The 137,757-nt window shown below is 45.1% G+C and overlaps 5 protein-coding genes and 1 long non-coding RNA gene across 7 annotated transcripts in view; 3 read left to right on the top strand and 3 right to left on the bottom strand.

Annotated features, from left to right (window-relative positions):
* The window catches only part of LOC311109364 (TRAF2 and NCK-interacting protein kinase-like), a 59,885-nt gene extending 46,586 nt beyond the window's left edge, over window positions 1–13,299 (bottom strand). The window contains exons 1-12 of the mRNA XM_084152217.1: window positions 12,910–13,299; window positions 7,735–7,800; window positions 3,478–3,534; window positions 3,186–3,311; window positions 1,663–1,773; window positions 1,476–1,566; window positions 1,229–1,359; window positions 1,063–1,117; window positions 811–889; window positions 561–736; window positions 382–448; window positions 61–259 (exon numbers count right to left, since the gene is read on the bottom strand). Of these exons, the coding sequence (XP_084008343.1) occupies window positions 61–259; window positions 382–448; window positions 561–736; window positions 811–889; window positions 1,063–1,117; window positions 1,229–1,359; window positions 1,476–1,566; window positions 1,663–1,773; window positions 3,186–3,311; window positions 3,478–3,534; window positions 7,735–7,800; window positions 12,910–12,966 (1,215 nt within the window). The 5' untranslated portion in view covers window positions 12,967–13,299. The remainder of the gene's footprint in view (window positions 1–60; window positions 260–381; window positions 449–560; window positions 737–810; window positions 890–1,062; window positions 1,118–1,228; window positions 1,360–1,475; window positions 1,567–1,662; window positions 1,774–3,185; window positions 3,312–3,477; window positions 3,535–7,734; window positions 7,801–12,909) is intronic.
* A 3,034-nt stretch (window positions 13,300–16,333) lies between these two features.
* Window positions 16,334–48,579, bottom strand: LOC311109329 (phospholipase D1-like). 2 transcript variants are annotated; one of them, XM_084152176.1, is made up of 26 exons: window positions 48,492–48,579; window positions 32,626–32,800; window positions 32,218–32,381; window positions 31,974–32,116; window positions 31,516–31,627; window positions 31,362–31,427; window positions 31,197–31,255; window positions 30,997–31,089; window positions 30,461–30,613; window positions 29,998–30,147; window positions 29,385–29,468; window positions 28,915–28,996; window positions 28,655–28,765; window positions 28,171–28,356; window positions 27,846–28,065; window positions 23,064–23,195; window positions 22,799–22,917; window positions 22,550–22,663; window positions 22,334–22,444; window positions 22,159–22,247; window positions 21,830–21,943; window positions 19,640–19,689; window positions 19,227–19,361; window positions 18,573–18,726; window positions 18,295–18,412; window positions 16,334–18,176 (listed from the first exon to the last, which is right to left on the bottom strand). In XM_084152176.1, the coding sequence occupies exons 2-26, from the start codon at window positions 32,762–32,764 to the stop codon at window positions 17,952–17,954; spliced, it is 3,123 nt and encodes a 1,040-aa protein (XP_084008302.1). In that variant the 5' UTR covers window positions 32,765–32,800; window positions 48,492–48,579; the 3' UTR covers window positions 16,334–17,951. The 2 variants fall into 2 exon arrangements, with proteins under 2 accessions (XP_084008302.1, XP_084008301.1); XM_084152175.1 differs by lacking the exon at window positions 48,492–48,579 and adding an exon at window positions 42,875–43,017.
* Window positions 48,580–67,750: 19,171 nt separating this feature from the next.
* On the top strand, window positions 67,751–75,679 carry LOC311109343 (neutral cholesterol ester hydrolase 1-like). Its single transcript, XM_084152195.1, has 6 exons — window positions 67,751–68,171; window positions 73,244–73,469; window positions 73,555–73,624; window positions 73,778–73,949; window positions 74,051–74,190; window positions 74,303–75,679. The coding sequence occupies exons 1-6, from the start codon at window positions 68,034–68,036 to the stop codon at window positions 74,778–74,780; spliced, it is 1,224 nt and encodes a 407-aa protein (XP_084008321.1). The 5' UTR covers window positions 67,751–68,033; the 3' UTR covers window positions 74,781–75,679.
* A 5,702-nt stretch (window positions 75,680–81,381) lies between these two features.
* Window positions 81,382–81,890, top strand: LOC311109366. The gene is made up of 2 exons (XR_014610592.1): window positions 81,382–81,616; window positions 81,723–81,890. It is a non-coding gene; the product is annotated as an uncharacterized lncRNA (long non-coding RNA).
* A 6,402-nt stretch (window positions 81,891–88,292) lies between these two features.
* Window positions 88,293–96,176, top strand: LOC311109349 (tumor necrosis factor ligand superfamily member 10-like). The gene is made up of 6 exons (XM_084152201.1): window positions 88,293–88,509; window positions 89,698–89,838; window positions 91,469–91,514; window positions 92,826–92,942; window positions 94,222–94,466; window positions 94,645–96,176. The coding sequence occupies exons 1-6, from the start codon at window positions 88,393–88,395 to the stop codon at window positions 94,852–94,854; spliced, it is 876 nt and encodes a 291-aa protein (XP_084008327.1). The 5' UTR covers window positions 88,293–88,392; the 3' UTR covers window positions 94,855–96,176.
* An 853-nt stretch (window positions 96,177–97,029) lies between these two features.
* Window positions 97,030–108,025, bottom strand: LOC311109338 (E3 ubiquitin-protein ligase MSL2-like). The gene is made up of 3 exons (XM_084152190.1): window positions 106,539–108,025; window positions 98,222–99,570; window positions 97,030–98,114 (listed from the first exon to the last, which is right to left on the bottom strand). The coding sequence occupies exons 1-3, from the start codon at window positions 106,678–106,680 to the stop codon at window positions 97,803–97,805; spliced, it is 1,803 nt and encodes a 600-aa protein (XP_084008316.1). The 5' UTR covers window positions 106,681–108,025; the 3' UTR covers window positions 97,030–97,802.
* Window positions 108,026–137,757: the final 29,732 nt, after the last annotated feature.

Below are 137,757 nucleotides of genomic sequence, written 5' to 3'. Positions count from 1 at the left end.
TACGGTTCAGGTGGGCATGATAGAGTAAAGACCATGCTGGTCTTCCCAACACTGCTCTACCTCCTCCAGTCTCCTCCTCTGTTCTTTCTGCTCCTCTATGCGTTTCTGTCGTTCTGCCAACAGGAGGCGTTTGTGTTCCTCATTCTGCTGTTGCTCCAACTGCTGCCGCCTCAGAGCCTCAGAACGCTCCTTATTGGCCAGCTGCAGCCGCAGGAAGTCCCGCCTCAACGTCGACTCCCCAGGGATGTTGATGATGGAGCTGGACAAGGACCAATGAGAGAAGAGATAGGAGAGGGAAGGTTTATGAGCGTAAATCCCTTTTGGAAGCAAATACGCATGCACACACCAGTGCATGTACGCACAAGCACAGAAAACCCCCACCTTGGCTCCCCCATATCCCGTTCCTCCTCCTCTTCCTCACTGCCACTGTACTCATACTCAGTCTCATCTGTAACACATGGTTAGAAACACACACACACATTAACCAGTTACAAACACACGTCAATGGCAGACACAATGGGATCTGAGCCCTCTGTTGTGTGTGTGTGTGTGTGCCTCACCCCTCTCTCCGCGTTTCTTCTTGGTTCTGTCGATGTGGTCCTTCAGTTGGATGCGGACCTGTCGTTCGTTGGGCAGCTCTCTGATGAAGGGGTGCTTCAACAGCTGTTCTGTGTTGGGTCTCTGACCATGACTCTTCACTAAGCAACTCTCGATGAACGACTGGAACTTCTTAGACCTGAACGTATACAGAGACAACATAGTGTGTGTTTGTGTGAGTGCGCGCGTGTGTGTGTGTGTGTGGTAACTCACCACTTCTTGGACTTGAGTCTGGGGGCAGGGTTCCTGGGGATCAGGAAGAGAGCCCTCATTGGGTGCATGTCACACAGTGCTGCAGAGGAAGAGAAAGGGTTAACACCAGAGCCTTGACACACACACACAATACCCATCTCAGGATACCCCCAATAACAAACCACAACACCTCCAACCAACGCACAAAACATCTGATAGTGTCTAATGCCACGGTATTGTGCCAGCCTGTGTGTGGTAGGTGCTGGTACTTACGCGGTGCTCCTTCTGCCATCTCTATAGCTGTAATACCCAGAGACCACAGATCACTCTGAGAGAGAGAAAGAGAGAGATAAGTTAGGAGCGATGGAGAAGATGAGAAGGGAAAATACACTAAACCCTCAAAGAAACACACGCATACACACACAGCCAGCTAAGGTACCTTGAAGTCGTAGGTGGCCTCAGGATTTTCGTCGCAGGCGATGACTTCAGGAGCCATCCAATAGGGCGTCCCTATAAACGTGTTCCTCCTTCCCACCGTACGGTCCAACTGGGCACTCACACCGAAGTCCACTGGAACATATGCACACAAACACACACACTCATGTTTAAACAGTTTGCTGTCTGTCTGCCTGTCTGTCTGTCTGCCGGCTGGCCGGCCTGCCTGCCTGCCTGCTTGCCTGCCTCACCCAGTTTGACCTCTGCGTTCTCTGTCAGCAGGACGTTCTGACCCTTGATGTCTCTGTGGATGACCTTATGTTGGTGGAGATGGGTCAGACCCTAGCGATAGAAAGAGGTTGGTAATTATAAGACATTATTTCAGTAGGTCTCATTCCAAATGTGTTGATTGCATTAGTTCTACATAGAGGGTGGTACCCTAAGGATCTCTCTGCAGATGTAGGCAATCCACTCCTCCTTCAGAGAGTTCCCCTTGGTGTTCTTAATCAGATCTGTTACTGAGCCTGCCCCACAGAACTCCATCACCAACTACACAGACAGAGAGAGAGAGAGACAGACAGAGAGAGACAGAGAGAGAGAGAGACAGAGACAGAGACAGAGACAGACAGAGAGAGAGGTTTAACACACACCAAACTCACTCACAGTCAGGGAAAAAAGTATTTGATCCCCTGCTGATTTTGTATGTTTGCCCACTGACAAAGAAATGATCAGTCTATAATTTTAATGGTAGGTTTATTTGAACAGTGAGAGACAGAATAACAACAACAAAAAATCCAGAAAAAATGCATGTCAAAAATGTTATAAATTGATTTCATTTTAATGAGGGAAATAAGTATTTGACCCCCTCTCAATCAGAAAGATTTCTGGCTACCAGGTGTCTTTTATACAGGTAACGAGCTGAGATTAGGAGCACACTCTTAAAGGGAGTGCTCCTAATCTCAGCTTGTTACCTGTATAAAAGACACCTGTCCACAGAAGCAATCAATCAATCAGATTCCAAACTCTCCACCATGGCCAAGACCAAAAAGCTCTCCAAGGATGTCAGGGACAAGATTGTAGACCTACACAAGGCTGGAATGGGCTACAAGACCATCGCCAAGCAGCTTGGTGAGAAGGTGAGAACAGTTGGTGCGATTATTCGCAAATGGAAGAAACACAAAAGAACTGTCAATCTCCCTCGGCCTGGGGCACCATGCAAGATCTCACCTCGTGGAGTTGCAATGATCATGAGAACCGTCAAACATGGAGGTGGAAACATTATGCTTTGGGGGTGTTTTTCTGCTAAGGGGACAGGACAATTTCACCGCATCAAAGGGACAATGGACGGGGCCATGTACCGTCAAATCTTGGGTGAGAACCTCCTTCCCTCAGCCAGGGCATTGAAAATGGGTTGTGGATGGGTATTCCAGCATGACAATGACCCAAAACACACAGCCAAGGCCACAAAGGAGTGGCTCAAGAAGAAGCACATTAAGGTCCTGGAGTGGCCTAGCCAATGTCCAGACCTTAATCCCATAGAAAATCTGTGGAGGGAGCTGAAGGTTCGAGTTGCCAAATGTCAGCCTCGAAACCTTAATGACTTGGAGAAGATCTGCAAAGAGGAGTGGGACAAAATCCTTCCTGAGATGTGTGCAAACCTGGTGGCCAACTACAAGAAACGTCTGACCTCTGTGATTGCCAACAAGGGTTTTGCCACCAAGTACTAAGTAATGTTTTGCAGAGGGGTCAAATACTTATTTCCCTCATTAAAATGCAAATCCATTTATAACATTTTTGACATGCGTTTTTCTGGATTTTGTTGTTGTTATTCTGTCTCTCACTGTTCAAATAAACCTACCATTAAAATTATAGACTGATCATGTCTTTGTCACTGGGCAAACGTACAAAATCAGCATGGGATCAAATACTTTTTTCCCCTCACTGTACAAACACTTACGTACCCATAGCTGGTCGTCGATACCAGGTGGATTTTTCTTGACGAAGGCACCATAGTAGGTAGCAATGTTCCGATGGTGGCTGTACTTCTTCAACATGTTGATCTCTGCTTTAATCTCCTCTTCCTCATCCTGGAACACACACACACACACACACACACACACACACACACAAACACCTTATAGTGATACAAACACCTTATAGTGATATACACACACACAAACACAGTTGAGAACAATTTGGGATAGCTTTCTTTATTTTTGTGTGTGTGTGTGCACGTGCGTGCATGTGACTTACGCCAGTGACGTCCATAACTTTGATGGCTGCAAGCTGGCCTGTTTTGACATGCCGACCCTGAAAAAAGAGAGAGAGTGAGAGAGAGAATCTGAAATAAATCTGTTTCGCCAACAATACCATCCTGTAATCTGTGTGTGTTTTGGTCTCAGAGCCACAGCCTGTCATCCAGCTCTCAGCCCGACCAAGATGGCTGACCGCCAGCAGGCCAACACATACGACTGCCGCTGATGCGCATTGACAAGGTTCCATCTAGATTTACTGTATATCAGTTGCCAGCAGACGCAGTTACTTTACAGTAGGGAAGTTAAATAATACAAAAAACATCACGTAAGATAAGATGCTCTTTATAGAGCGGAAGAATTCACACATCACCACCATAACACACAGAAACACACGCACGCACTTCCTCATGGTAGCCTAGCAACAGGCCTGGCACGTTGTTTAGTCATTGTAGTCCAGACAGGCAGACATGTGAGCTGGGGTTACAACACACACAAACACACCGTATCTGTTTCTCAGTATTGCATCAGACACACTGAATGTATTTGACAGGCAAAGAAGCTGAACCAAACTGTTAAAAGTCACTCTTCTGTTCTCTATAAGGTGTCGAAAGCGTTCCACATGGATGCTGGCCCATGTTGACTCCCACAGTTGTGTCAAGTTGGCTGGATGTCCTTTGGGTGGTGGACCATTCTTGATACACACGGGGAACTGTTGAGCGTGAAAAACCCAACAGCGTTGCAGTTCTTGACACACTCAAACCGGTGTGCCCGGCACCTACTACCATACCCCGTTCCAAGGCACTTAAATATTTTGTCTTGCCCATTCACCTTCTGAATGGTACACATACAGTTGAAGTCGGAAGTTTACATACACTTAGGTTGGAGTCATTAAAACTTGTTTTTCAACCACTCCACAAATGTCTTGTATACAAACTATAGTTTTATCTACTTTGTGCATGACACAAGTAATATTTCCAACAATTGTTTACAGACAGATTATTTAACTTATAATTCACTGTATCACAATTCCAGTGGGTCAGAAGTTTACATACACTGAGTTCACTGCACCTTTAAACAGCTTGGAAAATTCCAGAAAATGATGCCATGGCTTTAGAAGCTTCTGATAGGCTAATTGACATAATTTGAGTCAATTGGAGGTGTACCTGTGGATGTATTTCAAGGCGTACCTTCAAACTCAGTGTCTCTTTGCTTGACATCATGGGAAACTCAAAAGAAATCAGCCAAGACCTGGTTCATCCTTGGGAGTAATTTCCAAACGCCTGAAGGTTCCACGTTCATCTGTACAAACAATAGTACGCAAGTATAAACACCATGGGACCACGCAGCCGTCATACCGCTCAGGAAGGAGACGCGTTCTGTCTCCTAGAGATGAACGTACTTTGGTGCGAAAAGTGCAAATCAATACCAGAACAACAGCAAAGGACCTTGTGAAGATGCTGGAGGAAACAGGTACAAAAGTATCAATATCCACAGTAAGGGCGAAGCCACTGCTCCAAAACCGCCATAAAAAAGCCAGACTACGGTTTGCAACTGCACATGGGGACAAAGATCGTACTTTTTGGAGAAATGTCCTCTGGTCTGATGAAACAAAAATAGAACTGTTTGGCCATAATGACCATCGTTATGTTTGGAGGAAAAGGGGGTGGCTTGCAAGCCGAAGAACACCATCCCAACCGTGAAGCACGGGGGTGGCAGCATCATGCTGTGGAGGTGTTTTGCTGCAGGAGGGACTGGTGCACTTCACAAAATAGATGGCATCATGAGGAAGGAAAATTGTGTGGATATATTGAAGCAACATCTCAAGACATCAGTCAGGAAGTTAAAGCTTGGTCGCAAATGGGTCTTCCAAATGGACAATGACCCCAAGCATTCTTCCAAAGTTGTGGCAAAATGGCTTAAGGACAACTAAGTCAAGGTATTGGAGTGGCCATCACAAAGCCCTGACCAGCTCTGTCAGGAGGAATGGGCCAAAATTCACCCAACTTATTGTGGGAAGCTTGTGGAAGGCTACCCAAAACGTTTGACCCAAGTTGAACAATTTAAAGGAAATGCTACCAAATACTAATTGAGTGTATGTAAACTTCTGACCCACTGGGAATGTAATGTAATGAAATAAATAATTATCTCTACTATTATTCTGACATTTCACATTCTTAAAATAAAGTGGTGATCCTAACTGACCTAAGACAGGGAATTCGTACTAGGATTAAATGTCAGGAATTGTGAAAAACTGAGTTTAAATGTATTTGGCTAAGGTGTAACTTACGACTTCAACTGTACATAATCCATGTCTGAATTGTCTCAAGGCTTAAAAATCCTTCTTTAACCTGTCTGCTCCCCTTAATCTTTACTGATTGAAGTGACATGAATAAGGGATCATAGCTTTCACCTGGATTCACCTGGTCAGTCAATGTCATGGAAAGAGCAGGAGTTCCTAATGTTTTGTACACTCAGTGTATAGCGCAGATAAAAACATTACTTGACTCAATAGATATCGAAATGGATAAAACTGAATTGAACTGGATAGAGTGACATCGGAGCGGTAAACAGAAACATAAGCATCCGTAATCCAAATAAACATCCTTCCTACAGTATGTGTGTAGGGGTATGTGTGTGTGTTTGTGTGTACGGGTATGTGTGTAGGGGTATGTGTGTGTGTGTGTTTGTGTGTACGGGTATGTGTGTGTGTGTGTAGAGAAAAGGACAGAATACTCCCTTTTTAGGTGTCCTGAGGCATAGAAACACTCCTTGGTTCAGACACGCCTCACATTCCTGACCTGCCTGAGTAATGTTACTCTACTGATAAGACCCAACACGAGAGAGAGAGAGACAGACAGACAGACAAACAGACAAACAGAGCGAGACGGAGCGACAGACAGACGGAGACAGAGACGGAGACAGAGAGAGAGAGATAGAGGGGGCTATGAGACCTACTAATAAGTATTCCAGTGAAAAGCTAGAAAAGAGGAAGACAGAAAGAATGAAGGGGCTATGATACCTACTATTAAGTCTTCCAGTGAAAAGCTAGATAACATGGAAACAAATAGGCCTACAGCTTCACACTAACCCACCCATCTCTGTCTGACAAACAGTGTGTAACAGACTCCCTGTACAGCCCACCCAGGCTGTAATTCCACAAGTTAGCTTGTAACAGGTGCATCAGAGCGTTTTGACGTGAAAAGTCACCGGCAAAGAAAGCAAGTGAAACCAAGTGCACCGATACCTGGGCCCTGTCCAAAAACAACCCCTAGCTCCAAACCTCTGGTATCATGTAGATTGAATAGGTAAGAAATACTAGCTCCAAACCCCTGGTATCATGTAGATTGAATAGGTAAGAAATACTAGCTCCAAACCCCTGGTATCATGTAGATTGAATAGGTAAGAAATACTAGCTCCAAACCCCTGGTATCATGTAGATTGAATATAAGAAATACTAGCTCCACTTTTTCTTCTCAGATCTACACAAGTGCCTGGGTTTAGGGGCTAGGCCAGGGGCTAGGGCTTGTTTCTCAACCTGGCCCTGAAGTGAAAAACATGTCTGTAAATAAAACTCATCAGCTCTCTCTCCTCATTGGCAGCTCTAACAGGTCAGTGGAAGGTGACACCACAGAGTTTCTAAACCCACAGGTGCAACATCGCAATACTTCCGGGAATGCTTGCAAAGCAGACCAAACAGTGGTTTGTGGATTGAGAAGTGCGTGTTTGCATAGTACGTGCATCATTCACAGCCATTGCAATAGGAAAATGCAAGCAAACACACATACAGACACACACACAGCACTGCTATGGCCGTGTTGGGGCTTGATCCTGGTACTGCAGGTAAGATCATGTTGTGTAACGACCTGCCTGTAATGAGCCTCTCATCTCACCCAGCAAGACCAAAGGCTGTCAACACATACACGAAATGGCAAAAAAATAAAATAATGGCAGAACCCGCTTCTGCTGTTATCTCTAATATTATTCAACCGTGTGTGTGTGTGTCAGCATGAGGCTGCAGGACAGAGAGCTTAACATCTTGGTGTGAGATGACCGTTAGACCAAATGACGTGTTTCTACTCATGAGTTTATCTAGCCAATATCGCCATGACATCGCCTACAAGCGGGATTGGGGATTTCTATTGGAGAAGCAGTTTGTGCCTATCTTCATACTATACTGTCTTTGGTGACAGAGCCCATGTGGGAGGCGTCCTCAGGCACGCTGTAGGTTGAGAGTGTGTTGAGGGGTGTGTCTTACCTTGTAGACCTGCCCGTAGGTTCCATTTCCCACCAACTCCACTAGCTCAAATATACCAGCTGGGTCCTGGGGGGAAGAGAGAGAGAGAGAGAGCGAGAGAGAGAGAGAGAGAGAGAGAGAGAGAGAGAGAGAGAGAGAGAGAGCGTGAGAGAGCGAGAGAGAGCGAGAGAGAGCGAGAGCGAGAGAGAGAGAGAGACAGAGTGGATTGGAGAGAGAGAGGAGAGAAAAAGAGAGAAGGTGGTCAAGCATTGAAACTCTTTACTCAAGAATTCAGACCCTGTGGAACCTGACCCCCCCACACACACACACACACACACTAGGACTTGATGAGATCTATAGCGCTACACTGTGACTCCATAGCGAGTGTGTGTGTATGTGAAAGAGAGAGAGAGAGGAGAGAGAGAGAGAGAGAGAGAGAGAGAGAGAGAGAGAGAGAGAGAGAGAGAGAGAGAGAGAGAGAGAGAGAGAGAGAGGGGTAGAGCAGGGAATACTGGAGTTGAAATCAGCCACATACTCCCAGATGGGATTTGCAAAAAAATCGACATTCCTTTTTATTCAAGGTCGAACAGAAGCACTTCTAAACCTAGAACACTGCTCTAGAGACGGGCTGACATCTACACACAACCTCTCTCTCCCTCTTTCTCTCTCTCTCTCTAACTAGCACCACCACACACATCGATGTCTCCTCACGTGTGTGTGAGTGGCAAAGGGGGAAGCATTAGAGTCATGGGTTGGCGTGAGTGTGTGTGTGTGCCTGCGTGCATATAAGTGTGTTTGTGTGTGTTAATAGCAATGTCAATATGAATATTGTGCTAATTTTCTTGTTTTATCCACTCAATTTATGAGGGTGTCTGGAAGTTGATTCATGTATTAGTCTCCTCATTTAATCCTTGATCTCTAAATGGCCCTTGATATAAACAACTCTCAGGGAGTGAAGCTCTAAACACTTCCCCTAGGCCCTAATCACTAACCCCTCTAGATGAGAGCATTAGATATTAAACCGTAAATATGAGATTATGACCTTTATTTTCAGTGTCAAACACACGTTAGTCTACAATTTAGTCATGTAAAAACTGGCGCACTGGCATTTTCCAGCCCTAACACCAGGTTCAGCAATTTACCTGTCTTATATCAGCTCTCTTGCGCTCAGATGGGAGGGGTGGAAATATTTGAGGTGTGTCCTTAAAAACATGATCCAAAGTGCTAATTTCAGGCAGCGCTGATAGGGATATTTTAAGACCAGCCAAAAGCTGGTTTTAGCGGTAACGCAGTTGGTTATGGCATGAAATTTGACACTGAAACGCAGTCTATCCAGCTGTGACGTACACTGCCCATATAACAATAGTAGCCTAATGTGCTTTTGGTGCCTGTTTACTTCATATTTTATTTGATTAAAAACCAAGCATAGCCTTCCCTCCTCTCAATTAAGGCTTTTTTTGTCTGCCCAATGCAATCGCGAAGTATAGTCAAGACTTTTGATAAAGGGTTTGGCCCCTGAGACCGCTTGGAAATAACTATTTTTCACCAAAGCTTTATTAAAATATAAAGTTTGAGAGGAGTAAACATCGAGCTGACATTCCCTTTTTATCTATGCATTGTAGGCAGCCCCACATTATTTTAGACATGCATAAATCCCCCCAATCCATGATGTAGGCTACGTGTTCATGCCCATCATGAAAGGAGAGATGAGAATCTTATTTATAATTGATCTATAACATGTAAAAATGCCTTGTTTTCCATTTCATATGTTCAAAACCCAAGCCCTCCCTTAGGCCTAATCTAAAATATAAATAAGGCTGGTTCAACAGCAGTGATATCATTACATTTTACATTTATTTATTGTTGTTTAAAAAATAAAAAGCAAGTTGTTTTTCGTTTTATTTTATTACAACCAAACTTATTAGAATGATTCCCCTTCCTGGTATTATGGTGACAAAGTCTGTGGCGCGCTTGCAATGCAACGTCTGGAGATGTGTGAATGCGATCAGATCTGTAAAATGTTTCCGATTATGTTAATAAAACATAGGCCTATTTGGAAGCAGTATAACAGTGATTGGACATTCGCCCATTCTAATTATATTGGATCTTTGTCCAGCTACTGTGAAAGTTTGGATGTGCCTAAAACCCTCCATAGTCTGCGTTGTTTTAAGTGTGACATAGCCTATTTTTTTTTTAAGTTGTTGTTTAGTTTAGAATTTGACTAGAATTATTAGTTCTCTTTTTAGGCCTTATCAATAATGAATTGAATCTTGCTTATTGACAATGTTTGGCATGTCCATGCTCAGCCATAATGCAATTTACAGTAGCCACAAATTGATTATTCATGAAAACCCAGCCCTTTCGTGCCAAAGCTAGCATCTGTGCTGATAATTGTGCTTGTGAAAATAGCAAAAATATTTCTGACACACCCCCGGACCTATAGCACTACCGCCCAGCGCTTAGATTGACCATTGCGTTAGGTTTGTTAAAATAGAGCCCAATATGTAATGTCAGCTCTGCGTGTGTGTGTGTGTGTGTGTGTGTGTGTGTGTGTGTGTGATGCAGTGCTCTGGTCTGTCTAGGGCAGGGTTTGCCAGCAAAACATCTAAGTGGACCCCCTCTTCAAATCAAACCAAATTAACCTTTATACAGCACATTTCAGACATAGAATGCAACACAATGTACTTCACAGGAAAAAACTAATAAAAACTAATAAATAAAAACAAACATAAGAGGATAAAAAACAAAATAATAACAAAAACTGAACGACTAAAAAGCACCCTAAAGAAAAGCAAAGCTAAAAAGGAGTGTTTTAAGATCTCTTTTAAATTTGTTCACAGTGTCGGCCCCCCTCAGGTTCTCTGGCAGGCTATTCCAGAGGCTGGTGGCATAACTAAAGGCTGCCTCTCCATGCCTCTTGGTCCTAGGCTTTGGGATAGTTAAAAGGCCAGTGCCAGAGGACCTGAGGGACCTACTGGGTACATAACTTAAAACCATGTCTGACATGTATTGGGGTGCACAATCGTGGATTGCGATGCAGTGCGTTAGACCGCTGCGCCACTCGGGAGGCCAATGCTGTGCTTTCTGATAACGCTACCAAGGGGTAACATATATAAACTATATAATATATATATATAATATATATATATAATATATATATATATATATATATATATATATATATATATATATATATATATATATATATATATATATATATATATATATATATATATATATATATATATATATATATATATATATATATAATATCAATAAACTGAACAGTACCGGACCCAAAATCGAACCTTGTACATGTGATATGTATTTTATCTGAGTTATGTTCACCAAGGGTGACAAAACTCTCGACCGGTTAAATAGGTCCTAAACCAATTTAGAACTGGACTGGAGAGGCCAACCCACCTCTCCAGTCTGTCCAGAAGGACATCATGGTCAACAGTGTCGAACGCAGCACTTAAATCCAAAAGGACAGAGAGCTGTTTGGCATCTGTGTTGGCTCTAAGATCATTTACCACTTTAACTAAGGCTGTCTCTGTGCTGTGGTGGGCACAAAAACCAGATTGGAATTGTTCAAAAATACAGTTGGCACTTAAAAAAATCATTTAGCTGTTTGAAAACCAATTTCTCCAGAATTGTGCTTATGAATGGAAGGTTAGAGATTGGCCCGGAAATTGCTAAGAGCTTAAGAATCTAGATTACTTTTCTTCAGAACTGGTTTCACCATAGCAGTTTTTAGTGCTGTGGGGAAAGTGCCTGTGAAAAGGAAGTAATTAACAATAGCTTGCACTTCTTCAGATATGGAATTAAAAACTGTTTTGAAAGAGGTGCTGGGATAGGATTGCGAAGGCAGGTAGAAGGCTTAAGTTGTGAGATCACTTTCCTGAGCATGTCTGTGTCAACCAGGGAAAATAACTCCATAATGCCTTTGTGTGGTAGGCTAGAGCTTCTCATCAGGTCTTGCTTGACATCCCTGGTCTAGGGGAAGTGAGACCAGGCAGACAGGAAGAGTAAATGCCCATCCATCATGGGTAGTGTGCACAACACTGAAATCATCCCCAGCTTTCTGCCTCTCTGTGACCTAATTTCCAGTCACGCCGCAGACTCCCGACAAGAGCTGAGAGAGAGAGGCCAGGAGTGTGTGTGTGTGTGTGTGTGTGTGTGTCTGTAATAACTGTCATACATCTATCAGCGGTAGATGGAGAAGATAGAGAGATAACTAGTGAGGGAGACATGCTGGGAGAAAGTGAGAGTTCTACAAATTGTTTGTCTGCATTTCTCAAGAGAGAGGATGAATGAGTCAATGTGCTGTTGGATGTGCCAGATTTCCACACTCAAAAGATACTGCAAATGTGTATGCATGTGTGTGTGTTTGCATAGTATGTGCATCATTCACAGCCATTGCCATATGAGGGAAAATGTAAGCAAACACACATACAGACACACAGCACTGCCATGGTCATGTTGGGGCTTGATCCTGGTACTGCAGGTAAGATCATGTTGTGTAACGACCTGCCTGTAATGAGCCTCTCATCTCACCCAGCAAGACCAAAGGCTGTCAACACACACAAACTAACGTTAGTGCTGAGGCCGATGTCACGGACTCCCCACAATTTCACGAAATGGCGGAACCTGCTTCTGCTGTTATCTCTAATATTATTCAACCGTGAGTGTGTGTGTGTGTGTGTGTGTGTGTAGGCTGTGTGTGTGTGTCAGGGGCAGCGTGAGGCTGCACGACCGACTGCTCAACATCTGCCCCAAATACAGAGGGGGCTATACTACAGTACACACACAGGCCCAGTTCTCCATTACATCACGTTCCAATTGTTGAGAAAAAAAAAGCTTTCTGAGGTTCTAAAGCGCGTGGGAGGGAGCTGCCATTACGGAGGAGACGAGGATCAAATCAACGACTCCTTTCTATACCCCCTGTACCGCCCCCCCTCCCTCGCTTTGTCGCATCGCAGTAGTAGGCTATAGCAGTCGTCGGTTGATCCACATTAATTATATCTGATCAGCGGATGTTGTCGCGTGCCGTTAACGATGGCTCGAGGACGCCAACCACACACACAGTCGGTAAAGAGAGGCTGTTGTTAACCGGGGATGGGGCAGGTGCTCGATTAGCTGTGTCTCACTCATACAGTCCCCATTGTATCACCAACACACACACACACACTTTACCCGTAGCGCTGACAGGTCTATCTCATCCAGGCTCCGGGCAGGGGAGTCGCTCGCCATGATTCTCTCTCAAAATGGAAGTTTCCTCTCCGAACATTTACCGAGAAGAGAAACCCTCTCTCCCCTCCCTTATCCAGCCGTTATAATCCCCCGTTAGATCCCAGTTAGGCTTTCATTAATACTATTCCATCCACGATGGGTAATATAATCCGTTTTTCCGTTTGATCCCGGTGGGAACGCGGCTCAAGACCCCGAGGTGATCCAGGTGCTACATGCTTTATATGGAGGTACGGCCCCCCTGCACCGGCGGATGGTGAAAAACACACGAACGCATACACCCACACTCCGCGAGACTGCAGTGAGCACATTCGCAGACACACAGAGAGAGAGAGCAAAGAAAAGCGCCACGAAACGGTGTAGTCTCGCGCTCCCCGGGAGTGGCCTAGCAGCACGAGCGGCGGGCGGGTCTCCTGGAAACAGGGACGCCCACAATGTCACACACACGCACGCACCCTTGGTGTGAGTGAAATAAAAAAAGACTAACCTAAAGGTTAGGTTAAGTGTAAGTGTATCTTCAGGCTAAAGTGCCATAAAACTAAGAATTGTATTTATCTCTTTATGTTCTGTAAGTACTTAAATACCTGCTGCATATCTTCACACATAGCCTAGGGCTAGCCTACTACTGTGTATCATCATCACCATCACACCCACCATCTTCATCAAGATCATCATCATCATCATCCTTATCATCCTAAATAGTAGCAACAGCATCACAACCTTCACCATCATCATCAATCAACTTCTTTCAACTGTGTCTTGTATGCTTAAGCCTCTATTCTCAATTCCTAACTGTAAAACGAATTCTAGTGAAGATGTGAGTGTGTGATCTGCATTCACATCCCAAATACCCACAATGATGCTTGGCCAAAAACACTTTGTTCATTGCTGTGCAGGAATAAAGAAGCATTAACCTTGAGCAGGTCTTTCTTTATGCAAAATTACTTTCCTATGAAAGATGATAAACTGAATGGAATTTCCTGCTACATGAACTAGATAGATGTTCACTGTTATCCTCTGGTGGAGAGAATAACAGCAGGAGAGGAAAAGTGGGACAAGAGAGGATGGGAAAAGACAGAGAGAGGGAGAGAGAGAGAGAGAAAGAGAGAGAGAGAGAGAGAGAGAGAGAGAGAGAGAGAGAGAGAGAGAGAGAGAGAGAGAGAGAGAGAGAGAGAGAGAGAGAGAGAGAGAGAGAGAGAGAGAGATTAGGCCACAAATAGAGCTGAGAGTAAAGGGGTGAAAGAAAGAGTGAGGTTGAGTGGATGAGTGAGACATGTTGGGAATTAGATGGAAAGCAGAGGGATAAGATGTTAGAGAGGTTGAACAAGATCCTCCTGAGAGGAACAGTACACTGTCCGTTTTCAGTCACACTCACACATACACGCACACACGAGGAGAGGGATATTTCCAGCATTCCAGAGGAGTGACTGTATCAGGTGTGCCTGTGAGTGTGTGTGTGTGGTTGTCTGAGTGTATGAGTCAACTTCTGTGTCTATATGAGTTTGAGAGACAGGGGCCAGAGCCTAAACACACACCACTACAGCCAATGTGCTACATTACAGGCATAGTTTGACTCTGGTTGGTGTTTCTCAGTACTAAAGACTGTTGTACTCCTACAGTTCACCTAACGGTCACTTGGGACCGATGGATGGAGGAACACACACACACACACTTGAATATAAGGTATACAAAGTCAATCATACAAGCTAAAGAAAATAAATGAAGGAGCTGACGGTCTTAATCGGGAAAATTAATGTTGGAATGAGGGCCCTGAGAGGAACTCCATATGTGGTCATGTAGAATTCTTGTTGGAGATAGGGCCTAGCAGGAAATCCATACTGGCATAGTAATTAGGGGGAGGGAGAGAGGGGTATATAAGGAAATGTAAAGGGAGTTTCAGGTACACAACATCAATGTCTACAGATATAGAGTAAGTTGTTACAGTATCTTCAGTTTGCTCTGGAGTCCATTATCATGTTATTTTATTTATTTAAACAGGTTCTGTATACCTTTGTAATAAATACAAGTTATACACAATGAAGAATTAGTAGAGCAAGAAACAGATGAAAAAGGACAGGAGGAGAACAAGCGGGAAGAGTAGAGAAAGAGACAGGGTATGGGATTCGAAGCCATGCTTGGGTAGCAATCACCCCACACAGCAGATCAGAAGTCAGTTTGATCACTTCCCACGATTAGAAATGACAGTAAAACCTGACCCTAGATCTGTGGTTATTAAGGGTATATACATCTGTGTGACATCATTTATACTGTATATTAGTTTCCAGTCAGAGTTATGTAATCTGGAGCATTAATTCAGAAACCAATGATTAATCTGTCAAACTGGGCCAGCCAGACCAGAGGGGGAGAGGGACTGTCAAAGAGATGTGAACTGATTGTCTTTTAGCCCCTGTGAAGAATAACGGCAACAAATCTGAAAGAGAGCGGCTCTCCAGTTGGGCTGGTCTGTGACTCACCGACACCTTTCCCAGTCAGAGGAATAAGGCAACCTCACAGAGAGATACACACAAATAGGAACTTTATTTCCAGAGGGCATATGAGATGGATGTGGTCGCATGTTGACGTTTATTGTCATTAATCTTGCTCTGGAGGCAGAACTGGGCGATAAGCAAAGGGCTGTATAAGACAAAGCCCAACTACTATTAACAACAATACAGATTGTAACTGTAAAAAGTAAATGCACAAGTTACAAAAGTAACACCAACTCACTTCTGTCCACGCACCCCATCACACATGTCCACTTGGAGATGGACTGAGGCGGCTCTGACCTGAGCAGGCAAGAGGACTATCAGGTGTCCAGCCCCCCTAGCAACCAATTCAGTGGCCTGGTCACAGAGGTCACTGGAGTTTGGGGAGACAGTTTACATTTAAGTCATTTAGCAGACGCTCTTATCCAGAGCGACTTACAGGAGCAATTAGGGTTAAGTGCCTTGCTCAAGGGCACATCGACAGATTTTTCACCTAGTTGGCTCGGGGATTAGAACCAGCGACCTTTCGGTTACATGTCACAACGCTCTTAACCACTAAGCTACCTGCCGCCCCTAGTCTCTCTAGCACTGTCGGGGGATGGGTGGAGTGTGATGGGATAACAGAGGGACAGCGCTACTGGCAGTGGGAATTCTCGAAGAGATGTGGGCTGATTATAAAGGTCTTAAGGATAAAGGTTGAATAATTTGCCGCTGTGAAGAATAATGCCAACAAATCATCTTCTCTAGACAGACAGACAGACAGACAGGGCTCTTCATTGCAATGTTTTTCCTCTAGCCAGGTCATCATTGTAAATGCAAATTGTCTCTCAACAGACTAACCTGGTTCTACTAAGAATAAATAAATAAGACACCATGACACTGAAGAAAACCTGAAATGTTTAATTGTTCATATTAATTTAATCAATGCACAAATAATTAAATACATGAATTATCATTATTTGTGTTTTCCTACAAGACACAATCAGTCTGTGCAAAAAGTGCAATTTATAGAAACAGGCTAATGAAAGATAGAGTAGAGTGAAAGAGAGAAATGGACGAGTGATGAACAAAGACAGGACAGAGAAAATAAATGAGAAGGAACAGAGTGAAAAGGACAGTGAGAGAAAGAGGGACAGAGGACAGAGCATTGTTGATACATTCTGGTTGATACATTCTGATATGAGACAGTTATGAGTTAGGACTTCCTCCCATGGAGACCTCTTATCTCTGATGGAACTGTTAGTCAGAAAAGTAAAAAGATAACTTATTGTTGGTATAGTGACCACAGTCCAGCCATTTAGTACCAAGCAAACGGTGAGAATATTAGTTAGCTACCAGGGTTGGGCTCAATTCGAATTGAAGGCAGTCAATTCAGGAAGTAAACTACAATTCAATTCAAGAATCGAAAAAAAGCGCATTTATTTTCAAGGACTTCTCAATAAACTGAAAAGAAGCAGGTATTTATTTCAAAAGTTTTAACATTATTTTTTTATTCAAAATCACTTCCTGAACTGACTGCCTTCAATGAAGTCCAACCTTGCTAGCTACATGCTAATGATTGCATGGACTGACTGGTAGCTAACATGCCAAGTTACCAGCCACACACAGCGGACTCTGACTTGTTTTCATGCTAATAGATACGTGCAGTGACTAGCTAGCATGTTAACAGCTACATGCAGCATCATACACAACATGCCAACATGGAAGACAATGTCCCTTTGTGTTTTGCTGTTGTACAGGGTGTCTAGGCCTCTAGAGACCTAAAGGCCCACTAGTAGAAACAGAGGTCTTTAAGGTCATAGTCTGAAATCCACAGAATGAGGATGAGGAATGTAAGAGAAGGTATACTGCATTAACATGACTGTATCAATAATTGGCACTTGTGTTGAGTTCATGTGACTTCATTTTGGAGTTAAGGTCAGGGTTAGAGGTTAGATACATGGCAGGGCTTTAAGATCAACTTTCACAACGTGACTGCAAGGGCACAGAGCTCTCTCTCCTCCCCCCTCTCCCTTTCTAACAGTCTCTGATATCACACTCTCAATTTTTTTCTCCCTCTGTCTTTTTTTGTCTGACATTATTCTAAGGCCTTAGTATGTTTTCATAGAAACATCCCGCAGAGGAGTCTGAGCTGCATTCTCCAGCCCTCATGGTGTTCCATTTTACATTTTAGTCATTTAGCAGACGCTCTTATTCAGAGCAACTTACAGTTGGTGAGTTCATACATTTTCATACGGTTCCCTAGTGTTAGTAAACAGTATAGAACAGTTACAGAGCAGAGCACAGTCTGTTACATTCCCTTAAACTACACAGACGGGTCTGTGTAAGGTCCCACAGTTAATCACTCCATTCTCCTCTCCTCCTTTCTTCTCTTCTTTTTAATGTAAACGTGAAGGTGATGTCTGGTTTTCAGGCACACACTCCAGAGTGGAATGAGCTCCTCACTCCGGACGCTGGTAGAGTTCTCTGGTATAGAATGTGGAGTGTGTGAAGTCTCTGGTCTCAGGTCCAAACCTCCATGGGGACCATGGACTCCTTGGAGCCGATGGGAGGAAGTAGATTCTGCTCAGACAGGAAGTAGAGCGGAAACTGGACCAGGAAGCCACGGATCTTCTTCAGCTCCTCATGAGCGCGTGCAGAATCCTCCCTCTCCAACCCCGGCTTGGCCAGGTAGCCTTCCAGTTCTAGAATGTTCCTGACATCACTGGAGGGAAGGCACCGGAACACCTGGGGGGAAAGAGGGAGAAGTTCAATTCTGTACTCTCTGTGATAGCAAAGCATAGTTAGCACTATGGCATAAAACTGACTGGGTTAGTGCTAATGTTGCATGTTAGTGTTTGTGTACCTTCTGATAGATAGTGGCGTTGCGAGCGCAGGTGGTCATCCAAATCTCCTTGTAGAAGTGATCACTGATAGGGTCAGACACGTCTATAGACAGATCAGTATGGGCCCCTAGGATAGTCCTGATGGAAGGAGGGAGAGAAGGATGGGATTGAGGGACGGGAGAGAGAAGGGAAAAAGTCTCAGCATTAAAGAGAAGAGTTGGTTCCTCAGTGAGGTCGTAAGTCAAAGCACTTGAAGGCTCACACACAAACACACAAACACACAGACACAAACACACACCTGAAGCACTCTAGGCGTAGTGCCAGTGCATAGCGACCAGCCTGGTACTCCTGTCCATCCATCACCGCGGTAACAGTCTCCGAGTCCTCAACGATCACCGCCACCTCGCTGTCACGCTTCCCCAACATGCTGCGGTCGTTGATGTTGGCCGAACCTACAACACGCACAGAGGAAGTGTTAGGTGTGTGTGTCCTTTGTGTCTGTCATTAGGACTTTCTTAAGCTCTTCTTTGACTATGAGTAAATGAATGGATGGATGGATGGACCAGGATGCAGTAATAACACTGACCAGCAGATGAGTAAATTGATGGATGGACCAGGATGCAGTAATAACACTGACCAGCAGATGAGTAAATGGATGGATGGATGGGACCAGGATGCAGTAATAACACTGACCAGCAAATTAGTAAATTGATGGATGGATGGGTGGACCAGAATGCAGTAATAACACTGACCAGCAGATGGTAGTGTAGAGTGTAGGCTACAGATTTGCGCCGTACAATAATCCAAACTTGCACACACAAATAAAATAAAATTGTATTGGTCACGTACACATATTTTGCAGATGTTATCGCAAGTGTAGCAAAATGCTTATGTTCCTAGCTCCAACAGTGCAGTAATACCTAACAATACACACAAATCCAAACACACCCACCTATTATGACGGTGTTGTCATCTGTGATGAGCATCTTGCTGTGGACGTAGATGAGCTCTGTGACCAGGCGTCCCTCCAGTTCAGCGTGGGTCCTCAGACCAGCAAATGAGATGTAGTTCATCCACTGCTCGTCCACTGAAACACACAAAGAACCATAAATAAAACAGAGAACCATGAACCATAGGGAGACAGTCTGTAATTGAGATGTTAATCAAAGAGTAGGTCTGTGTTCTGCTAGGTGGGTGTGTTACACTGTGGTTGGCTGTTTGTACTGGTCAGTATGATGCCACTCTGGTAAAGAGGGTAGCCTAACTGTGTAATGTGGCAACTGGCATGACATGAACTTCCCGTTTTCCTGGTATACACACACAACCATGCACACACAGGCATGCACGCACAAACACATTACTTACTTTCTCTCTTCAGCTGAGATATGATGGAACAATCTCCTCTGATCATGGTTCTACAGCGAGAGAAAGAGAGGAGAGAGAATATTAACTCCATTACCTATCACTTCTAGATTGATGAGACAGGAACAGGGAGGGGTGTGTAGACAGCCTAGCCAGTGTGTGATGTAGTGTTTCCACAAGGATGCTAATTTGACCCATAAAGTTTTTCTCCATGGGTGGAGTATACACACATTCACTTTACTGCTGTGGTTGTAAAGTGAAGGCAGGTCTTCTCTGTATCTACTCTGTGTAAAAAGAGGTACATTTACATTTGACATTTTAGTCATTTAGCAGACGCTCTTATCCAGAGCGACTTACAGTTAGTGAGTGCATACATTATTTTTTGTATTTTTCATACTGGCCCCCCGTGGGAATCAAACCCACAACCCTGGCGTTGCAAACACCATGCTCTACCAACTGAGCTACATCCCTGCCGGCCATTCCCTCCAGTACCAGTCAAGAGTTTGGACACATCTACTCATTCAAGGGTTTTTCTTAATTTTTAAAACATTTTACATTGTAGAATAATAGTGAACACATCAAAACTATGAAATAACACATATGGAATCATGTAGTAACCAAAAAAGTGTTAAACAAATAAAAATATATTTTATATTTGAGATTTTTTTTGTGAGATTCTTCAAATAGCCACCATTTGCCTTGATGACAGCTTTGCACACTCTTGGCATTCTATCAACCAGCTTCACCTGGAATGCTTTTCCAACAGTCTTGAAGGAGTTCCCACATATGCTGAGCAATTGTTGGCTGTGTTTCCTTCACTCTGCCGTCCGACTCATCTCAATTGGGTTGAGGTCGGGGGATTGTGGAGGCCAGGTCATCTGATGCAGCACTCCATCATTCTCCTTCTTGGTAAAATAGCCCTTACACAGCCTGGAGGTGTGTTGGGTCATTGTCCTGTTGAAAAACAAATGATAGTCCCACTAAGCCCAAACCAGATGGGATGGCGTATCGCTGCAGAATGCTGTGGTAGCCATGCTGGTTAAGTGTGCCTTGAATTATAAATAAATCACAGACAGTGTCACCAGCAAAGCACCCCCACACCATAACATCACCTCCTCCATGCTTTACGGTGGGAACTACACATGCGGAGATAATCCGTTCATCCACACCGCGTTTCACAAAGACACAGCGGTTGGAACCAAAAATCTCCAATTTGGACTCCAGAACAAAGGACAAATTTCCACCGGTCTAATGTCCATTGCTCGTATTTCTTGGCCCAAGCAGGTCTCTTCTTCTTATTAGTGTCCTTTAGTAGTAGTTTCTTTGCAGCAATTCGACCATGAAGGCCTGATTCACACAGTCCCCTCTGAACAGTTCATGTTGAGATGTGTCTGTTACTTGAACTCTGTGAATCATTTATTTGGGCTGCAATTTCTGAGGCTGGTAACTCTAATGAATTTATCCTCTGCAGCAGAGGTAACTCTGGGTCTTCCATTCCTGTGGTGGCCATCATGAGAGCCAGTTTCATCATAGTGCTTGACGGTTTTTGCGACTGCACTTGAAGAAACTTTCAAAATTCTTGAAAATGTCCCGTATTGACTGACCTTCATGTCTTAAAGTAATGATGGACTGTCGTTTCTCTTTGCTTATTTGAGCTGTTCTTGCCATAATATCGACTTGGTCTTTTACCAAATAGGGCTATCTTCTGTATACCACCCCTACCTTGTCACAACACAACTGATTGGCTCAAACGCATTAAGAAGGAAATCAATTCCACAAATTAGGTTTTTAGAAGGCACACCTGTTAATTGAAATGCATTCCAGGTGACTACCTCATGAAGCTGGTTGAGAGAATGCCAAGAGTGTGCAAAGCTGTCATCAAGGCAAAGGGTGGCTATTTGAAGAATTTCAAATATAAAATATATTTTAATTTGTTTAACACTTTTTTGGTTACTACATGATTCCATGTGTTACTTCATAGTTTTGATGTCTTCACTATTATTCTACAATGTAAGAAATTGTAAAAAATAAAGAAAAACCCTTGAATGAGTAGGTGTGTCCAAACTTTTGACTGGTAGTGTATGAACCCTTTAACTGGCCTCTCAAGTCCCATCCCAAGCCTCCCCTTATATTACAGCAGAGATACATTACACAGACAGACATGTCTAATTTGATGGCGTGCCGCTCACACACCTGTAGTTGTAGTGCATGACAGCCTGAATGGCACTGCCTCCTCCTGTGTTGATGTCTCCTTCGAAGCCTGGCAGCAAGGGGGTCACCACATACACTCTGAACTTCTTACCCTCCCTAAAGGACACACACACACATTTTCCCCCCCCCCCGCAGAAAGAGTTGACCTTTAACAGTGGAAACATCCTCATGAAAGCTGTTGTTGCCAAACCTAACAGTTGACATGTGGAACAGGTTATTCTCAGTGAGTGTGTGTCTGCTGCACGTGTAATATTGTGTTTGTACGTGTGTGTGTTCATGTGTGTGGAGGAGGGGGGGGTTGTGTGTTTTACTTGTATGCTTGGATGATGCGTGCAGCGATGGCATCTCCTATCTTGTTGAAGACATGTCTGTTATCAGCACAGCTGATGAAGAACTGGTTCTGAGAAACAGAAGGACATAGGCGTTGTGTAGTGTAACATGCTTCTATGTAGTGTTATGGCATGTACTGTATATGTACAACAGTACCTCTATGTAGATGTAGTGTTGGCTGTTCTTGATAGCGTGGACGTAGGCGTTGTGGATGGATTCTTCGTGGTACTTTATACCAGCTGACCAGTCGGACGCTGACCGCAGGATCTGACAGGGGACAGACACAGGGAGAGCGTGGAAATGTGCAGTTTCAAGCCATAAAACTTTTGTGTGTAGGATGGTGTGTACGTGTGTTAGTGTGTGTGTGTTTACCTGTACTTTTGCAGGGATGCAGTTGGGGACCTGGTATCTGATCTCTCCTGCGGTAGTGTGAGACTTGGGCAGGAGGTACGGGTAGGAGAGAGAACGATACTTTGGCTTCATTATCTAGAGCCAGAAAGAGAGAGAGACAGACAGAGAGAAATGATCAAATACCAAAATACTGTTCTTGTACAGAAATTGTGAAGGAGTTGGACATGTGACCTCTGACCCCTAGTGACATCACTGTGACCTGTGTCTGACCTTGCAGAAGTTCCAGCGCTGGATGAAGTGTCTGGCCACATCCCTGGCAGCCTTCCCATGAACCACGGAGGCGATGTCATGCCACGGCATCCTTGGGTGGGTGTGTCTGTCAATGAAGTCTGGCGAGACCAGGGATACAGTCATGCACAGGTAGGTGTGTGTTCATGACCAGGTTCAAGTGTGTGTGTGTGCATATATGTGTGTGTGTGTGTGTGTGTGTGTTTGTCTGACCAGGTTCAGATGTGTGTTCAGGTGATGTGCTTACCGTCAAAAGGCTTGTCCAGTTGGATCCAGTCTTTGTATACGAAGTTGCAGTAGTCTTTCCCGTGCCAGAACCTTGTATCTCCAACCAACTCTCCTACCCCTCCTATTCCTGTTTGCATGCTACGCACTGTCTCTAACAGCCAGACACAGACAAATAGAAGTTAAACATCAAGTAGGCCAGTAGGTTTTCCTGACTCTGATCTGACCAGGAAAATGTTTCCCTGCACTGCCCAAAACCAGCAGCAGGGGGCAGCGGAAATCAGAAGAGACTCCAAGAGAGGTTGGTTATTATAAGTAGTGAGGGTCAGAGTTAGTTTAGAGGTTTAAATTCGTTTTATCAGGATTTGTTTCCTCAATGCATATACAAACAGTGGAAGCCAGAGTAGAGAAAGACAGTTGGAGTCAAGAGTCCCCAAACGTACACACACACAATACCCCCCACACCCAGACAGCCATGACACGGAGTCACAGCCCATCCTGTTTCAGACAGATATGTCAGCTCATTTACAAGCAGCAAAGGTCCTTTCTGAGTCTAGCTACACGGTTAAGTACTGTTGTGCCCACCTGAACAACATTCACAGTAGTAAAAACATAGTGATCTGAGGATTTATTTTTTACTACTGAATATTCTTAGGCATAACCACAACCAGAAGGTAGGTGTGTGTGTGTGTGTGTGTGTGTGTGTGTGTGTGTGTGTGTGTGTGTGCACATGCTGCAGTAAACTGCTATTTTGAGGGATAATATGTCTGGGTGGGTCTTTGCCTCCTCCATATTCCTTGAAATCCTTCTGCCATAAAACACACTGCAGAGGCCCTAGTCTGCATCATGGGGGATTCTTATTTACCTAACCTTGTACAAACAAAGACTTGACACGAGCACACACTTTCATGCACGCCACACCACACAGTGCAGAAAGACCTGGGGCCTCATTTATAAACGTTGCCATACACACAAAATATGCCCCAAGACATGTGTGCGCCAGTTCACGCAGAAGTTGGTATTTATAAAAACTGAAATTGATGTGAGAATGTGCTTATCCTTCTGTAAACTTTAGACCATGCGTACGCACATTTTCTAGTGGTTGAAGTATTGCATTGCAAGAAGGCAACAGTAGGCTAGTAGTAGCCTTGTGCAGAAATATATGATGACAGCCTTATTCAGAACAAAAAAAAACAGATAGCTAAATATAATTAGATGCAATCATTTGCCATTAGTTAGAAGAGCGAAAACCTATTTATTTATATCTTTGCATTCTAAAATAGTTTGAAATAGGCATCTATTTCCTGTTATTTATTTAATTTCCACGATCATTGCAGAATAAATCCTCACCTTGTCTGAAATAGCCTATAGACCTACAAGTTAGGATAGGCTAACATTCATCCCATCTCTCTTAATTAGACCCACCTCACAGCAGTAAATAAACAGATACACTTCAAGTATTTTGCTCTATGCGGACCAATGCGCAGTTTAACGGTAGAACAGACGTTTGTAGGCTACGTCTGAATATTGTAAATAATATTTCATTTATAAACATAATAGCCTACATAATACTTACATATATACACTACCAGTCAAAGGTTTGGACACACCTACTCATTCAAGGGTTTTTCTTCTTTCTTTGGCATTCTCTCAACCAGCTTCATGAGGCAGTCACCTGGAATCCATTTCAATTAACAGGTGTGCCTTCTAAAAACCTAATTTGTTGAATTGATTTCCTTCTTAATGTGTTTGAGCCAATCAGTTGTGTTGTGACAAGGTAGGGGTGGTATACAGGAGATGGCCCTATTTGGTAAAAGACCAAGTCCATATTATGGCAAGAAAAACTCAAATAAGCAAAGAGAAACGACAGTCAATCATTACTTTAAGACATGAAGGTTAGTCAATACGGAACATTTCAAGAATTTTGAAAGTTTCTTCAAGTGCAGTCGCAAAAACCATCAAGCGCTATGATGAAACTGGCTCTCATGAGGACCACCACAGAGTTACCTCTGCTGCAGAGGATACGTTCATTAGAGTTACCAGCCTCAGAAATTGCAGCCCAAATAAATGATTCACAGAGTTCAAGTAACAGACACATCTCAACATCAACTGTTCAGAGGGGACTGTGTGAATCAGGCCTTCATGGTCAAATTGCTGCAAAGAAACCACTACTAAAGGACACCAATAAGAAGAAGAGACCTGCTTGGGCCAAGAAACACAAGCAATGGACATTAGACCGGTGGAAATTTGTCCTTTGGTCTGGAGTCCAAATTTGATTTTTCCAACCGCTGTGTCTTTCTGAGACGCGGTGTGGGTGAACGGATGATCTCCGCATGTGTAGTTCCCACCATAAAGCATGGAGGAGGTGGTGTTATGGTGTGGGGGTGCGTTGCTGGTGACACGGTCTGTGAATTATTTATAATTCAAGGCACACTTAACCAGCATGGCTACCACAGCATTCTGCTGCGATACGCCATCCCATCTGGTTTGGGCTTAGTGGGACTATCATTTGTTTTTCAACAGGACAATGACCCAACACACCTCCAGGCTGTGTAAGGGCTATTTTACCAGGAAGGAGAGTGATGGAGTGCTGCATCAGATGACCTAGCCTCCACAATCACCCAACCTCAACCTAATTGAGATGGTTTGCGATGAGTCGGACGGCAGAGTGAAGGAAAAGCAGCCAACAAGTGCTAAGCATATGTGGGAACTCCTTCAAGACTGTTGGAAAAGCATTCCAGGTGAAGCTGGTTGAGAGAATGCCAAGAGTGTGCAAAGCTGTCCTCAAGGCAAAGGGTGGCTATTTGAAGAATCTCAAATATAAAATATATTTTGATTTGTTTAACACCTTTTTGATTACTACATGATTCCATATGTGTTATTTCATAGTTTTGATGTCTTCACTATTATTCTACAATGTAGAACATTGAATAAGTAGGTGTGTCCAAACTTTTGACTGGTACTGTACATACCATAGCCATTGCAGAATAGATTCCTCACCTTTTCTGGCCATGATGAGTTCATATTCCCAAAGTAGCCATACATTAACTTACCATGCGCATCTCTCATTGTGCCTAAAAGATAGGCTATTATACTTTCAGATTTTTGCTCTCTGCATCCGAAAGGGAGCACGTTTTATAACATATAGAATTTAACAGGTGAACAGACAGTTGATATTTAGCATTGAAGTGTGTAAACTACCACTGTAAGTAGGCCTAATGTAGTTTACATTTTATTTCTGAGTAGACAACGTTTCAGAATTCGCGGGCAGTGCAGCATATTTAGGTTCAGGAAAAGGTCAATGCAAAACATTATTGAATTCCAACTATCTGTTTACAGGTCCACAACAATGTGCAATAATTTTTGTCTTTCAGACAAGGGCAGATACAGCAAATGTCACCGCAAAATAAAACATTCTGCCAAAATCTCCAAAGACCTTGATGAAGTTCACCATTGCTATTTCTTTTAGATACTGTCTTGGCCTAATTCCAATAATTCCAAAGTATACAGCAAATAAGGGCGTTATTGTCACCATAAAAGGTGAATGATGGGGGTTTTCAGGTGGAGTTATAATGCTCATTCACACACACAGTTTCACAACAGGTCTGATTTATAATGGGAAACATCCCTATTTATGGCATGTGCCAAGTTGATAAATCTCAATATTCTGGTGCGTGCGCAGTCTTTACAGATCTTTTGTGTAAAATTTACACAACGGTTATAAATGAGGCTCCTGAGATATTTGCACTCTTTCAGAGAGACACACGTGATGAACACTGCAAAGCACACTGGGTGATAAGTTTAGCAGCGGGACAGTCGAAGCCCCGCCGCCACAGCGCATCTTCCAATCAGAGGCTCACTCACCAGCCTGTACCAACCCAATGGGAGGGGCCAGTCTCAGCTCCACACCTCTAGTAAGGATCAGATTGTGTTGGCTGTTGACGCTGTTCGTCCAACCTGGACACACAGACTGCTATTTAACCTCTGCAGACTATGGTCCTGTCCCTCTCTCCGCACCTGAAGTATATGGTCTCTAAATGCGTGCTAGTGCGTGAATTTCCAATTCTGGGAGACTCCAGACCAAAATGGGGATAGCGAGCTAGTACTGTACTACCAAAGATACTGGTAACTAACACAAGATATCTTATCGGCATTGTTTCCAATGGGAGCAAATGAAGCACAGTTGGCAGAACAAGCAAGGAGGTGGGCAGAGCCAAGCATGAGCTAACGAGATACTATTGGCGCGTTTTAGCATGTATTTGCATATTTCCGTTACAAAACGCCTTCTCTGTGAAGTCCATGTGTGCAATTACTCAATTCGCCCTTGCACTCCTTCTAAATAACGATTTTTTTTTAAACTTTGCCAAAGGGTCAAGTATAACACATTCTAGTTTTGGGAACAGAAAACTGTATCGAGATCTAATGTTTTATCGATCAGAAAATTAGTAGAATGTCGGCCAAGTTTCATCTAGTTCCATCTTCTCCCACTGGACATATTTGGTGGTGAGTGGAAGTTCAAAACGGGTGCTTCAGATCTGATTCTTCTATCTACATAATGCTAGCGTGAACTGAGTAGTTTGCTATGCTAACACTGGTATCGTTTACCAAGTGATAAGCAGAGCACCAGCATCAATGTAGCGTTGTGTTGAGTAGTTAGTAAAGAAGAGTTAGTGATGTTAAACATTCAAAACAGTTAGACACGACGGTTAGATACACTAAGCAGCGAATGAGACAGTAAAATACAACAGTTTGGACATCGTTTAGCTTCTGCATGTGTTTATGATATGTGTGTGTGTGGACTCACTCTCTTCTGAGCTCTCCACACTGCTAAGAGAGTCGGCGTGGACCAGTCCATGTTTCTGCAGGTGTCTCTTCATACTGAACCGTGTCCTCCTGATCCTCCCCAGCCCCTTCAACTTGGGCTGGTCCCCTGAGTCCACTACCAGGGCAGCAGCACCCTTCCCGTTGCTAGGGGCAGAACCATCGGTCGGTGCGGTGGCCATCTTGAAGGAGGAACCCTCAGCCTGTGGAGACAGGAGGCAGGAGACAGAAAGACAGAAAAGTTGGTGTGGATGTCTGGTCCTCACATGCTCTGTGTTGGCTAGTGATCATGTGACACTCAGACTGACCTGCTCCAGGGCTACAGAGCGCGTCACACTCCCCACGTCCGTCAGACGGTGCTCTCGGTCGTCCCAGCGACCGTACGCCAGGTCGATCCCACCCACGAAGGCCACTGATTGGTCGATGATGATGATCTTCTCGTGATGCGCCCACAGGTATACGGAGGAGGAGACATGGTCCGGATGACGCATCACCTACGGAAGAAACACGCACACTTTTACTACATACACGCATACCTCTATACCAGTGGAGGCTACTGAGCGGAGGACGGCTCACAATAATGGCTGGAATGGAGCAAATGGAATGGCATCAAAAACACATGGAAACCATGTGTTTCATGCATCTGATACCATTCCATATAAATTCTGCTCCAGCCATTACAATGAGCCCGTCCTCCCCAATTAAGGTGTCCCCAACCTCCTGTGCTCTATACACTATAAACATACTGTAAACACATTTTACACGTATGTACGCACACACACAACTACCTACCTTGACGTTGGGGTGGAGGTGCATTAATGTTCTCTTGCTGTATTCACTGTTGATGCCCAGAGCTAGCTCCACCTCCTTATACAGCATCACAAAGATACGCACTCCCTGTTGCTATAGCAACAGAAAGACAGAGACACTGTTCCTAATCACAACATAATCAAATAATTGTATCAATAAAAAGATCCACACTGGGACAGTTTGAGGGGTGCTTTATAATGTGGTCTGTGAATGGACCAATGAGACAGGGTTTTGTTGCTCACCGCTTTGCGTCTCAGGATGCAGTCAAGGCGCCAGCGGTTTCCCTCGACAACCGGCCTCTTCATAAAGATCTCAGGGCTCAGCCTGAAAACACACTCACACACAATCAATCAAATGTATTTTATAAAGCCCTTTTTAAATCAGCAGTTATCACAGTGCTATACAGAAACCCAGCCTAAAACCCCAAACAGCAAGCAATGCAGATGTAGAAGCACGGTGGCTAGGAAAAACTCCCTAGAAAGGCAGGAACCTAGGAAGAAACCTAGAAAGGAACCAGGCTCTGAGGGTAGACAAATGTGAGATACCCACACACTGGCGTCTGACAGCTGTGTGGGGTGGGTGTAACAGTATTCCAGGTCTCTGATTGTAACCCATCTGTTTGACCACAGTCTGCCTTGGAGGTGTGACCGCTATGTGCTCTCCATATGCATCGGACACACACACACACACAAAATAAACAACCCACACGTACCACCAGTCAGTGATGAAGATCTCTTCTTTAGCCTCCTCCAGAGCGTCTGCCACGTCAGCCATGTAGGTCTTCCCATTCACATACCTACACACAGAGTCATAGTATAGTCACACACTTCTAAAACACAGCGCTTTGTCACTTTCATACTCACTCTCTATCTCTCCCCCCCTCTCTCTCTTGGGGAAACAGACACACACATTTTCCCACGCACGCAAGCACACACACCCCCTCCATGTCTCACACAGACAGTATAATGTTGCCCTAGCAGGTGACAGGTGATGAGAAGCCCAGTGTCACTTTCCCTCTCTTTGTGTCAGGTTACTCCAGTGAGACAGATACCTTTAAGGGCTGTAACTGGGCCAAACTGTACCTGGGCCAAAGTGTACCTGGGATTACCTGGGATAACCCACCTGGCACACTAGCTGCCCTTTATGCTCTACTGGGCCTTTGGTGTGTACAGTAAATGTGTCTTGAAAAAATACATTACCAGAGTAATTTCCCATTTGAAATGTATATTCTGCATTGTTCTGACTTGATGTTCAGACTGGGTGTTGTTTAACTCTGACTGTATTAAATGTGTTGTGGTTAATGATTGTGGTGTAGCCATGGATACCATTTGGCTGGGATGTTGTGCTCCTGGCGGGCGAAGGAACCGAAGCGGTGGTCGGTCAGGAAGGCAGAGCCATGTTTCTGGACGAAGCCCTCGATGGCCTGACCCCACCACCTGGCATGTCTGTAGCTGCTGCACTTCAACACCAGGGCCCTGCAGAACAGACACACACACACAAAAAATAACACTGATTGTTGAAACTCCTTTTTACTCAATGATCGTCTGAATAATTTCAGTTTTTTTCAATACAAGCTCCTTGGCGAGGTATTTTTTTTATTTTATTTTTTTATTTTATTTGACCTTTATTTAACCAGGTAAGCCAGTTGAGAACAAGTTCTCATTTACAACTGCGACCTGGCCAAGATAAAGCAAAGCTGTGTGGCTGGAGGAGAGAGAGATGGGGGAGAGAGAGAGCAACATAGCAACATACTTTTTTACAACCAGCATCTTACCCAAACCCACCCACCTGGAAAGGCTGTCAATGCGTACTCCGTGTCTGGTCTCTGTGTCTTTGGAGTCCATTTTGATGCAGAACTCTTTGTCCACCAGGAGAACAAAGGAAATGGCTCCCGAGTCTGGCTTCATGTAGAGGAGGAACGAATCCTTCACCACCAACCAGCTACACACACACACACACACACACACTAGTTTATTATTAAAGCACAGCTCAGCAGTATCAGCTGGAGCAGTAAGAGGAGATGTGAGAGACAACATCTGGACTCCAGAGGATAGAATCAGTCTCAGACTTCAATATTTTATCTATTATTCAGGGTACTGACCGTTTGGACCAGCGGTAGCACATCTTGATATTTAATCCATTATCAGGGTACTGTCCATTTGGACGAGCGGTAGTACATCTTGATATTTAAATTATTATTCAGGGTACTGACTGTTTGGACCAGTGGTAGCACATCTTGATATTTAATCTATTATTCAGGCTACTGACCGTTTGGACCAGCGATAGCACAACTTAATATTTAATCTATTATTCAGGGTACTGACCGTTTGGACCAGCGGTAGCACATCTTGCTGTGACCGCAGCAGTTAAGTCCTGGGATACGATGACCACCTGACCGCTTGTACACCATCCCTTCTCTGGGGAAATGAAGAGAAAACGTATTTAGAGAAGACTTCTCTTCCTGACTGAAGTATCATGGTGGTGATGAGTAGTTAGTTACTGTAGATAGTGTAGAGTTACTTACAGGCCTTTAGGTCCCAGATCATGGATGAAGGACAGTTGGCTGACGTCTATAAACTCCATCTAAGAGAGACAAGAACATTAGAAAGTTAAACATTTCCTCGTAATGTGGACATCTCCAGCAGTGTGTGTGCGCATGAGTGAGTGAGTGAGTGAGTGTATGTGTCACCGTAGCATGGTAGTTTCTGTACATAGACATCTTCAGCAGCTTGTTCAGGTAGTCCTCCAATGCTTTCTGTAACCAATAAAGACATACCACATGTTAGGAAGGGTAGAGCAGGTGATTAACAGGTGATTGACAAATGTGTTTGTGAATGGCGTACCCTCCTGCTGGACACCTGTTCCTCCCGGGCCAGCTCGTCCCCGCTCCCCCGCGGCAGAGTGGGCATGGCCCTGACCTCTGACCTCCGAACACTCTGCCTTTTCACTGTGTGGCTGGAGGAGAGAGAGATGGGGGAGAGAGAGAGGATGGAGAGAGAAATAGAGGAGGAGAGGAGAGAGGGAGTCAATAGGAAATTGTTAGTGTCTTTTCAGTTTCAACATCTTTGATACTACCTGTGTGTGTGTGTTTGGTTTTACTATCCTTGTGGGGACCAGAAGTCAAAAGAAGGAACATTTGGGGACATTTCGCCGGTCCCCACAAGGAAAAAGGCTATTTTAGGCTTAGGGGTTAGGTTTAGGGTTAGGGTTCCAATTAGTGTTAGAAATAGGGTGAGAGGTTTAGGGTTAAGGGTTAGGGAAAATGTGATTTTAAATGGGAATCAATTGTTTGTGTGTGTACCTGCGGGAGGGTAGAGGTATTCTCATGAAAGTCTTATATCGGAGCAGTTCTCTGTGGAGGTCCATGAAGTGTTTCTCCTTCCTCTTGACCACCCAGCTGAACTCTCCATGTCTCATTTCAATCTTAAATACCGCAGGCAGACTCTACACAGACAGGAAAAATATAAAGGGTGTGGCTGAGTGTGTGTGTGTTTGTGTGTGTTGTGGTCCTTTGCTGAGGAATGTGCGTGTGTGTGTGTGTGTACCTTGTTGACACTGCGCTGTGAGGTGATATTGAAGCGGTCCTGTGCAGAGGTGAATCTCTCCACTTCTAGTATCTTAGCGGTGATGGGAGAGGAGAGAAACACCTTGGCCTCCGCCTCCTTAAACCCCACAGTATTGTAGACAGATGCAAAGCCCCGACGCTCCTCTGGGGGAACACACACACACACACACACGTCAGAAACTACACACACACACTTCTCTAAGACATAACATTCCTCACTGTCAGTCAACACCTTGATCAATACTTAACTGACCACAGTACACACACTTTGTTGATCATTAATAGGTTATAAATAGTTAGATAGGTAAAACTGTCTTCTTATAAACTAATCCATCAATCAATAAATAAAACATTTGCACACACACACACGCATCTGCACACACCCTACCTGGGAGTCTAAAGTCTGTAGTGTCATATTCCCCGTCTCCTAGGTCCAGCTCACGAGTGTCCAGATTCTCCATGATTTCACTCATATCCGTAGCAACCAGGTGCAACGTGCTATTGGTTGGCTCACCTTGGCGTAGCATGGCTATTGGCTAGCACACTCGGAGCCCAGGGCTCACCTGGTGGACAGGTAAAGGGGGGAGGGAGGGAGAGAGGGAGAGACAGAGAGAATCAAACTATTCAACCAGGTAGACAACATGACCTCAAGGACAAGGTTATGGAATCTGACCGCAAACTTAGTGTTACTGTTACCCCCATGGCAGTAGGTTGTGTGTGTGTAAATATGCAGATAAAGGCTATAGGCTAAGATGTGTAAACATTAGGAGCTGGTAAGAGTGTTTGAATGGGAACTGGTGAATAGCAGCACATCAGGAGTGGCCTTTAGTAGCAGGCTATTAAAGACAACGAGGACTGGAGGAAACACAATAGCTTGCACCCACTGTTGCCATAGGCTGTCTTCTCTGTAAGCCACGGCTTAATGCTAAAATATAGGCTGCTTCCGCTTTCTTTAACATCCAACTGAACCCAAAAATAAACGTTTCCTTTTGTACTCCCGAGTGTCGCAGTGGTCTAAGGCACTGCATCGCAGTGCTAGCTGTGCCACTAGAGATCCTGGTTCGAATCCAGGCTCTGTCGTAGCCGGCCGCGACCGGGAGGCCCATGGGGCGGCGCACAATTGGCCCAGCGTCGTCCAGGGTAGGGGAGGGAATGGTCGGCAGGGATGTAGCTCAGTTGGTAGAGCATGGCGTTTGCAACGCCAGGGTTGTGGGTTCGATTCCCACGGGGGGGCCAGTATGAAAAAATAAACAAATTATGTATGCACTAACTGTAAGTCGCTCTGGATAAGAGCGTCTGCTAAATGACTAAAATGTAAAAGCGGCATATGTGGCATCAAAACAAATATTATAGTGTTAAAATTGACTACAATGTGTAAATAGGATAATTTTGACCATAAAAGTAACTCGTCCAAAACAGAGATTTGCGAAATGATTAGGAAAAAATTGTATATCATGGAATGAAGGCTACGCAACAGTTTCCCTGGGTTGGGTTTATTTCAATCCTGCCCACATGCCCACAGCAGGCAGCACCCAAGTAATCATCAAATCAGAGCACAGATTTACATGACCCGATCGTAATGCCCTGGGATATCCCCATGGGGCTAGTTCGGGCCCATCAGTAAATTACACAATGTACATGGGACAATATTTTACACGGGGGCCCCTCAGGGGTGAGTGCTTAGTCCCCTCCTATACTCCCTGTTCACCCACGATTGCGTGGCCGTGCACGACTCCAACACCATCATTAAGTTTGCTGACGACATGACGGTGGTAGGCCTGATCACCGACAACGATGAGACGGCCTATAGGGAGGAGGTCAGTGACCTGGAAGTGTGGTGCCAGGACAAAAGCCTCTCCCTCAACGTCAGCAAGACAAAGGAGCTAATCGTGGACTACAGGAAAAGGAGGGCCGAGCACACCCCCATCCAAATCGACAGGGCTGTAGTGGAGCAGGTTTGAGAGCTTCAAGTTCCTCGTGTCCACATCACTAAGGAATTAACATGATCCACACACACCAACACAGTCGTGAAGAAGGCACGACAACGCCTCTTCCCTCTCAGGAGGCTGAAAAGATTTGGAATGGGGCCTCAGATCCTCAAAAAGGTCTACAAGTGCACCATTAAGAGCATCTTGACTGGCTGCATCACCGCTTGGTATGGCAACGTCTTGGCATCAGACCGCAAGGAGCTCAAATACCTCGTACCCCTGCACATCGACTCGGTATTGGTACTATGTGTACAGTGCCTTGCAAATGTATTCATCTCCCTTGGCGTTTTTCCTATTTTGTTGCATTACAACCTGTAATTTAAATGGATTTTTATTTGGATTTCATGTAATGGACATACACAAAATAGTCCAAATTGGTGAAGTGAAATGAAAAAAAGAACTTGTTTCAAAAAATTCTAAAAAATAAATAACTTAAAAGTGGTGCGTGCATACGTATTCACCCCCTTTGCTATGAAGCCCCTAAATAAGATCTGGTGCAACCAATTACCTTCAGAAGTCACATAATTAGTTAAATAAAGTCCACCTGTGTGCAATCTAAGTGTCACATGATCTCAGTATATATACACCTGTTCTGAAAGGCCCCAGAGTCTGCAACACCACTAAGCAAAAGGGCACCACCAAGCAAGCGGCACCATGAAGACCAAGGAGCTCTCCAAACAGGTCAGGGACAAAGTTGTGGAGAAGTACAGATCAGGGTTGGGTTATAAAAAAATATCTGAAACTTTGAACATCCCACGGAGCACCATTAAATCCATTATTAAAAAATGGAAAGAATATGGCACCACAACAAACCTGCGAAGAGAGGGCGGCCCACCAAAACTCACGGACCAGGCAAGGGCATTAATCAGAGAGGCAACAAAGAGACCAAAGATAACCATAAAGGAGCTGTAAAGCTCCACAGCGGAGATTGGAGTATCAGTCCATAGGACACCTTTAAGCCGTACACTCCACAGAGCTGGGCTTTACGGAAGTGTGGCCAGAAAAAAAGCCATTGCTTAAAGAAAAAAATAAGCTAGCGCGTTTGGTGTTTGCCAAAAGCCATGTGGGAGACTCCCCAAACATATTGAAGAAGGTACTCTGGGTCAGATGAGACAAAAATTTAGCTTTTTGGCCATCAAGGAAAAGGCTATGTGTGGCGCAAACCCAACACCTCTCATCACCCCGAGAACACCATCCCCACAGTGAAGTGGATGGGTATTCCAGCATGACAATGACCCAAAACACACAGCCAAGGCAACAAAGGAGTGGCTCAAGAATAAGCACATTAAGGTCCTGGAGTGGCCTAGCCAGTCTCCAGACCTTAATCCCATAGAAAATCTGTGGAGGGAGCTGAAGGTTCGAGTTGCCAAACGACATCCTCGAAAACTTAATGACTTGGAGAAGATCTGCAAAGAGGAGTGGGACAAAATCCCTCCTGAGATGTGTGCAAACCTGGTGGCCAACTACAAGAAACGTCTGACCTCTGTGATTGCCAACAAGGGTTTTGCCACCAAGTACCAAGTCATGTTTTGTAGAGGGGTCAAATACTTATTTCCCTCATTAAAATGCAAATCAATTTATAATATTTTTGACATGCGTTTTTCTGGATTTTTTTGTTGTTATTCTGTCTCTCACTGTTCAAATAAACCTACCATTAAAATTAGACTGATAATTTCTTTGTCAGTGGGCAAACATACAAAATCAGCAGGGGATCAAATACTTTTTTCCCCTCACTGTATATATACATTTTTTATTTTATTTTTTAACATGGGGGATTGGAAGTGATGCAGACAATTACATTGATGGAAGTTACAATCTATCTGCAATATTAAACTGATCTACCCCCTTTAAAAAAAAAATAATAATTACAAAAAAATAATGTACACTGGTTAGTCTACACCTGTTGTTTACGAAGCATGTGACAAATACAATTTGATTTGAGATCCGCATAAGGTGAAACAGTCACCCCAGGTGCATTTGTTATTGTTTTTATTTTGTTTAGGAAATGGAGCATTGTGGTAAAATAAATGTGTAGTACATACTCTGCTGTTCTATTGCGTGTGCAGTGATATGCACTGATGTCTGATGGGGAAAAAAACGATGTTCTTTGTTTGAAGTACCGTCTTTGTTGTAATATCGCAAACGGACTTGGCAGTTACACAGCTACGGATTCCAGCTTTATTTAAAGATAAAGTTAATCCTATCTCTTGTCTCTCCTCTATATCGCTTTCTCCCTCTCTCTGGTCACAGAGCAGACACTAAACAATAGGATTATCAGAGAGAGACAGGAGAAAGGTGGAGGTATGACACAGCAGTGTTTAATCCAGCATTATTTCTGTGTGTGTGTTTGTGTTTGTGTGTGTGTGTGTGTGTGTGTGTGTGTGTGTGTGTGTTCTTTAAAACTTAAAACAGCAGATTCAAATAATCTAAAACAGGTCAGACATGCGCTCCTGAACACGATTGTGACTGTCTGAGATTATGTGTGTTGACAGAGACACTGAGCCAGGTGAGCTGCTCAGACATGGTGAAACAAGTGAGCGATAGAAAGAGGGGATTAGAGAGATGGCTCCAAACAGACTGACCCAGAAAAAGAGTGTGGCAAGATCAGCAACCGCAGTGTGTGTGTGTGTGCATGCTTGCGTGTGCGAGCATGTGTGTGAGCGTGGGTGCGTACCAGTTTCCTGGCTTTCTCCCTGTTTTGGGAATGGGGTGTCACCGTGGTAACAGATGTGCGCACGTGCTCTGTGATGTCATCAGCTGAGCTGAAACACTCACTTTTTCTGGAAAGCTTTCTTCCAAAAATCAGACCACTCCCCTTACCCACCTCTCTGACAGAACACACCTTCTGCCTCTCTTTCTCTCCCTCTTCCCTGTCTTCCTCTCATACTCTTCTTTCCCTTTCCCGCATCTCAACTCGCTTATCTTTCTTAACTCTTCCTCTAGCTTTCTTAACTCTCCCTCTCGCTTTCTTAACTCTCCCCCTCTCTTTCAATAAGATCATGTTCTGGGAGTGTACTGGAAAAATGTACTGACTCACTGAAAAGAGAGAATAGAATAATTGGAAGCAGCTCCACCACAACAACAACATTGGTAGAGGTTTCTTTGCTGGGAGAAAACAGGGGGGAACATGAAGGAGAAAAACAGGAGAAGAATAGGAGACACTGACCGTTAACCCCTGAATCTGGTTGTGTTTAGTAACACTGTGGTCAGGGTCGGGGGGGGGGGGTCACTGAGCTAGCGTGGGAGACCTATAATATAATAATACCAGAGTGTAAAGATCTGCACATAATACCTAGATGATATATATACACACTACTGTTCAAACGTGTGGGGTCACTTAGAAATGTCCTTGTTTTCCATGAAAACATACATGAAATGAGTTTGAATAGGAAATAATGAAAAATGCATAGGTAATGTAGTCATTGACAAGGTTAGAAATAATGATTTTTAATATAAATAATAATTGTGTCCTTCAAACTTTGCTTTTGTCAAAGAATCCTCAATTTGCAGCAATTACAGCCTTGCAGACTTTTGGCATTCTAGTTTTCAATTTGTTGGAGGTAATCATGTGTATATGTATGTATATACACTGCTCAAAAAAATAAAGGGAACACTTAAACAACACAATGTAACTCCAAGTCAATCGCACTTCTGTGAAATCAAACTGTCCACTGATTGACAATAAATTTCACATGCTGTTGTGAAAATGGAATAGACAACAGGTGGAAATTATAGGCAATTAGCAAGACACCCCCAATAAAGGACTGGTTTTGCAGGTGGTGACCACAGACCACTTCTCAGTTCTTATGCTTCCTGGCTGATGTTTTGGTCACTTTTGAATGCTGGCGGTGCTTTCACTCTAGTGGTAGCATGAGACGGAGTCTACAACCCACACAAGTGGCTCAGGTAGTGCAGCTCATCCAGGATGGCACATCAATCCGAGCTGTGGCAAGAAGGTTTGCTGTGTCTGTCAGCATAGTGTCCAGAGCATGGAGGCACTACCAGGAGACAGGCCAGTACATCAGGAGACGTGGAGGAGGCCGTAGGAGGGCAACAACCCAGCAGCAGGACTGCTACCTCCACCTTTGTGCAAGGAGGAGCAGGAGGAGCACTGCCAGAGCCCTGCAAAATGACCTCCAGCAGGCCACAAATGTGCATGTGTCTGCTCAAACGGTCAGAAACAGACTCCATGAGGGTGGTATGAGGACCCGACTTCCACAGGTGGGGGTTGTGCTTACAGCCCAACACCGTGCAGGACGTTTGGCATTTGCCAGAGAACACCAAGATTGGCAAATTCGCCACTGGCGCCCTGTGCTCTTCACAGATGAAAGCAGGTTCACACTGAGCACATGTGACAGACGTGACAGAGTCTGGAGACGCCGTGGAGAACGTTCTGCTGCCTGCAACATCCTCCAGCATGACCGGTTTGGCGGTGGGTCAGTCATGGTGTGGGGTGGCATTTCTTTGGGGGGCCGCACAGCCCTCCATGTGCTCGCCAGAGGTAGCCTGACTGCCATTAGGTACCGAGATGAGCTCCTCAGACCCCTGACTTGTTTTAAGGACATTAAATCAAAGTTGGATCAGCCTGTAGTGTGGTGTTCCACTTTAATTTTGACTCATTTACATTTTAGTCATTTAGCAGACGCTCTTATCCAGAGCGACTTACAGTTAGAGGAATCGAACCCACAACCCTGGCGTTGCAAACGCCATGCTCTATCAACTGAGCTACATCCCTGCCGGCCATTCCCTCCCCTACCCTGGACGACGCTGGGCCAATTGTGCGCCGCCCATGAGTCTCCCGGTCGCGGCCGGCTGCGACAGAGCCTGGATTCGAACCAGGATCTCTAGTGGCACAGTTAGCACTGCGATGCAGTGCCTTAGACCACTGCGCCACTCAGGAGTACAAATCCAGACCTCCATGGGTAGATACATTTGATTTCCATTGATAATTTTTGTGTGATTTTGTTGTCAGCACATTCAACTATGTAAAGAAAAAAGTATTTAATAAGATTATTTCATTCATTCAGATCTAGGATGTGTTATTTTAGTGTTCCCTTTATTTTTTTGAGCAGTGTATATATATATATATATATATATATATATATATATATATATATATATATATATATATATATATATATATATATATATATATATATATATATATATATATATATATATATAGTGAGGGAAAAAAGTATTTGATCCCCTGCTGATTTTGTACGTTTGCCCACTGACAAATAAATAATCAGTCTATAATTTTAATGGTAGGTTTATTTGAACAGTGAGAGACAGAATAACAACAACAAAGTCCAGAAAAACGCATGTCAAAAATGTTATAAATTGATTTGCATTTTAATGAGGGAAATAAGTATTTGACCCCCTCTCAATCAGAAAGATTTCTGGCTCCCAGGTGTCTTTTATACAGGTAACGAGCTGAGATTAGGAGCACACTCTTAAAGGGAGTGCTCCTAATCTCAGCTTGTTACCTGTATAAAAGACACCTGTCCACAGAAGCAATCAATCAATCAGATTCCAAACTCTCCACCATGGCCAGGACCAAAGAGCTCTCCAATGATGTCAGGGACAAGATTGTAGACCTACACAAGGCTGGAATGGGCTACAAGACCATCGCCAAGCAGCTTGGTGAGAAGGTGACAACAGTTGGTGCGATTCTTCGCAAATGGAAGAAACACAAAATAACTGTCAATCTCCCTCGACCTGGGGCTCCATGAAAGATCTCACCTTGTGGAGTTGCAATGATCATGAGAACGGTGAGGAATCAGCCCAGAACTACACGGGATGATCTTGTCAATGATCTCAAGGCAGCTGGGACCATAGTCACCAAGAAAACAATTGGTAACACACTACGCCGTGAAGGACTGAAATCCTGCAGTGCCCGCAAGGTCCCCCTGCTCAAGAAAGCACATATACATGCCTGTCTGAATTTTGCCAATGAACATCTGAATGATTCAGAGGGGAACTGGGTGAAAGTGTTGTGGTCAGATGAGACCAAAATGGAGCTCTTTGGCATCAACTCAACTCGCCGTGTTTGGAGGAGGAGGAATGCTGCCTATGACCCCAAGATACTATCCCCACCGTCAAACATGGAGGTGGAAACATTATGCTTTGGGGGTGTTTTTCTGCTAAGGGGACAGGACAACTTCACCGCATCAAAAGGACGATGGACGGGGCCATGTACCGTCAAATCTTGGGTGAGAACCTCCTTCCCTCAGCCAGGGCATTGAAAATGGGTCGTGGATGGGTATTCCAGCATGACAATGACCCAAAACACACGGCCAAGGCAAGAAAGGAGTGGCTCAAGAGGAAGCACATTAATGTCCTGGAGTGGCCTAGCCAATCTCCAGACCTTAATCCCATAGAAAATCTGTGGAGGGAGCTGAAGGTTCGAGTTGCCAAACGTCAGCCTCGAAACCTTAATGCAGATCTTCTCCAAGTCAAAGAGGAGTAGGACAAAATCCCTCCTGAGATGTGTGCAAACCTGGTGGCAAACTACAAGAAACGTCTGACCTCTGATTGCCAACAAGGGTTTTGCCACCAAGTACTAAGTCATGTTTTGCAGAGGGGTCAAATACTTATTTCCCTCATTAAAATGCAAATCAATTTATAACATTTTTGACATGCGTTTTTCTGCATTTTTTTGTTGTTATTCTGTCTCTCACTGTTCAAATAAACTTACCATTAAAATTATAGACTGATAATTTCTTTGTCAGTGGGCAAACGTACAAAATCAGCAGGGGATCAAATACTTTTTTCCCCCTCACTGTGTGTATATATATATATATATATATATATATATATATATATATATATATGCGAGAGAAAAACATATGGGGGATTGGAGGTGATGCAGACAATTACATTGATGGAAGTTACAATCTATCTGCAATATTAAAGCTGATCTACCCCCCCCCCCCCCCCCCCCCCAAAAAAAAAGAAAAAGAATCATTGCGGCTTGGCTGGGTTGTGTTTCGGAGGACGCACGGCTCTCGACCTTCGCCTCTCCCGAGTCCGTACGGGAGTTGCAGCGATGGGACAAGATTGTAACTACCAATTGGATACCACGAAATTAACCTCCACAATCCCCCGACCTCAAACCAATTGAGATGGTTTGGGATGAGTCGGACCGCAGAGTGAAGGAAAAGCAGCCAACAAGTGCTCAGCATACGTGGGAACTCCTTCAAGACTGTTGGAAAAGCATTCCAGGTGAAGCTGGTTGAGAGAATGCCAAGAGTGTACAAGGCAGTCATCAAGGCAAAGGGTGGCTAGTTGAAGAATATAAAATATATTTTGATTTGTTTAACACTTTTTTGGTTACTACATGATTCCATATGTGTTATTTCATAGTTTTGATATCTTCACTATTATTCTACAATGTAGAAAATAGTCAAAATAAAGAAAAACCCTTGAATGAGTAGGTGTTCTAAAACTTTTGACCGGTAGTGTATGTTTTTGCAGGTGTGTATGTGAGTAGATATGGCGTACCTGGTATGCATGTCTGTACAGTTGGTATGCGTGTGTGGAGGGTATCAATGAGCATGTTAGCATGGGCATATGTAGGTTTGTGGGCATGTGCACATGCGTGAGTGTGTGCAAGGCCCTCACAGCAAGGTCTCCCCTTCATCAAGACATTAATTTCCTAAAATGGATCCTGGAGCCACAGAGTCTACACACACTTCCATTCACTCATTCTCCTTTCTTTTCCTCCCTCAGTCTGTATGGAAATAACTCTCACTTCATGCAAATACTCATGCTTCAGTTACCTGCATGTACCGTACTATATTACCCTACACACACACGCATACACACTTTCATTTAGGTATTAAAAACATACACACACTGTGCTCTATAAATGTTGTTTTCTGTAGATAAGGACACGGCAGCAGGAAAGCCACCTACAGCTAATACCATACTGCCTAAACACACACACACACACACCTCTGGACATATGTCTGTGTGTGTCTTTATGAACTTGCAGAATGTTTTAGAAAGTAGGAGAAATTCCCCCAACTCTGTTCATTAAAAAAAACTAATGATGTACGGCCCAGCTTTCTTTCTCTATTGAGAGAGAGAGAGAAGTGTGAGGTGTGTGCAGCTGCGGTGACAGACATTTAACAATGGGTCCGGTTAGACCGGTGCTGCAGAGAGTACCCATTGAGAAAGGAAGAAGGTGTGGAGGGTGGCAAATTAAAGATAAAAAAATAAACAAATGTCCGGTTCAAATTTCTGACAAAAGGCTTTCCAAACAAGAAATATGGGCTATTAGTCTACTGTGGGTCAATAGGAGTTGACTGATACCGTTTCTTATGACATAGTGATGCATGCTTTAGTCCCAGGGACAACACTAGATGTACAGCCAGCACTCACCCTAATTGGGGAGGCCAGAGGCGATGACTTCCCACCAACCACTACTCTGGATCTCTCACCAGCCAGGTGGCAGCATGCAGAGTTCTCTCACAAACACGCACAGACAAAGTCATGCAAGAGACACACACTCAGCAACTTCAATTATAAAATAATGCCAACAGCAACAAAACACACCTTTTCCTGAGCTATGAAAAGACAGAGAGAGAAAGATTAATAGAAAGAGACAGAGAGTGAGACACACACAGTGAGTGTTTCACTGACCTGTACCCACTCAGGGTGTGGGAACCCCATGATCTCCGAGCTTGTCCTTTTCGCTCACACACACTCTTTCTCTCTCTCTTTTTCTCTCTCTTTTTCTGTCGGAAGACGGCAGATCTAACTATACTCTAGTTGCGAGTTGGAGTGAGTGTGAGAGAATGACAGAGGGAGGGAGGACGAGGTGGGGACTAGGGTAGGATAATTGGACAAAGACATGTCAATCACTGACAGACGGCCAATGGAGAGCTGGGGGTGAGATTCATGGCTGGGATCTCCCATCCCTGGGAACCGTCTGTCTACACTCCACCCATGTGTAAGTATGTGCATGTGCCTTTGTGGTAGTGACAATGGAATCCATCCTTTCCAAAGACGTCTGAACTAGTGATGGGGGGGGGACGGACGGACGGACGATATATCGATATTTGACTCCAAGTATCAATTTGTAAAAATTAAAAAATTAAAAAACACACATATATATATATATATATATATATATATATATATATATATATATATATATATATATATATATATATATATATATATACACACATTGTAGAATAATAGTGAAGACATCAAAACTATGAAATAACACATATGGAATCATGTAGTAACCAAAAGTGTTAAACAAATCAAAATATATTTCAGATTTGAGATTCTTCAAAATAGCGACCCTTTGCCTTGATGACAGCTTTGCACACTCTTGGCATTCTCTCAACCAACTTCACCTGGAATGCTTTTCCAACAGTCTTGAAGGAGTTCCCACATATGCTGAGCACTTGTTGGCTGCTTTTCCTTCACTCTGCGGTCCAACTCATCCCAAACCATCTCAATTGGGTTGAGGTCGGGTGATTGTGGAGGCCAGGTCATCTGATGCAGCACTCCACCACTCTCCTTCTTGGTCAAATAGCCCTTACACAGCCTAGAGGTGTGTTGGGTCATTGTCCTGTTGAAAAACAAATGATAGTCCTACTAAGCCCAAACCAGATGGGATGGCGTATCGCTGCAGAATGCTGTGGTAGCCATGCTGGTTAAGTGTGCCTTGAATTCTAAATAAATCACTGACAGTGATATATTTATATACAGTACGTTTGACTGGTACTGTGTGTGTGTGTGTGTATATATATATATATATATATATATATATATATTTATATTTATACACACACACTATACTATAGCTTGTTCTCCCATCTTTTTAAATAGTGAGCCAACATGTTTTCAGCACTTTTATTTCCCTGACTGATCAAAACTTGTTTTCTTATACTCTCTCGTCTCTCTGCAGACATACACTGAGTGTACAAAACATTAGGAACAGCTTCCTAATATTGAGTTTTCCTAATGTTTTGTACACTCAGTGAGCAATATGTTTGGAACATCAAATCGCAATACAGTCACAATATCGAATCCCAATACATATAGAATCGTGAGAATCGCAATACATATCGTGTCGCCACCTAAGTATCGCAATAATATCGTATATTGAGGTCCCTGGCAATTCCCAGACCTAGTCCGGACCCAAAATTCTGGTTTACACCCACATGTCATTGGTTAAACACACACATACACACACCCATACATAGATTACCTCCAGTGATAACCACATCCTGATTGATTGCCCCATCCTGATTGATTGTCATGATGATGGTTTAATCATGTAATCATATCTCTGTTTGTCTCAGCCAGGGGTACTCAACTACTATTTGAGAAGATCCGGTCACACATACTTACTAGATGGCAAAGGTCCGGATGGATATTGTCATTTATCGGCGTGGTAGCAAACCCCCATCTCGAGTGAAGATTTTGCCATTTTAAAGCTCATTCCCAGCAATTCTACACATTTTGCCCGGGGCCTTGTCTTGTGTGTGTTATGATACCTGAGTGACTTAACAAAATCAATGTGGGCCCCCTGGGGGTAGACTAATCTGGCAATGTTAACTACAAGATTTAGATAGCTGGTTAGCCTAACTTACCCATCTAGCTAACATGGCCAGTAGTTGATCAACTGGAAATTTCTGACAGGTTATAAATATCTCTCTAAGCAAGGTCTGTCAGTGAATGACATAACAAGAGGAAAACTGCCCATGCCATACCAAATGTTGAAATGTAACCTTGTGCATTCTATTACAACTCTCAGCAGCAGTAAGTTAAAAGCCTGACTGAATTCCTAATTATATATAGTCACCATCTGCCAGTTGAGTATTGCTGGTCATTGATCAGGTTAGTCATCTGATCTGGTTGCTCATTGATTTATTACTCCTGAGTGCATGTCAATAGTATAGTCTTTATCCTTCATCTGCACTGATGTGAAAGAACTGCATAAGCAAAAGGCCATATAAGTGGGATGGTGCCTCATGGAAATCTGCTATCTCCTATACAGTCTTTTCATATCAGGTCAGCTGAAGGGGAGGAGGAGAGAAGAGAGGAAGCCACTTCAAACAGCTGAGTTCAGTTGCTTGGTAATAATCTGTTTAGACATGGCTAGCAGGCTAGTTTCTTATCAGTCTCTACAGTACACACGGGCACATGCACCCACGCGGACACACATACTGTACAATAATTAAAGGTCTTGCAATATCAGCTCTTCTTATGATATCCCAGCATCTGGCTAATCATCAGATGCGCTCCCCTCCCTCAGTTCTCCTAAGTGCTGACACCTTTTTTTGTTATCTAATATCACACGTAATCACCCTACTACAGAATCACATTCATCTGCCTATTTCCAAATCCTCCCACACTCGTAAGATACACACACACAACTAACTGAAGAACATAATAGACCTAGCATAGGTTTGCTACAATACAGAATATACTTTTTTTAAATTTTGGTAGGTTCTCAAAAGTTTTTCCATTGCAGCCCCTAAAAAGACTTACCACCAAACTACAACTATGTTTAACAGTGTTTGGCAGCAATCCATGAGGAACTGGCCACAACCCACTATTTTGGAACCACTGCAATGCACACTACACTACACTACTACACAAGTGTGTTTACATGTGTGTCTGTGGTACCGCTGCCATCTTCTGGTAGACTGAGCTACATGACAAATGTCCCCTGTCCTGCAACAGAGGGACGACACACACAAACACTATCTTTGCACAGGGTCGTGTGTGTGTGTTTGTGTGTGTTGAGTTTCAGCTGGTGTGTGTGTGTGTTAAATACATGGTTTGTTATGTTTTTGCAACTGGTAGATTAGGTAATATCTGAGCGGAAAACAGTCTGATGGTACAGTGATGCAGAATCACAAGCCCCACTTCACTTCCTGCAACTCTATGACACAGACTAGACACACACCACTTCCCCTTTCAATGTGGAGAGAGAGAGAAGGAAAGAGAGAAGGAAAGAGAGTGAAAGAGACCCTATAGCCCCTTACCCACCAATTTATATCTGGGAGGATTGGTAAGCCCATCGTTTCAAGTCCTGTCAGGTGGGGGTTAAAATGGGATCAGCTGATGGTTGTTGGGTGACTAGGTTCCCTGATGCCCATCTCATGACAAACTCGCTCACATTCCAATATTGGACACAAACAGTGAACTGTGCACACCAACACACCACACTTCCTTACTGTGTGTGTGTTTGTGTGTGTTTGTGTGTGTGTGTGCCCATGTCATTACATATAACCGATAATGTTGTTCTAAGGTTGGACCTGTCCCCCACACCTACTGCTCCTTGAGCTCACTGTATCTGCAATCAATATTGGGCCACGAGGTGTGTGTGTGTGTATGTGTGTGTGTGTGCGTCTTTAGCCCACACCCATAAAGTCAAGCAAACACTCCTATCCAGTGTTTGCCTAGTTGTCTTTCCTGACAAGAGAAAGACAACCAAACACGCACACAGTACAAGGTTCCAAGTGAATTATCTTTACCCTAAATGACATATAGGAAACACTCAGCCATGCTGAAAAAGCAGGTATTTTCTTTACACGCACACAAATGATAAAGAATGCCATTCCAGAGAGGAGAGAGACACATTAACAACACAAGACACACTCTCCCTCCCTCTCTCTTTCTACCCAGCTCTCCCATTACATATTTCTATCTCATGAACTCTCTCTTTCCCTCCCCCCATTGGTTGGCTAAGTGCAATATTTGCCATATTTCTTCAGATCCTCTCTGAGCTCCACTAGTGCCTTAATTGGAGCAAGGTTTCTCTTTTCTAAAATAATACTCTTTCAGTACCATCTCTATCTCTCTCGTAACTTCCTCTCTCCCACCCCAGAGTGGTGGGGTAATGGCTAAACACTACTTCTGCTAAAGCCTTAAGTGTGCTACAGATTCTTGTTCAAGTGGCGTACTTGGCCTTAGATCAGTGGGGTAAAATAGGGGCGACAACCCAGGTTCAATACCCAGTTGGCTACATTGGTGCCGTGACCCTATGTATTGCTGGGTTGATGCTATAGCTGGGGTTGCTGTGGAGAGAAGGAAAGGAAGGGAAAGGGGATACCTAGTCAGTTGTACAACTGAATGCATTTAACTGAAATGTGTCTGAATCAGAGAGGTGTGGGGGACTGCCTTAATCCACATCCAAGGGAAGGTCAAACGGGGTCGAAGTGTAGCAGAGGTAGTTCATTTGGTGAACTACACTTCACTCCTGTGATGAGTGGCTGAACAGTGGTCTACGCCTTCAGCTCAGTGGGATAATGTGGTCTTAATTCACAGAGATGTTTCCGATTGTCATCTAAGAGTCCATAAACCTTTGTTTGGTCAGGAAATAAATGCATGTTTAACTTCCGTCATTGAACTGCAGGAAACCCATCCCTGCACCCTCAGGCAAGCCAAGGCATTGTCCTGTGCATGCACGCACACACACACACAAGCAGCTGGCCATCTGCAGTGGGCTACTGTACTGCAGCATCCCGGTCGCCCCTGCACTCACCATACCCAGAGTTGGGGGGTAATTGATTACATGTCGTAGACAATCAGTTACATGTAATTTGATTACAAAAACACTAACTGTAATCAGTTACGTTACCAGCATAAAATATTGTAATGGGTTTACAGATACTTTTGAAAAACTAGATGTTACTTCTTGGACTACTTTTACATTCAGAATTTTGTGAAGAAAATACATTGACACCTTTCTGTTTTTTCAATTACATTAAATTCAGCATTGAAAAAAGGAGCAAGTTTAAATTTGTTCCACCTGAGGGAGTCTGACCACAAGTCAGAGACCACTATGATGACAAATGCTATGATGGATCCTTTTTGTCTTTGTCTAATGCCTTTTAAGGGGAAAGTAATCCAAAAGTAGCATAAAGTACTCATATGATGTTACCGAGTTTGGTTAATCCAAAAGTTACGTTACTGATTACAATTTTGGACAGGTAAGTAGTAACTGTATATTATTACATTTAGAAAGTAACCTAACCAACCCTAACCATACCCATTGATTATATTTGACTAGGGAGTCGACCAGGCAGATATTTATCTACGGTTGGAGGATAAGAGTTTGTTTGTTTTCGAATACAAATTAACCATGGAGTGAGACAGACTCCCTCAAAACTTTTTCTAGACATTAATCTTCGTCATCAAGCAAATAATTTAAACGGAGTTTATGACAATATACACAACATAGGCAAATACCCAAACATAAAAGTTGTTTAAATGAAAACATAGCTACCTCATTAAGTAGAATCGGGTAATTACACACGGTTGAAGGCTGTTAATTGGGTTCCCAGTGATCGGTTTGAGTAGTAAACGTCGAGTGCGCGCGAGCTCCAGACGGAACCATCTGCCTGACCACTCCACTCCACACCACGCCCCTCTCTCGCTCGCTCTCGCTCTCCGTCTCTCTCACACATTCATTCAGCTAGAGAAAAAGATTATGGAACCAACCTGTCAATCGCAATAGGTTTATGTCCCCAGTCAGAGAGAGAGAGATGGGGAGAGGGAGAAAGAGAGGGAGTCAATACTGTTGTGTGTATTCAGCTGCCCAGACGTGCAGTGAATAAAATATTGATTGCGGCAACCTCTCTCTCTCTCTCTCTCTCTCTCTATCTCCTCTGGTAATCAGAAAGCAGTTGTATTGAAGAATCACCGATAAATGACAGCCATTAACCTTCCACACAGAGGCGGCTTGAGTCTCCCACCTACTGCCTTAATCTATCTATCTATCTATCTATCTATCTATCTATCTATCTATCTATCTATCTATCTATCTATCTATCTATCTATCTCAATTCAATTTCAATTCAATTTAAGGGCTTTATTGGGATGGGAAACGTATGTTAACATTGCCAAAGCAAGTGAAGTAGATAGTAAACAAAAGTGAAATAAACAATAAATATTAACAGTAAACATTACACTCAGAAGTTTCAAAAGAATAAAGACATTTCAAATGTCATATTATGTATATATACAGTGTTGTAACAATGTGCAAATAGTTAAAGTACAAATGGGAAAATAAATAAACATAAATATGGGTTGTATTTACAATGGTGTTTGTTCTTCACTGGTTGCCCTTTTCTTGTGGCAACAGGTCACAAATCTTGCAGCTGTGATGGCACACTGTGGTTTTTCACCCAGTAGATAAGGGAGTTTATCAAAATTGGGTTTGTTTTCGAATTCTTTGTGGTTCGCTGTAATCTGAGGGAAATATGTGTCTCTAATATGGTCATACATTTGGCAGGAGGTTAGGAAGTGCAGCTCAGTTTCTACCTCATTTTGTGGGCAGTGTGCACATAGCCTGTCTTCTCTTGAGAGCCAGGTCTGCCTACGGCGGCCTTTCTCAATAGCAAGGCTATGCTCACTGAGTCTGTACATAGTCAAAGCTTTCCTTAAGTTTGGGTCAGTCACAGTGGTCAGGTATTCTGCCACTGTGTACTCTCTGTTTAGGGCCAAATAGCATTCTAGTTTGCTCTGTTTTTTTGTTTGTTCTTTCCAGTGTGTCAAGTAATTCTCTTTTTGTTTTCTCATGATTTGGTTGGGTCTAATTGTGTTGTTGTTGTTGTTGTTGTCCTGGGGCTGTGTGGGGTCTGTTTGTGTTTGTGAACAGAGCCCCAGGACAAGCTTACTTAGGGGACTCTTCTCCAAGTTCATCTCTCTGTAGGTGATGGCTTTGTTATGGAAGGTTTGGGAATCGCTTCCTTTTAAGTGGTTATAGAATTTAACGGCTCTTTTCTGGATTTTGATAATTAGCGGTTATTGGCCTAATTCTGCTCTGCATGCATTATTTGGTGTTTTACGTTGTACACAGAGGATGTTTTCGCAGAATTCTGCATGCAGAGTCTCAATTTGGTGTTTGTCCCATTTTGTGAATTCTTGGTTGGTGAGAAGACCCCAGACCTCAGAACCATAAAGGGCAATGGGTTCTATAACTGATTCAAGTATTTTTAGCCAGATCCTAATTGGTATGTCAAATTTTATGTTCCTTTTGATGGCATAGAAGGCCCTTCTTGCCTTGTCTCTCAGATCGTTCACAGCTTTGTGGAAGTTACCTGTGGCGCTGATGTTTAGGCCGAGGTATGTATAGTTTTTTGTATGCTCTAGGGCAGGGGTGTCAAACTCATTTTAGCTCAGGGGCCACATGGAGGAAAATCTATTCCCAAGTGGGCCGGACCGGAAAAATCATGGTATATATAACTTAAAAACAACAACTTCAGATTGTTTTCTTTGTTTTAATACGATCAACATACAACATAAAGCTGGAGCCTGAGGACAGTGTGTCCAAAATAGTACAAGCACAACATCACTATTAATCATAAAACACGTCAAGTTTATTTGAAAATTCTAAAGAAAAAGAACACACAAACACACAATGCCTCAGTGATTAACAGAACTGTTTCACAGATCACATAACTATATCAGGGTGTCATTTCTCAGGCAGAAATGTAGATAAAAATAATGAAATCCTGTTCCCCAAACAAGTGCAAGAACCACAGAGTCAAGAATAGGTTAAATATACAAATAAAATAAAATCAATTAAAAACAATAGCACATCAACATAAAAACATATAAACATAAAGCTGGAGCATGAGGACAGTGTCCAAAAGCACAACATCACTATTAATCATAAAACACCTCAAGTTATTTGAAAGTTCTGAGGACAAAGAACACACAAACACACAATGCCTCAGTGATTCACAGAAGTATATCACAGATCACAGAACTATATCAGGGTGTCATTTCTCAGGCAGAAATGTAGATAAAAATAATGAAATCCTGTTCCCCAAACAAGTGCAAGAACCACAGAGTCAAGAATAGGTTAAATATACAAATAAAATAAAATCAATTAAAAACAATAGCACATCAACATAAAAACATATAAACATAAATCTGAAAGTGTTGCTCAAACTCCCGGTGCCGGGGGTAGCACGAAGCTAGCTAGCTAGCCGTTCTTCAAACAAGGTCAACACAGTGGCCATTGCTAGCTAGCCAACAGACACGGACACGAATTATCTGCTTAGTGTGTTAACACACTATTGGTGGTTTGTTGTGACCAAGTGTTGGTGCTAAACTGTGTGTTTTTGGATGCAAGTGTTGGTGCTAAACTGTGTGTTTTTGGATGCTAGCATGCTAGTTAGCTATGGTGTCATAGTTAGCTAGCTGAATAAAGTGGGTTGAGTCTATTCCTTTAAACATTGAACCGCTGTGGTTCACAACAATTCTGATTTCTAAAGGTGGAAGTTGGTAGAGTTTTTGGTCGGGTGGTTCAGTGAAACAATTATAGTTGTTAGAAGTATAAGTTTTTGGTGAGGGAGGCCCTGTTCTCTACTCTCCCGATGTTTAGTTCATTTCATTCCGATCTCCTCTGCATTATTGTAGCCATTTGCTACAGCCTGTCAACTATGCCTCTGCCTATCCCTGTTCTCTCCTCTCTGCACAGGCTACACAAACGCCCCACACCGCGTGGCTGCTGCCTCTCTAACCTGGTGGTCCCTGCACGCACCCCACACCTGGAGTTCCAGGTCTCAGGCAGCCTCTGGAACTGCCGTTCTGCTGCCAACAAAGCTGACTTCATCCCAGCCTATGCTAATCTCCAGTCCCTCGACTTCCTGGCGCTGACGGAAACATGGATTACCACTGAAAACACTGCTACTCCTACTGCTCTCTCCTCGTCTGACCATGTGTTCTCGCATACCCCGAGAGCATCTGGTCAGAGGGGTGGTGGCACAGGAATCCTCATCTCTCCCAAGTGGACATTCTCAATTTTTCCCCTAACCCATCTGTCTATCTCCTCATTTGAATTCCATGCTGTCACAGTCACTAGCCCATTTAAGCTTAATATCCTTGTCATCTATCGCCCTCCAGGTTCCCTTGGAGAGTTCATCAATGAGCTTGACGCCTTGATAAGTTCCTTTCCTGAGGATGGCTCACCCCTCACAGTTTTGGGGGATTTCAAACTCCCTATGTCCACATTTGACTCATTTCTCTCTGCCTCCTTCTTTCCACTTCTCTCCTCTCTTGACCTCACCCTCTCACCATCCCCCCCTACTCACAAGGCAGGCAATACGCTTGACCTCATCTTTACTAGATGCTGCTCTTCTACTAATCTCACTGCAACTCCCCTCCATGTCTCCGACCACTACTTTGTTTCCTTTTCTCTCTCGCTCTCCTCCCACACTACTCACTCTGCCCCTACACAGATGGTAATGCGCCGCCGCAACCTTCGCTCTCTCTCTCCCACTACTCTCTCCTCTTCCATCCTATCATCTCTTCCCTCTGCTCAATCCTTCTCCCTCCAATCTCCTGATTCTGCCTCCTCAACCCTCCTCTCCTCCCTTTCTGCATCCTTTGACTCTCTGTGTCCCCTATCCTCCCGGCCGGCTCGGTCCTCCCCTCCAGCTCCGTGGCTTGATGACTCATTGCGAGCTCACAGAACAGAGCTCCGGGCAGCGGAGCGGAAATGGAAGAAAACTAAACTCCCTGCCGACCTGGCATCTTTTCACTCCCTCCTCTCTACATTTTCTTCATCTGTTTCTGCTGCTAAGGCCACTTTCTACCACTCTAAATCCCAAGCATCTGCCTCTAACCCTAGGAAGCTCTTTGCCACATTTTCCTCCCTCCTGAATCCTCCCCCCCCCGCCCCCCCCTCCTCTCTCTCTGTGGATGACTTCGTCAACCACTTTGAAAAGAAGGTTGACGACATTCGATCCTCGTTTGTTAAGTCTAATGACACTGCTGGTCCTACTCACACTGCCCTACCCTATGCTTTGACTTCTTTCTCCCCTCTCTCTCCAGATAAAATCCTGCGACTTGTGACTGCAGGCCGCCCAACAACCTGCCCGCTTGACCCCATCCCCTCCTCTCTTCTCCAGACCATCTCCGGTGACCTTCTCCCCTACCTCACCTCGCTGATCAACTCATCCTTGACCGCTGGCCATGTCCCTTCCGTCTTCAAGAGAGCGAGAGTTGCTCCCCTTCTCAAAAAACCAACACTCGATCCCACTGATGTCAACAACTACAGACCAGTATCCCTTCTTTCTTTTCTTTCCAAAACTATTGAGCGTGCCGTCTTTAGCCAACTCTCTTGCTATCTCTCTCAGAATGACCTTCTTGATCCAAACCAGTCAGGTTTCAGGACTGGTCATTCAACTGAGACTGCTCTTCTCTGTGTCACGGAGGCTCTCCGCACTGCTAAAGCTAACTCTCTCTCCTCTGCTCTTGTCCTTCTAGACCTGTCTGCTGCCTTTGATACTGTGAACCATCAGATCCTCCTCTCCACCCTCTCCGAGCTGGGCATCTCCGGCGCGGCTCACTCCTGGATTGCGTCCTACCTGACCGGTCGCTCCTACCAAGTGGCGTGGCGAGAAGCTGTCTCCGCACCACGTGCTCTCACCACTGGTGTCCCCCAGGGCTCAGTTCTAGGCCCTCTCCTTTTCTCCCTATACACCAAGTCACTTGGCTCTGTCATATCCTCACATGGCCTCTCCTATCATTGCTACGCTGACGATACACAACTAATCTTCTCCTTTCCCCCTTCTGATAACCAGGTGGCGAATCGCATCTCTACATGTCTGGCAGACATATCAGCATGGATGACGGATCACCACCTCAAGCTGAACCCTGGCAAGACGGAGCTGCTCTTCCTCCCGGGGAAGGACTGCCCGTTCCATGATCTCGCCATCACGGTTGACAACTCCGCTGTGTCCTCCTCCCAGAGTGCGAAGAGCCTAGGCGTGACCCTGGACAACACCCTGTCGTTCTCCGCCAACATCAAGGCGGTGACCCGCTCCTGCAGGTTCATGCTCTACAACATTCGGAGAGTACGACCCTGCCTTACACAGGAAGCGGCACAGGTCCTAATCCAGGCACTTGTCATCTCCCGTCTGGACTACAGGCAACTCGCTGTTGGCTGGCCTCCCTGCCTGTGCCATTAAACCCCTACAACTCATCCAGAATGCCGCAGCCCGTCTGGTGTTCAACCTTCCCAAGTTCTCTCACGTCACCCCCCTCCTCCGCACACTCCACTGGCTTCCAGTTGAAGCTTGCATCCACTACAAGACCATGGTGCTTGCCTATGGAGCAGTGAGGGGAACGGCACCTCTGTACCTTCGGGCTCTGATCAGTCCCTACACCCAAACGAGGGCATTGCGTTCATCCACCTCTGGCCTGCTGGCTCCCCTTCCTCTGCGGAAGCATAGTTCCCGCTCAGCCCAGTCAAAACTGTTCGCTGCTCTGGCACCCCAATGGTGGAACAAGCTCCCTCACGACGCCAGGACAGCGGAGTCACTCACCACCTTCCGGAGACATTTGAAACCCCACCTCTTTAAGGAATACCTGGGATAGGATAAAGTAATCCTTCTACCCCCCCCCAAAAAAAAAATTTGTAAAGTGATTATCCCACTGGCTATAGGGTGAACGCACCAATTGGCGAGTCGCTCTGGATAAGAGCGTCTGCTAAATGACGTAAATGTGCCCTTGAGCAAGGCACTTAACCCTAATTGCTCCTGTAAGTCGCTCTGGATAAGAGCGTCTGCTAAATGACTAAAATGTAAATGTAAAATGTAACAGTCCAGTTATTTTATCTTTGAACCGCTTCATGTCTGCCACATGTTGGGTCGCGCACACATTTTTCAGACAGGGGAAGTGAGCTGCATCACCACCGGCAAGTTCCGTCTCCCACAATGACAGCTTCAACTTGAAAGAACGTATGCTGTCATAATACTGCGTGACAACTTTGTTGCGCCCTTGCAGCTGTTTGTTCAAGTTATTCAGGTGCTCTGTAACATCCACCATAAATGCAAGGTCCGGCATCCATTCTGCGGAATGAAATTCTAACACTGGTTTGCCCTTTTCTTCCATGAACTGTTCAATTTCTTCTCGTAAATCAAAGAAACGCCTCAGCACAGCACCTCGGCTTAACCATCTTACCTCAGTGTGGTATGGCAGGCCATAGATGTGGTCTTTCTCTCTGAGAAGGCTGTCAAACTGACGGTGATTCAGGCTTCTGGATCGGATGAAATTAACAGTTTGGATGACCACCTTCATGACGTTATCCATCTTTAATGACTTGCAACACAAAGCCTCCTGGTGCAAAATACAGTGAAAAGTCAAAAAATCACATCCTCCATTTGCAGATTGCACTTTCTCTCTGAACTTTGTCACAACGCCTGCTTTTTTCCCGATCATTGAGGGCGCACCATCTGTAGCCAGGCTGACAGCGCGGGACCAGTCCACTCCGACCCTGTCCAGCACGCCGACGAGTGCGGTAAAAATATCAGCTGCTGTCGTTGTATCTGTAATCGGCACCAACTCCACCAACTCCTCGGTGACGGTCAATGTGTCATCAACTCCGCGGATGAAAAAATGGCCAGTTTTGCAACATCTGTAATGTCCGTGCTTTCATCAGTTGCAACCGAAAACGCAATAAATGACTTTACTTTTTGCTTCAACTGGCTGTCCAAATCCACTGAAAGATCGGAAATCCTGTCTGCAACTGTGTTTCTTGTCAGGCTGATATTTGCAAAAGCCTGCCGCTTTTCAGGGCACACAATCTCCGCTGCCTTCATCATGCATGTTTTTACAAATTCACCCTCACTAAATGGTTTTGAAGCCACTGCGATTTCATTAGCAATGAGGTAGCTAGCTTTCACTGCAGCGTCACTGATGTCTCGGCTGTGAGTAAACACAGACTGCTGTTTCTTCAGACCCGCCAACAGTTCATTCACCTTCTCTCATCTCCGCTGTCCTTGAAAGTTGTCATATTTGTCGGCATGAAGACTCACATAGTGGCGACGAAGGTTATATTCTTTCAGCACTGCAACATGCTCTGAACACACCAAACATACAGCTTTCCCATTCAATTCCGTGATTAAATAGGATGACCATTTTTCTTGGAACACTCTGCACTCTGCGTCCACTTTTCTCTTTTTTGACAGAGACATATTGGGGCAATGAGGGTGCCAAAGCACATAATGTTAAAAGTAGAAGCCGTAATAAATATCGCGGGCAAAACAAAGTAGCTCACTGGCTGCACGTGCTTGACCTACTTGCTCTGCCCCGGTATAAACAGTTTGCTTGCTTAACATAATTGCTATTGCGCCATCCAGTGGACACAATTGGAACAGCAGTTTATTTTATTGAAAAATTGCAGCGCATTTTTATACTTAAAAAAATAAAATAAAATAAAATTATTTTTTTTTAAATCATCTCGCGGGCCGGATTAAACCCGTTTGCGGGCCTGATCTGGCCCGCGGGCCGTACGTTTGACACCCCTGCTCTAGGGCAACGGTGTCTAGATGGAATTTGTATTTGTGGTCCTGGCAACTGGACCTTTTTTGGAACACCATTATTTTTGTCTTACTGAGATTTACTGTCAGGGCCCAGGTCTGACAGAATCTGTGCAGAAGATCTAGGTGCTGCTGTAGGCCCTCCTTGGTTGGTGACAGAAGCACCAGATCATCAGCAAACAGAAGACATTTGACTTCAGATTCTAGTAGGGTGAGGCCGGGTGCTGCAGACTGTTCTAGTGCCCTCGCCAATTCGTTGATATATATGTTGAAGAGGGTGGGGCTTAAACTGCATCACTGTCTCACTCCACGTTCCTGTGGAAACAAATGTGTGTGTTTTTTGCCAATTTTAACCGCACACTTGTTGTTTGTGTACATGGATTTTATAATGTCGTATGTTTTTCCCCCAACCCCACTTTCCATCAATTTGTATAGCAGACCCTCATGCCAAATTGAGTCAAAAGCTTTTTTGAAATCAACAAAGCATGAGAAGACTTTGCCTTTGCCTTTGTTTTGGTTTGTTTGTTTGTTAATTAGGGTGTGCAGGGTGAATACATGGTCTGTCGTACGGTAATTTGGTAAAAAAAATTGCTCAGTACATTGTTTTCACTGAGGAAATGAACTAGTCTGCTGTTAATGATAATGCAGAGGATTTTCCCAAGGTTGCTGTTGACGCATATCCCGCGGTAGTTATTGGGGTCAAATTTGTCTCCACTTTTGTGGATTGGGGTGATCAGTCCTTGGTTCCAAATATTGGGGAAGATGCCAGAGCTAAGGATGATGTTAAAGAGTTTAAGTATAGCTAATTGAAATTTGTGGTCTGTATATTTTATCATTTCATTGAGGATACCATCAACACCACAGGACTTTTTGGGTTGGAGGGTTTGTATTTTGTCCTGTAGTTTATTCAATGTAATTGGAGAATCCAGTGGGTTCTGGTAGTCTTTAATAGTTGATTCTAAGATTTGCATTTGATCATGTATATTTTTTTGTTATAGGGCCAAAAAGATTGGAGAAGTGGTTTACCCATACATCTCCGTTTTGGATAGATAGCTCTTCGTGTTGTTGTTTGTTTAGTGTTTTCCAATTTTCCCAGAAGTGGTTAGAGTCTATGGATTCTTCAATTACATTGAGCTGATTTCTGACATGCTGTTCCTTCTTTTTCCGTAGTGTATTTCTGTATTGTTTTAGTGATTCACCATAGTGAAGGCGTAGGCTCAGGTTTTCTGGGTCTCTATGTTTTTGGTTGGATAGGATTCTCAATTTCTTTCTTAGGTCTTTGCATTCTTCATCAAACCATTTATCACAGTTATTACTTTTCTTTGGTTTTCTGTTAGAGATGTTTAGATTTGATAGGGAAGCTGAGAGGTCAAATATACTGTTTAGGTTTTCTACTGCCAAGTTTACACCTTCACTATTACAGTGGAACGTTTTGTCCAGGAAGTTGTCTAGAATGGATTGAATTTGTTGTTTCCTAATAGTTTTTTGGTAGGTTTCAACACTACTTTCCTTCCATCTATAGCATTTCTTAATATTATTCAGTTCCTTTGGCTTTGATGCCTCATGATTGAGTATTGCTCTGTTCAAGTAGACTGTGATTTTTCTGTGGTCTGATAGGGGTGTCAGTGGGCTGACTGTGAACGCTCTGAGAGACTCTGGGTTGAGGTCAGTGATAAAGTAGTCTACAGTACTACTGCCAAGAGATGAGCTATAGGTGTACCTACCATAGGAGTCCCCTCGAAGCCTACCATTGACTATGTACATACCCAGTGTGCGACAGAGCTGCAGGAGTCGTGACCCGTTTTTGTTGGTTATGTTGTCGTAGTTATGCCTAGGGGGGCATATGGGGGAGGGAATGCTGTCACCTCCAGGTAGGTGTTTGTCCCCCTGTGTGCTGAGGGTGTCAGGTTCTTGTCCAGTTCTGGCATTTAGGTCACTGTCCCTGGGTCTGGAAATGATTGATTTCCCCCTCCAGGATGGAGAAACTGTCTTCATTAAAGTATGGGGATTCTAGTGGGGGGATATAGGTAGCACACAGGAGGACATTTTTCTCAGTTGAGATAATTTCCTTTTGAATTTCTAACCAAATGTAAAATGTTCCTGTTTTGATTAATTTAATAGAGTGAGTTAGGTCTGCTCTATACCAAATTATCATACCCCCTGAGTCCCTTCCCTGTTTCACACCTGGTAGTTTGGTGGATGGGACTACCAGCTCTCTGTAACCTAGAGGGCAACCAGTGGGTCCGTCTCCTCTATACCATGTTTCTTGTAGGATGACAATGTCTGTATTTCCGATTTCTTTGGTGAAGTCCAGATTCCTGCTCTTTAGGCCAAAGGCAGATGACCTCAGGCCTTGGATATTCCAGGATGAAATAGTGAAGGCTTTGTGTTCCATAAAGTGTCTAATGTTGTTGGTTGTGTGGTTTGGCCTCAGGCCTCAGGCCTCTCTCTCTCTCTCTCTCTCTCTCTCTCCTTCTCTCAATTCAATTCAGGCGCGATTTATTGTCATGGGAAACATGTTTACATTGCCAAATAAATGTCTCACCCGGGGGTGGTTGTGAGGGCTGCGGTCGGGGAAGGAAGCAGAGATAAGCAGAAGGTTGTGGGTGCGTTCCAGATAATGCACATTAGGCAAAGGACTTGCACAGAATATCAAATCTACAATGTCTGGGGAAGTGTCTCAGCAACCACATCACTAATTTATGCAGGCCTGCAGTGCAAAATATGTGTATCTGGAACGCACCCTTATTTCTCCGCCTGCTGCTGTTTAGACCACCAGAGTCACTGCAGCAAGGTGGTGCTGAGGCTACATCAAAACACTGGTTCACAGGTTGGTTCATTGCTTCAGCCGCCTATAACTACTAGAAATGGTGCAACCATAAACAAAAGCTGTACTCTAAAAGCAATGCAGTCTCTGCATACACACATACACACACACATACACATTTTTTACAGATGAGTAATTTTGCGCAGTGGGGACCAATACATTCCAGAGGAGCCTTGCATTCCGAGAGAGGGAGAAAAATAGAGAGAGAGAGAGAGAGAGAGAGACTGAGAAATATCAAATCAAATCAAATTGTATTTGCCACATGCTTCGAAAACAACAGGTGTAGACGAACAGTGAAATGCTTACTTACGGGTCCTTTCCAATAATGCAGAGTTAAAGATAAGACGAAAAATTTAAGAAAACATTTAAATAGTTACACGACGAATAAATACACAGTGAATAACTAATAAAAATAAAGAGTAAAAATAACATGTCTATATATAGGGAGTAGAAAATAACATGGCTATATATAGGGAGTAGAAAATAACATGGCTATATATAGGGAGTAGAAAATAACATGGCTATATATAGGGAGTGCCAGTACCAAGTCGATGTGTAGGGTACGAGGTAATTTAGATAGCTATGTACTGTACATATACAGTTCCTTCGGAAAGTATTCAGACCCCTTGACTTATTCCACATTTTGTTAGGTTACAGCCTTATTCTAAAATAGATTTTTTATTTTTATTTCCCTCATCGATCTACACACAACACCCCATAATGACAAAGCAAAAACAGGTTTGTAGAAATGTTTGCTTATTTATAATATATAACACAACGGAAATCTCACATTTACATAAGTATTCAGACCCTTTACTCAGTTCTTTGTTGAAGCACCTTTGGCAGAGATTACAGCCTCGAGTCTTCTTGGGTATGACACTACAAGCTTGGCACACCTGTATTTGGGGAGTTTCTCCCATTCTTCTCTGCAGATCCTCTCAAGCTCTGTCAGGTTGGATGGGGAGCGTTGCTGCACAGCTATTTTCAGGTCTCTCCAGAGATATTCGATCGGGTTCAAGTCCGGGCTCTGGCTGGGACATTCACGGACATTCAGAGACTTGTCCCGAAGCGACTCCTGCGATGTCTTGGGTGTGTGCTTAGGGTCGTTGTTCTGTTGGAATGTGAAACTTTGCCCAAGTCTGAGGTCCTGAGCCCTCTGGAGCAGGTTTTCATTAAGGAGCTCTCTGTACTTTGCTCCGTTCATCTTTGCCTCGATCCTGACTAGTCTCTCAGTCCCTGCCGCTGAAAAACACCCCCCACAGCATGATGCTGCCACCACCATGCTTCACCGTAGGGATGGTGCCAGGTTTCCTCCAGACGTGACGCTTGGCATTCAGGCCAAAGAGTTGAATCTTGGTTTCATCAGACCAGAGAATCTTGTTTCTCATGATCTGAGAGTCTTTAGGTGCCTTTTGGCAAACTCCAAGCGGGCTATCATGTGCCTTTTACAGAGCAGTGGCTTCCGTCTGGCCACTCTACCATAAAGGCCTGATTGGTGTAGTGCTGCAGAGATGGTTGTCCTTCTGGAAAGTTCTCCCATCTCCACAGAGGAACTCTGGAGCTCTGTCAGAGTGACCATCGGGTTCTTGGTCACCTCCCAGACCAAGGCCCTTCTCCCCCGATTGCTCAGTTTGGCTGGGCGGCCAGCTCTAGGAAGAGTCTTGGTGGTTCCAAACTTCTTCCACTTTATCATTATGGGGTATTGTGTGTAGATTGCTGAGGATGTTTTTTTATTTAATCAATTTTAGAATAAGGCTGTAATGTAACAAAATGTGGAAAAATTCAAGGGGTCTGAATACTTTCCGAAGGCACTGTAGGTAGGGGTAAAGTGACTAGGCTACAGGATAGATAATAGACAGTAGAAGCAGCGTATGTGGTGTGTGTGAGTGTGTGTGTGTGTGAGTGTGTGTGTGTGTGTGTGTGTGTGTGTGTGTGTGTGTGTGTGTGTGTGTGTGTGTGTGTGTGTGTGTGTGTGTGTGTGTGTGTGTGTGTGTGTGTGTGTGTGTGTGTGTGTGTGTGTGTGTGTGGCGTCAGTATGCATGTGTGTGCATGTTATATGTGTGTGGGTGTATGTGTGTAGGGGTGTCAGTGTAAGTATGTGTGAGTGTGTGGGTAGAGTCAATTGTGTCTGCATAGAGTGGGAGCAAGAGAGTTAATTCAAAAAAGGGTCAATGCAGGCAGTCCGGAGAGGGGGAGAGTGGGAGGAAGGGAGAAAGTAATCACCGTTCCGGTTCAACAGAACTTCTGCTCTAAAGACCACATTTCCTCTCCTACCTGTCCTGTTACAATACAAGCAGTTTTTTTAATCAAGATGGAGTGAGCATGATGCAACCAACTGCTCAGAAATCATGGTGTTGTGGTGATTGAGTGGGAACAGCCAAAACAGGGCTTGAACTGGCAACCCTGCTATTATAGGATGAGCTCACAAGGTCCAGACCTCTGGGCGGAGGCTGTAGTGCCCTCACATCGAGGGTTGCTACAGTTAGACTGAGTGCCAGGGTGCCAGTGTAGCATTCTCTATCGAAAGACTTTGGCTCTGTTCCAATCTGATAATGGCATAATGGACCTGCCTGCCAGGACAGGATTCTAGGGAGCTGTTATGAAATACTCCAGCAGTCTACAGCACCGCTTTACAATCCTTTCTAGTCTAAGCTCCATGCTATTGTGACCATACTGCTCGACCCTGCCAGGACAGTTATGTGGGAAGATTAGGTGGAGGACAATTGTTAGGGACATCAGCCTCCCTCTTTCTCTCTTTCAACTCAATAAAATTAAAATGAGATTTATTGGCATGAATGGGTATTGGGTATGACTGTTGTCAAGGCAATGCAATTATTGCCTAATATAAAAATTAAATCATTCAATTAGGTTCATTGATACTTTCAATTATCGCTCTCTCTATGATCCCTTTCTCTCTCTCTGTCAGTCTGTCTGTTTGTGAAGGATAGGAGGCAGTAGGTGAGAGTGGGGTAAGTTGAGCCATTTTTTACATTCAGCATCACTCTGTCAAAAGGGAAATATAGTATTCTTTCTAACAAAGATATCTACAGTGCTATGAAAAAGTATTTGCCCCCTTTCTAATTTTCTCTACTTTTGCATATTTGTGATACTGAATGTTGTCAGATCTTCAACCAAATCCTAATATTAGATAAAGGGAACATAAATGAACAAATAACACAACAATTACATATTTATTTCATTTATCTCATAAACAAAGTTATGCAACACCCAATTCCCCTGTGTGAAAAAGTAATTGCCCCCTTACACTCAATAACTGGTTGTGCCACCTTTAGCTGCAATGACTCCAACCAAATGCTTCCTGTAGTTGTTGATCAGTCTCTCACGTCACTGTGGAGGAATTTTGTCCCACTCTTCCATGCAGAACTGCTTTAACTCAGTGACGTGTGGGTTTTCAAGCATGAACTGCTCGTTTCAAGTCCTGCCACAACATCTCAATTTGGATTAGGTCTGGACTTTGACTAGGCCATTCCAAAACTTCCAATTTGTTGCTTTCTAGCAATTTTTATGTAGACTTGATTGTGTGTTTTGGATCATTGTCTTGCTGCATGACCCAGCTGCGCTTCAGCTTCAGCTCACAGACGGATGGTCTGACATTCTCCTGTAGAATTCTCGGATACAGAGCAGAATTCATGGTTCCTTCTATTAAGGCAAGTCGTCCAGGTCCTGAGGCAGCAAAGCATCCCCAAACCATCACACCACCACCACCATGCTTGACCTTTGGTATGATGTTCTTACTGTGGAATGCAGTGTTTGGTTTTCGCCAGGCATAATGGGACCCATCTCGTCCAAAAGGTTGACTCAAGTTTTCCAAAAAGCACCTGGAGGATCATCAAGACTCTTGGAAGAACGTTCTATGGACAGATGATATCAAAAGTATAACTTTTTGGACGACATGGTTCTATTATGCCTGGCGAAAACAAAACACTGCATTCCACAGTAAGAACATCATACCAAAGGTCAAGCATGGTGGTGGTGGTGTGATAACTTCACCAGGCTGCCCACTCAAGAGAAACCTTCAAACTGTAACTAGTTCCTGCAACCTGGTTCAGGTTATCAGTCAACCTACCAGGATAGTTACAAACAGCACATGAATGAAATCATCAACATGTATTGATCACATCTTTACTAATGCTGTAGAAATTTGCTTTAAAGCAGTATCCAAATCCATCGGATGTAGTGATCACAATATAGTAGCCATATCTAGGAAAACCAAAGTTCCAAAAGCTCGGCCTAATATAGTGTATAAGAGGTCATACAATAAGTTTTGTAGTGATTCCTATGTTGTTGATGTAAAGAATATGCGTTGGTCTGTGGTGTGTAATGAGGAGCAACCAGACGGTTCACTTGACACATTTACGAAATTGCTTATTCCAGTTACTAATAAGCATGCACCCATTAAGAACATGACTGCAAACTGTTAAATCCTTGTGGATTGATGAGGAATTTAAAAATTGTATGGTTGAGATGGATGAGGCAAAAGGAATGGCAAATAAGTCTGGCTGCACAACCGATCGGCAAATGTACTGCAAACGGATAAATATTTTAAAACTCAATAAAAATAAGAAGAAACTACACTATGAAACAAAGATAAATGACATAAATAATTATATTAAAAAGCTTTGGAGCACCTTAAATGAAATTTTGGGGCGAAAAGGCAAACTCAGCCCAATCATTCATTGAATCAGATGGCTCATTCATCACAAAACCCACTGATATTGCCAATTACTTTAATGATTTTTTCATTGGCAAGATTAGCTAACTTAGGCATGACATGCCAGCAACAAATGCTGACACTGCACATCCAAGTATAACTAATCAAATTATGAAAGACAAGCATTGTAATTTTGAATTCCGTAAAGTGAGTGCGGAAGAAGTGAAATAATTATTGTTCTCTATCAATAATGACAAGCCACTGGGGTCTGACAACTTGGATGGAAAATTACTGAGTATAATAGCGGACAATATTGCAACTCCTATTTGTCGTATCTTCAATCTAAGCCTACTAGAAAGTATGTGCCCTCAGGCCTGGAGGGAAGCAAAAGTAATTCCGCTACCCAAGAATAGTAAAGCCCCCTTTACTGGCTCAAATAGCCGACCAATCAGCCTGTTACCAACCCTTAGTAAACTTTGGGAAAATATTGTGTTTGACCAGATACAATGCTATTTTACTGCAAACAAATTGACAACAGACATTCAGCATGCTTATAGGGAAGGACATTCAACAAGCACAGCACTTACACAAATGACTGATGATTGGCTGAGAGAAATTGTTGATAAAAAAAGATTGTGGGAACTGTTTTGTTAGACTTCAGTGCGGCTTTTGACATTATCGATCAGTCTGCTGATGGAAAAACGTATGTGTTATGGCTTTACACCCCCTGATATATTGTGGACAAAGAGTTACCTGTCTAACAGAACACAGAGGGTGTTCTTTAATGGAAGCCTCTCCAACATAATCCAGATAGAATCAGGAATTCTCCAGGGCAGCTGTTTAGGCCCCTTACTTTTTTCAATCTTTACTAATTACATGCCACTGGCCTTGAGTAAAGCCAGTGTGTCTATGTATGCGGATGACTCAACACTATACATGTCAGCTACTACAGCGAGTGAAATCACTGCAACACTTAACAAAGAGCTGCAGTTAATTTCAGAATGTGTGGCAAGGAATAAGTTATTCCTAAATATTTCAAAAACTAAAAGCATTATATTTGGGACAAATCATTCACTAAACCATAAACCTCAACTAAATTGTGTAATAAATCATGTGGAAATTGAGCACGTTGAGGTGACTAAACTGCTTGGAGTAACCCTGGATTGTAAACGGTTATGGTCAAAACATGTTGATACAAAAGTAGCTACGATGGAGAGAAGTCTGTCCATAATAAAACACTGCTCTGCCTTTTTAACAACTATCAACAAGGCAGGTCATACAGGATCTAGATTTGTCGCACCTGGACTACTGTTCATTCGTGTGGTCAGGTGCCACAAAGAGAGGCCTCTGAAAATTACAATTGGCTCATAACAGGGCAGCACGGCTGGCCCTTAAATGTACAAGGAGAGCTAACATTAATAATATGTATGTAAATCTCTCATGGCTCAAAGTGGAAGGGAGATTGACTTCATCACTACTTGTTTTTGTAAGAAGTGTTGACATGCTGAATGCACCGAGCTCGGACACCCATGCATACCCAACAAGACATGCCACCAAAGGTCTCTTCACAATCCGCAAGTCCAGAACAGACAATGGGAGGCGCACAGTACTACATAGAGCCATGGCTACATGGAACTCTATTCCACATCAGTTAACTAATGCAAGCAGTAGAATCAGATTTAAAAAACAGATGAAAATACACCTTATGGAACAGCGGGGACTGTGAAGAGACACACACACAGGCACAGACACACATACACATGATAAGACACGCACTCTACACACACGGACACATAGATGTTGTATTGTAAATATGTGATAGTGGAGTAGTGGCCTGAGGGAACACACTAAATGTATTGGGTAAAGTGTTATGAAATGTAATGTCATGTAATATTTTTTATTGTATATAACTGCCTTAATGTTGGATCGAATGGGGATCCTTAATAAATACAAATACAAATACAAACACAATCACAATCGCTACAAGGATGCACTTTCATGCTGGTTTAGAACCTCATATTGAAGCTTATAGAAAACCCAACTGATGTATAGAACAATCTTAAAATTATTTACTTTGGTTTAGATACAAGAATCATGAAACCTTTAACACAATAAATGTATTTGACTTGGTGAAAATCCGTTTTTTCCCCCCTAACTTGCATACCACTTTTTCCATGTGGTTTCTTCCTTCACAGACTCCATGAAATGATGACCTCTTCCTAAATATTTGGTCAAATGATTAATTGTGTGTATGGTTTCCTAGAAACAAGGGTATCTCAATTTACCCCATTCTACCCTACAGTTTTGACCCATAGAGATATACAGGTAACTGCCAAAATAATGGAAACACTCAAGTAAAGGAGGAATACAAAGTATATTCAAAGCAGGAGCTCCCACACAGGTGTGGTTCCTGAGTTAATTCAGCGATTAACATCCCATCATGTTCAGGGTCATGTATAAAAATGCTGGGCAGGCCATTATTTTGGCTACCATGGCTATGCCCCCATCCACAGGGCACAAGTGGTCACTGAATGGTTTGATGTGCATGAAAACAGCTGTTTCAGTCACCAGATTTCAACCCAATTGAACACTTATGGGAGATTCTGGAGGCTCGTGGTGGCCCAACACCCTATTAAGACACTTTATGTTGATGTTTCCTTTATTTTGGCAGTTACCTGTATAATTATTATATGGTAGACAGCCCTACCCCCACTAGATGACTTACAACTCCATTAGGCTACTGCTTGACAGGCCCTGATCGCTCTGAATCACTCTGACCCTTTTAGTGAACAGACTAAATTGTTACTGGACCACACACCTTTTTCTTCAAGTAGACCACTGCGCAAGGACCCAAATCTTGACATATCTTTGAGGCCATGCAGATGCTGCCTTCTGTTGGCAAACGAAGAGAATGACACTTTCACATAAAAGGCAAGAGACCTTTATCAAAGACAGTACAGTATGAATATAGGCAGAAACTGCTTCTCCAATAGAAATCCCCGATAACACTTGTAGGCGACGTTGGCTAGCTAAGCTCAGAAACACGTCAACGGGTGTAATGTTCGTCTCTTGCCGAAATGCGAAAGTAAAATCAAGGCACTCCTCAATGTTGTTTTTGACGAAAATTAAAACGTGTAAGTTTGTCACTTTGGACTAATAACATTTTCAACTACTTAAGACATTGTCTCGGCTCGAGACTAGGTAGTGCCTTCAGATTTCGATAAACTTAACTACTAAGGAAGAATGTTTTACTTCTCTCATTGACTTCTCAAACCCCAAACCCCGGCTTGGTCTGTTTCGCAAACGTTCCCCGAAGTTTCGCGATGTTGTGCCTCTGGGTTTAGAAACTCTGTGCCTTCATGGTACGGGTGAGTTGACGTTCAAGCCCAGCACTGACTGTAAAACCTTAATAATAGACATATATCTACTGTGTGGTTGTCCCTTCTAATGTATTCAATAATTCCTGACGAGACATTTGTCAAGTTCTCCATCTTGTTGTATTTGTTTCTGAATAGTTTGACTAGTATAAACTACAGTTCCCATGAGCGCTACGCGTCTCTTTACGCAACCCTGAGGATTTCTTATCAGCTTTTACGTAATGCAGCTCACTTTCGAAAACAAAAGCCGGGATCAAACTTCAAAATAAAAGCCGCCTCAGGCTGAAATCCACAACATCTAGGCCTATTTTGAACTGTATAGTATTGATATCAGATGCTATTGTATCTGCTTTTATATTGTAGGCCTACTGGTCTCTAATGGGCTTGTTGAACAAAAATACTTGGAATCCAATAATCATTTGAATCATAACAGGACTTTTATTCTGACACCACTATTAATCCTCATTCTTGTCTCCGTTTCTGGTTTACCCCCAACGTTAAACCGACCTCTACCAACAACGGGGACACATCAGAAGAACCGAGTCACCGTGAATTCAATTCACAGCTCTTTTATCGGGTGAGCGTGCCCCGGTGACAGTCCGTTCTCCCCGCGGTTATGAGACTCCGCTGGTCCGGGGGCGTACTGCTGTCGGTGGCGGCTGCATACTACGTCTATACTCCGTTACCGAGTACCGTGAACGAGCCCTGGAAGCTCATTCTGCTGGACGCGCTGTTCCGGAGTTTCATACATGCGGTAAGACTGACTGGTAATGACTTGAAAATAGAATAAAATAGAATAGAACGTATTAGTTAAGGCAGGTGTTTTGCTGTAAATAGTATTGAATAGTGGAATTAGTCAGTTCATGACATCAGTGCAGTGAACTGGTTAGCCTATGGGTCCCATCAGATCATACAGTCCACAGGACAGTCAAATAACCTATAGAACCTTGACAGTCCATTGAGGGCACCAATCAGGGGCGTCATGCACCCCAAAAACCTGTGGGGGCACAAAGTATGTGAGGATGGCTGGGGTGTGGTTTTCAAACACCTGAAACAGCTTTTCCCTGCAATCTAGAGCCATAATAAATATGCTTAATTCTATGTAAAAAATCTGTCTATTTATATATTTATGTAATTTTACCCAATTTTCTCTTCAATTTTGTGATATCCAATTGGTAGTTAAGACCTTGTCTCATCACTGCAACTTCCCAACAGTCTTGGGAGAGGCGAAGATCGAGACATGTGTCCTCCGAAACATGACCCTCCAAGCCTTGCTGCTAACACAATGTTCGACCCTCCCCTAACCTGGACGGCGCTGGGCCAATTGTGCGCCGCCCCAGGCTGTAGTGGTGAACCCCAGGCTGTAGTGGCACATTAGCATTGCGCTGCACCACTCGGGAGGCCAATACAACTATGTCTATATTTCTGCATATCTAAACATACCTCTTGAGCTGTCTGTATCCTCCTTACTGGTGGTTCTTTTTTTAAAGAAACGAAATATGCTTCTCTGCATCTCTGCTAATATTGAAAGGAATGTGTGTCTTATTCAGTACATTTAGTTATTGCTTGCTTTTCTAAAGTCTACCAACCTTGCCAGCAGGCATGCCAGCTAAGATAGTTAGACAAGCTAGCTACTCTAACTTGATTGATAGCCTGAAATGGCTTCTTGGTAGCTAGTTATGAGGTTGGGAGATTGGGAACCTACAGTGGGGAAAAAAAGTATTTAGTCAGCCACCAATTGTGCAAGTTCTCCCACTTAAAAAGATGAGAGAGGCCTGTAATTTTCATCATAGGTACACGTCAACTATGACAGACAAATTGAGAATTTTTTTTCCAGAAAATCACATTGTAGGATTTTTAATGAATTTATTTGCAAATTATGGTGGAAAATAAGTATTTGGTCACCTACAAACAAGCAAGATTTCTGGCTCTCACAGACCTGTAACTTCTTCTTTAAGAGGCTCCTCTGTCCTCCACTCGTTACCTGTATTAATGGCACCTGTTTGAACTTGTTATCAGTATAAAAGACACCTGTCCACAACCTCAAACAGTCACACTCCAAACTCCACTATGGCCAAGACCAAAGAGCTGTCAAAGGACACCAGAAACAAAATTGTAGACCTGCACCAGGCTGGGAAGACTGAATCTGCAGTAGGTAAGCAGCTTGGTTTGAAGAAATAAACTGTGGGAGCAATTATTAGGAAATGGAAGACATACAAGACCACTGATAATCTCCCTCGATCTGGGGCTCCACGCAAGATCTCACCCCGTGGGGTCAAAATGATCACAAGAACGGTGAGCAAAAATCCCAGAACCACACGGGGGGACCTAGTGAATGACCTGCAGAGAGCTGGGACCAAAGTAACAAAGCCTACCATCAGTAACACACTACGCTGCAGTGCCAGACGTGTCCCCCTGCTTAAGCCAGTACATGTCCAGGCCCATCTGAAGTTTGCTGGAGTGCATTTGGATGATCCAGAAGAGGATTGGGAGAATGTCATATGGTCAGATGAAACCAAAATAGAACTTTTTGGTAAAAACTCAACTCGTCGTGTTTGGAGGACAAAGAATGCTTAGTTGCACCCAAAGAACACCATACCTACTGTGAAGCATGGGGGTGGAAACCTCATGCTTTGGGGCTGTTTTTCTGCAAAGGGACCAGGACGACTGATCCGTGTAAAGGAAAGAATGAATGGGGCCATGTATCGTGAGATTTTGAGTGAAAACCTCCTTCCATCAGCAAGGGCATTGAAGATGAAACGTGGCTGGGTCTTTCAGCATGACAATGATCCCAAACACACCGCCCGGGCAACGAAGGAGTGGCTTCGTAAGAACCATTTCAAGGTCCTGGAGTGGCCTAGCCAGTCTCCAGATCTCAACCCCATAGAAAATCTTTGGAGGGAGTTGAAAGTCCTTGTTGCCCAGCGACAGCCCCAAAACATCACTGCTCTAGAGGAGATCTGCATGGAGGAATGGGCCAAAATACCAGCAACAGTGTGTGAAAATCTTGTGAAGACTTACAGAAAATGTTTCACCTGTGTCATTTCCAACAAAGGGTATATAACAAAGTATTGAGAAACTTTTGTTATTGACCAAATACTTATTTTCCACCATAATTTGCAAATAAATTCATTAAAAATCCTACAATGTGATTTTCTGGATTTTTTTTTCTCATTTTGTCTGTCATAGTTGACGTGTACCTATGATGAAAATTACAGGCCTCTCTCATTTTTTTAAGTGGGAGAACTTGCACAATTGGTGGCTGACTAAATACTTTTTTCCCCCACTGTATCTGGGCTAGCTTAAGCCAACTTTATAAAATTGCTAAGTGGCTAGTAGTGTTACAGAGAAAAAATAAATACAAATTATATATATATACAGTACCAGTCAAAAGTTTGGACACACCTACTCATTCAAGGGTTTTGCTTTATTTTTTACTATTTTTTACATTGTAGAATAATAGTGAAGACATCAAAACTATGAAATAACACATATGGAATCATGTAGTAACCAAATAGCCACCCTTTGCCTTGATGACAACTTTTCACACACTTTGCATTCTCTCAACCAGCTTCATGAGGTAATAACCTGGAATGTATTTCAATTAACAGGTGTGCCTTCTTAAAAGTTAATTTTAATGCGTTTGAGCCAATCAGTTGTGTTGTGACAAGGTAGGGGGGGGTATACAGAAGATAGCCCTATTTGGTAAAAGACCAAGTCCATATTATGGCAAGAACAGCTCAAATAAGCAAAGAGAAACGACAGTCTATCATTTCTTTAAGACATGAAGGTCAGTCAGTTTCTTCAAGTGCAGTCGTAAAAACCATCAAGCGCTATGATGAAACTGGCTCTCACGAGGACCGCCACAGGAATGGAAGACCCAGAGTTACCTCTGCTGCAGAGGATAAGTTCATTAGAGTTACCAGCCTCAGAAATTGCAACCCAAATAAATGCTTCTCAGAATTCAAGTAACAGACACATCTCAACATCAACTGTTCAAAGGGGACTGTGTGAATCAGGCCTTCATGGTCAAATTGCTGCAAAGAAACCACTACTAAAGGACACCAATAAGAAGAAGAGACCTGCTTGTGCCTAGAAACACGAGCAATGGACATTAGACCGTGGAAATTTGTCCTTTGGTCTGGAGTCCAAATTTGAGATTTTTGGTTCATACAGCCTTGTCTTTGTGAGACGCGGTGTGGGTGAACGGATGATCTCCGCATGTGTAGTTCCCAACGTAAAGCATGGAGGAGAAGGTGTTATGGTGTGGGGGTGCTTTGCTGGTGACACTGTCTGTGATTTATTTATAATTCAAGGCACACTTAACCAGCATGGCTACCACAGCATTATGCAGCGATACGCCATCCCATCTGGTTTGGGCTTAGTGGGACTATAATTTGTTTTTCAACAGGACAATGACCCAACACACCTCCAGGCTGTGTAAGGGCTATTTGACCAAGAAGGAGAGTGATGGAGTGCTGCATCAGATGACCTGGCCTCCACAATCCCCCGACCTCAACCCAATTGAGATGGTTTGGGATGAGTCAGACGGCAAAGTGAAGGAAAAGCAGCCAACAAGTGCTCAGCATATGTGGTAACTCCTTCAAGACTGTTGGAAAAGCATTCCAGGTGAAGCTGGTTGAGAGAATGCCAAGAGACTGCAAAGCTGTCATCAAGGCAAAGGGTAGCTATATGAAGAATGTCAAATATAAAATATATTTAGATTTGGTTACTACATGATCCCATATGTGTTATATCATAGTTTTGATATCTTTACTATTATTCTACAATGTAAAAAAAAATTTAAATAAAGAAAACCCTTGAATGAGTAGGTGTATATATTTTGTGGGGGCACGTGCCCCTGTGCCCCCTATGGGCATGACGCCTCTGGTAATAGTGTTTTGGGTTATAGGCCTTTACTTGACCAGACTGTCTGAACATTGAACCTCTTTCATTGGCCAGCTACAATAAGGACACACACACACACACACACACACACACACACACACAGGCCTTGTGTGGTGATAGGTTCAGTACACATCACTGCATTATTTTCCAGAAAGTAGGCTGGCCCTCTTTGAAGTCATATAGGTCGATTTATCAATGTCTTTTTATCTATAAATCTCTCTTACAAAAACTCCCGCTGTGCCTAACATCATTATTCATCTTTAAACATATGAGTTAGTTACCATACCCGATCTCAGGGATGGCTAACCCTAAAAATCCCTTCGGTCTCCTCAGAGTTAGGTAAAACTGATTTTAGTTTCTTTGCACCCCATGTATAGAACAATCTACAGAGTTCCATACAACTGGATGTTCTGGTGCCTCTTGGCAGTTCAACATGTTGATTGGAGACCTCCTTGCTGAGGAATGTGGTTGTTTTTCTTGAATATTTGTATCATATTGTGTTTTCTTTTACATTGTGTGTTATTTTTAATTTTTGTGTATATAAATTGTGTATATGCAGGGCTCCTGGCGACTCCCTTAAATTAAATAAGTAATGAAAATTGTCCCAGTGGTCACTGGCCTTGTGCTAAAGTGGTCAACGACAGTTAGGATCTGATGAAATAGAGAGTGGGGAGTGGCTGAGAGTCATCAACATGCCTTAACCTGTCTCTACCTAACCTCCCTCTAGCCTGAACTACCAGTCCAAACACCTACCTAGCTTATTAGTAATACTGTAGAAGAGGACACACACTGATCACACTGAGACCTGCAGTACCAGTCCCCACACCCTATACAGTATATCTGGATGGCTGGTTCTATGTTTATACATCCCATCACAGTGTGCAGATATTAAACTGAGCGTGTGTGTGTGTGTTCCAGGGTGATGCGGCCCAAGCTCTAGGTGTCTGTCACAGTGTCCATATGTTGAACTCTGTGGTGTCTCGGTTGGAGGTGATAGAGCCATGGTCTAGTCCTACTGTACGTGTCACTGACTCCACCTTGGGGGGCGTGCCCGCACGAGTGTTCCAGCCAGTTGGAGGAGGAGCCAAGCTCAGGAGGGGAGTGCTCTACTTCCATGGCGGGGGATGGGCCCTTGGCAGCGGACGTAAGTGTGTGTGTGCTAGAGTTTCTTTTTAAACTTTCCATATGTGTTTATGCACAACATTTTCTGCATTTGTATGTGTGTGTAGGAATGAGATCTTATGACCTGCTGTGTAGGAGGATGGCTGAAGAGCTGGATACAGTCATTGTGTCGGTTGAGTGAGTATCAGAACCACTAATACTTAAAAAAAACAAAAAAACTACATAAATCATATGGGAACCGAACTGGCAACCGGAAGGTCTGCCATTGTTCCCCTGAGCAAGGCACTTATACTAAATTAACTTATGGTGTGTTAATTGTTGTTACCATAGTTACCGCTTGGCCCCGGAGGCAGTGTTTCCAGACCAGTACCATGATGCTCTAGCAGCGTCCAGAGCCTTCCTGTCCCCAGAGGTCCTGCAGCGCTACAGGGTCGACCCAGCCAGGGTGGGGGTGTCTGGAGACAGCTCTGGGGGGAACCTCGCTGCAGCCGTGGCCCAGCGGGTACACGTACACACATGCGCACACACACATGCGCACACACACATGCGCACACACACACACATTAACAGTCACACACTATCACATTCTTTTTCTGGCCATAGATCTCTGCAGATGACAGTATGAGTGTGAAGTTCAGTATCCAGGCGTTGATCTACCCAGTCCTCCAGGCTCTAGACCTCAACACCCCGTCCTACCAACAGAACCACAACGTACCCATCCTGCACCGACACCTCATGGCCAGGTACAGTGCACACGCACACACACACACACGCACACACGCACGCACACATGCACACACACACACACACACACACACACACACACCTGTTTCTAACCTTCCTCTCTCTCTCTAGGTTCTGGCTAATGTACCTGGGGGCTGATCCCTCTCTCCTCCCTCATCTCCTCTCCTCCCCTTCCTCCCTCCTCCATCCCTCCATCCCTCCATCCATCCGTTCTCATCTCAACTGGACCGCGCTGCTCGCGGCCAAACACCAAAAGCACTACCGGCCCGTTGGCATGGAGACTGGGTCGCGGGAGGTCACGGGGGAAGTGCCGGGGTTGGTGGATGTTCGAGCGGCGCCGTTGCTTGCAGAACAGGGGGTTCTAGGTAGAACGCCGCGAGCATACGTGATGACGTGTGAGTTCGACGTTCTGAGGGACGATGGGTTGATGTACGCCAGGAGACTACAGGACGCGGGCGTCACGGTTACCAGTGTTCACTATGACGACGGTTTCCACGGCTGCATGGTCTTCTCCTTCTGGCCGTTTTGGTCCTCCGTTGGCCAGAGGAGTCTGGACAACTACATCCAGTGGCTAGACCACAACCTCTAGAACAGTCATACTCAACAGGTGGACCGCAGTCTGTATCCGGACCCAGAAGAGGGTCAATACGGACCGCGGGTCTAAAATCTATTTTTATTTTTAAAGAAATCAGTCAGGCTTTTAACTTACTGCTGTTGAGTAGGTCTCATGGGCAGATTATGTGCCCAGGGGCCTCGACCCCAAGGGGGCCCCCATTTTTGATTTTGTTGAGTCACTCAGGTATCATATGAACACACATAAGAAGACATGGCAAAATGTGTAGAATTGCAGGAAATTAGCTTTAAAACTGCAACAGTTTCTCTCACCCCATGGCAAAATGTGTGGAATTGCAGGAAATTAGCTTTAAAACTGCAATGTTTTCTCTCCACCAGCAGGAGGGGTGTGAATTGTTTGAACAGTTTGGAGTTACATGTGTTGCGAAGGGCGGGTTTGTTACTATGCCGACAAATGACAATATCTATCCGGACCTTTGCCACTTTGGAAATTTGTGTGACCAGACCATCTCAAATAGTAGTTGAGTACCCCTGCTCTAGAACACCACAGAACCCTATGAAACCCAAGTTATGTTGAGAATCAAAACTATAGGATCACAACCTAGAGCACCACTAGGACTAAAACGTCCAGGCAACCAGACAACCACACCTCCCATGCCTCTTTCCTTCTGACTACCTAACTGATCCTGTGGTTGTTCAATGCAAAGGCAGTGAACTATCAGCTGTCTATGGAAACTGATTAAAGCTTTGAAAGCTAACAGTCTGATACACTGAAAGACTGACCAACATACACAGCTGTGTGGAATCCCTGGGTTGTGCAATAATATGTTGTATTTATTTATTTGACCATTCCAAGCTTAGGGAAGCAGGCAGAAGAGAGCCCAAAACTACAGTCCCTGATGAACAGTGTTTTACATTTACATTACATTTACAGTCATTTAGCAGACGCTCTTATCCAGAGCGACTTACAGGAGCAATTAGGGTTAAGTGCCTTGCTCAAGGGCACATCGACAGATTTTTCACCTAGTCAGCTCGGGGATTAGAACCAGCGACCTTTCGGTTACTGGCACAACGCTCTTACCCACTAAGCTACCTGCCGCCCCTTTTACCAGGGTATAGGACCACTGAGAGAGAATCTGACACAGACAGGCTGAAAAGGCTTTTTTAGAGATATTATTTTAGAAATTAAGTAACTCACTGGGCAAAAATAATTGAATCAACGTTTTTTCCACTTTAAAAAATAATAATCTATGTGATGACGTTGACTCAACGTGGAAAACTGATTGGATTTGCAAAAAGTTGTCAACATAAGGGAATTTCGTCATTTTTTCACCCAACTTTTGACCTAAATCCAATGACATGGTGAAATTGTTTGTTGATTTCACGTTGGATTCACGTTATTGACTAAACTAAACCAAATGTAAATCAAAACTACACGTTATAATGACGTCTGTGCCCAGTGGGAATATTCTATGTTATGTGCAGCAGAGAGAGAGAACATTGATCATAGAACGTGTGTGTTTTTAGTATAAGGAATATTGTCTGTTCTAAATGCATCAAAGGATCAGGTGTTTGTGTTGTGTGAGACATAAAGCCATGTGAACCAGGAATTCCAGGTATTCCAAATTGGCCTATTTTCTTTTAGAAAGATCTGTCCTCATTTCTCACACTGAATGTACATAGCTGTTGGTTTGGTGTATTATGTTGATGTGTTTCTCTTTTGCCAGATACTTGTTGATCACTAGGACAGTTCAATGTACTTTAGGCCAGGCCAGAGTCAGACATTTAGACATATGGCTCCGGGCCTGGCAATTGACCCTGGGTGTAATACCACTACTAGACAGATGGTGGCACTGTTGTGCTCTACAGATTAGAAAACCCTTCCAGGAATCAACTGACTGTAAACTGGTAGGGAACAAAGGCCTCAGTTTGAGCTTCACTTCACAACAGTGAACAGTCATATTATCACTGAAGAGAATTTAAACTAATTAATATATGTACATAAAATATATATTTATCTGATGTTGAGTCTAAATGGATCTGTCCTTTTTTTCTCCTACTCTGGCAAAAGTTTCAGTGGTGTGTATTGGTTCAGCTAACTCCCTGATCTTAGCACAGTATTGTAATATACTTCCAGGTGAAAAGTGTTCTTCCTGTTAAAAAGAAAAATGTGTGTGTGTGTGCTGTTCCAGTTGAAGAATGCAGTTTGAACCTCCAGGGTGTTTTGAAGCTGAACCGAGAGTGGCACATCTCTTTATTGCTACAGGGTAAAATCACACACACACACACACACACACACATTCACAGATACATACATACATACATACAATACACACACACACTAACACACGCACTAGAACACACACACATACTCACACACACACAGATACATACATACATACATACATACATACAATACACACACACACACTAACACACGCACTAGAACACACACACACATACTCACACACATTCACGCATGCCAGCTATGTGAGTGTGTGAATTGAATGGTAGCAGAAGGTTTTAGACAGGAGATGGCATCCCAAATTGAGAATTGGGGAACCTATTCTCATTTTCTATCTTTCACGCTCTCCCTTCTGCGTTCTCTCCTTTCTCGCCTTCTGCCTTCCTCTCTTACCTGCTCTCTCTCTCTACCTCCTATCTCTCCTTTCTTTCTCACACCCTGAAGAGGAAGAGAGTAACCAGACCCATCAGATGATCACATGACCTGTCACATGACAGTAGAAGGTGAACAAGTACATGCTCTCTCAACACATCTGATTATGTGAGTGCAAGTGACTGCATGTTAGGGACTGCATGTTAGGGACTGCTTCTTAGGGACTGCTTGTTAGGGACTGCTCGTTAGGGACTGCTTGTTAGGGACTGCATGTTAGGGACTGCATGTTAGGGACTGCTTGTTAGGGACTGCCTGTTAGGGACTGCTTGTTAGGGACTGCTTGTTAGGGACTGCATGTTAGGGACTGCATGTTAGTGTGTTAGTGTGTGTCCCTGACCTTGTGTGGGGAGTTAGTCTCTGTGCCCTGGGGAGTAACCTGTTAATCACTTGCTGCTGGATGATTATTTCAAAAGAAAACAAAACCTACAGAATGAAAAACAAAATGGAGATGTGTGGGAGTCGATGGTGGGGTAATGTGAGAGGAGAATGTTATCACTGAGAGTAAAGGTTACATTGTTCACTGCTTCCTGACAGGCAGGGAGGGAGAATGAGGGAGAGAGATGGAGAGATGGAGGGGGGAGTAGGGGAGGAAGAAGTAGGGAAAGGGAGAGTGAGAGAGAGAGAATGGGAGGAAGAGGGGTAGAGAGAGCGAGGGAGAGTGTGCTTCAGGGGAGTGTGTGCTAGAGATCAACATAAAGACAGTCTGTATCAAGCCCCGTTTATAACTGGTTCTAACATGCATCCTTTGTCATGATAGCACAGACTGGAACATGTTCCGGGATTCTTCAGATAGCATTGAGGAGTACACCACATCAGTCACTGGCTTCATCAATAAGTGCATCGATGACGTCGTCCCCACAGTGACCGTACATACATACCCCAACCAGAAGCCATGGATTACAGGCAACATCCGCACAGAGCTAAAGGGTAGAGCTTCCGCTTTCAAGGAGCGGGACTCTAACCCGGAAGCTTATAAGAAATCCCGCTATGCCCTCTGACAAACCATCAAACAGGCAAAGAGTCAATACAGGACTAAGATTGAATCGTACTACACCGGCTCTGACGCTCGTCGGATGTGGCAGGGCTTGAAAACTATTACAGACTACAAAGGGAAGCACGGCCACGAGCTGCCCAGTGACACAAGCCTACCAGACGAGCTAAACCACTTGCTCGCTTCGAGGCAAGCAACACTGAAGCATGTATGAGAGCACCAGCTGTTCCGGATGACTATGTGATCACGCTCTCCGTAGCCGATGTGAGTAAGACTTTTAAGCAGGTCAACATTCACAAGGCCGCAGGGCCAGACGGATTACCAGGAAGTGTACTCCGAGCATGTGCTGACCAACTGGCAAGTGTCTTCACTGACATTTTCAACATGTCCCTGACTGAGTCTGTAATACCAACATGTTTCAAGCAAACCACCATAGTCCCCGTGCCCAAGGACACTAGAGACTAACTCGTGGCCGTGCTTCCCTATGTAGTCATTTTAACCTGCCTAAATGACTACATAGCACTGACATCTGTAGCCATGAAGTGCTTTGAAACGCTGGTCATGGCTCACATCAACACCATTATCCCAGAAACCCTAGACCCACACCAATTTGCATACCGCCAACAGATCCACAGATTATGCAATCTCTATTGCACTCCACACTGCCCTTTCCCACCTGGACAAGAGGAACACCTACGTGAGAATGCTATTCATTGACTACAGCTCAGCGTTCAACACCATAGTGCCCTCAAAGCTCATCACTAAGCTAAGGATCCTGGGACTAAACACCTCCCTCTGCAACTGGATCCTGGACTTCCTGATGGGCCGCCCCCAGGTGGTAAGGGTAGGTAACAACACATCTGCCACGCTGATCCTCAACACGGGGCCCCTCAGGGGTGCGTGCTCAGTCCCCTCCTGTACTCCCTGTTCACCCATGACTGCATGGCCAGGCATGACTCCAACACCATCATTAAGTTTGCTGACGACACAACAGTGGTAGGCCTGATCACCGACAACGATGAGACAGCCTATAGGGAGGAGGTCAGAGACCTGGCCGTGTAGTGCCAGGATAACAACCTCTCCCGCAACGTGACCAAGACAAAGGAGATGATTGTGGACTACAGGAAAAAAAAAGAGGACTGAGCACGCCCCCATTCTCATCGAAGGGGCTGTAGTGGAACAGGTTGAGGGCTTCAAGTTCCTTGGTGTCCACATCACCAACGAACTATCATGGTCCAAACACACCAAGACAGTCGTGAAGAGGGCATGACAAAGCCTATTCCTTCTCAGCAGCTTCCACCCCCAAGCCATAAGACTCCTGAACAGCTAATCATGGCTACCCGGACTATTTGCACTGCCCCCCCACCCCCACCCCATCTTTTTACGCTGCTGCTACTCTGTTAATTATTTATGCATAGTCACTTTAACTCTACCCACATGTACATATTACCTCAACTACCTCAACTAGCCGGTGCCCCCGCACATTCACTCTGCACCGGTACCCCCCTGTATATAGCCTCCCTACTGTTATTTTATTTGACTTCTGCTCTTTTTTTCTCAAAACTTTTTTGTTGTTGTTGTTGTTTTATTTTACTTTAATATTAAAAAATAAATGCATTGTTTGTTAAGGGCTGTAAGTAAGCATTTCACAGTAATGTCTACACCTGTTGTATTCGGCGCATGTGGCAAATACAATTTGATTTGATTTGATGATGTTGTCCACACTCTGATTGTGCCCACATTTTCAGACAGGTGTAGACGATTAAAAGATGCATTGTGATCAGATCTTCTTGACCACCTCCGGAGGTAGTCAGGCACGCATTGTGTCTGGATATCTTACATATGTAGACAGATCTGGACAGTGAAATCAAATCAAATCTTGTTTGTCACATGCTTTGTAAACAGCAGGTGTGGACTAACAGTGAAATGCTTACTTATATAAGCTGGTGCCTCCCTGTATGCGCATTATTTGATGGATATTCTTTAAAAAATTATATGAATTTATTTATTTTAAGAAAATTACTGATGCCATAAGTCAATGGCGCTACCTGTCAATGATTTTAGAGGCCGGCATAATGATGATTTAAATGGTTTGACCATCCAGATATGTTTACACTTGATTGAGGAGGTGGTCAGGAAGACCTTGTCACAATCAGATCACAGTGTGTCCTTTCATTGTTTACAACTGTCTTAATATGTGGACACAATGACAATGTGGACAAGATCAGGACAAAGGGCGCCTGTTATTACCAGGTAGAATAGGGGCTTCTGACTCAGTACAAATGTCCCCTACATTTTGTATGAAATTGTATCTCACTCTCTTCCAGCTGTGTGTGTGTGTGTGTGTGTGTGTGTTACAGCCATGTGGTTGACTGAATTGTTTAGCTGGGAGAGAGTTCTGAGGAGTTCATGTCAACACCAAGGTCAAGAGAGAAAGAGAGAGTTGGAAAAGAAACAGAAAAGAGAGAGTGGGGGAGTAGAGTATTAGTAGTAGTAGTAGTTGTGGTGAGTGGTTTTGAAGGAGTCAGGCGCAGGAGGGTAAATCACAGAATAAAAGGGTTTATTCTGAAAACACAGCGGTATGCAGCAATGCGTTAAACACTCCAGTGTGTAAATCAGGCGCATTGGGAAACAACAAGGCACACAGGGAAATATCCCGGCGATACAAAATACAAGGAGCTCCACCGAGCTAATCTAACCTCCACAATAAACAATCACACACAAAGACAATAGGGCAGAGGGAACACTTATACAGGTACTGATGAGGGGATATGAACCAGGTGTGTGTAATAAATAAGACAAAACAAATGGAATGATGAGATGAGGAGCGGCAGTGGCTAGAAGGCCGGTGACGACGAACGCTGAAGCCTGCCTGAACAAGGAGAGGAGGCAGCTTCGGATGAAGTCGTGACAGTAGTAGTAGTTGTAGAGTATTAGTAGTGTCATGAACCCTGCGTCCTGAGTCTGTTCCTGCCTGTGTTGCCGTTTTTCTGCTCTGAATCTCCTGTTTCCTGAAGGTTCCTGAACGCACCCTGTCCGGTTGCCGGGCGACGTTGCTAGGCGGGTGATCTCTCGATTGCCCGCACCTGCTTCTCATCAGCTTCGGCACACCTGGTCCTGATCATCACCCCTTCATAAGCTCTGACCTGACATCCATTCCCTGCCGGATCGTTAGCCATGAACAGTATGTTTTGTCAGCGTATCAGCCTCTGAGTTACTAGCGTTAGTTTAGTTGTTTTTGCACCTTGTTGGCCTGCCGTGTACTTACCTCCGTTTTTTTCTGTCTACAGTCATTCTCCCGGGACCTTCACCCAACCCCTGCCTGGTTGTCGGCGGCTGCCGTGCCATCATTGGATCTGCCACTTCACCTCCACCAACTCATCTCCGCCGCCCGCTCCGTCTCCTGGATTACTCTGCATCTTTTTTGAATCTGTTAATAAATACTCACCTTCGTTCAACTCACCTCGTCCTGGTCTGCTTCTGGGTTCTGTCGTAGTGAACCGTGACAGAACGATCCGGCCCGAAATGAACCCAGCGGACATGGATTCTGTTCGCCATGCCATTACCCATCAGGAAAAGATGTTGGGACAACACAGCACGGCGCTACAGGCGAGAGCGTTGTCGGTTCGGAACTTTTCTACCAGTCTGACGAAGATCCAGGCTCAGCTCAGTTTGCCAGTGGAGAATCCACCACCGGTTTCACCCCTCTCGCCTGCCGCTTCTGGAGCTGTGCCCTTCCGTGAGCCCAAGGTTCCGACGCCTGATAAGTATGAAGGGGATTTGGGAGGATGCCGTTCCTTTCTTATGCAGTGTGGATTAGTGTTCGATCTACAGCCCCACTAGGCTAGGATAGCCTTTGTTATTGAATTGCTGCGTGGTAGAGCCCTGGAGTGGGCTTCAGCCGTATGGGAACGACAGGACACCTGCATGGCGTCATACCAGGAGTTCACGGCAGAGATGAGGAAGCTGTTTGACCATCCAGTCCGAGGTAAGGACGCAGCTAAGCGCCTGTTTTCTCTTCGCCAAGGAGCTCGCAGAGTTGCCGACTTCGTAATCGAATTCAGGACATTGGCTGTGGAGAGTGGGTGGAATGAAGAGTCATTGCAAGCGGCCTTTTATCAGGGGTTGTCGGAGCAACTCAAGGATGAGTTGATCTCCTATCCGGAGCCTAGTGACCTGGACAGTTTGGTAGCTTTGTCTATTCGGGTGGATAACAGAGTTCGAGAGAGAAGGAGCGAGAAGCAATGGGGCCCGTCCAATCAATCAGCTTCTCGGTTCCCAGTCGGGTCAGGAGGTGGACCAGAACGCGTCGATCATTGTCCACCACACAGGATTAGGGGAGAGGTCCTGCCTCCAGATTCTGAACCCATGCAAGTGGGGCGGCACGGGTTAACCAAGGAGGAGCGCCAACATAGACGTGAGACCAACCGCTGCCTCTACTGTGGGAGTTCGGGACATTACATCTTCACTTGTTCCCAGCGGCCGTCAAACTGCCCGGCTCGCTAAGTTTGGGAGGACTTTTAGCGAGCTGGTTTCAACCTCTCAATACCCCTGTCAGACCCCGTTTCCCGGCTACCTTCATGATCAGGAATCAGAGTTTAGCGATTAACGCTTTCGTCGATTCAGTTGCCGATGGCAGCTTTATTGATGCCGACGTGGTGGAACAGCTGGGGCTTCCCAAGGAGCGATTACCGGAAGCCATTGAAGCTACCACTCTGAACGGCAGTAGTCTGGCACGTATCACGATGAGGACTGAACCGGTTAAGATGCTGTTGTCAGGGAATCATTCTGAGGTTATCTCATTCTTCATTCTGCCTTCTCCCCATGTTCCTCTGGTCCTTGGTTACCCCTGGCTGAAAGAACACAATCCCACGTTCGATTGGGTGACTGGCAAGGTAACTAGTTGGAGCATTGATTGTCATGCTAACTGCCTCAAGACTGCCTGTTCCCATTCTGTTCCCAGTCAGGTCATTGAGGTTAACCCCCCAGATTTGTACCTGGTTCCCGAAACATATCACGATTTGGGGGAAGTGTTCAGTAAGCAGAGGGCTCTGTCACTCCCTCCCCACCGACCATATGATTGTGCCATAAACCTGTTCCCTGGAGCTGCCTATCCCAAGGGACGGTTATACAGCATCTCCCGACCTGAACGTGAGGCTTTGGAGACCTACATAAAGGAGTCCCTAGCTGCTGGTCTCATTCGTCCCTCGTCATCACCGCTGGGGGCAGGATTCTTCTTTGTGAGTAAAAAGGATGGCTCTCTTCGACCTTGTATTGATTATCGGGGGTTGAATGATATCACGGTCAAGAACAAGTATCCCCTGCCCTTGATGAGCTCTGCTTTCGACTCCTTACAGGGTGCCACTGTGTTCACCAAGCTGGACCTACGCAATGCGTATCATCTGGTCCGGATCAGAGAGGGGGACGAGTGGTTGACTGGTTTCAATACACCGATGGGTCATTTCGAGTATCAGGTGATGCCGTTTGGAGTGACCAATGCCCCAGCAGTGTTCCAGAGTATGGTGAATGACGTCCTGAGAGATATGATCGGTCTTTTTGTGTTCGTTTACCTGGATGACATTCTTATCTTCTCTAAGGAGCTTTCCAGCCACGTCCAGCATGTCAAGCAGGTTCTGCAGCGATTGTTGGAGAATCGCCTGTTTGTGAAGGCCGAGAAGTGTGAATTTCACGCCCACACTACATCCTTCCTCGGGTACATCATCTCCAGGGGAGAGATTAGGATGGACCAAGAGAAGGTTAGGGCGGTTCTGGATTGGGCCCAGCCCGGTACGAGATTGCAGCTCCAGAGGTTTCTGGGGTTTGCGAATTTCTATCGTAGATTTATCCGTGATTACAGCCGTGTGGCCGCTCCTTTAACTGCCCTGACTTCTAGTACCAGAACCTTCAGTTGGAATCCTGAGGCGGACCGAGCATTTCTGGATTTGAAGAGGCGATTCACCAACGCTGCGATTCTCTCTCTCAACCTGACACTGCCCGTCAGTTTGTCGTTGAAGTGGATGCGTCTGATGTGGGGGTTGGCGCCATCCTGTCCCAGCGATGCTCCACTGACGGTAAACTCCATCCCTGCGCCTACTACTCTCGTCGTCTTTCGTCTGCGGCGAGGAACTACGATGTGGGTAACCGGGAGCTCCTCGCGGTGAAACTTGCCTTGGAGGAGTGGCGCCACTGGTTGGAGGGGGCGGAGCAACCGTTTGTTGTCTGGACTGACCACAAGAATCTTGCTTACGTGCAATCGGCTAAACGTCTCAACTCCCGTCAGGCCAGGTGGTCGTTGTTTTTTGGACGCTTTAATTTTTCCTTGACGTTCCGACCGGGGTCTAAGAACGGCAAGGCGGACGCCTTGTCCTGGATGTTCTCCAAGACGGAGGAGAGTGGGGCCAAGACTGAGACGATTCTTCCCCGGAACCTTGTCGTGGGAGCCGTTATGTGGAGGATTGAGGAGGAGGTTATGGCGGCCCTTCGGACGCAGCCCGGCCCCGGTAACGGTCCACCCGGTCGGTTGTTTGTGCCTGAGTCGGTCCTTTCGACTGTCCTCCAATGGTCCCACGCCAGCAAGATGGCTTGTCACCCTGGCGTGGCTCGGACGATGGCGCTTCTACGCAGACGATTTTGGTGGCCTGCCATGGGAGAAGATACTCTGAGGTTTGTTGCTGCCTGTCCAGTTTGTGCGCAGAACAAGAGTGCCAATCGGCCCAGCTCTGGACTTCTTCACCCCCTACCGATCCCCCGGCGACCATGGTCGCATCTGGCCCTGAACTTTGTCACTGGGTTACCCTCTTCTGAGGGGAACACGGTCATTCTGACTATTGTGGACAGATTCAGCAAGTTCGCCCACTTTGTGCCCATCTCCAAGCTTCCCTCTGCCTCTGAGACGTCCAAGATCCTGGTTAGGGAGGTTTTCAGGGTCCACGGATTGCCCAGTGACATAGTCTCCGACCGTGGCCCTCAGTTCACCTCTGCTGTCTGGAAATCCTTCTGTTTGGCCATTGGAGCTACAGTCAGTCTCACATCTGGATTTCACCCCCAATCTAATGGACAGGCGGAGAGAGCCAACCAGAAGATGGAATCCACGCTGCGCTGCCTTGTTTCCTCCAAACCCACCTCTTGGGTCTCTCAGTTGCCTTGGGTTGAGTATGCCCACAATACTCTCCCTACTTCTGCCACTGGGATGTCTCCCTTCCAGTGCCTATACGGCTACCAACCCCCCTTGTTTCCTTCTCAGGAGAAGGATCTCTCGGTTCCCTCTGTCCAGGCCCACATTAGTCGTTGCCACTGGACCTGGCATCGGGCCAGAAAGGCCCTCCTTAGAGTTTCTGACCGGTATCAGCTCCAGGCGAATCGTCGCCGTATTCCAGCCCCCGCTTATGCCATCGGAGATAGGGTCTGGTTGGCTACACGGGACCTTCCTCTGCGGACTGAGTCAAGGAAACTGTCGCCGAGGTTCATTGGTCCGTTTGTGGTGGAGAGAGTGATTAATCCTGTTGTGGTTCGACTCAAGTTGCCTAGTACGCTCAGAGTCCATCCCACCTTCCATGTCTCCTGCCTCAAGCCTGTTCTCCTCAGCCCTCTGTTGCCCCCTCCGCCTCCTCCTCCTCGGATGATCGGAGGAGGTCCTGTCTACACGGTGCGCCGCATCATGGATTCCAGACGGCGGGGCCGGGGTTTCCAGTATCTCGTGGACTGGGAGGGGTATGGTCCTGAGGAGAGGAGTTGGATTCCTCGGCGTCAGATCCTTGATGCTGACCTCCTTCGTGACTTCTACCGCCTCCATCCTGGCGCTCAGGGTAGTCCGCCCGGTGGCGTTCGTCGGAGGGGGGGTACTGTCATGAACCCTGCGTCCTGAGTCTGTTCCTGCCTGTGTTGCCGTTTTTCTGCTCTGAATCTCCTGTTTCCTGAAGGTTCCTGAACGCACCCTGTCCGGTTGCCGGGCAACGTTGCTAGGCGGGTGATCTCTCGATTGCCCGCACCTGCTTCTCATCAGCTTCGGCACACCTGGTCCTGATCATCACCCCTTCATAAGCTCTGACCTGACATCCATTCCCTGCCGGATCGTTAGCCATGAACAGTATGTTATGTCAGCGTATCAGCCTCTGAGTTACTAGCGTTAGTTTTGTTGTTTTGCACCTTGTTGGCCTGCCGTGTACTTACCTCCGTTTTTTTTTCTGTCTACAGTCATTCTCCCGGGACCTTCACCCAACCCCTGCCTGGTTGTCGGCGACTGCCGTGCCATCATTGGATCTGCCACTTCACCTCCACCAACTCATCTCCGCCGCCCGCTCCGTCTCCTGGATTACTCTGCATCTTTTTTGAATCTGTTAATAAATACTCACCTTCGTTCAACTCACCTCGTCCTGGTCTGCTTCTGGGTTCTGTCGTAGTGAACCGTGACTAGTAGTAGTAGTAGAGTAGTAGAGTATTAGTAGTGGAATGGTAGTAGTAGAGTATTTGTGGAGGACAAAGTTGGGAAAGAACTGAAAAATTGGAGAGAGCGGGAGTAAATTGTGTGGAAGTGGAGAGAGGGAGGGGATTGGGGAATAGAGTGTGTAAGAAGAGGGAGGGGAAGGGTGAGAGAGGGAGGAGAAGAGTAGAGTGTGTAGGGAGAGGGAGGGAGGGGAAGAGGGAGAGAGGGAAGAGTAGAGGGAGGGAGGAGAAGTGTAGGGAGAGGGAGGGAGGGGAAGGGTGAGAGAGGGAAGAGTAGAGTGTGTAGGGAGGGGAAGGGTGAGAGAGGGAGGGGAAGGGTGAGAGAGGGAGGAGTAGAGTGTGTAGGGAGAGGGAGGGAGGGGAAGAGGGAGAGAGGGAGAAGAGTAGAGTGTGTAGGGAGAGGGAGGGAGGGGAAGGGTGAGAGAGGGAAGAGAAGAGTTGAGTGTGTAGGGAGAGGGAGGGAGGGGAAGGGTGAGAGAGGGAGGAGAAGAGTAGAGTGTGTAGGGAGAGGGAGGGAGGGAAGAGGGAGAGAGGGAGAAGAGTAGAGTGTGTAGGGAGAGGGAGGGGAAGGGTGAGAGAGGGAAGAGAAGGGTAGGGAGAGGGAGGGAGGGGAAGGGTGAGAGAGGGAAGAGAAGAGGGAGAGAGGGTGGAGAAGAGTAGAGTGTGTAGGGAGAGGGTTGGGAAGAGTGAAAGACCTCAAGTTTTGTCTTCATAAAAAAGTGATCTTGTGGTGGAGGTTGTGTGTCATGTGTGTTTGTGTATGTAAGCTTGCACATGTGTGTAACATCATAGATAAAGTGACTCCTGTCCAGCCATTCTCAGCAGGGATAATGATGATGACTATCACTCAGACCCAGACTCAGTCCCCCTAAACAGAGCTGGCTGGGAGAGTACAGACACACACACACACACACACACATTTCAACTGGAACTAACAAGAACAAGGAACTGACTGAAACCCCCCCCCCCCCCACACACACACACACACACTCAGAATACCAAGTGAAACCCAATAAGCGCGAGACTCCCTGGGGGACACGCACGCACGAAGCACAGATTGAGGGCAGATGTTTACAATACATAAACTGAGAAACAAGATCCATTTATAATCTGAACAGAATAGTCCTGTTCGGAATAGTACAATCGAATAATAAAAACATGTATCATTGCCACGTAGCTATATGCAATGCCTACAGTGGCTGAATATATAGCGTTAGGCCTAAATCTCTGTGATCAACAATATAGATAGAGTATAGCAGACTGAATTCCTAGCCTAATAATAACTGCGTATCAGTGTTGGTTCAGCTTTAGCCAGGACCGAAATGTTCTCCATGACTCAAGTAATGTTTCTGTTCTTTACCGTGGCCTTGCCTGCTCCTCCCTCTCTCTTTCCCTCTCCTCCCTCTACCTCTCTCTTTCTGTGCGGGAGGGAGGGGGGCAGAAGTTATAGCTACTCTCCCCTCCGCTTTTGTTCTGGAACCCGAGCGTAGCAGAGCAGGGCGCGAGGCAGTGGTCGGTATGGCGGGAGGCTCGAGCGGCTTCACATTTCTCGGGGTTCTGCTGCTCGCGGCGATTCTGCTGCAGACTGTGGCCGTTACCGTCACTGTGCTCTACTTCACTAACGTCCTCAACACGGTAAGAACCATGGAAGATGGAGGGATAGTATACAGACACTTACTATTGAAGTATTTGAGGTCGCTTGATGTTGCTTGGAATTTGCACTTTTGGGACTATTGCATTGGCTCCATTGTTTCGGGCCTGGCCGTGTAGTGCCAGGCATTTGAAAGTATTTCAAATGTATTTGACCCAGGTTTGATATGTTGTTCTGCGCAGTTCCAGTGCGCATACAGTTAGAGAAAGTAGTTTTGTTCCAATAAAGCTTTTGCAGGAAAACGTGTTGCCTTGCAAGTTAATTACCTGAATTGTTTGTTTAATGTAATAAAAATTGCCTATGTGTGCACTGCAGAGAACGCTCAATGCATTCTGTAAAATAAAGAGTGTTTGTGTGTTGTAGTGCTGTGCTGTGCTGCGCACTGGGATATAAGGAAGTTATGTGCAGAGAAATGTGCAAAAGGCTGCCTGCAAGAACCAAAACTCAGACTTTATTGATATGCCAATTTACCAGCTTTATTGTTTGCTTATTGTTTCACCTTATTTTGGCAGGGAAAGTTTAGTGCATTCTCAAGTGCATTGTTCAATTGCTAGTGAAACTGTAATGATGTAACTTTTTGTTAGGCATTCTGTGTTATCCTCTCCTACAGCTGTGCTCTATTTTTATATCTTATCTTTCTCTCTGCATTGTTGGAAATGGACCTGTAAGTAAGCATTTCACTGTTAGTCTAAACCTGTTGTCTACGAAACATGTGACAAACAACATTTTATTTTATTTGTACTTTAGTAACCTGGATTATTTCCATAACGATTGAGCAACAATGCTGACTCTCCCTCTCTGCTTCCCGATACTCCCCCTCTGTCATTCTCCTCTCTCACTCTCTCCCCCCCCCCCCCCCTCTCTAGTTCTCTCTCTCTCTGTCTCTCAGTGATTGTCATCAGTGTTGATGGATGTTAATCATTACCAACCTGTATACAGTAGGAAACTGAAACCTAAAATACATCTACAGAGGAATGTTACTTATAAAGACTTTAGACAGACACTCCATTTGAACATGGCATTATTAGTTTCATTACAATGTAAAGGGAGTCAATGAAGTAAACTACAGTTTGTTTCTTAACTCCGGTCCCCCAAGTACCCACAACGACAATACACATTGTGTTATGTAGGAGGTGTGTATTATTCAAATGAAATGTGTGTGTGTTATTCAGATGAAGGAGACGTTTGCAAGGAGCAGTGTGTCTTGTCTGACACGGTCTGACCTCAGAGGGGGGTATGTGCGCTCCCCGACCGAGGGGAAAGGAGACCCCTGTTGGCAGGTCACACAGCAACTACACACCCTCATAGAGAAGGTAACACACACACACACACATATCCTCATCGAGTAAGTATCCACCTCGCACGGGGCCCAGGTCTTCCAGTAGGACAGAGGGGCTCCCTATGCAATTTACCATTAACCACAGATTTAGGATCAGATTACTCTCCATTAATCGTAACCTTAAAGGCCCAATGCAGCCCTTTTTATATCAATATCAAATCATTTCTGGGTTACAATTAATTGCTGTATGTACTATTACAGAGTTTTTCATAAAAAATGGTCTAAAATAAACAAAAATAGCTTTTTAGCAAAAAACTATTTTTCAAGTAAGAATTTTGCTAGGACTGCCTGGGAGTGGTCTGCCTGGGAGGGGAAAACTGAAAACGAGCTGTTATTGGCAGAGAGGATTGGAACTCTCTTTGTTATTGGTCTGTTAACTAATTTACCGCCTGGTAATGTCACCGGGCAAGCCAAAACTCCACCCATGCAAAACTGCGGATTAGAAATTCCTGTGTACACTGAACAACATGTAAAGTGTTGGTCCCATGTTTCATGAGCTCAAATAAAAAATCCCAGCAATGTTCCATACACACAAAAAGCTTATATCTCTCAAATTTTCCCTATTAGTGAGCTTTTCTACTTTGCGAAGATAATCCATCCAGCTCACAGGTGTGGCATATCAACAAGCTGATTAAACAGCATGATCATTCCACAGGTGCACCTTGTGCTGGGGACAATAAAAGGCAACTTTAAAATGTGCAGTTTTGTAACACAACACAATGCCACAGATGTCTCAAGTTTTGAGGGAGCGTGCAGTTGGCCTGCTGACTGCAGGCATGTCCACCAGAGCTGTTTCCAGATAATTTAATGTTAATTTCTCTATCATAAACTGCCTCCAATGTCGTTTTAGAGAATTTTACAGTCTGGCCTCACAACTGCAGACCACGTGTAACCACAGTAGCCCTGGACCTCCACCTCTGGCTTCTTCACCTGCGGGATCGTCTAAGGGGGGTGGGGGGGGAAAGGTGCTGAGAAGTATTTCTGTCTGTAATAAAGCCCTTTTGTGGGGAAAAACTAATTCTGATTGGCTGGACCTGGCTCCCCAGTGGGTGGGCTTATGTCCTCCCAGGCCCACCCATGGCTGCACCTCTGCCCAGTCATGTGAAATCCATAGATTAGGGCCTAATTAATTAATTTAAATTGACTGATATTGTTATATGAACTGTAACTCAGTAAAATCGTTGAAATTGTTGCATGTTGCGTTTATATTTTTGTTCAGTATAGATTGTATTTTCTTCCAGGATCTATCAGGCAATAACACTGAGCACAAAATTTTTCACACTTTTACAGTGTTAGTTTCATCAGCTGTTGTACAATATGATACAACACACAGTGAAAACAAAATGTTGACTGCACTGGACCAAAAACCATTAGGGGGGAAATGCAAAACTGACCTAAGATCAGCAACTTCACCCTCCTCAGCAGAGTTTCAGACATACAATGGGGTCTTTATGGTGCAGGGATGGGATCCACTGTGGCTTAATCAGCACTGGAATGTACTCACCTGGCCAGAGACACACAAAGACTCCACACACACACAGTTTGTGCAATCATGTTTTGTGCTTTTATTTGAAATGTGTTAAACAAATTCTCTCTCTCTCAAGTCTCTGTTTCAGCGGTATCAGAGGGAGATCTCCTCAGCAGTTAGAGGTGAGATACACTACATGACCAAAAGTATGTGGTCACCTGCTTGTCAAACATCTCATTCCATAATCATGGGCATTAATATGGAGTTGGCCCCCCTTTGCTGCTATAACAGCCTCCACTCTTCTGGGAAGGCTTTCCACTAGATGTTGGAATATTGCTGCATGGACTTGCTTCCATTCAGCCACAAGAGCATTAGTGAGGTCGGGCACTAATGTTGGGCGATTAGGCCTGGCTCGCAGTTGGCGTTCCAATTCATCCCAAAGGTGTTCGATGGGGTTGAGGTCAGGGCTCTGTGCAGGCCAGTCAAGTTGGAAGCACAGAATCGTCTAGAATGTAATTGTATGCTGTAGCGTTAAGATTTCCCTTCACTGGCACACAGCCCCAGACCATTATTCCTCCTCCACCAAACTTTACAGTTGGCACTATGCATTAGGGCAGGTAGCGTTCTCCTGGCATCCGCCAAACCCAGATTCGTCCGTCAGACTGCCAGATGGTGAAGCATTGTATGCTGGAGTGGTGTAAAGCTCGCCGCCATTGGACTCTGGAGCAGTGGAAACGCGTTTTCTGGAGTTACCAGAAAACGCGTTTCCACTGCTCCAGAGTCCAATGGCGGCGAGCTTTACACCACTCCAGCCGATGCTTGGCATTGCGCATGGTGATCTTAGGCTTGTGTGCAGCTGCTCGGCCATGGAAACCCCTTTCATGAAGCTGCTGACGAACAGTTCTTCTGCTGACAGTTTGGAACTTGTGCTGACGTTGCTTCCAGAGGCAGTTTGGAACTCGGTAGTGAGTGTTGCAACCGAGGACAGACGATTTTTACGCACTTCAGCACTTGGCGGTCCCGTTCTGTGAGCTTGTGTGACCTACCACTTTGCGGCTGAGCTGTTGTTGCTCCTAGATGTTTCCACTTACAATAACAGCACTTACAGTTGACCGGGGCAGCTCAAACAGGGCAGAAATTTGACGAACTGACTTGTTGGAAAGGTGGCATCTTATGACTGTACTGCGTTGAAAGTCACTGAGCTCTTCAGTAAGGTGATTCTACTGCCAATGTTTGTCTATGGAGATTGCATGGCTGTGTGCTCGATTTTATACACCTGTCAGCAACGGGTGTGGCTGAAATAGCTGAATCCACTAATTTGAAGGGGTGTCCACATACTTTTGTGTATATATAGTGTAAGTACCTGACCTATAGAACTAAGGCATACAACTGGGGCAAAACAGCACCCTGTTCCCTGTGTCCATTTGACAAGTTCTATGCTGTTATCACTGACTGATGACCACACTAACTGATTTTCTGTCTCTCTCTGTCAGACGAGATGTCCAGGGTGTTGCCCTCATTGGCAATGGAGGACCAGGTTTCTTCTCGCCCCAAAGTCGCCGCCCATGTCACTGGTAGCTTCGCTCCCAAAGCAGAGAGGGAGGGAGGAGGTGAGACATGTTTTAGTTTACACCCTTCATACTCTACAACTACAATAGAGACACTGTGTGTGTGTCTAACCCTTTGAAGACTGGTGATGAGTGTTTGATGAACGCAGGTTAGACTCCGGGGGCATGTGTGTGCTGTGTTCTTCAGGTGTGTGTGTGTGTGTGTGTGTGTGTGTGTGTGTGTGGGGAGAGCTTCAAAGTGATTATATATCACTACAGTAACTAGTAATACATGCAGCATATCTGTCCCATGTGAGCTCTAAACCCAGTGACTTGGTATAACTGGCAGAATGCCCCAACCATCTCTACACCATCTGGACAGACAGACAGCTCGGTGTGAAGTGGTAGATATATTGGCCAGACCAAGTCTGTAGACATATGTTCTGTGGTGCCATCTATGGCCTCTTATAGCAGCACACTTTCCATAATACAGTATGTATTGTGGGGATTGAGGCAACATATGTCCACAAACTGTTCTATTCTATTCTTAACCTATTCTATTCTGTCTTAAGAACCAGCCTTGTCTACTGTAGGCAAGAGGGTTTATTGTCTTCTCAGGAAATCAGCCTTCTCTGTGTTGCTCTTGACACCCCCCATTCTGTCACACACCTCTGTGAAGCAGAGTTTCTGTTGTGATAACATCTTGTAGGTCTGATATCTGATTAGAGGTTAACTTGACATTAATGCTATTGGTTAACAACTCAGATTTTGAATCCAAACAACTCAGATGTTATAAAGGAGTCTCAGATTAATTGACTCTTTGTTTCTGACCTGCTCTGGTGAGATACACTCTCGCTCTTTCTTTCTCCACCCCAGGGACTCTTGGGGCATGGCCTTTCAGGCTATGACCTCTCTCTCTCTCTCTCTCTCACTCTTTCTTTATTTCTCTCTCTCTTGCCCTCTGTCTCTCTCTTTCTCTCTCTCTCTCTCTCGTTTTGCCTTGTAACTTAAGTTTATGTCTTGTATGTGAGTTAATACATTACAAAGTTATGAAATATCTGCCTTTGATAATATAAACTCTGACCTTTCTTTATAAACAATTTCTGTAACTCAACAATAGTCCTGCTTGCCCATTGCTAAATCATCTTTACGAGTCAGATTAAAATTTGAATAGACCTTTATCATAATAATTGCATTATGGGTCGCATGTGAGGTATGCATATATATTTATATATCAAATATTACTTCACTACAACTGTTCCATTTTATTCTTAACCGATTCTATTCCGTCTTAAGACCCAGCCCTGTCTAACTCCTGACCCTCGTTCCTGTCTGGCCACAGGTTCTCCTGGGCGGCGTGTGCAGGGGCAGAAGATCTCGTGGTGGGAGGGGCATAAAGGGCTGGCATTCCTTCAGGACGTTCAATTGATTGACGGGGAGCTGGTGGTGCCTCGCCCAGGACTCTACTATATCTACGCCCAGACCTACTTCAGACACACCCACCCTGGGGGAGAGGAGGGGGATGAAGAGGTGGAAGAGGAGAAGGAGCAGAGGGGGAGACCCATGTTGCAGTATGTTTATAAGAAAGTGAGTTCACAGTGCCAGGGTCACGTTCAGGGGACTTGTAGACATGAAACATAAGAAAATGGTTTGAAATGGAGGTGCCACCTGAACTTGTCCTATAAGAACATTTATTTTCAGTTTTTCCAATTTCAACAGTTATATCTTACTGTATAGTGGTGGTGCTGTGTGCCCCCTCCTCCAGGTGTCGTCCTACCCGGTACCCATCCTGCTGATGAAGACCAGCCGGACCTCCTGCTGGTCCCGGGACTCCCAGTTCTCTCTACACTCCGCCCACCAGGGGGGGCTGTTCCCATTGGCCGCCGGGGACCGCCTCCTCGTCACCGTTAGCAACGCCTCCGCCATTGACATGGATGAGAGGAGCAGCTTTTTTGGGGCTGTCCTGGTCAGCTAGAGGTCAGGGGTTAGTCTGTATGGTGGCTTGGATGGTTTGGGACACCAGCATACTCACTGTTTGGGAACCAGATGTGTGTGTGTACTGACACAGATCATTCGAGAGCTGTGTGTGAGTATGTGTGTTTGTATGCATGCATGGGTGTGTGTGCGTGGGTGTACAGATGTACAACGCTTTCAGCTCTGTGACTGTGCTAGGCTGGACATGTTAGGAGGCGTGAGCAGAGCTGGTGTGGTTATCCAATCATCTTCCACCCTGGTGCTGATGGCCCAGCCTTCCCTCATGGCTCATCCAATTAGCTGTGTCCGAAGCCAGCAGGCCTGTGCTGATTGGATGAAAAGCAGACGAGTGGCGTGAGGTCGGGGGCCAATGTCTGCTTTAGAACTTCAGGACAACTGACAATGAATGAAAATGAACTCAATGAAAAGCGAGGGGATGATTGTGGATAACTGTCTTACTGCTCTTTTCGTACTAAAAGGATGAGTGTCTCCTTTTCCTGTTTTTATGAACTCTCAGAAATGGGTTTTAATGTCAAATTTGAATGTAGGGTGTTTTTGTGTTGTGGGTCTGTGTTACAACTATAAGTACATTGAATGTATGTTGTTTGATTGTAGACTATGACATTCTTAACACAACACCAAGCTCTTACACGAGCAACACTGCCTGCAAACACATGTTCAAGTCAGCACTTTTTCACTTTTGTTTCACAGTTTAAATGTTTCAGGCCATGACCCAGGAGGCCCTACTGTAGCCCAGACCCACCGCCACTATGGGAACCAGTGCTAGGACATGGGTAATGTTGAGGATTTCTTGATTCTCCCACCGATAGACAGAAGGTGGACTGATATAGAAGTATAAGTAGATACAAACAGACAAGTATGCAGTGAGACAGAGGGAGAGGTCTGGACAGGGTTGTCAGCTTACAAAGCTTTCAGTAGAGGAGAATCATCTGCAGATGTTTTTTTGGGGGGTTGAATTGTTTTCACTGCCCATACAATCATGACTCCAGATAGTATGTGTGTGGGCTGTGGAGGCGACGGTTACCATGGAGACACACACTAAATCTTTCTTCAATATGAATCAGACTTGTGCTCGAGTCCAACTGCTCTCATGTTCATGTAGAATTAGCCTGGTTGCCGTCTCTTTTCAGCTATTTATTCCAATTCTTGTACTCAGTCTCATTTGCCAAAGAGGGGCACACTTTTGGCAAATGACAGGTGTGGCAAGTAGTGGAATGTTAGCTAAAACGACTATTACCCTGACTAATGTAGAATGGCATCTGTCTATAAGTATGTGTGTACAATAAAGACACTGCCCAAATGAAGAGGATGCACTCAAATAATTTCTCGACACGAGTAGGCTACCATAGCTGCTGTGGCGGCAGGTAGCCTAGTGGTTAAGAGCGTTGAGCCAGCCACCGAAAGGTTGCTGGTTCGAAATCCCTGAGTCGACTAGGTGAAAAATCTGTCGATGTGGCCTTGAGCAAGGTACTTAATTCTAATTGCTTCTGGAAATTGCTCTGGAAAAGAATGTATGCTAAATGATAAGGTTAAAAAAAAAAGAAAGAAAAAAAAAGTGGTAATATATAGTATTAGGCTACCATAGCTGCTTTAGTCATGTATAGTAGTCACAGTTTAAAGCGTTCAGAGATTAGTCTTTCAGTACCAGTCTAGCACAACAAAACAGCTTTACAAAACAGCTGGGTCAAGGCTGTCTGTTATGGTTGGACATTACATCATGTACCTCATCGTAATGAGCTTCTGCTGCCCCCCTGTGGGTGGTGCAGGTAGTGTCGATATCACTAAACATTGCACACTAGTGTTCATAGTGAAGACTGCAGCTGACTCAACAGAACCAGAGGGTCATACCAAAGATATTTATGCCGTGTTCAATGCTAGTCGGCACTAGCAAACTCTGAAATGTCCAACTTGCTAACAGGTTGTAGATATACATGTGCCGCGTTCTACTAATCAATCTAAGTTCTATATCTTGAAAACATAATTGCTGACATGCTAAATATGCTGGGACTGTATCAACAGTGGACTAATGAAACATAATTTCCTTTAAGTAATTTGTGCAAAGTGAATTGTGATTATATTATTGGACTTGAAATAGTCTGAGATTTCAGTTTGAGTGTGGAAAAGAGAGACAACTTAGGTTTTGATTTTCTTTTTTGTGGAAATATGTTACACTTATATTACAGGTTTTTAAATGCCCAGAGGGAAAACGAAACCAAACGACAGTTGGAGACAGCAGAAACTAGCACTAACAGGACAGCGACATCATTTAGACAGAACCGCCCACACTGGATCTGATAGGCTGACAGCTGGAGTGGGTGTGGCCAACCACTACCTAGGTTAGGTGACCTCCAATAAATACTGCAAATGTTTGTTGTTAATGTAACTTATAAAATATATCATCATAAAACGTCCTTTTAAATGGAATTTGATAAGTTCTGTGTACAAAAACAAAAATTCATAAATTACAGCCAGTCTACGGATATCTGTCTGCAGCTGGGTCCTGCAAACCCAGGCCCAGTCTCAAACGACACCATATTACCCATCTAGTGGACTGAGGCGCTGACCAAAAATAGTGCACTATCTAGGGAATAGGATGCAATTTGAGACACTCTCTTATCACTGAACCACCCATCCCTCTGACAAACAGAGCAACAAACCCATCGCAGGCCAAAACGTCATGCCCTACACATCACTGATAGTACAAAACAAAACTTCTAACTCACAAAATGAAATCTCTGAACATACAGTAACGATATCCCTCTTCCTCCATCTCCATCATCAGTACGTAAGACCAAAAGCACATTCCGGGTGCTGGATGGACAGTGTATATGTGTCTCTTAGTCACACTAGCTGCCTTATACTTAACCCCGCCCCTCCAGGTCCTTCCGCACAGCCCATTGGTCAATAATGTCAGAGGAGGACGTGTCTTCAACAGTCGAACCTCATGTCCAGCGAATCATCAAACCCCCTGTCCTCATGTCCCGCCCCCACCCCGGACAGGAAGGACACTCCCGTCACCCCAGACGCTCCTGTTGCCGTGGTGATGAGCTGGTTGCCATGTGGGGTGTTGCTGGTTGCCGGGCTGCGCAGGGCTGCAGCTGTGATGGAGGTGAGGTTGATGCCGAGCGTGAGTCGCGTCTGTTCTAGAGCCTTCTCTGGAACAGCAAACGCCTCCAGCTTCTTCTCCCCATTCGCCATGTAGGAGTTCTGGCAGCCGCGGCAGATACAGTCCAGACATGCCTTGGAGGATAAATATTCATATTATTAAAATTTACAATCAGTGAACTACATGTGGACAGGGGAACACTTATTTCAGACCAAGCCATAATACATCTATAGTAACTCACCTTGCGGTTGGAGTAGCAGGGGCAGCGCTGCCCCCTGCAGGTGAGAACAGAGGGGTTCTGAGTGGCTCTCCCACATTTACAGCCCTTCTTCTCCACCGGCTTCTTGTATAGGGGCTTGGAGGGGCTGGGTGGGTGAGAGAGAGGGTGAGCATGGCCGTGGGGCGGCAGGCGGTCACGGGGCTGGGCACGGGGCTTGGGGACTCCCTGCCTGGCCTTGGTGTAGGCTTTTTTAGGACCCCCGTGGTGCTCCAGGCTCTTCTTCAGGCCCTTGGAAGAAACCAGCATTGTCTTGCCCAACTTTGGAGGCCCTCCGTTGGGCACGGGCGCCAGGTGAGGCGGGGTGATGGCGGAGGGGAGTTTGGGTTCCCGTTTGACAGTGGCGGCTGGGTTGGGGAATTGAGAGGCGTTGGTGGTGCCCAGGGGTAAGCCTCTGAGGATGCTGGCGATGGGGAGGGGCTGCACCTTCTCACTGTCGCTCTCAGAGCGTGAACGCTTGCGGTGGCAGCGAGGGGGTAGGCGGGGGAGAGCAGGGATGGGCTGGGGGAGAGGCAGGGGAAGTCTAGGGATGTTCTCTGGGGGGAGGGACGGGGTGAGGCAAGGGGAGTCAGGGGTAGGATGGCAGTAAGATCCGTTGTGGGGGGGAACAGAGGGAAAGTCTGGCTGGGGGTCGGGTGGTTCAGGTTCGGGCTCCAGGGTCCTAAGAACCTCCTCCACGCTCAACAACAACGTACCTCCACCATGTTTATTAAGCTCCCCCCCAAACGTGCTGATGTCACAAAGTCCCGCCTCCCCACTACCTAACATGCCAACACACACAGGTAGCTCCTCCCCCAAGCTCTCCTGCTTCAGAACACCTCCCCCTGTAGCTAAGGTAACAGGTGGTGGCACATCCTCATTGGCCAGGCCGTTACAGTCATGCAGCCCATTAACCCCGCCCACAGGGCTAAGCCCCTCCTCCTGGCTCTCCTCTGCAGCCGGAGCCTCATCAAGTCTGAGGCCAGACGTTGATGGGGCCGTCGGGGGAGACTGGCTCGCCGAATCCGCAGTGTCCTCCCCTTCCTGCCCGCTTTCGGCCAATGAAAGGCCCTCATTAAGAATGGCGAGGAGGTCGGGCGAATCGCTGGCTGCACTGGCGATGTGCGGGGCGAGAGGTGATTGGGCGATGTAGAGGCAGAGTTTCCTGTAGCAGTGGACCAATAAGGAGAGCTGTCTGTTCTCCTGGAAGCGGGAGTAGTCTTTACACCAGGAACAGGACGGCTTGAGCAGCATCCTCTGGCCCTTACAGCCCCGACACACATAGTGCTGGCACTGGGAGTTAGTGGGCGCTATGGGGTCCTGCAGCAGGTTACCTGGAGAGACACGGAGAGGAGAATAATTAGTAGTCATTTATAGCAAGACAACATTTACAACATGTATTTATCCTTTATTCGACTGGGTGAGAACCATTGATGGAAATCACTCCAGCATTATAAATCGGCCATACAACATGACAACTCAAACCATAAACAGGAGCCACAATTATTAATAGCGAGTTGATATGAAGCTTAGCGGTGGACTGATGATAATGAGTACGGAGGTGGGCTATATACAGTACCAGTCAAAAGTTTGGACATATCTAATCATTCAAGGGTTTTTCTTTATTTTTTAAAATGTTCTACATTGTAGAATAATAGTGAAGAATGACATCACAACCATGAAATAACATATATGGAATCATGTAGTAACCAAAAAAAGTGTTAAACAAATCAAAATATATTTTATATTTGAGATTCTTCAAAGTCAAATCAAATTGTATTTGTCACATGCGTCGAATACAACAGGTGTAGACCTTACAGTGAAATGCTTACTTACAAGCCCTTAACCAACAATGCAGTTTTAAGAAAGAATACCCAAAAAATTCACAAAAACATACTATATAAAATAATACGAAATAAAGGTACGAAATAATTAAAGAGCAGCAGTAAAAATAACAATAGTGAGGCTATATACAGGGGGTACCGGTAAAGAGTCAATGTGCGGGGGCACCGGTTAGTCGAGGTAATTGAGGTCATATGTACATGTAGGTTGTGTAATTAAAGTGACTATACATAGATAAACAGAGAGTAGCAGCAGCGTAAAAGAAGGGGGGGGGGGGGCAATGCAAATAGTCTGGGTAGTCATTTCATTAGATATTCAGGAGTCTTATGGCTTGGGGGTAGAAGCTGTTTAGAAGCCTCTTGACTTGGCGCTCCGGTACCGCTTGCCGTGCGGTAGCAGAGAGAACAGTCTATGACTAGAGTGGCTGGAGTATTTGACAATTTTGAGGGCCTTCCTCTGACACCGCCTGGTATAGAGGTCCTGGATGGCAGGAAGCTTGGCCCCAGTGATGTACTGGGCCGTAGGCACTACCCTCTGTAGTGCCTTGCGGTCGGAGGCCGAGCAGTTGCCATACCAGGCAGTGATGCAACCAGTCAGGATGCTCTCAATGGTGCAGCTGTAGAACCTTTTGAGGATCTGAGGACCCATGCCAAATCTTTTCAGTCTCCCGAGGGGGAATAGGTTTTGTCGTGCCCTCTTCACGACTGTCTTGGTGTGCTTGGACCATGTTAGTTTGTTGGTGATGTGGACACCAAGGAACTTGAAACTCTCAACCTGCTCCACTACAGACCCGTCGATGAGAATGGGGGCGTGCTTGGTCTTCTTCTTTTTCCTGTAGTCCACAATCATCTCCTTTGTCTTGATCACGTTGAGGGAGAGGTTGTTTTCCTGGCACCACACAGCCAGGTCTCTGACCTCCTCCCTATAGGCTGTCTCACTGTTGTGTCACCGGCAAACTTAATGATGGTGTTGGAGTCGTGCCTGACCATGCATTCATGAGTGAACAGGGAGTACAGGAGGGGACTTAGCACGCACCCCAGAGGGGCCCCAGTGTTGAGGATCAGCGTGGCGGATGTGTTGTTACCTACCCTTACCACCTGGGGGAGGCCCATCATGAAGTCCAGGATCCAGTTGCAGAGGGAGGTGTTTAGTCCCAGGGTCCTTAGCTTAGTGATGAGCTTTGAGGGCACTATGGTGTTGAACGTTGAGCTGTAGTCAATGAATAGCATTCTCACATAGGTGTTCCTTTTGTCCAGGTGTGAAATAATGGTGTTGATGTGAGCCATGATCAGCCTTTCAAAGCACTACATGGCTACAGACGTGAGTGCTACGGGTCGGTAGTCATTTAGGCAGGTTACCTTAGTGTTCTTGGGCACAGGGACTATGGTGGTCTGCTAGAAACATGTTGGTATTACAGACTCAGACAGGGAGAGGTTGAAAATGTCAGTGAAGACACTTGCCAGTTGGTCAGCGCATGCTCGGAGAACACGCTCTGGTAATCAGTCTGGCACTGCGGCCTTGTGAATATTGACCTGTTTAAAGGTCTTACTCACATCGGCTACGGAGTGCGTGATCACACAGTCGTCTGGAACAGATGATGCTCTCATGCATGTTCCAGTGTTACTTGCCTCGAAGCGAGCATAGAAGTAATTTAGCTTGTCTGGTAGGCTCATGTCACTGGGCAGCTCGCGGCTGTGCTTCCCTTTGTAGTCTGTAATAGTTTGCAAGCCCTGCCACATCCGACGAGCGTCGGAGCCGGTGTAGTACGATTCGATCAAAGTCCTGTATTGACGCTTTGCCTGTTTGATGGTTCGTCGGAGGGCATAGCGGGATTTCTTATAAGCTTCCGGGTTAGAGTCCCCTCCTTGAAAGCGGAAGCTCTACCCTTTAGCTCATTGCAGATGCTGCCTGTAATCCATGGCTTCTGGTTGGGGTATGTACGTACAGTCACTGTGGGGACGACATCGTAGATGCACTTATTGATGAAGCCAGTGACTGATGTGGTGTACTCCTCAATGCCATCGGAAGAATCCCGGAACATATTCCAGTCTGTGCTAGCAAAACAGTCCTGTAGCTTAGCATCTGCTTCATCTGACCACTTTTTTATTGACCGAGTCACTGGTGCTTCCTGCTTTAGTTTTCGCTTGTAAGCAGGAATCAGGAGGATAGAATTATGGTCAAATTTGCCAAATGGAGGGTGAGGGAGAGCTTTGTACGCGTCTCTGTGTGTGGAGTAAAGGCAGTCTAGAGTTTTTTTTACATATACATTTACATCATTTAGCAGGCACTCTTATCCAGAGCGACTTACAAATTGGTGCATTCAACTTATGATAGCCAGTTCCCCTCTGGTTGCACATTTAACATGCTGGTAGAAATGAGGTAAAACGGATTTAAGTTTCCCTGCATCGAAGTCCCCGCCCACTAGGAGCGCCGCCTCTGGATGAGTGTTTTCCTGTTTGCTTATGGCTGTATAAAGTTCATTGAGTGCGGTCTTAGTGCCAGCATCGGTTTGTGGTGGTAAATAGACAGCTACGAAGAATATAGATGAAAACTCTCTTGGTAGATAGTGTGGGCTACAGCTTATCATGAGATACTCTACCTCAGGCGAGCAAAACCTCGAGAATTTCTTAGATATTGTGCACCAGCTGTTCTTTACAAATATACATAGACCGCCACCCCTTGTCTTACCAGAGGCTGTTGTTCTATCCTGCCGATACAGTGTATAACCCGCCAGCTGTATGTTACTCATATCTTTGTTCAGCCACGACTCTGTGAAACATAGGAGTTACCAGCCTCAGAAATGGCAGCCCAAATAAATTCTTCACAGAGTTCAAGTAACAGACACATCTCAACATCAACTGTTGAGGGGACTGTGTGAATAAGGCCTTCATGGTTAAATTGCTGCAAAGAAACCACTACTAAAGGACACCAATAAGAAGAGACTTGCTTGGTCCAAGAAACACAAGCAATGGACATTAGACCGGTGGAAATGTGTCCTTTGGTCTGGAGTCCAAATTTGAGATTTTTGGTTCCAATCGCTGTGTCTTTGTGAGACGCAGTGTGGGTGAACGGATGATCTCCACATGTGTAGTTCCCACCGTAAAGCATGGAGGAGGAGGTGTTATGGTGTGCTTTGCTGGTGACACTGATTTATTTAGAATTTAAGTCACACTTAACCAGCATGGCTACCACAGCATTCTGCAGCGATACGCCATCCCATCTGGTTTGGGCTTAGTGGGACTATCATTTGTTTTTCAACAGGACAATAACCCAACACACCTCCAGGCTGTGTAAGGGCTATTTTACCAAGAAGGAGAGTGATGGAGTGCTGCATCAGATGACCTGGCCTCCACAATCCCCCGACCTCAACCCAATTGAGATGGTTTGGGATGAGTCAGAAGGCAGAGTGAAGGAAAAGCAGCCAACAAGTGCTCAGCATATGTGGGAACTCCTTCAAGACTGTTGGAAAAGCATTCCAGGTGAAGCTGGTTGAGAGAATGCCAAGAGCGTGCAAAGCTGTCATAATAATAATAATAATAATATGCCATTTAGCAGAGGCAAAGGGTGGCTATTTGAAGAAATATATTTTGATTTGTTTAACACTTTTTTGGTTACTACATGATTCCATATGTGTTATTTCATAGTTTTGATGTCTTCACTATTATTCTACAATGTAGAAAATAGTAAAAAATAAATGAAAATCCCTTGAATAAGTAGGGGTGTCCAAACTTTTGACTGGTACTAATATATATCAATAAAGAAGTGATTAATTAAATTGCTGTTCTGCTCTGAATATTCAACTCTAATGCAATGAGCACAACATCAAAGCAATAGCATATCAATTAAGTCAACGACATTAAAGCCTAAAGGTTGAAATTATCCCCTTTGCCATCTTAATATACTGAAAATATATATAAAACGCAACATGCCTCAATTTTAAATATTTTACTGAGTCACAGTTCATATAAGAAAATCAGTCAATTGATATAAATAAATTAGGCCCTAATCTATGGATTCCACAAAACTGGGCTGGGGTGCAGCCATGGGAAGGATTCCTTTTATACTATACCAGGTATTCCTTAAAGAGGTAGGGTTTCAAGTGTCTCCGGAAGGTGGTCAGTGACTCCGCTGTCCTGGCATCGTGAGGGAGCTTGTTCCACCATTGGGGTGCCAGAGCAGCGAACAGTTTTGACTGGGATGAGCGGAAACTGTGCTTCCGCAGAGGTAGGGGGACCAGCAGGCCAGAGGTGGAAGAACACAATGCCCTCGTTTGGGTGTAGGGACTGATCAGAGCCTGAAGGTAAGGAGGTGCCATTCCCCTCACAGCTCCGTAGGCAAGCACCATGGTCTTGTAGCACATGGACCAACACTTTACATGTTGCGTTTATATTTTTGTCCAGTGTAGTTTAACATGGTTCAGATAGTAAGTGTAGAGGGTTCATATTCTGTATGCTTATTTCAATCATTTATAAAAGGTCATATTAAGAGGCAGCTCAAGACTGACTGCCTCTGCAAGGCTTGATGACAGCTGTGCTTTGAGAGCAGCTTCCTTAGCTACGGCGGTTGTTAGGGATGGCAGCTGAGAGAGGGGGCTTGCGAGAGGGAGGAATGGAGGGATGAAGGGAGTTCCATTTATAAAGGACAACAAACACGCCTTAGATACAGGACAGACTAGGATGCATCCTCTACTCGTCACACACTAAATTCATTCAGATACTCTAAATTGCATAGTCCCCCCCCCCCCCCTTTTACGCTGCTGCTACTCTGTTTATTATCTATGCATAGTCACTTTAACTCTACCTACATGTATATATTACCTCGACTAACCTGTGCCCCCACACATTGACTCTGTACCGGTACCCCCTGTATATAGCCTTGCTACTGTTATTTTACTGCTGCTCTTTAATTATTTCTGAATTTAAAAAAAATAAAAAAAATTACTTATCGATTTTTTACTTAACACTTATTTTTCTTAAAACTGCATTGTTGGTTAAGGGCTTGTAAGTAAGCATTTCACTTTAAGGTCTACACCGGTTGTATTCGGCACGTGACAAATAAAATGTGATTTGACTGCAGTTTTATGGCACCAAAAATCACAAATGTACAGGTAACTGCCAAAATAAAGAAAACACTTGAGTAAATGAGGGCTACAAAATATATTGAAAGCAGGTATGGTTCCTGGGTTAATTCGGCTATTAACATACCATCATGCTTAGGGTAATGTGAAAAACTGCTGGGAGGCCATTATTTTGTCTACCCACAGGGCAAGAGTGGTCACTGAATGGTTTGATGAGCCTGAAAACTTTGTAAACCATATGCCATCTCAATCACCAGATCTCAACCCAATTTAACACTTACGGGAGATTCTGGAGCAGCACCTGAGACAGTGTTTTCCACCACCATCAACAAGACACCAAACTATGGAATTTCTCGTGGAAGTGCATGAAAAATGTATGCACTCACTAACTGTAAGTCGCTCTGGATAAGAGCGTCTGCTAAATGACTAAAATGTAAATGTAAGAGGGTGTCGCATCCCTCCAATAGAGTTCCAGATACTAGAATATATGCCACGGTGCATTGAAGCCGTTCTGGCTCGTGGTGGCCCAACGCCCTATTAAGACACTATGCGTTTCCTTTATTTTGGCAGTTACCCGAGTCGCTGCCTACACACAACAAAATAGGTATTTTACTATGCACCTGTCAAAGTAAACATTGCGTGTGAGGACTGGAGTAACAGAGGAAAACCTCACCCCATTGAATGAACCTCATACTCAATAATTTGTAACAGTGACGGGGAAGGCTAACGTATATCTATGCTTAGGCAATCGTTCCAAATAATAAAAAACGGAGAAAACACACAGCAGCAGTACAGTAGTAGTCTTTACGGCGCTCGTGCATCTACTCCGCACCGGGGTTTATGTCGAGATACATTTTTAAAGACTGCGCATACACGCATCATGTCACAACACAGAACCCCCCCCCCCAAAAAAAAAAATAAAAAATCAGGAGGGAACAGGAGAGAAGGATGAATGCTTCATGAATTAATCAATATTTTTTGGGGGGGGAAACACTCCTGTTCTGCCTGTACAAATACATACACCTCTCCCGACAGTGATTTAGTTACATATGGAGCTAGTTAGCTGGATGAATGCGGAAATGTAACTAACCAGTGTAGTAGCTAACTGGTTAACTAGTTCATGCAAACAATCCGGTCAAATTAGCCAGTCTGGATCAGTATGTGTAACTATGGAATGCATTTTATTGGATCATAATGAGATGTGCAGTAGCTAGCTTGCGAAGCTACACAGCTCTACGCCATCAGCTAAATAGTTGCTCCGACATTCAATGGGAATGGGGGTGTGTCATGGTGGGGATACAGCTAGGCTAGTTAGCTATAGCAGTTAGCTGGATATCTACAGGGGAACCGAGGCCGTAAAAATAATAATACCGGTGCACTTACCACACACGAGGCAGGACAGAGACTGGCGGAAGAACGGGAGCAGCTTGTAGAGGTCCGCCAGGGCCCGGGGGTCGCGAGGGTCGCACTGCAGCACCGAACGACACGCGGACACGTACAGAGTGGTCGCATTCACCGGGTTCATCTCAGCAGCCAAGAGACAGAAACATCCAGTCCGAGAAAAATGCAAAATAAACAAACGCACAGGTCCTTGACTCCGGCGAAAGTCCCGTGGCTCCCGTTAAACGGGGAAGGGGCTCGCGACTCCCTTTTTGTCCGTTTTATTATTGGCCAAAGGAGGCGGGGAGCAGGCGAGCTGTGTCGAGGGCATAGATGGGTGATGTAGTTAGCTAACTGCTAACCTAGTTTAGTTTGACACCAGCACTATTTTGGCTAATATATATGCACCAAATAGGCAAATTGATGTGTGACACAGCTAGCAGCAAATCACAGCTACAAACACACACATTTAGTATATGATCTGGTAGCACGGGTTGAACATTACATTACTGTGTTCATAATCACAACCAATCCATCTTTAAGACTAGCGCTTTCCCCTTTTCCACGGCACAAAATATGCCCAAATGATCATCATGGCATAAACATAAAACTGTAAATCCCATTAATAGCTATATAAAAAATTAATCTGGAGCAAAAATGTATTCAAAATGGAATTAATTCAGCAAAGCCCGTTCACTCGTCTTCCACGCAATCCGTGGTGCGAGCAGTCCTCGCTGGTTATTCGACAACAATACAGTCACTGGTGTGGTCGGTTGCGCTTTCTCCTTCTCCGGCCTCCAATTATACACTGCTAGACACCTTTGTACCAGATTCAAAAAGAGCTGCTTTGTTTACGTTAATAGTCAAAGCTTATTCGTTTATTCTCCCTCCTTCCACCATCCTTATTCGCATTTTCTTTAGATTCTTAGCTAAAGTTGGCTCCTCTCCTTTTGGCCTGCATATTCGGGGCACGTAGACAGTGATAGCTAACGTTAGCGAGCAGCACAGATTCTGTTGTTGTCTGTGGTTCATGGCGGCTACGCCGCGAAAACAAAACAGGCCGTCTTGGCTCCCGTTAGCGCACTGAGTTAAAGGTAAAGCCAGTTAGCGCATGATAGCTAATACGAGGGGGTACACTGGAAGAGGTAGTGGGGAAGATAGTGTGGAAATCTTTGTTGAAGAAGTAAAATAACCGCCAGTGAGAGCACCGGAGTATATTTACGCCAGCCGCGCGAGTTTGCAGCGGCGGCATCAGGAACAAAAATAGGCCGCTTTAACTCTTTTTGGAATTAGTCCCTCGTTTTTTACCCCCTCTCCGGTTGGGTATGAGCAGAAAAGCAGTAGGTGGTACAAAATCGAAGTCCTCTGTCGGCGTTCGAAGAACACTCCTGTGTATTATTGGAGTAGCTAATATTAGAATAGATTTGTGTTTGTGTAGCCTGCTGCTATTGCTAGCCGCGGAGGTTCTTCTCCCCTCCCTTTTCCTCCCTGGTCTGTAGGCAATCAAACAGGGGGCGCTATTTCTCACATCTCGCGAGAATAGAATTCAAACTGGTTCCCTTGGTTACATAAGTGTTCTCTCTCACTCTCTCAATTCAATATACTATATTGACATGGAAAGTAAACACTTACATTGTCAAAGTAAACATATAACAAAAATGGCCAAAGAAAGGAATATACTAGACTGTTTGTAATTAAGCAATAATAATGTGGGTGATAAACATATTCAAATCAAAATCAAATTTTATTTGTCACATACACGTGTTTAGCAGATGTTATAGCGTGTGTAGCGAAATGCTTGTGCTTCTAGCTCCGACAGTGCAGTAATATCTAACAATTTCACAACATATACCTAATACACAAATAGCAATTACAACAAATAATTAAAGCTGCAAGCAGCAATGCCAGGGTTCAAGCTCTGGGCCCACTGTGCCACCATCAGGACAAATTGGACACATCGCCCTAGGATGAGCTACTTTTGTAATCTTTCCCATGCTTGCCAAATGTCAGAACTCAACATCAAACAGATCATGCAATATGCCTTTGATGTATTTCGGACCATTTGTAATGATGTTGACTACTTTAAACGTCTTCTCTCGAACCCCTGGACTGATTGGCACCAAATTTGGCACATAGCCTCTATATACCCATGTTTTTAAACGCAACATTTTCCATGACTAGCTCAAACAATGTGGCTGCTATAAGCCAATGAGCTTGCATTAATGTTTTTTCCTGTCCAACAGCGCCGCCATGCGGCCAAACTGAACTATACCTTACAGGTTAGCTAGACTCACATCCCTGAGCATGTGTGCCAAATTCCATCACTCTGAGTCAAACAGATCAAGAGATGTAAACATATGCCGGTTATAGCGCCACCGTATGGTCGATCTGAATGTGCTTGCATATGTTGAGTCTTGACAGTGTTTGGAACATGTGTACCAAGTTTTGTTACAATACGAATATCTGTGTCTGATTTATATGCGTTTATGTGCCAGGTCACGCCCATCTGAATGTTTATTGGTCAGTAGCGGCCATGTTGTTGGAGATGCTAGCCTGGAAAATGTTGTGTTGTGAGAACTTGGTCCATAGATGCTATGTATCAAGTTTCGTGCAGATCGGTCATTCGGTGCCTGAGGAGTCGCGTTTTAAGTATTTTTAATCCAATTCAAAATCACGGAAAATCCATCATGGAGGACTTTATGGGTCAAGGGGCAATTTTGTTCCATGTGAGGAGAGGCTCGTCACTAGTTACCACAGCCACAAAGTCATAAACCCCGCCTCTTTCTACAATTTATCTTATTATAATCTGATTTTAAACCTAACCTTAACCACACTGCTAACCTTATGCCTAACCTTAAATGAAGACTATAAACATTATTTTTGTATTCATGAATTTTTACGATATAGCCAATTTTTGACTTTGTGGCTTTGTTAACTAGTGACAACCTGAGGAGAGAGACCTGCAGTGCATTCGGAAAGTATTCAGACCCCTTCACTTTTTCCACATTTTGTTATTTTACAGCCTTATTCTAAAATGGATTAAATACATGCTTTTCCTCATCAATATACACACAATACTCCATAATGACAAAGCGAAAACCGGTTTTTAGAAATGTTAGCAAATGTATTAAAAAAAAAAACTGAAATACCTTATTTACATAAGTATTCAGACCCTTTGCTATGACACTCGAAATTAAGATCAGGTGCATCCTGTTTCCATTGATCATCCTTGAGACTCAAGGCTGTAATCGCTGCCAAAGGTGCTTCAACAAAGTACTGAGTAAAGGGTCTGAATACTTATGTAAATGTCATATTTCATTTTTTATAAATGTTCTCTGTCATTATGGGGTATTGTGTGTAGATTGATGGGAGAAAAAAAATGTATTACATTTTTTAATAAGACTGTAACGTAACAAAATATGGAAAAAGTGAACGGGTCTGAATACTTTCAGAATGCACTGTATGTACCAAATTCCATGACTCTAGGTCACACTGCATGCAGGGCATTTTCAGTTGTTTGTTATAGTGCCACCAAGTGGCCAATTGGCATTGCATGAGAGGGTGTGGCCCATGGACCTTTACCATCATGCAAATTTGCATCCTCCTAGGCCTTATTATCTCATGGGAATTAGCATTTTTTCACCAAATTGGCGGAATACGTATAATAACAATAATAATAATGAACCAGAAGAAATACAATAGGGTTTCACCAGCTTTGCTTTTTGAACCTCTAATACAGTTTTTTACAATCACTTTGGCACTAATTTCAAAACCTTGACGTCATTTTTCAAAACTCTAGACACAAAACTCACAACCAATGATCAAAATGCACATTTTTCAAAACTCTAACACTTTTTTCAATTGCTTGGATACAATACACATAAAACTAAGATCATTTGTTCATTTAACAAAAATCACCTGTTCAATATGACACAGCTTAACATCAAAGAACTACTATTTCAAAAGGCAATTCACACATTACATTTCAGATGAGTGTCTATTCATTTCATTACAATGATCCAACTATCAATTGATACAACTGCTCAAAATGCTAAGTAACTGTTGCATTACTCTTAATGCATAGTCGTATGGAAACAGACAAACAATATCCCATGTTTAGATCATGAAAGTTTCAAGATAACGAGATTGATTGTCACCAATTAGCGTGGAGCATGAACCAATTAGACTACATTATCTATGGATGTAATATTTCATCATCATTCTTTATCAGACACCGTTTCTATGGTCCCATGTACCACCTTTTCAGACTATTTACAGTATTGACAGTACTGCACTGTATGGATGCAGGCCCTTGTAATTGCTTCTCCAATTCTGCCAACTTGTTACTGATGATTGAGTTCACATTGTGGAACTGGAATTGATTGGGATCCACTTGCAACAACATAGCGATACGTACTGTAACATGGCGCTGGCAGGTGATCCAGGTCACAATAGAGGTCAAGCAGTGGTGGGAAGAAGATGAGGAAGACGTGTTGGTCAAAGGAATGGCAGGGGACAAGCACCCCTTCTGAGAGGTGGTCGTGGGCCTCGTTTGAGAGGTGTGGGGGAACGTGGTAGAGGACAAGGCCACGGACCAAGACAGCGGCAGCAACAGCAAAGAGTGTCCAATGAAATCCGAGCAATAGTTGTAGACCATGTCATAAATCATGGCATGACAATGACTGAGGCGGCTACAATGATACAACCAAACCTCAAAAGGTCAACCGTGGCCTCAATAATTAGAACTTTCCGCAATGAGAACCGTTAAGTAGTCAGCATGCACTAAACATTATGCTTCTCTCAATTGTCAAATGACTGCATACCAATGTGTATCACAGAGTAGGTGATGTGACCAAGTGTCTTCTTACTGTAATGTTTCCTGTAGAATTGAGACTAGGCCAAATAGGGGAGGCAGAGGCAAAATTTTGACTGACCAACAAGAGCAGGCTGTGGTCAATTTGGTTCGGGCCAGATATGATATTCGCCTTACAGACATTCGCCAGCATATCTTGGACAATGAAGACATGTTTAACAATGTGGAATCCATAAGTTTGCCGACTATTGCACGCATGCTGAAAAGGCACCAGGTGTCTTTAAAACAACTATACCGTGTGCCTTTTGAAAGAAATGCAGACAGAGTGAAGCAAATGAGGACTGAGTATGTTCAGGTATGTTCAGTTTCAAGATGGCTGTTGTAATAAAATTCCCTAATAATTCTACATTGTACAGTAATCAGTAAATCTCTTTCCAAAATGTATTTTTAGAGGGTGATGGAGCTGGATGCTGATGACAACCATCACAAATTCATATATTTGGATGAGGCAGGCTTTAACCTGGCCAAGACTAGGAGGAGAGGTCGGAATTTCATTGGCCAGCGGGCAACCATCCAAGTACCTGGACAACGTGGGGCCAACATTACAATGTGTGCGGCTATATCAGAAGATGGTGTGGTGGGACGCAGACCTCATATTGGGTCATATAATGCAGCTCTCCTTGTAACCTTCCTTGATGAGCTCGATCAGGTCTGTAGAGCTGATGGCGTGACCTATGTCATTGTGTGGGATAATGTCAGATTCCACCATGCTCATATGGTGCAAGCATGGTTTCAGGCCCATGCACAATTTACCACCCTGTATTTACCCCCATACTCTCCTTTCCTTAACCCGATTGAGGAATTTTTCTCCACATGGAGATGGAAGGTTTATGATAGGCGCCCTCATGAACAAGTCACTCTTCTCCAGGCGATGGATGACGCATGCAATGACATCACGGCAGACCAGTGTCAGGCCTGGATTCGCCATGCCCGAAGTTTTTTCCAAGATGTTTGGCTAATGAAAACATCCATTGTGATATAGATGAGAACCTGTGGCCAAATCCACAAGACAGAGTTGTTGAAAATGTAGAAGTACAGTAATCACTCCTATGTTTTGATTTTTACAGTACAAGCAAGCAAGTTGAGGAACACTGCATTTGATGTTTTACAGTATTGTATTGTTTTTCATCAATATATTTCAGATTTTGTTCAATGATCTAAATTAACGTTTCATTGGTATTTCACAATAAATTGGTTTTTTGAACTAATGATTGTGCAAGTGCAATATTTCTTTAAAGATATGAACGCACAATGCAATGTTTTGAACATTGGACAGCCTGTGTTACAAGTGACGATCGTTTTGAGTTTTGTGTCTAGAGTTTTGAAAAATGACGTCAAGGTTCTGAAATTAGTGCCAAAGTGATTGTAAAAAACTGTAATAAAGAATAGGCAAATATGAATAATCACGTTTTACTTTTCACTGGCTGTCCCTCAGGTTGTGGCAGGAGGCCACGAATTTGGCTGCCAAAACAGAGCATTTTGGTTTTACACCAAGTATTTATTTAGGTTTACACATTTTTTGTATTGTTTTATAACTGTCACGGATTCTGCCGAGGCTGCTCGTCCTCCTTGCTCGGGCAGGCTTCGGCGTTCGTCGTCCCCGGAGTACTAGCTACTGCCGATCGATGTTTTCGGTGTTTGTCTTGTGTTGTCTAGTTTATACACCTGTTGCTTATTTTGTGTTGATTGTGTAACATATAAGTTCCTTGTTTTACGTTTGGCCTTTGTGTGTTATTGTCATTTTGTCTCGTTGATGTTCGGCATATCTATTTCGCCGTTTTACGCACAGAGTGTTTTTCTCCTCCAGTGTTGTGGAGACTTTTGTTTGTGCGTTTTGCATTAAGTAAAGTAGTCATCCTGATTCTCTGTGTCCTGCGCCTGACTTCACTGCCGCGTACACATCACCCCTTTGACAGAATAACACACCACCATGGAGTCAGCAGGACCAGCGGTGGTAACGGAGTCTCTGGAGGATCGTGTCAGCAGCCAGGACGCCATGATCCGTAGACTTGGCACCGCCATGCAGGATGTGATGGACACGCTGAGCCGATGGGAAAGAGGAGGCTTGCCCACACCTCCTCCTACAATACCACCACCATCGGCCAGACCCATCGTTCCATCTCCGGAGTCCAGTGGGATTCGGCTCTCGCTCCCGAGGGCATATGATGGCACCGCAGCCTGGTGTCAGGGTTTCCTACTTCAAGTAGAACTCTACCTGGCAACCATTCACCCGGCACCCTCGGGATACGAGAGCGTTTCCGCCCTCATCTCCTGTCTATCCGGCAAGGCATTGGAGTGGGCCAATGCAGAATGGAGGGGAATAGACGCCGCCACCATCAGCTATGCGGAGATCTCCCGCCGCTTCAGGGCGGTTTTCGATCATCCCCCAGAGGGGAAAGCGGCGGGGGAGCGTCTGTTCCACCTCCGACAGGGGAAGAGGAGCGCGCAAGAGTTCGCCCTGGATTTCCGGACTCTGGCGGCCAATGCGGGATGGAATGAGAGGGCCCTCATCGACCACTATCGGTGCAGCCTACGAGAGGACGTTCGCCGAGAGTTGGCCTGCAGGGACACCAACCTAAGCTTCGATCAGTTGGTGGACATGTCGATCCGTCTGGATACCCTGCTGGCTACCCGCGGACGTCCGTAGTTGGGGCCGTCCATTCCATCCCCCAGCACCTCCGAGCCGAGCCCTATGGAGCTCGGGGGTGCTGGTGCTAGAGAGAGGAGGAGAGAGACCCGGAGAGAGGCCGTCCCCTGCACCAACTGTGGCCGTAGAGGACACACTGTGGCTCGGTCACGCACTGATGAGTCATTTCAGGTGAGTAGGCGCCCAACTCACCCAGAGCTCTCTGTTGTCCACTTGTGTATTCAAGTTGAATTTCCCCAGGTTTCATCTCATTCCCAGCATAAGGCGCTAGTCGATTCAGGCGCAGCTGGGAATTTTATTGATCGTAATTTCTGTGTTAAGTTAGGGATTCCCCTCCTACCAGTAGATGTGCCTTTCCCTATCCATGCCCTAGACAGCTGTCCTTTGGGGTCAGGTTTAATTAGGGAGGTCACGGCGCCACTAAAGATAAAGACGCAGGGGGGTCATGAGGAAATCATACAGTTGTATCTGATCGACTCTCCTGCGTTTCCCGTGGTGCTGGGGCTTCCTTGGTTAATCTCTCATGACCCCACCATTTCGTGGCAACAGAGGGTTCTCAGGGAGTGGTCTGATCAGTGTGTCGGGCAGTGTATAGGTGTTTCCGTAGGGGCGACCACGGTGGAAAGTCCGAACCAAATGCCCGCACTGCACATCCCTCCTGAGTATGATGATTTGGCACTCGTGTTCAGTAAGAAGAGGGCGACACAATTACCACCTCATAGACAGGGGGATTGTGCGATAGACCTCCAGGCAGGTGCTGCACTTCTGCGTAGTCATGTGTATCCTCTGTCTCAAGAGGAGACGGCGGCTATGGAGACATACATCGCCAAGTCTCTGGGACAGGGATACATACGGCCCTCCACTTCTCCTGCGTCCTCAAGTTTATTTTTTGTGAAGAAGAAGGATGGAGGTTTGCGCCTTTGTATTGATTACCGTAGTCTCAATCAGATCACTGTTAAATACAGTTATCCTCTCCCTCTGATTGCGAGTATGACGGAGTCATTACACGGAGCGCGCTTCTTCACAAAATTGGATCTCAGGAGCGCCTACAACCTGGTGCGCATTAGGGAGGGAGATGAATGGAAAACATCATTTAGTACCACCTCGGGTCACTATGAGTATCTCGTCATGCCATACGGGTTAATGAATGCTCCTTCAGTCTTCCAATCATTTGTGGACGAGATTTTGCGGGATTTGCATGGGCAGGGTGTAGTGGTGTATATTGACGACATTCTAGTATACTCTGCTACACGAGCCGAGTATACTAGAATGTCGTCAATATACACCACTACACCCTGCCCATGCAAATCCCGGAAAATCTCGTCCACAAATGATTGGAAGACTGAAGGAGCATTCATTAACCCGTATGGCATGACGAGATACTCATAGTGACCCGAGGTGGTACTAAATGATGTTTTCCATTCATCTCCCTCCCTAATGCGCACCAGGTTGTAGGCGCTCCTGAGATCCAATTTTGTGAAGAAGCGCGCTCCGTGTAATGACTCCGGTGCGTCATGGCCCTGGTGCGTCGAGTGTTGGGTAGGCTGTTGGAGCATGACTTGTATGTGAAGGCGGAGAAATGCCTGTTTTTCCAGGAGTCCATCTCCTTCCTGGGCCATCGGTTGTCCGCGTCAGGGGTGGAGATGGAGATTGACCGCGTTTCAGCCGTGCGTAATTGGCAGACTCCTACCACGGTTAAGGAGGTGCAGCGGTTTTGGGGTTTTGCCAATTACTACCGGAGGTTTATCCGGGGTTTTGGACAGGTAGCAGCTCCCATCACCTCCCTGCTAAAGGGGGGCCCGGTGCGTTTGCAGTGGTCGGCTGAGGCGGACAGGGCGTTTAGACAACTGAAGGACCTGTTCACCTCGGTTCCGGTGCTGGCACATCCGGACCCCTCTTTGGCGTTCCAAGTGGAGGTGGACGCGTCAGAGGCGGGTATTGGGGCTGTACTGTCTCAACGCTCGGGCACGCCTCCTAAACTCCGGCCCTGTGCTTTTTACTCTAAGGAGCTCAGCCCGGCGGAACGTAATTACGACGTGGGGGACAGGGAGCTGCTAGCTGTGGTCCAAGCCCTAAAGGTGTGGAGGCATTGGCTTGAGGGGGCTCAACACCCTTTTCTCATTCTGACTGATCATCGTAACCTGGAGTACATCCGGGCAGCTAGGAGACTGAACTCTTGTCAGGCTAGGTGGGCCATGTTTCTGGCCCAGTTTGTCTTTAAGCTCACCTATATACCAGGGTCACAGAACGTTAAGGCAGACGCCCTGTCCCGGCGGTATGACACAGAGGAGAGGTCCATTGAGCCCACTCCCATACTTCCGGAGTCTTGTCTGGTGGCACCGGTAGTGTGGGAGGTCGATGCGGAGATCGAGCGGGCATTACGTACCGACCCTACTCCTCCAGAGTGTCCGGAGGGGCGGAAGTACGTGGCGCTCGAGATTCGTGATCGACTAATTTATTGGGCTCACACGTCACCCTCCTCTGGACATCCTGGTATTGGCCGGACAGTGCACTGCCTTAGTGAAAAGTACTGGTGGCCAACATTGGCAAAGGACGTGAGGGTTTATGTCTCCTCCTGCTCGGTGTGCGCTCAGTGTGAGGCGCCTAGACACCTGCCCAGGGGGAAGTTACAACCCCTACCCGTTCCACAACGGCCGTGGTCTCACCTATCGGTAGACTTTGTCACGGACCTTCCCCCCTCCCAGGGGAATACCACTATTTTGGTCGTTGTGGATCGGTTTTCTAAGGCCTGTCGTCTCATTCCAATGCCGGGTCTCCCTACTGCCCTACAAACTGCTGAGGCCCTGTTTACTCACGTCTTCCGGCACTACGGGGTACCTGAGGATATAGTGTCTGATCGGGGTCCCCAGTTCACCTCTAGAGTCTGGAGGGCGTTTATGGAACGCTTGGGGGTCTCGGTTATCCTTACCTCGGGTTTCCACCCTGAGAGTAATGGGCAAGTGGAGAGAGTAAACCAGGATGTGGGTAGGTTTCTGAGGTCTTATTGCCAGGACCGGCAGGAGGAGTGGTCGGGGTACATCCCCTGGGCAGAGATTGCCCAGAACTCCCTTCGCCACTCCTCTACGAATCTGACTCCTTTTCAGTGTGTGTTGGGGTATCAGCCGGTTCTGGCACCCTGGCATCAGAGCCAGATCGAGGCTCCTGCGGTGGATGAATGGTTTCGGCGCTCGGAGGAAACATGGAACGCTGCGCATGTCCATCTGCAGCGGGCTATCCGTAGGCATAAGGCGAGCGCCGATCGCCATCGCAGTGAGGGTCCAGTGTATGCACCTGGAGATCGAGTCTGGCTCTCGACTCGAAACCTGCCCCTTCGCCTGCCCTGCCGGAAGCTGGGTCGGCGGTTTGTGGGGCCATTTAAAGTCCTGAGGAGATTGAACGAGGTATGTTACAGGTTACAACTGCCAAATGATTATCGCATTAACCCCTCGTTCCATGTGTCTCTCCTCAGGCCGGTGGTAGCTGGTCCACTCCAGGACAATGAGATACGGGAGGCTCCTCCGCCCCCACTGGACATCGAGGGGGCTCCGGCGTACTCAGTCCGGTCCATCGTGGATTCAAGACGTCGGATGGGGGGTCTGCAGTATCTCGTGGAGTGGGAGGGGTGCGGTCCGGAGGAACGGTGCTGGGTGCCTAGGAGGGACATCTTAGATCCCTCCCTCCTGACGGAGTTCCACCGGAGTCATCCCACTCGCCCTGCTCCGCGTCCTCCTGGCCGTCCCCGAGGCCGGGGTCGGCGCACGGCTGGAGCCGCCCGTCAAGGGGGGGGGGTACTGTCACGGATTCTGCCGAGGCTGCTCCTCCTCCTTCCTCGGGCAGGCTTCGGCGTTCGCCGTCCCCGGAGTACTAGCTACTGCCGATTGATGTTTTCGGTGTTTGTCTTGTGTTGTCTAGTTTATACACTTGTTGCTTATTTTGTGTTGATTGTGTAACATATAAGTTCCTTGTTTTACGTTTGGCCTTTGTGTGTTATTGTCATTTTGTCTCGTTGATGTTCGGCATATCTATTTCGCCGTTTTACGCACAGAGTGTTTTTCTCCTCCAGTGTTGTGGAGACATTTGTTTGTGCGTTTTGCATTAAGTAAAGTAGTCATCCTGATTCTCTGTGTCCTGCGCCTGACTTCACTGCCGCGTACACATCACCCCTTTGACAATAACTTTGGGTAAGAATGTATTTCTTACGTCAGAATACAGTAGAAGGAGGCAATTTTCTTCTACTACTTCTATGAGTTGGTAAACAAACTAAAACTGCCACCTTAAGTGTGTTGTTTGAACAGGTATAACCTAATGTAGCAGGCGTAAAATAAATGCCTGAGCAGCGTTTCTTTCTTTTCTTCTTCAGAAAACTGTAGGGGGAGGTTCTCTTATGCACTGTTCAACCAATCCAATAAATGTGGAGGAGGAGTTAAGATGGAGTATTGCCTTGTTAGCATCCAAAAGTGGAAGTTATGTCATAGGATCTCTTTCCATTCCCCCTGAAAACCGGATGCATCTGGTTGTCTCCGACCTGCTGAGGGGAGAAAAGGTATAAAGGCCAAGGTTGGCGATTTACTGCCACCTGCAGTAAATGGAATGTTTGCTCTCAAGTATAATTAATTGGCTGATCCCTCCTAATGACCTGGATGGAATTATGTGATCCTTCCTTAACCCATAGAAAGTCCCACCCAGTTGAGTACTTCAAAATGGTGAAAGCCCTCAATGGCGCTGCCCATGCTAAAACATACTTTTGGGCACTAGAGTCCTCTATACATCTCTATGTAACTGACACAGAAATAGCCATATATGGCTATTCTTACTCTACAGTCCTGTGAATTGAGTAGGAAAAACTGACCTATAGGTTCCTCATAGTGGAGATAGTGGAGTCAGATTGACTAACACACAGGAAGGAACTGTCGTTTCTGCACAGTTGTTGGAAATGAGATAAATTACATCTCAAATTAAGTGAGATTGTTAGATGCTCTAAAACTGTGTGTGTATAAAGGGGCTTTCCTCTGTAACTGTGTGTGTGTGCGTGCGTGAGCACACGTGTGTGTAGCAGTATGAGTATACTCTGAGTGTACAGAACATTAGGAACACCTTCCTAATATTGGGTTGCACCCCTTTTTGCCCTCAGAACAGCCTCAATTCACCTGGGCATGGACTCTACAAGGTGTCGAAAGCATTCCACAGGGATGCTGGCCCATGTTGACTTCAATGTTTCCTACAGTTGTGTCAATTTGGCTGGATGTCCTTTGGGTGGTGGACCATTCTTGATACACACGGGAAACTGTTGAGCGTGAAAAACCCAGCAGCGTTACAGTTTTTGACACACTCAAACCGGTGCGCCTGGCACCTACTACCATACCCCATTCAAAGGCACTTAAATCTTTTGTCTTGCCCATTCACCCTCTGAATGGCACACAAACACAATCCATGTCTCAATTGTCTCATGGCTTAGAAATCCTTCTTTAACCCGTCTCCTCCCCTTCACCTACACTGATTAAAGTGGATTTAACAGGTGACATCAATAAGGGATCATAGCTTTCACCTGGATTCACCTGGTCAATCTATGTCATGGAAAGAGCAGGTGTTCCTAATCTTTTGTACACTCAGTGTATGGATCTATTATTATAATGGTAAGTCCTATGAATAACCCAGTGTTCAGTCTAATATGGTTATTATTAATAGTTGGAGTGGGCGGGAGCTGGGACTGGAAGGGGTGAGTAACTGAGATTCCCGTTCTCTGTACCTCCACCCCTCTCTCTGCCTAGCAACCTAATAAGAACTCCCTAAACATATTGAGTCAAACACGATAGACAGATCCAATAATGAAATCAAATGTAATATTTTACTTAAACTGATCAGAACCTTTCAGACAGAGACAAGCTTTATTTTACTGTTCTCTATTCACCTGATATGTACTCAGCAATTACATGGTAATGGAATCGTGTAATTTCCTGATAGTTCCCTAATAATGACTATTTTACGTTCGCCAACAGCCTATGCTACTTATAGGAGCCAAGGGTTTAAGTCAAATAATTACTATTTTGTTTCTTTGGGAACTATATGTAACATTTCTACCTTCAAATAGCTGAGCAGGAAGAATGCATTGGATTTATCCCAGACACCTGGTTTAGTGGTTTTAACTGAGTGGGGGCCATAGTTTGTGTTTGTGACCGACTGGGTGCCACAAGACTGTGCTATATGCCAAAGAATTGGCTAAGAGAGTGAACGCACGTCTTCAGGTCTCAGGCAAGGTTACACATCACACAAGGGTCCTACACTGAACCACCTCTGATAGATATTATAGACTGAAATAGGACAGGACAGTGCATCTTTGAGCTGCATGGTTCCGAGAAGCCGAGGCAACAGTGACTTACTTGAAAAGATTACTACACTGCTTGTCTTTCTAGAAAAAGCATTGTCATTGAAGAACAGAGTCATAGTTATCCTGAAGATCGTCCTTACCTCACCTCCCCAACCTGCCTCATCAGATAAAACTGTGTGTGTGTGTGTGACTTGCTAGGTAAGCTTACTTGATCACTTGACTAAAAAAAGCATTGTCATATAAGAACATAGTTCTCCTGAAGAGTGTAGACCCTCCTCACCTCCCCAACATACAGACGTGAAGCAATAATCATCATTATAGATTATCCAGCTCGGCCATCTGATAACACTGTGCAACCGTGTGAACGTGTGTGTGCCTGTCTGTGCGTGCGAGTGTGAGTGCCCGTGTGTGTGTGTGTGTCATCGACTCGGAGTGACAGTGTGTTTCCAAATTTGTAAGAAACACATTTAATTTAGTTCCTGTTTTCTAATGCCTTATAAGAGGACCCTATCTCCCTGTCTCTACATCAGAACAAGAAGACAGCAAGAGCAGGTTTTAGCAGCTAGTCTTAGCGATATAGCAAACGTTTGAAGATGTGTGTGTTTTTTTCTGTTAGCCGTGTGCTGTGTCTACTGACGCTGACCATGGTCATCCTCTCCTGTACATTGGAAGGTAAGTGTGGGTGTGGTTGTATGTTTTTGGTTGTGTGTGTGTGTATTTATGGTATATAGCGTCAGTGTGTGTATTGGTGTGTTAGTGTGTAGTTGTGGTATTTTGGAAGTGTATTGCTGTGCGTGTGAGTATGGTGTGTGTTGCATTCCGGATTTTGTGTGTATGTTACAGTTATGTTGCAGTGTGTGTTGCTAGTGTGTACTGCATGTCTAAAGTTTGTGTGTGTGCTGATAGTGTCAAGTACTGCATATTTAAAGTGTGTGTGTTTTGCAGTGCGTTCCCAGGGAATGAGGCCTCTAAATTGCTGTCTGAAGACATCCTATAAACGTCCAGCAGAACCAATCACACAGTGTCTTATTCAGATACCTCGTGGGAAATGTAACCTCAATGCATACATGTAAGAACACACACACACACACACACACACACACACACACAGACAGACAGATACAGAGGAGCAGAGGAGCAGGCAAATACTCACATTTACCAAGTTTATACGTTAGACCATGGGTAGGCAGCTAGATTCAGCCGTTAGACCATGGGTAGGCAGCTAGATTCAGCCGTTAGACCATGGGTAGGCAGCTAGATTCAGCCGTTAGACATTTTACATTTACATTTACATCATTTAGCAGACGCTCTTATCCAGAGAGATTTACAAATTGGTGCATTCAACTTATGATAGCAAGTGGGACAACCACTTTTTTTCTTCTTTTTTTTAATGGGGGGGGGGTAGAAGGATTACTTTATACTATTCCAGGTATTCCTTAAAGAGGTAGGGTTTCAAGTGTCTCTTTAGAGTGGTAGAAAGTGGCTTTAGCAGCGGAAACAGAGGAAGAGAATGTAGAGAGGAGGGAGTGAAAAGATGACAGGTCCGCAGGGAGTCTAGTTTTCCTCAATTTCCGTTCGGCTGGCCGGAGCCCTCTCCTGTGAGCTCGCAATGAGTCGTCAAGCCACGGAGCAGGAGGGGAGGACCGAGCCGGCCGGGAGGATAGGGGACATAGAGAGTCAAAAGATGCAGAAAGGGAGGAGAGGAGGGTTGAGGATTTAGCAGAGGGAAGAAATGATAGGATGGAAGAGGAGAGAGTAGCGGCAGAGAGAGAGCGAAGGTTGCGACGGCACATTACCATCTGAGTAGGGGCAGAGTGAGTAGTGTTGGAGGAGAGCGAGTCGGAAAAGGATACAAAGTAGTGGTCGGAGACTTGGAGGGGAGTTGCAGTGAGATTAGTAGAAGAACAGCATCTAGTAAAGATGAGGTCAAGCGTATTGCCTGCCTTGTGAGTAGGGGGGGACGGTGAGAGGGTGAGGTCAAAAGAGGAAAGGAGTGGAAAGAAGGAGGCAGAGAGAAATGAGTCAAAGGCAGACGTAGGGAGGTTAATGTCACCCAGAACTTTGAGGGGTGAGCCATCCTCAGGAAAGGAACTTATCAAGGCGTCAAGCTCATTGATGAACTCTCCAAGGGAACCTGGAGGGCGATAAATGACAAGCATGTTAAGCTTGAATGGGCTAGTGACTGTGACAGCATGGAATTCAAATGAGGAGATAGACAGATGGGTCAGGGGAAAAAGAGAGAATATCCACTTTGGAGAGATGAGGATTCCTGTGCCACCGCCGCGCTGACCAGATGCTCCCGGGGTATGCGAGAACACATGGTTAGACGAGGAAAGAGCAGTAGGAGTAGCATTGTTTTCTGTGGTAATCCATGTTTCCGTCAGCGCCAAGATGACGAGGGACTGGAGGGTAGCATAGGCTGAGATGAACTCTGCCTTGTTGGCCGCAGAACGGCAGTTCCAGAGGCTGCCAGAGACCTGGAACTCCACGTGTGTCGTGCGCGCAGGGACCACCAGATTAGAGTGGCAACAGCCACGTGGTGTGAAGTGTTTGTATGGCCTGTGCAGAGAGGAGAGAACAGGGATAGACAGACACATAGTTGACAGGCTACAGAGAAAGGCTACAATAATGCAAAGGAGATCGGAATGAAATGAACTAAACATCTGAGAAAGCGAGAGAGCGGGGCCTCCCTCACTTACGTTTCACTGAAACACTCAAATATAACTCTCCCAACTTCCACTTTAGAAATTATAATTGTTGTAAACTACAGCGGTTCAATGTTTCTAGGAATAGACTCTAACTTAGTTTATTCAGCTAGCTAACTTGGTACACCAAATCATATGATGCCAAAGCCAACTAGCATGCCAGCCTCCAATAACACGGTTTAGCACCAATACTCAGTTACAACAAACCACCAGTGTGTTAACACGCCAAGCAGATCATTCGTGTCCGTGTGTAACGTTGTGTAAAGTTTTGGGGTAGTTTTGACAGTTTGAGTGAGTACGTCGTCTACTTATTCAGCCAGTTAGTTAGCTAGAATAGTTAGCATACTAGCTAGCCATTGCTCTCTGCCAACGAACTAACCCCTCCTCCCACGGCACGAACACACAGAGAGCCAAGCTAACGTTAGCTAGTCACCCATGTCCCGAATTCCCTTGAACGACTCTGGTTACCAGTATGTAAAAAGCAAAACAAAAATAAATGTAGGTTATTGCTTACCCTTAGTAGCTACTGTTAGCCAGTTAAGTGCAAAGGTAGCCACTGAATCGATTCAGCCAGTTCGCGTCTGTCCCAACGGAGAGAAAGTGTCTCCAAATATTAACGCTAGGTATTAACCGTGGGTAGGCAGACCATGGGTAGGCAGCTAGATTCAGCCGTTAGACCATGGGTAGGCAGCTAGATTCAGCCGTTAGACCATGGGTAGGCTGCTAGATTCAGCCGTTAGACCATGGATAGGCAGCTAGATTCAGCCGTTAGACCATGGGTAGGTAGCTAGATACAGCCGTTAGACCATGGGTAGGTAGCTAGATTCAGCCGTTAGACCATGGGTAGGTAGCTAGATTCAGCTGCTAGACCATGGGTAGGTAGCTAGATTCAGCTGCTAGACCATGGGTAGGTAGCTAGATTCAGCCGCCGGTCGATTTTTATCTGAGGGTTGGTCGGGGGGCCGGAATGTAATTATATAATTTCTACACTGGAAATTGAAGAGATTGTATTTCATACCTTTATTACATCTCTGTCTCTGTCTCTGTCTCTGTCTCTGTCTCTGTCTCTGTCTCTGTCTCTGTCTCTGTCTCTGTCTCTGTCTCTGTCTTGTGGATCTCTGTAATCTGAGGGAAATATGTGTTTTAAAGGCATTTTTATTTATTTATTTCCTCTGTCCTTTTTTAAATGCTGTGATAATAACATAACTTTGTTTGTATAAAACCTTTCATTCTCAAAGTGCTTTGTTCTCTCTCTCTCTGTCTGTCTGTCTGTCTGTCTGTCTGTCTGTCTGTCTGTCTGTGTGTCTGTGTGTGTCTTTCTTTCTTTCTTTCTTTCTTTCTTTCTTTCTTTCTTTCTTTCTTTCTTTCTTTCTTTCTTTCTTTCTTTCTTTCTTTCTTTCTTTCTTTCTTTCTTTCTTTCTTTCTTTCTTTCTTTCTTTCTTTCTGTACTTCTGCAGTTTCACCAGTGGGGAGCAGTGGAAGTGCATCAACCCAAATGCCAGATGGCTCCTTGCTGATCTAGCATCACTGAAACAGGTTGGTCAACCAACCACTACACACTACACCATGAATCCTAAACCCTACAACCTTCAGAACAAACTAGCTCAATCCTAAATTATCCTCTCTCTCCACAAACACAGAGAGGAATACAGTGTGACCCACTCATAACCATCAGACCATGATCCTAGACCATCAGCAGCAGCAGCAGGTTCAGCAGCCTCTCTCAACCAGGAACTACAAAACTAAGATAATAAGAAGACAGTGAAGATGAAGATGATGATTTAAGAGTATTTCAAGCTCTCTTTATCAGATTATTTATTTATTTATTTATTTCAACCTCATCCAGGCATTAATTTATTGTACTCAATTCATTAAGGTGTTTTAAAGGCATTTTTATTTTTTTATTTCCTCTGTCCTTTTTTTAATGCTGTGATAATAACATAACTTTGTTTGTATAAAACCTTTCATTCTCAAAGTGCTTTATAATTATACAAAATCAGAGAATGGGAGACCTATCTGAGTATCTCCATAATAACTAGATCCTGTAATGGCTGCATAAAGGTTAAAGGTTGTGACACTCCATCGTCTCACTGGGCTGTGGTCGTGGTGATGACACTGCCCATCTGTTCTACCAAGGAAGCCATTCCCTCAGCCCCTGGCCCTATCCTCTTCCACTAGCCACTACTCCTTGTCCTTAACCACTACTGCTAGCTACCCCCTAAACTCACAGCTGTAGTTGTTTCAGTGAACCTGTATTTATTTGGCCAACAGATAAACAAATAAAGTTATATTGACCAAAATTGTCATAATCATAATTGCATATTCTGAACTATTCTTCCCATGTCAGTCAGTCAGTCAGTCAGACATATGACCTAGTCTTCCTCTGGCCCCTCTCCTTTCCTCTCAGTGTGACTGTGACACGGCTAACATGGAAAGTACTGGAATGAGTAATAAAAGCATGACAACCGGACACTCACTGTGTGTGTTTGTGTGTGTTAGACATTGTATCCTTCCTCTTTCCCAGGGTGAAAGAGAGCCAGCAGGAAGGAAGCCAGGATTATTCTCATCCTGACCACAAACTATTAATGACCAAGTCTGCGATGGTCACCATCAGATTTACAATAAATGTGCATGGCATGATAAAAAAAACCTGTAAGTTGTTAAGTGATGTATTTTTATGTTTCTCTCTCTCTCTCTCTCTCTCTCTCTCTCTCTCTCTCTCTCTCTCTCTCTCTCTCTCTCTCTCTCTCTCTCTCTCTCCCCCCCCCTCTCTGTCTCTTTGGTTAGTGGTTAACATTCAGTAAACACTCTATAGAACACGGAGGTGTTAATTTCTCATCTGCATGGTTATGCAACACACACACATTCATGATTGCACACTGTAGTATTTCACCCAATAGATATGGGAGTTTATCAGAGTTGGATTTGTTTTCTAATTCTTTGTGGGTCTGTGTAATCTGAGGGAAATATGTGTCTCTAATATGGTCATACATTTGGCAGGGGGTTAAGAAGTGCAGCTCAGTTTCCACCTCATTTTGTGGGCAGTGTGCACATAGCCTGTCTTATCTTGAGAGCCAGCTCTGCCTACGGCGACCTTTCTCAATAGCAAGGTTATGCTCACTGAGTCTGTACATAGTCAAAGCTTTCCTTAATTTTGGGTCAGTCACAGTGGTCAGATATTCTGCCTCTGTGTACTCTCTGTTTAGTGCCAAATAGCATTCTAGTTTGCTCTGTTTTTTTGTTAATTCTTTCCAATGTGTCAAGTAATTATCATTTTGTTTACTCATGATTTGTTTGGGTCTAATTGTGTTGCTGTCCTGGGGCTCTGTTGGGTCTGTTTGTGTTTGTGAACAGAGCCCTAGGACCAGATTGCTTAGGGGACTCTTCTCTAGGTTAATCTCTCTGTAGGTGATGGCTTTGTTATGGAAGGTTTGGGAATCGCTTCCTTTTAGGTGGTTGTAGAATTTAACGGCTCTTTTCTGGATTTTGATAATTAGTGGGTATCGGTCTAATTCTGCTCTGCATGCATTATTTGGTGTTTTACGTTGTACACTGAGGATATTTTTGCAGAATTCTGCATGCAGAGTCTCAATTTGGTGTTTGTCCCATTCTGTGAGTTGTTGGTTGCTGAGCGGACCCCAGACATCACAACCATGAAGGGCAATGGGTTCTATAACTGATTCAATTATTTTTTGCCAGATCCTAATTGGTATGTCAAATGTTATGTTCCTTTTGATGGCATAGAAGGCCCTTCTTGCCTTGTCTCTCAGATCGTTCACAGCTTTGTGGAAGTTACCTGTGGCGCTGATGTTTAGGCCGAGGTATGTATAGTTTTTTGTGTGCACTAGGGCAACGGTGTCTAGATGGAATTTGTATTTGTGGTCCTGGCAACTGGACCTTTTTTGGAACACCATTATTTTTGTCTTACTGAGATTTACTGTCAAGGCCCAGGTCTGACAGAATCTGTGCAGAAGATCTAGGTGCTGCTGTAGGCCCTCCTTGGTTGGCGACAGAAGCACCAGATCATCAGCAAACAGTAAACATTTGACTTCAGATTCTAGTAGGGTGAGGCCGGGTGCTGCAGACTGTTCTAGTGCCCTTGCCAATCAATTGATATATATGTTGAAGACGGTGGGGCTTAAGCTGCAGCCCTGTGGAAAGAAATGTGTGTGATTTTTGCCAATTTTAACCGCACACTTGTTATTTGTGTAGATGGATTTTATAATGTCACATGTTTTTCCCCCAACACCACTTTCCATTAATTTGTATAGCAGACCCTCTCTCTCTCCACCTCTCTCTCCTTCTCTCTCTCTCTCTCTCTCTCTCTCTCTCTCTCTCTTGCTCTCCTTCTCTCGCTCCTTCTCTCTCTCTCTCACTCCTCCTACTCCTCTCTCTCTTGCTCTCTCGCTCTCTCTCCTCTCTCCTTCTCTCTCCCTCTTTCCTCTCTCTCTCTCTCTCTCTCTCTCTATCTCTCTCTCCTCTCAATTTCTCTCTCTCTCTCTCTCCCTCTCTCTCTCTCCCTCCCCCTCTCTGTCTCTTTGGTTACTGGTTACTGGTTAACATTCAGTAAACACTCTGTAGGACACAGAGGTGTTAATTTCTCTTCTGCATGGTTACACAACACACACTCACTCAATCACTTACTTACTCACTCACACTCTCTCTCTCTCTTCTTCTCTCTCTGTCTCTCTCTCTCAATTCAATTCAATTCAAGGGGCTTTGTTGGCATGGGAAACATATATTTACATTGCCAAAGCAAGTGAAATGGATAAACAAAAGTGAAATGAACAATAAAAAGTGAACAGTAAATTTGACACTCACACAAGTTCCAAAATAATAGAGACATTTCAAATGTCATATTATGTCTATTTACGGTGTTGTAACGATGTGCAAATAGTTAAAGTACAAAATATAAAATAAATAAACATAAATAAGGCTTGTATTTACAGTGGTGTTTGTTCTTCACTGGATGCCTTTTTCTTATGGCAACAGGTCACAAATCTTGCTGCTGTGATTGCACACTGTAGTATTTCACCCAATAGGTATGGGAGTTTATCAGAATTGGATTTGTTTTCTAATTCTTTGTGGGTCTGTGTAATCTGAGGGAAATATGTGTCTCTAATATGGTCATACATTTGCAGGGGGTTAAGAAGTGCAGCTCAGTTTCCACCTCATTTTGTGGGCAGTGTGCACATAGCCTGTCTTCTCTTGAGAGCCAGGTCTGCCTACGGCGACCTTTCTCAATAGCAAGGCCATGCTCACTGAGTCTGTACATAGTCAAAGCTTTCCTTAATTTTGGGTCAGTCACAGTGGTCAGATATTCTGCCTCTGTGTACTCTCTGTTTAGGGCCAAATAGCATTCTAGTTTGCTCTGTTTTTTTGTTAATTCTTTCCAATGTGTCAAGTAATTATCATTTTGTTTTCTCATGATTTGTTTGGGTCTAATTGTGTTGCTGTCCTGGGGCTCTGTTGGGTCTGTTTGTGTTTGTGAACAGAGCCCCAGGACCAGCTTGCTTAGGGGACTCTTCTCTAGGTTAATCTCTCTGTAGGTGATGGCTTTGTTATGGAAGGTTTGGGAATCGCTTCCTTTTAGGTGGTTGTAGAATTTAACGGCTCTTTTCTGGATTTTGATAATTAGCGGGTATCGGTCTAATTCTGCTCTGCATGCATTATTTGGTGTTTTACGTTGTACACTGAGGATATTTTTGCAGAATTCTGCATGCAGAGTCTCAATTTGGTGTTTGTCCCATTCTGTGAGTTGTTGGTTGCTGAGCGGACCCCAGACATCACAACCATGAAGGGCAATGGGTTCTATAACTGATTCAATTATTTTTTGCCAGATCCTAATTGGTATGTCAAATGTTATGTTCCTTTTGATGGCATAGAAGGCCCTTCTTGCCTTGTCTCTCATATCGTTCACAGGGGGCCAGTATGAAAAATGTATGCACTCACTAAACTGTAAGTCGCATCTGGATAAGAGCGTCTGCTAAATGACTCAAATGTAATTCAAATAAAAAAAAGTTACCTGTGGCGCTGATGTTTAGGCCGAGGTATGTATAGTTTTTTGTGTGCACTAGGGCAACGGTGTCTAGATGGAATTTGTTTTTGTGGTCCTGGCAACTGGACCTTTTTTGGAACACCATTATTTTTGTGATTCTGAGATTTACTGTCAGGGCCCAGGTCTGACAGAATCTGTGCAGAAGATCTAGGTGCTGCTGTAGGCCCTCCTTGGTTGGCGACAGAAGCACCCGATCATCAGCAAACAGTAGACATTTGACTTCAGATTCTAGTAGGGTGAGGCCGGGTGCTGCAGACTGTTCTAGTACCCTTGCCATTTCGTTGATATATATGTTGAAGACGGTGGGGCTTAAGCTGCAGCCCTGTGGAAAGACGTGTGTGTTTTTTGCCAATTTTAACCGCACACTTGTTGTTTGTGTACAGGATTTTATAATGTCACATGTTTTTACCCCAAAACCACTTTCCATCAATTTGTATAGCGGACCCTCTCTCTCTCCACCTCTCTCTCCTTCTCTCTCTCTCTCTCTTTCTCTTGCTCTCTCTCTCACTCCTTCTCTCACTCTCGCTCCTTCTCTCTCTCTCTCACTTCTGCTCCTCCTCTCTCTCTCTCTCTCTTGCTCTCTCGCTCTCTTGCTCTCTCTCCTTCTCTCTCCCTCTTTGCTCTCTCTCTCTATCCCTCTCTCTCTCTCTCTCTCTCTCTCTCTCTCTCTCTCTCTCTCTCTCAGTGCATGCTGGGATTGTTTTGGAGTTTGAGAGGTCTTGTGGAGGGCTCTGTCCTTACTTATTTTCTTGAATCTTTCCTTGGTCTTTTCTTTCAATTTTTATTTTCTATAGTGGAGGGTTAATGCTGTCACGACTTCCTCCAAAGCTGCCTCCTCGTCACCGGCCTCCTAGCCACTGCCGCTCCTCATCTCATCATTCCATTTGTTTTGTCTTGTTTATTACACACACCTGTTCATATCCCCTCATCAGTACTTGTATAAGTGCTCCCTCTGCCCCCTTGTCTTTGTGTGTGATTGTTTATTGTGAGGAGAGTGAAGCTCGGTTGAGCTCCTTGTATTTTGTATTGCCGGGGTATTTCCCTGTGTTCCTTGTTGGTTCCAGTTCATCTGTTTTGCGCACTGGACTGTTTTGACGCATTACTGCGTAGCTCTGTATTCCAGAATAAACTCTGTTATTCTGTGATTTACCCTCCTGCGCCTGACTCCTTCAAATCAACCATTACAGAATCACACACCCGCCATGGAGTCAGCAGAAGAGGAGCACATGCCTGGAGTCGTGGCACGGGTCCGGGAGCATTAGACGATGCTAGCCAGCTTGGTAGAAGCGATGGATCTGTCGGGATCAGCTGAGCGACCGGATCCAGCCACCCACACCCCAGCACCCAGAGGGATCCATATATCCCGACCATGGGATTTCGACGGGACAGCTGCTCTCTGCCAGGGATTCCTCCTCCAACTGGAGCTATACTATTCTAACATCAGCCCGGCCCCATCGAAGCGGGAGAAGGTGTCCGCCCTCGTCTCCTGCCTCTCGGGGAAAGCCCTGGAGTGGGCCAACGCAGTCTGGAATGAAGGAGGAGCCACATTGGACAACTATGGGGAGTTCGCTCGCCTCTTTCGGGCTGTCTTCGATCACCCACCCGAGGGTAGAGATGCGGGCGAGCGGCTGGTCCACCTGAGGCATGGGACAAGGACCGCGCAGGAGTTCCGTACTCTAGCAGCTGGGTCCGGGTGAAATGAGCGGGCCCTCATCGACCACTTCCGTTGCCATCTACGGGAGGACGTCCGAAGGGAGCTAGCCTGCCAGGACAGCATGTTGTCCTTCACTCAACTGGTGGACATGGCCATCCGGTTGGGCAACCTGCTGGCGGCTAGAGGACGTTCTGGAGGGGGCCTGCCCATTCCACCCCTCCCCAACCCGGATCACGATCTGATGGAGCTGGGTGGAGCGGTGATCAGGGAGAGCGGAGGACGACAGCGCCAGTGTCGCTCTGGCGGCACGAGAGGACATTTCACTGCACGATGTCGTCAACATTCTTTTGGGTCTGGAGGCGGCAGGCAGGGCACTCTCGCGTCACCCCAGGTATCAAACACCCACACTCATTCAGAGCCCTCTGTTGTGCACTGTACCCTACCCATCCACTTTCCTGATTACATTGTAGTTCCCCAGTGTAAGGTGCTGGTCAATTCAGGAACAGCTGGGAACTTTATGGACAGGTCATTTTCACATAGTCTAGGCATTACATTGGTTCCCCTATCCATTCCACTCCCCATCAGAGCACTTGACAGTCGACCATTAGGGTCCGGGTTCATTAGGGAGGTTACAGCACCAGTCACTATGGTTACACACGAGACTCATCGAGAACAAGTCACTTTTTTTTATTATTGAATCTGCTGATTTCCCTGTTGTGTTAGGTATTCCCTGGTTAACACTACACAACCCCACTTTTTCATGGCCGCAGAGGGTTCTCACGGGTGGTTGCGAGAGTGCCAGGGTAGGTGTTTCCGTTGGTGCAACCACGGTGGAAAGTCCAGACAGTACCTCTACTGTGCGCATTCCCCCCGAATACCTCGATTTGGCGCACGCGTTTTCCAAAACGCAGGCGACCAAATTACCACCTCATCTGGCAGGGGATTTCGCGATAAACCTCCGGGTAGACGCTGTGTCGCACAGGAGTCATGTGTATCCCCTGTCACAGGCTGAAACGGAGGCTATGGAGACATGCGTCTCCGAGTCCCTGCGCCAGGGGTTTATACGTCCCACCACTTCGCCCGCCTCCTTGCGTTTCTTTTTTGTGAAGAAGAATGACGGAGGTCTGCGCCCTTGCATTGATTACCGATCACTGAACAAGGGGACGATACGATTTAATTATCCTCTACCCCTCATTCCATCTGTGATCGAGTCAATGCATGGGGTGCGCTTTTTTACAAAATTAGATCTCCGGAGTGCGTACAACCTGGTGCATGTCCGAGAGGAGGACGAGTGGAAGACAGCATTCAGCACAACCACGGGGCATTACGAATACCTGGTGATGCCTTATGGTTTGATAAATGCTCCATCCGTTTTCCAGTCCTTTGTGAACAAGGTGTTTCGGGACATGCTTGGTCGCGATGTAATGGTCTACATTGATGACATTCTGGTGTATTCCGCTACGCGCGCCGAGCATATGTCCCTGGTTCGGAAAGTGCTGGCCCGACTGTTGGAACATGACCTTTATGCCAACGCAGAAAAGTATGTTTTTCCAGAAGTCTGTCTCCTTCCTCGGATACCGCATTACCACCTCAGGTGTGGAGATGGAGGGAGATCGCATTTCAGCCGTGCTTAATTGGCAGACTCCAACCACGGTAAAGGAGGTGCAGCGCTTTCTTTGCTTTGCCAACTACTATCGGAGGTTTATCCGGGGATTTGGCAAGGTCGCAGCTCCCATCACATCTCTGTTGAAGGGTGGGTCGTCCCGGCTCCGCTGGTCTGCTGAGGCTGACAGGGCCTTCAGTGACTTGAGGGGTCTGTTCACCTCAGCCCCGGTACTGGCCCACCCCGATCCATCACTACCGTTCGTAGTGGAGGTGGATGCATCCGAGGAAGGGATAGGCACTGTCCTGTCCCAACACTCGGGCACGCCACCCAAGCTCCGCCCCTGTGCCTTCTTCTCCAAGAAGCTCAGCCCGGCAGAGCAGAACTACGACATTGGTGATCGGGAGCTGTTGGCTGTTGTCCGAGCCCTGACCGTGTGGAGGCACTGGCTTGAGGGGGTGAAACACCCTTCCCTCGTCTGGACGGACTACCGTAACCTGGAGTACATCCGGGTAGCGAGGAGGCTGAACCCTCGCCAGGTGGGCCCTATTCTTCACCCGGTTTGATTTTACACTATCAAACATCCTGGGTACGAAGAACGTGAATGCAGATGCACTGTCACGGCTGTACGACACAGAGGAGAAGCGCAGAGGCAACACCCCCATACTCCTGGCCTCCTGCATTGTGGCGCCGGTAGTATGGGCGATGGATGCGGATATAGAGCAGGCGTGCGTTACTCACAGAGCCATCTCCACCTCAGTGTCCAGCTGGGCTGCAGTACGTGCCTGCTGTTGTCCGTGACCGTCTGATCTATTGGGCACACACGTCCCCCTCCTCTGGTCACCCAGGTATCGGTCGTACAGTGCGCTGCCTGACCGGAAAGTACTAGTGGCCTACCTTGGCTAAGGACGTGAGGGTGTATGTCTCCTCCTGCTCGGTGTGCGCCCAGAGTAAGGCACCTAGGCACCTCCCAGCAGGTAAGTTACAGCCTTTATCAGTTCCACAACGGCCATGGTCCCACTTGAGTATTGATTTCCTTACTGATCTTCCCCTCTCTCAAGGTAACACCACCATCCTGGTCGTTGTGGACCGCTTTTCCAAAGCCTGCTGCCTCCTTCCTCTGCCCGGTCTCCCCACGGCCCGGCAGACTGCGGAGGCCCTGTTTACACACGTCTTCCGGCACTACGGGGTACCAGAGGACAAAGTGTCTGACCGGGGTCCCCAATTCACATCCAAGGTCTGGAAGGCGTTCATGGAACGTCTGTGGGGTCTCGGTCAGCCTGACCTCTGGTTTTCACCCCGATTCTAATGGGCAGGTGGAACGGGTGAATCAGGATGTGGGTAGGTTCCTGCAGTCTTACTGCCAGGACCGCCGGGGGAGTAGACGGTGTTCTTGCCATGGGCCGAATATGCCCAGAACTCTCTCCGTCACTCCTCCACTAACCTAACGCCATTCCAATGTGTTTTAGGTTATCAACCAGTTCTGGCACCGTGGCAACAGAGCCAGACCGAGGCTCCTGCGGTGGATGACTGGTTTCAGCGTGCGGAGGAGACGTGGAACGCTGCTAACGTCCACCTCAGGCCAAAGAGGAAAAAGGGGGTGAAGAAAGGAGGTGGGAGGGGAGAGGCTGGTGTGGTCAAAGGCACCAAGGAACCTTTACCTGGTGCTGGGGGGAGGCCCCGACTAGAGAGAAAGGGCAGGGGGTCAGGAGATGGAGATGAGGAGGAGGAGGAAGGTGAGTCTGAGGAAGAGGACGATGAGGAGGCTTTCTTTTCAGACTCCTCCTCAGGCAAAGGGGTCAAAGTACACGGTGAGGGAACTGTCAAGGTTCCTGAATGAGATTAAAGAGAAAAAAGTTACCCTTTAAGCTTTTTCTTGCAATCCGGGAGAATTTGTAAGATCAGTAAAACACTATGAAAAATGAGGGGCATGGTGTCCTCTCACACAGGAAACATTTTAGGTTGAGGAAGTGGATCACAACCCTTTTTGAGCTTTGCTATTGGTATCTTTCTTTGCTGGCTTTTCTCCCACTTCTTATGGAGACTCTTCGGGTAGGCTCGCTTAATATAAATGGTGCCAGAGATGCGGGAAAGAGGAGTCTGTTGGGTGAATATGTAAAACAAAAAAAGAAGTACAGCTGTTGTTTCTGCAGGAGAGCATAGTGATGTGGTGAATGAAGTCAATTGGGGGCTCTGCTGGAAAGGGGCAAGTGTGCTGAGCCATGGAACAAATGTTAGTGCAGGGGTGGCGGTCTTTTTTGCACCGGGTCTGGACGTAAACATTTGCTCCTCAAAGGAGGTGTGTAGGGGTAGACTGCTTGTTGTAAAAGCAGAAATTAACAACAGGGGTTTTGTCCTTATACAGTTGCTTGCATAAGTATTCACCCCCCTTTGTTTTCTTATTTTGTTGTCTTACAACCTGGAATTAAAATGGATTTTGGGGGGGTTTGTATAATTTGATATACATGACATGCCTACCACTTTGAAGATGCAAAATATTTTTTATTGAGAAACAAACAAGAAATAAGACAAAACTGAAAACTTGAGCGTGCATAACTATTCACCCCCCCAAAGTCAATACTTTGTAGAGCCACCTTTTGCAGCAATTACAGCTGCAAGTCTCTTTGGGTATGAAAGCTTGGCACATATAGCCACTGGGATTTTTGCCCATTCTTCAAGGCAAAACTGCTCCAGCGCCTTCAAGTTGGATGGGTTCCGCTGGAGTACAGCAATCTTTAAGTCATACCACAGATTCTCAATTGGATTGAGGTCTGGGCTTTGACTAGGCCATTCCAAGACATTTAAATGTTTCCCCTTAAACCACTCTAGTGTTGCTTTAGCTGCATGCTTAGGGTCATTGTCATGCTGGAAGGTGAACCCCCGTCCCAGTCTCAAATCTCTGGAAGACTGAAACAGGTTTCCCTCAAGAATTTCCCTGTATTTAGGGCCATCCATCATTCCTTAAATTCTGACCTGTTTCCCAGTCCCTGCCGATGAAAAACATCCCCACAGCATGATGCTCTTCTCGGGGTGATGAGAGGTGTTGGGTTTGCGCCAGACATAGCATTTTCCTTGTTGACCAAAAAACTCAATTTTTGTCTCATCTGACCAGAGTACCTTCTTCCATATGTTTGGGGAGTCTCCCACATGGCTTTTGGCGAACACCAAACGCGTTTAATTATTTTTTTCTTTAAGCAATGGCTTTTTTCTGGCCACTCTTCCGTAAAGCCCAGCTCTGTGGAGTGTACGGCTTGAAGTGGTCCTATGGACAGATACTCCAATCTCCGCTGTGGAGCTTTGCAGCTCCTTCAGGGTTATCTTTGGTCTCTTTGTTGCCTCTCTGATTAATGCCCTCCTTGCCTGGTCTGTGAGTTTTGGTGGGCGGCCCTCTCTTGGCAGGTTTGTTGTGGTTAATATTCAATTTTTTAATAATGGATTTAATGGTGCTCTGTGGGATGTTCAAAGTTTCAGATATTTTTTTATAACCCAACCATGATCTGTACTTCTCCACAACTTTGTCCCTGTTTGCAGAGCTCCTTGGTCTTCATGGTGCCGCTTGCTTGGTGGTGCCCCTTGCTTAGTGGTGTTGCAGACTCTGGGGTCTTTCAGAACAGGTGTATATGTACTGAGATCATGTGACAGATCATGTGACACTTAGATTGCACACAGGTGGACTTTATTTAACTAATTATGTGACTTCTGAATGTAATTGGTTGCACCAGATCTTATTTAGGGGCTTCATAGCAAAGGGGGTGAATACATATGCACGCACCACTTTTCCGTTATTTATTTTGTAGAATTGTTTTAAACAAGTAAATTTTTATTTCACTTCACCAATTTGGACTATTTTGTGTATGTCCATTACATGAAATCCAAATAAAAATCCATTTAAATTACAGGTTGTAATGCAACAAAATAGGGAAAACGCCAAGGGAGATGAATATATAATAATAAATAATTAGTCATTTAGCAGACGCTCTTATCCAGAGCGACTTACAGGAGCAATTAGGGTTAAGTGCCTTGCTCAAGGGCACCGACAGATTTTTCACCTAATCGGCTCGGGGATTAGAACCAGCAACCTTTCGGTTACTGGCACAACGCTCTTACCCACTAAGCTACCTGCCGCCCTACTTTTGCAAGGCACTGTAAATGTATATGCGCCTAACACAGGGAGAGAGAGGGGGCATCTGTTTGGGTGTCTTAGACAGGAACTCTCACAGGTAGTGCCTGAGGAGATGCTGGTGGTCGGCGGGGACTAGAACTGTACGATGGATTTTACGAAATACAGAAATGGGGAGGAGCCTCATTCAGGCTCAGTGGGGGTGTTAAGGGACATTATTAATCAGTTTGACCTAGTGGATGTTTGGAGAACTAGACATCCCAAAACAAGACAGTATACATGGGTGAAGGTCTTTGGGGCTAAGGTGAGTGCAGCCCGACTCGATCGGTCTTACATGTCCAGGAATCAGAGCATTAGGCTGTTGGGTGCTACCATTCTCCCGGTGGGTTTTTTGGATCACCACATAACCATGGCTCAGCTGTTTATTTAACCAGGGCCTCGGCAGGCATCCTATTAGCAGTTTAATATAAAGCTCTTACAAGATGCCACTTTTTTCTCAGGTTTCTAGACTTTTTGGGAAAGGTGGGGGCAGCGAAGAGAGGAGTATGAGTCTCTGAGTCAATGGTGGGATGTGGGAAAAGTCCAAATTCGGCTTTTCTGTCAACAGTAAACAGCTCTCTCATGCTCAGAGGCTAGGAGAGTATTGGGGAACTTGAGCGTTGTATCAGTGAATTGGAGGTAGAGCTGGTGGGGCAAGGCAATGTAGGCCTCCAGTCTAATTTACCTGAATTACGTAGGGACCTGGGCAGTTTTTTCCAGGTTAAAGCAAAGGGAGCACTTGTAAAAGCTAGGTTCTCCATGTTCAAGGAGATGGATGCTCCCAGCTCCTTCTTCTTTGATTTGGAAAAACAGAGCGGTGAAGCCCAGGGTATGCATTGTCTACAGCTGTCGGATGGGTGGGTGACCTCAGGGGTGGGGGAGATGCGGGAGCGGACTGTGGAGTTTTATACTGAGTTTTATAGGGCAGAATTGTGTGATCCTAGGTGTGCTCAGGTTTTGTTTGCAGAACTCCCTAAGCTCTCTCTGGCACAGAGGAATGAAATGGACATTCCCTTGTTGTCCCATGAACTGGCAGAGGCCATAACTCAGATGTCCCCCGGTGTGCACCGGGGGTCGATGGACTCCCAGTGGAGTTTTATAAAACATTCTGGGGAATAATTGATCTGGACTTCTTTTGCGTGTTTAGCATTCCGTTTTAAGATTGATGGATTTGATTATGTCTTCTACGCATCTACTG

Source organism: Coregonus lavaretus, assembly GCF_964263955.1.
Source record: "Coregonus lavaretus genome assembly, chromosome: 34".
Classification (NCBI taxonomy): Eukaryota; Metazoa; Chordata; class Actinopteri; order Salmoniformes; family Salmonidae; genus Coregonus; species Coregonus lavaretus.
This window is presented reverse-complemented; position numbering and strand designations above follow the sequence as displayed.

What these genes read in the sequence shown, in the direction of transcription:
- LOC311109338 (XM_084152190.1), bottom strand. Translation starts at nt 106,680, where the DNA reads ATGAACCCGGTGAATGCGACCACTCTGTACGTGTCCGCGTGTCGTTCG. An exon ending in TCTGTCCTGCCTCGTGTGTG is followed by an intron (nt 99,571 to 106,538) that starts GTAAGTGCACCG and finishes GTGTCTCTCCAG; the next exon opens with GTAACCTGCTGCAGGACCCC. An exon ending in CCTGCTACTCCAACCGCAAG is followed by an intron (nt 98,115 to 98,221) that starts GTGAGTTACTAT and finishes TTATCCTCCAAG; the next exon opens with GCATGTCTGGACTGTATCTG.
- LOC311109349 (XM_084152201.1), top strand. Translation starts at nt 88,393, where the DNA reads ATGGCGGGAGGCTCGAGCGGCTTCACATTTCTCGGGGTTCTGCTGCTC. An exon ending in TCACTAACGTCCTCAACACG is followed by an intron (nt 88,510 to 89,697) that starts GTAAGAACCATG and finishes TGTGTTATTCAG; the next exon opens with ATGAAGGAGACGTTTGCAAG. An exon ending in GATCTCCTCAGCAGTTAGAG is followed by an intron (nt 91,515 to 92,825) that starts GTGAGATACACT and finishes TCTCTCTGTCAG; the next exon opens with ACGAGATGTCCAGGGTGTTG.
- LOC311109343 (XM_084152195.1), top strand. Translation starts at nt 68,034, where the DNA reads ATGAGACTCCGCTGGTCCGGGGGCGTACTGCTGTCGGTGGCGGCTGCA. An exon ending in ATGGGCCCTTGGCAGCGGAC is followed by an intron (nt 73,470 to 73,554) that starts GTAAGTGTGTGT and finishes ATGTGTGTGTAG; the next exon opens with GAATGAGATCTTATGACCTG. An exon ending in CTGCAGCCGTGGCCCAGCGG is followed by an intron (nt 73,950 to 74,050) that starts GTACACGTACAC and finishes TTCTGGCCATAG; the next exon opens with ATCTCTGCAGATGACAGTAT.
- LOC311109329 (XM_084152176.1), bottom strand. Translation starts at nt 32,764, where the DNA reads ATGCTACGCCAAGGTGAGCCAACCAATAGCACGTTGCACCTGGTTGCT. An exon ending in ACTGGACAAGCCTTTTGACG is followed by an intron (nt 22,918 to 23,063) that starts GTAAGCACATCA and finishes TGGTCTCGCCAG; the next exon opens with ACTTCATTGACAGACACACC. An exon ending in AACACTACATCTACATAGAG is followed by an intron (nt 22,248 to 22,333) that starts GTACTGTTGTAC and finishes TCTGTTTCTCAG; the next exon opens with AACCAGTTCTTCATCAGCTG.